The 144,179-nt window shown below is 40.5% G+C and overlaps 5 protein-coding genes across 7 annotated transcripts in view; 1 reads left to right on the top strand and 4 right to left on the bottom strand.

Moving 5' to 3' along the window:
• Positions 1-18,574, top strand: part of LOC103533137 (inter-alpha-trypsin inhibitor heavy chain H3) — a 20,619-nt gene extending 2,045 nt beyond the window's left edge. The window contains exons 2-22 of one of the 3 annotated variants that reach the window (XM_030458162.1): positions 583-615; positions 1,220-1,386; positions 2,384-2,488; positions 2,905-3,067; positions 4,121-4,231; positions 4,843-4,968; positions 5,495-5,611; positions 6,389-6,557; positions 6,867-6,992; positions 7,320-7,501; positions 8,468-8,653; positions 9,398-9,537; positions 9,909-10,063; positions 11,883-11,888; positions 12,630-12,656; positions 13,566-13,625; positions 14,167-14,280; positions 14,870-15,074; positions 16,156-16,328; positions 17,865-17,976; positions 18,077-18,574. In XM_030458162.1, the coding sequence (XP_030314022.1) occupies positions 583-615; positions 1,220-1,386; positions 2,384-2,488; positions 2,905-3,067; positions 4,121-4,231; positions 4,843-4,968; positions 5,495-5,611; positions 6,389-6,557; positions 6,867-6,992; positions 7,320-7,501; positions 8,468-8,653; positions 9,398-9,537; positions 9,909-10,063; positions 11,883-11,888; positions 12,630-12,656; positions 13,566-13,625; positions 14,167-14,280; positions 14,870-15,074; positions 16,156-16,328; positions 17,865-17,976; positions 18,077-18,206 (2,607 nt within the window). In that variant the 3' untranslated portion in view covers positions 18,207-18,574. Of the gene's footprint in view, positions 1-582; positions 616-1,219; positions 1,387-2,383; positions 2,489-2,904; positions 3,068-4,120; positions 4,232-4,842; positions 4,969-5,494; positions 5,612-6,388; positions 6,558-6,866; positions 6,993-7,319; positions 7,502-8,467; positions 8,654-9,397; positions 9,538-9,908; positions 10,072-11,882; positions 11,889-12,629; positions 12,657-13,565; positions 13,626-14,166; positions 14,281-14,869; positions 15,075-16,155; positions 16,329-17,864; positions 17,977-18,076 lie in introns of all 3 variants that reach the window. The other 2 variants (XM_030458164.1, XM_030458163.1) reach the window with 2 other exon arrangements.
• Positions 18,575-22,098: 3,524 nt separating this feature from the next.
• Positions 22,099-39,957, bottom strand: LOC103533215 (inter-alpha-trypsin inhibitor heavy chain 4). Its single transcript, XM_030458336.1, has 22 exons — positions 39,868-39,957; positions 37,743-37,903; positions 37,240-37,344; positions 36,411-36,573; positions 36,198-36,308; positions 35,987-36,115; positions 35,038-35,154; positions 34,314-34,482; positions 33,251-33,367; positions 31,565-31,746; positions 31,040-31,222; positions 30,334-30,473; positions 29,544-29,698; positions 28,959-28,991; positions 27,968-28,000; positions 27,320-27,373; positions 26,974-27,021; positions 26,372-26,485; positions 25,566-25,740; positions 23,977-24,131; positions 23,002-23,104; positions 22,099-22,499 (listed from the first exon to the last, which is right to left on the bottom strand). The coding sequence occupies exons 1-22, from the start codon at positions 39,940-39,942 to the stop codon at positions 22,424-22,426; spliced, it is 2,598 nt and encodes an 865-aa protein (XP_030314196.1). The 5' UTR covers positions 39,943-39,957; the 3' UTR covers positions 22,099-22,423.
• A 4,622-nt stretch (positions 39,958-44,579) lies between these two features.
• MUSTN1 (musculoskeletal, embryonic nuclear protein 1) lies at positions 44,580-49,270 on the bottom strand. Its single transcript, XM_030458354.1, has 3 exons — positions 49,070-49,270; positions 45,811-45,931; positions 44,580-45,036 (listed from the first exon to the last, which is right to left on the bottom strand). The coding sequence occupies exons 1-3, from the start codon at positions 49,076-49,078 to the stop codon at positions 44,930-44,932; spliced, it is 237 nt and encodes a 78-aa protein (XP_030314214.1). The 5' UTR covers positions 49,079-49,270; the 3' UTR covers positions 44,580-44,929.
• Positions 49,271-52,477: 3,207 nt separating this feature from the next.
• LOC103533213 (store-operated calcium entry regulator STIMATE) lies at positions 52,478-87,438 on the bottom strand. Its single transcript, XM_030458353.1, has 8 exons — positions 87,234-87,438; positions 70,133-70,181; positions 68,341-68,436; positions 64,963-65,084; positions 59,351-59,463; positions 58,356-58,433; positions 57,414-57,563; positions 52,478-56,533 (listed from the first exon to the last, which is right to left on the bottom strand). The coding sequence occupies exons 1-8, from the start codon at positions 87,406-87,408 to the stop codon at positions 56,417-56,419; spliced, it is 900 nt and encodes a 299-aa protein (XP_030314213.1). The 5' UTR covers positions 87,409-87,438; the 3' UTR covers positions 52,478-56,416.
• Positions 87,439-94,661: 7,223 nt separating this feature from the next.
• On the bottom strand, positions 94,662-125,646 carry SFMBT1 (Scm like with four mbt domains 1). Its single transcript, XM_008498965.2, has 20 exons — positions 125,480-125,646; positions 119,164-119,258; positions 114,367-114,607; positions 113,856-113,944; positions 112,728-112,974; positions 111,119-111,216; positions 110,618-110,719; positions 109,838-109,988; positions 108,315-108,397; positions 106,782-106,908; positions 105,946-106,059; positions 104,483-104,525; positions 103,218-103,282; positions 101,837-101,976; positions 99,911-100,020; positions 98,275-98,450; positions 97,397-97,575; positions 96,640-96,885; positions 95,996-96,124; positions 94,662-95,122 (listed from the first exon to the last, which is right to left on the bottom strand). Exons 1-20 carry the CDS (start codon positions 125,505-125,507, stop codon positions 94,982-94,984), a joined length of 2,604 nt encoding a protein of 867 aa, XP_008497187.2. The 5' UTR covers positions 125,508-125,646; the 3' UTR covers positions 94,662-94,981.
• Between the last annotated feature and the right edge of the window lie 18,533 nt (positions 125,647-144,179).

Here is a 144,179-nt window from a genome sequence, read left to right as displayed (position 1 = left end):
GGGACCCCAAGCCAAGTCCTCCCAAGAAAAAGGTGTAACCCTCAGTACAAGATACTCTGTTCTTACTTTGATGTCATCACACAGCCCATCTATACTCAAGGAAGCAGTATTAAGCAGATTTTAGTGTGTTCTTTAGTCTTTAGACATTTAAATATAAATGGCACTGAGTATTCAAGCTTCTTTTCCTCATCAAGTCTTCCCTCAGGAGATCCCTTACTGTTTTTCACCTGAAAAAGGATAACTTCTTTTTGTGCAACTTGAACAAAATACAAGATAAGCAGCATTCAAATTTTAACTTACCTTTCAAACCCATGGTATTTAAGGTGGACTAACATCAAATGAAAACCAAAAGCCTCAACAAATGTGGGAATGCTATAAGCCCAATAATTAAACCTGCCTCATGGACCTTACTTGTTCTTGCCTCAAATTTACTTCAGTTTACTAATGAGGACCTTTCTCAAGCATGCACCACTTCTCTTTTGACTTGGAAGCAGAAGATAACTACATAGGTTGTAAGTGATTTGTTTCTAAATATAGTTTCCTGCCATAGTTATGATTTTTTCCCTGTTTTTCTCTTTACAGAAGCGAAATGCTGATAATGCTGATAATGATTTGGTGAGTAACGTTTGATTTTGTCTGGGCTACAGAGAGAGATTTATAGTGACAAGAATGTTCTTACTGTGGTCACGTGTTTCTGTGGGTCCAGTGTGAGCAAATGGGTATTTCCAAGTGTTCTGCTTGTTTTAGGCAGTAGAACTAAGTACACAGTTCCTTTCCAAGCTCCTGGAAACTCCTGGAAAAGGAAAGAGAATGAAGAAATTATTTTTAATGCTGTATTTAAATAAATAGCAAAGTTCAATGTTCAAAGTCACCTCTGTATCTCTAACAGACATCCATTCTGTGTTGGTTTTATTTTTACTTTCATTTTATGTTGCAGTTATTTCTAAGGAAGGCAGGACACCTCATCTCTGAGACTGATTCTACCTGGCACCTGGACTCCACCAATGCTTCAATGCTTTGGTTACTTGGGGACATTTCTTAATCAACCAGACAGAGTTTTGTGGAGCTGCCTAAGGAGTCATATCTGTCATTACCTATGCTTTCACCTACTCATCAGGAATTTCATATACGAGTGTCAAAGGTTATAAATATTGCCCATCAATGTGACATCTAGCCTTTTGTTTTTCCTTTGACTTCTTTTTCATTTTTCAATCTACAGGTTGTCAATGGGATAGAAATCTATAGCATGAAAATTGACAGTCAAGTAACTTCCCGATTTGCCCACAATGTCATCACCAGCAGAGCTGTCAATCGTGGAAATGTGCACAAAGAAGTCTTCTTTGATGTTGACCTCCCTAAGACAGCCTTCATTACCAACTTCAGCATGTGTGTAACCTTTACAAAATCACTAGAGAAGACTGAAAAACTGCAAATGCAAGGGGGAGAAACTGAACCCAAATGTTCGTTTTTACTTTGCCATTTGATAGATTTCTCAATGCCTCCTGGATAATTTTTTGGTTTCTCAATTAACATGTGAGATACTTGGAGAGAGGCAAACATTGGTACATCTATAGAAAAGATTACTAATTTTCAATTATTTCTATTCATCATCATGGACCTTAGGGAATGTGGGGGATATTCTCTGGAGATCCATTTACCTTTTAGCAATATCACTTACTTAATGTTATCAAACCATTACTTAAGTTCCCTGATGGCAGTATAGCTTTATCTCTTCATTAAAAAATCATATGGGAATGAAGTGCAGGAAACAGTGATTCTTCCACATACTGCTAGTTGCAATAATAGGCAACTCTCACACCATTATGAGGTTTAGGTGAGTTTAAACATGTCCACCTCTGCTAATCACACTACACCTGTTTCATTTTCAGTGAAAAGAAACAGTAGCTTTTAAGGCACAAGTGCTCTTAATGCATACTAGAACTTTAATTATAGGATGAGAAGAATCCCCTATGAGAAATGGCTGTTTAATGGCATAAGGAGTCTAAGGATGAAATGTTGAGCTACAGACAGCTACTTTTGGACAGATGGGTTTCATCCAGAAACTTGTCTTGCCAGCAGATGAGATTGTAAAGCTGCTGCAGTGTAGGAATATGGCAGATGTAACTGTTACTATCAGTTTTGATCTAAGTCATTTTCAAATTAAAATTCAGTTTAGATTATCTTAAAATACCGAGCACAGAGCTCTCGATTCCAGCTAAATTCACTGATGAGACTGGCCTCAGTGGAATGCCACAAATCTAGGAAATACAGGTTCCTGAAAGTGTTGTTTAGTAAACCAACCAATAAACAGAGAATTGCCTGTAGAAATGTTTCAGGTATTGGTGCAAACCACCCAGCTAAAGCAGAACTTTTTCATCTGCAGGACAATCGATGGTGTTACTTATCCTGGAACTATAAAGGAAAAAGAAGTTGCAAAAAAGCAGTATGAGAAGGCTGTTTCAAAGGGACAGACTGCTGGTCTTGTCAAGTAAGAATGGCATCTCATGTGGCTTCCAGAGCAAATCTCATCAGTCCAGAGCAAATTGTGAGACTGGAAATACTTTGTTCTGATGTACTTTTGAAGTTTTTTTTTTACAGGACCAAAGAACAATCATTAAGTTAGAGTTATTGTAGCGTAAATTATAAAAAGGAAATACAACTTCTGACTATGCAGGCAGTATCTGCAATCATGGAAAGACTGTTTTTCTGACTTGTTGACCTGTTCCTGGGAGTAAAGTCACAGGGAGGTTTGAATAAATTCTACAGTATGAATATGATTTTAGCAATAGAACAAAATTCCCATCTTTGTATTATTCCTTTTTGAAAATTATGGCCCACTAACCCAAACTATAAACATTGTGGAAGAGGATAAAGATACTCTTTTTCTTACCCACTTAAACACAGAGCCTCAGGAAGAAAAACAGAAAAATTCACTGTCTCAGTCAACGTTGCAGCAGCCAGCAAAGTCACTTTTGAACTCACATATGAAGAACTGCTGAAGCGACAGTTTGGAAAATACAAGATGTTCATCAAAGTAAAACCAAAGCAGCTTGTCAAAGATTTTGAGGTAAGTGGCAGATTGTATCAAACTGGACTGTAATTTAAGACATGGTGAAATTGTGTGTATCTGTTGGAAGTGGAGAGCCATGGTCAAAGGTTGGACTGGATGATCTTGAAGGTCTCTTCCAACCAAAGACATTCTGTGTGATTCTGTGGTTTTTGCCACTGGTTCACAGGTGACCAAAATGCCCAGGATAATATTTGTAATGAGTCACATGTGGAGTGCACACCACCTTTAGTGCAGGTAAACTTGGAAGCCTGGCAAATCAGCTCAGCTACTAAGCCTCCAAAAGGAAAGATAGATGGAAACCTGGAAAAGTTATTATGATGACTTGGGGTAAAATAGAAGACTAGGAGCTTTTATAAATGCCTTGATAGCATAAACTACATCATTCTCTTATCACCTTGAAAATACATAATCTTAAATTACAGTGCTACATTAATTGCATTCTAGAAGTCTGCAGCTTTTGTGTTCTAAAACTTACCTTTGCTCACTCCTATCTCCCTTGCTAAAACCCCACTCTAAGGCAAAGTTCTCTTCCTTTGTATGCCCAGAAAGTGCCTTCCTAAACCTCAGCTTTCAGGCAACGTTTTTCTCCTTTGTCTGAAAGTGCTATGTAAAATTCATTACAAAACTCAGCATCTATAAGAATTTCTGCAGCATTATTTTAAAGAGACCATGGTAGAAGGCATACTGAAAGATAGGTCAAAGCTGGGCACAACTCATAGCTAATGGCTGGGTTATATTTTTGAAGGACTTGAGTATTTATTTACATTTTACAAAATTCCAGTGTGTAAATTTCAAACAAATTATGTTTCCACTAAGATTTGGGTTTTTGTTTCTAGCTTTGTTTTTAACTTTCATGTATAAAAAGGCCTGCTTGGCTGATGGTGTGCCCCACAAGTGTGGATTTGGACTACCATTATGAATAGCAACATTTCTTTTGCTTTTGTGAAAATACCTGTCACATCTGTAGTTGCCTGGTGATCCTCCTGAAAACAGCTGTGCTGAGATATTGTGGTGTAATAAATGACAATGAATTTTCTATTGATATTTCAGATTGAAGTAAATATCTTTGAACCTCAGGGTATCACTGACCTGGAAGCAGAAGGAACATTCATCACCAATGATCTACAAAATATCATTAAAAAAACTTTTTCAGATAAAAAGGTATAATGACTACTGCATTCCATAGTTTATCACAGTTATAATTCTGAAATAATAATGTCTGTACTGTAGTGCTAGAAATGGAAGTGAGGAAAAAACAGAGAAAATACAGTAAAAAGCTTGCCTATGCAAATAACCTCTGAATTCCAAATTGAAGGCCATCTCTGTGCAGTTCAGAAGCAACGCAGCTGTTACCATGGTACTGCACCCAGACCACATCCCACAGCAGTAGTTGGAAACCTGGATACTGATAAGACTTTCTCACAAAAGAACTGAGTCAGAAATGAATTTTTCCATGTTATGGAGGTGATAGAATTCCTCATACACAGGCTGCCCAACAGCCTTATCAAAGGTGTCATTCAGAGTGGAGAGCAGGGAAGAAGGTGAAATAAACATATGAAGAAGGCTCTGAGATAGCAGCCCTCACATATCAATTACTCATCAATAAATATATAAATATACATGGATACAAACTAATACCTAATCTGATAAAACAGGTTATTCTCAGGTCTGCTAATATCAATAGACTAGTTTTAGAAAAATGCAAATTTCTGTGATCTGTAGCAAATTCCCAGCTATTAGGGTTCAGAGCTAATGAAAGCTTTTCTTTTCAGGGACATATCTCTTTCAAGCCAACTCTTGATCAGCAGCGAACCTGTGCAAACTGCTCACAGTCTGTCCTGGATGGGGATTTTACTGTAAAATATGATGTGAAGAGAACCACTCCAGATAATTTGCAGGTAGATCTGACAGCTGGAAAGTTTTAACTGTTAAACAGCTTAACTTGCAAAGTAAAGGGAGCAGTGAGGGCCAGCTGTTCCCTAAAGGACAAGAGCACAAGGAGCTGAGTGTGACAGCTTCCCCAGCCACAAGCCCACTCCTCACAGTACCCAGAGCTGGTAGTCAGACTCAACTGAGAGTCCAGGTCATCAGACAAATGTGTGGTGATGAGGCAGCCCAAGATCAAGGGGGGAAGTAGTCTGCAGTGTAGGATCCAGATCAGTAGGGTCCATGGATAGGAACAGGGATGGCTGTGACACAGCTGGAGAAAAGTATTCTTACAGTGTAGCTCAGGCAGGGACTAAAGATCCAGGCTTGGCTTGAAAGAAGCTCCTGAGTCTGCAAACAGAGGTGAGGGCCACCTCACCAAAATCAGGGCCATTAAAGCCTGGCAGTCCACTCAAAGGCTGGACACTAACTGAATGTAATTTCCTCTTTTTCCATTTTATAATACACAAAACCCTTTTTTTACTTTTTAATTTTCAGATCGTCAATGGCTACTTTGTACACTTCTTTGCACCATCAAATCTTCCAAAGTTGCCCAAGAATGTTGTTTTTGTAATAGATATTAGTGGCTCCATGTCAGGAAGAGAAATCCAGCAGGTAAGTTATCATATGCCTGTAGAGCCCCACTGGAAGAGCCTCTGCTGTGACAACAGGGACATGGGGGCTTATAGCTCATGTGTGCTGCTTAAGCTGAACCAGGTTGGTTTTTGCTGTGTTCCCTCTGCCACTCAGTACCATAAGTGCTAGTTTGAAGTGCTACTGTTGAACTAAATTCTATACATTTAGGCAACGTTTACTACTCTTAAGTATTATTATACCAAAACTCTCAATACCAACATTTCAAGAGAACTCTGTCATAAGTTCTGGACAGTTAGAAAAATTTAAATGTGAATAAAGTATTGTGTGCATTACCTATGTTGTGCATTCTGTCTCCTCTGGGAAGTGGCAGCTTTTTTTCACAGGACTCCTCTTTCTAAGCTAATGCTCAGATTTTTCAGGTTTTGGTGCTGCATCAAAATGTCCATGCTCACTTGGGAGTGAGCTTCTCCACCAACCTGTACCTACCCATTTCCCATCACTTTCAATTTGCCATGCCAGCTTACCTCAGTGTAAGCAACAACCTATGACAGGAGACCTCATTTTCCCCTCAGCTACAAAGATTTACCAGATGTAATTACAGCTGGCTGACTTCACAAGAGTTACTCTGAAACAGACACAGGCACTGGCAAGGATAGAACAAGCTCATACTTCTTGCATGACACAGTATGTAGAAGTCAAAAATACTCAAATACTGAGAGATTAATAAAGTAGAATCTGTAAGCATCTATTTCATTAAGTGTTGAACCATACATTTAAAATCCCTTTGTCTTACAGACAAGAGAAGCACTTCTAAAAATCTTAGATGACATTACAGAAGATGACTTCTTCAATTTTGTACTGTTTGGTAGTGAAGTAGAAATCTGGAAAGAAACATTAATGAAGGCCACTCCTGAGAATTTGGATGAAGCAAGGAATTTTGTTCGGGGTATTGACACCAGAGGCAGTAAGTATTCTGCTGGACTTAACAACAGCTCGTTGGGGAAGTTAATTTATCAATTCAGTCTGTCAACACAATGCTACAGCTTTTTTTTTGCACTACTGATGAGACACTCCTAAAGTTGACATTTCCTCAGAACATGACATCTATCTTTTCTTTTGTTTCCAAAATCCTTTTCTATCTTAACATCCCCCTGCCTGCAAACCCAAGTCTTTCATTTTCATACTGTAATGAGATCTCATCAGATTCCAGTGAAAAAAGGGCCTTTATTTTGACAGTCTGACCTGAAACTGAATGTCTTTGTCTGCCTTGCAGTGACAAATCTGTATGGTGGTATAATGAGAGGAATTGATATGCTGAATGCTGGTTATGAAGGGAACCTTGTGCCCAAGAGAAGTGCTTCTATAATCATCATGTTAACAGATGGCCAACCAAATGTAGGTAAGTTTGTATTGCATAGAATAATGAAAAGTTTGGTCAGAATTAACTCACAAAAAAATGCTCAGTTAAAACTGGCCTCCATGTGTGACTACTGGGTGTTTCAATGATTTAAATGATACTATACCAGCACCACACTGCTAATTATACAGCTACTATTTGGAAATAATAGAATCACAAAATGTTAGGAGTTGTAAGGGACCTTAAGAGATCATCTAGTGCAACCCCAGTGCTTCCTGACCATGACTAACTACACAGCCACATTTTATTTTCTGATAATTTTTATCTATTTATGAAGAAACTTGATTTTTTTTTTCTGCTTTGATGCAGGCATATCAAATACTGAGGAAATCCAGACACATGTTAAAAAAGCTATTGAAGGTAGATATCCCTTATACAATCTTGGTTTTGGCTATGGTGTTGACTACAACTTCCTGGAGAAGATGGCACTGGAGAATAAAGGATTGGCTCGTCGGATTTATCCTGACTCTGATGCAGCTTTACAGCTTCAGGTACAGTAATCACCACTTAAATTAGATGAGAGCTACATTAATTGAGATAACTGTACAGACATTCTCACTTTGAAGTAATGAAAATCCCAAAGTAATCTGGTACTGAGAAACTCAAAGAGTCTCCACTAATCAGAATAGTAGTTGCATTTAATTTTCCCTTCCCTTATATAAGCAGAAAGTAGAAGGACAATAAAAGGGAGACACTTTGGACAGTGAAATGGGGTTCAGAACTTGGCAGAGGGTGACCCAAGTTATGGTTCTAGAAGACACTTTGGTGTGCAGCAGGATTGCTGCAGGCATTATATCTCCCACACCTCAAAAAGCACGTAGGTAATGTTATGTCAAGGGAAGAAAAGGATGACAGAGCTTGGAGGATGTAGATTTCTGTTTTTAGGAACTTGTAAGCTGCAAGCTGGTGTATCTTACCATACACCAATCTGAAACATTTTATAGTTCTGTAGGCATGAGAATAGGTATAGACAAGAGAATTGACTCGTTCTACACCTCACATTCCAATTGCAGCCATTCAAAAAAAATTCACCAAATTTACACACTGGATTTCATTGCAAACTCCACTAAAATCAAATACCTAGTCTGCTTTGGCTTCTGTTGTCATTTCACTCTCTGCAGGGAATAGATCTAGAAACATAGTTCAGTCAAATGGAGGGAAGCTTGGGGTTGCCTTGATTTACATTGATGGAACTCATCATCCACAGCATGTTCTTGTCAGATATTTTTCCTCTCTCTTAGTGAGACTGCAGAGTTTGCATGGCCTTTCTTATTTAAACTGTCTGTAGATTTTTAGGTCTTGTACTCCTATTTAACTATTTAAATATTCTAAAATACACTTCTAGTTTTACTGCTGAAATCGCAGGATGTTTCTGGGCACAGATCTACTTATGAATTAAAGAAACAATGATAGTTAAATGTGTTTCATCATTTGTGTGCTTTTTTTTAATCCTGTAGGGGTTTTATGATGAAGTGTCAAATCCCATGCTCATGGATCTGGAGTTAACCTACCCAGAAAATGAGATCTCAGACCTAACTAAAAACAGTTTTAAGCATTTCTATGATGGGTCTGAGGTCGTGGTGGCTGGACGCTTTATAGACAACAACCAAAACAGTTTGACTGTAGATGTCAGAGGTGAAGGTGTAAGTATGGATTTTTTTTCACTTAAATAAGGCATTTCCTTGCTACACAAAATATCTGAATGTTCAAAGCTGGCAATACGTAAAATATTTACTGGTATTTCTTTAGTTCACTGACAGGATGTATTACTGCACATGTGAGTAAACAGATGTGCCAAAGTCATTGCTTTTAAACCTGCAAGTTACTTGCCTAACTCAATCAGGTATACCCAGCAGAAGTCTGCTTCTGGTATGAACCCAGTGGTCTAAGTACCTCTCCAGATCTGGATTCTGTAACAATATGTGCCCCTGATATTCAAGAAACAAAACAACAACGTATAGATTATGTTGTGATAAATACCATGAACTGCATATATGCCCCATGCACTGTGATGCTTTAAATGTATTTTATTAAATTAGGTTTATTTCAAATACAAGTAATGTTTTACTAATAAATTAGCCAATATATCCACTTGGATGTGTTCCTATATGAAATCAGGATCATAACCAAAGTTCTTTAAATCCTGAGTAGCCAAATTCTAATGAACAAAATGCCATGTGAATTCAGAAACTGCATTATGTCCTATAGCATGCACTACTAACTTTCTCAGAAAAGATGGGACAAATGGGATACAACACTGACAGTTTCCTGGGCAAGTGGTGTGTAGGGCCATTTAATGAGATTTTCAGATGTGAAGGTCCTGATTTTGAGAGGTTCTGGCAGGCCCTGGCTACTTAGAACACAAAGAAGTTTCCTTATTCCTACAGGCTAATGACATCCTGTCATATACTACACAACGAGATGCTGTGCAAACAGCTAAAGCATTCCAAGAACAAGAATATATATTTGGAGATTACATTGAAAGGCTCTGGGCTTATCTCACCATTGAACAACTCCTGGAAGAACGGTAATGATATCCAGATTAATATCTATCTTAGCTGTGAATCCATTAAACCATCTGACTGTTGCAACTGCTAGGATGTGAAGCTGTAATTAACCACATGCTGAGGTGCCAGTGAGAAAGCATAACAAACAGTAAGGAAAATCCTCCAACCTATTCTCCTCTCTAACCTCAGTTTCAGATTGGAAATCAATCAATTTTAAACTATTGCAAATGTAAAGCACAGTTTTGTCTTTTTCTTGGAGAGCCAGAGGGGTCAGAAGTGCTCTTAGACTGCAAATACTCCTTATTGATAAATTAGCTGCAGAGATGTTTAATACAGTGTTCAATGAGTAATTTAGCAATCTCTGATACTAAGAGTCTTTATCTGTATTCAGCACTGCAGCTACAGGAGAAGAAAAGGAGAATCTTACAGCCAAAGCCCTGGATCTCTCACTAAAATACAAGTTTGTAACACCACTGACATCCATGGTGGTAACAAAGCCAGAAGACCATAACAATCAAGATGGGATTGCTGATAAACCCATTGAAGGTAAAGACATTTTCACAGCTTCATGTAATTTGAGAAGGCAAGTGCCCCTCTGATGTTCTCCTAAAGAAAAGCTTTCATGTGGGCAGTTCTGAAAATGTATCTAAAAACGTACTTTTCAAGCCTTGCACTTGTATGGCTTCTGCAAAATTACTTTTAATTGAAAAGCTCATTAAAACATCCTTCACTACCAAATCATACAAGAAAAATACTAAATAAGTGTAATATTCAAAATAAGCTTATTTTAAGCTAAATATGTAAACTATTACAATAAAAAACCCCCAAAACACCAAACCTAAACCCAAAGACACATTTCTAATCTCATGTATCTGTAATTCATTCAGTTCACACCACTTATTTTTCTTCATACCTCAGCTTAGAAGTAGATGTAGTAACATTTTTCTACATGAAAGGGGAAAATCTGCATGAGCTCTTGTGCAAAATGCATCAGGTTGTAAAAAAATGGAGGCTCTATCTGTAAAACACAGATTTCATATATGTTGCAGAAGGAGAAAAAATTATATTGAAAGTGCACAATTTGTTCTCAACCTCTCTGATATTTTGGTTAATTTTTAACTCCTTGCTCACACTGTTTCCATGTGCCTCAGCCTCTTTGACCTGTGTGAAACAAAATTACTCAATTTCTCTTAAGCAAAGTAAGGCAAATGCCACCTGCTCAGAGCACCCCAAAGCCACCACACAAAGCCATCTCTACATGTTGTTTGGGCCGTTCTCATCTCTCCCTCACTCACCAGGTCAGACAAAACTCTCCAAGTCTCTTTGCAATGTCTTCTATTAGCACCCATTATTTTTTCCCCAAACTTTCATTTAGTGCTCCTAGAAGTTCCCCAAGGCTCTGTGTGGGCTCTCTGCTGGCTTCTAGATGAAAAACTTTCTTATCTCCTCAATCTGGCATAGTAACTTAGGGAATTTTAGCATAACAGAGGTGCTTACTGGAGGTTAGGGGGTTTTTCTTTCAACTGGAGTAGGTCCTGAAACCAATTAATTGCTAAATGCCCTTCAATTTTTAATAATTCTTCAGGCACTATGCAAATTATAAAATTGCATTGTTTTTCATAACTATCATAATTAGGTACTGACAAACAGACACTTCATGTTTAATTTAGCATTCAAGTCACTATATAGCATAACAACTTTAAAGTTCACAGCTGGACTCTGTAAGATGGAAAAACTTACCCAAACATCTGACAGAAGTAGCATCCACTCAGAGTTATCTTCTGCTCTTTACTTTGCCCTCCCAGATATTTGTAGAAAAAGGCCTTTTTTTGAACCTCTTTCCAAGTAAATCCTCTTTGTATATAGAAAGTACAGGAGGAAATAATCAAAACACCCCTGCTGTGTAAGAAAAGAAAATAATTTTTACACACCTTACAGTCTAGGTTCACAAACAGGATTACTGAATCATGCAGTCACTATTAACAGAACAATGCAAATGCCTAGAAAACTGCAAGAGTAAAACCAATAAGGAACATTTTGCAATGTGGAAATGGCAGAACAATAAACCAGTTAAAAATAGAGCTTCTCTTAAATTGCATAATTAATTGCAGTTTTGATGCCCCACACAACAGCTTTTTACTTTCAATATGTTTATATTTCATCTACAAATATTGTGTGGTATAATTGGGAAGAAATGGAATTGTAAAATACTGAAGATATTTGGGTTGAACTGTCAAATAGTCTTAAAATTTTTTCTTAGAATATGTTTTATAACAGGGTCAGAATCCTTCCTGTTTGATCTCATAACTGAAACTGTGAATTTCTTTTTTTCTTCCTTTTACTTCTTACCTGCCCGTGGTAACAGCTGAAGGTATGTACATTTCTTATTATTAATATTTTTAACTGTTAGGGATGGATTTCCTGCATCACTCACTTGATCTAGGGCACCATACTGTCAGAAAATCCTTGATAAATAAATCAAGACTGTGTTATAAAGAGATAAAAACTTTTCAGTTGGAAGTATTCAGTAAATACCACTTTCAGCATGGTTCCTTTTGTCTCTGATAACTGCAGCATCCCACTGTCACAAAATTCAGGCCCAGTACAAGTAAGCTGCTCTCCAGGACTTGCACTGTTGACTCCTGGATACACATGTGGAGCAGGGTCTCTCATGCAGAGAGATCTCTGCATTGATGCTATGAATGCTGCTTCCCCAGCACAACTCCCTGCTTTCAGACACCCCTCTATAGCTTCAGATCTAAAATAAGTGGGAGACTAGGAAAATGTGGAAGCAGGTGGGTAAATCTTACTGAATTCCCAGTAGCACAGTGCAGAACAAGGGATCAGAGAAGAGCAGGGTGTGTCCCCCCTTACAAAGCAAACTCCATGCCTCTGGAGAAGTAACATTTCTGCTGAAAAGCAGGGCAGTGCCTGCCTCTGTGCTTTGCTGCAGTAGTACATTAAAAAAAATTTAGTCAAGAAACAGTTTAATATTTAGAAATGCATATATAATTACAAGATTTTGGAGTTAGTTTTGCTGGAAGGAAGAAAATGACAGAGATTGTTTTTTTATTCTTCTCACCTCTAAACCAACATTTTGTTTCATTGACAGCACGGGATCTCTCATCTCTTCTGCTGCATAAGTCATTATTTTATGTTTCTGAATGAAGCAGCATCTGTCAGAGGACATTGAGTCAGACAACAGAAATTACCAGAGAGATAGAAACTGCCTTTTCTGGGTTTACAACTGTATTTTAACAAATACTACCAAATTCTGCGTCCTGCTAAAATGTTGTGCACTGCTAAAGACACACTTGAAGGTGGAAAAATCCCAGATATAAAAGTTTCAGCTGAACAGCTTTTAAGGAGTAAATGCCAGTTCATCAAACTACCATTTTTCCTTAAAGCTGTTTCTCAAGAACAGAGAATGGACTCCAATTTGTGAGTCCTTTGGAATTCTATAAAGCAAGGGAGTATCTAAGAATCTCTGGCTAAATTAATATGTTTAGGTTTTTATACAAAAATTAGTTGGTTTAGTCAAGAGAGAGAGTGAGACTTCAGAGGGCAGTCCTGGAAATGGGCGAGTTAGATTTAAGTTTTTGCTCTGGAAATTAGTCTCAGTCTCTCCATGTCTCTCCATTTCTCTCTCTATCTAGTTTCTCTTAAGTGTTTGTTGGAAAGATTTCATTTCATTCTGGAACAAAAAAATCAAACCCTCAGAAGTTTTCAGTGGGTGATGTTGCATTTCTTTGCTGATAGACAGCTTAATTCTTTAGAGAGGCATTTGTGTCCTATAGCTTCATTACTTGGGCCTCGTGGAAACCCTCAAATCACTTTATACTACAAGTGAAAAGGGTCTCTATCCTGAAGGTTTGATTTGAAGGTCATCATTCCAGGTGTCATTCCATGGACTAGATGCTTTAAAAACTAGAATAGAATGAGCAATATACCTAGCATATTAGCTTCCTGACATCTCACATTTACTGTGCAGATAGTATGTAAATATTCCATTTTGATGTGAGTTTTTTCTAATATGTTTTTTCTTTATACACTTCATATCCACCAGCATATTACCTAGCTTCATCACCTCCCTCGTGGTATACTAGTGGTGAGTAGTTTGAGTAATGTCTGCTTTGAAAGAGAACAGAAGTGGGTATTTAAGAGTAAATTGCACAAATCTTATGAGTCTTTTAGATAATTCCCTTCCACAAAAACACTAATTTTTTATTTCCAAGAGACCAATATTTTACTTTAAACATCTCTAAATGTTTTTAAAGATCAAGCCACTGAGATTATATACAATAGTTTTCTTAGTTTTCCCTCCCATTGCCAGACTTTGTGTTTGTAGCTGCCTCTTCTTCATTCAGATGAATGTCCTGCCCTCATTAATACTTCCATGGCCCTCAGAAATAAGTCCTTAAGAGGTGGCCATCCTGTACCTACAATCCATGAGCCACCTTTTTCAGTGGTGAAGAGAGACAGGATATATGCTATGTACCTGGGAAAGATGAGGGGAAAAGCAGTTCACTCTGGGGAGATGGTAGCAGCTTCCCTGGGACCCCACCACTCCTTGGGAGGATGGGTAAATATTCATGCAGAGCTTTGAAGCTGTGTATCACTGTACAAAAAACAGTGATTTGCCTTTACAGTTGATGGAGACCCACACTTCATTATATCAGTGCCACAGAAAGAAGATGCCATTTGTTTCAATATCAATGAAAACCCAGGTGCTGTGTTAAATTTAATAAATGACCCAGTTACAGGTGAGTTTTTAATTTTTTTAAATACAGTCAATCAGGACACTTGTAAGATGTCTTATGTTTAAAGGCTTTTTTTCTCTTTTATACTCTGTAAGCTTTTTTCCCCTCAGAGTCAGCAAGAGCTCCTTTTTGCTGGAGCTGGTGTAGGGTATCAATACTATGAATGTGTTTTCACTTCTTGGAGCAAAACAGTCTTTTAAATTTGTTTGAAAAATCACTGTGAGAGTTGAGAGACTTAATTTGTCTCTGTGAGTAATGGTACAAACAATAAAATAACCCTTAGGTGGACATTTCATGAAATATCTGGTTAAAAGAGACTGATGTCACAGAGGCTACTTGTGCCCATCACTGATTCTTTCTGCTCTAGGAATTATTAAACTTTTCTCAATAAAGTGATTGTTGTCTGTGTGAAAATCCACAGAACAGCCCTCAGTGCTTTATTCTACTTTGACACAAACATGCAGATGTAATTTTGATCTATTTTTAACTCATATTTGTTTCCTTGAGTTGTTAAATTTCCGTGACATTTCTTGACATCAATTGATCATGTCCTGTCTGTAAAATAATATTTGATGTTTCCTTTTTATATTAGGCATCACAGTCAATGGAGAACTCATTGGTGATAAGAGACCAAACAGTGAAGCAAAGATCCAAAACACATACTTTGGAAAACTTGGCATTGCAAATAAGCACCTGAATTTAAGACTGACAGTAACTCCTGAGAAGATCACAATTCAGAATGGCAATGAAAAAACAGGTTTCACCTGGCTGGACTCTGTTACCTTGCAACAAGAAGGGTAAGGCTTACAGTAAGGCTTCTCTATGACCTTCTACACTTTTTATAGCATTGAACTATAATATACTTTTAAGATTTGTTGTCTGAATACACAAAAGGAACTGATTAAAGTCCTGCCAGATTCTGCTCTCTACTTTGCTGTGTAACTGCTCTAACTCATGAATTCCTTCACTTCAAGTAAGTGAAAAATTTTCCCTGATGTTTCTGCTACTATGAGTAAGGTAGGGCTACATTTGGTATTGTGCTTAATGAAACAGTGTCTTGCAAATACAGAAGGAGTAACTTTAGACATAGTCCATATAGTTTTTCAAATGAAGACATAATCATGCTGTAAACAATCTTCATCTTAAGAAATGGATAGAAAGGTACAATTTGTCCTGTCAGCAGGTATATGAGATTATCTATTACAGATGTATCTATTACAGAATAATTTATACCTGTGCAAAGGAACCTCAGAAAAGGAATGGGCAGCATCTGATCCTCCTTCCATTTTCATTGTGTACTTGGAACAAAATTGCTACCATCTCAATGCATGGCACTGGAACAGAAAGAACACCAGAGCAAACCTGTTATTCATACAGCACACTTACTGTTTTATTATGGCAGCCACACTGATGTCACCATTAACACAATCAGAAGCAAATCTGCTTTATCCTAGCACTAACTCAGAGAGTTCAGCAGTTCTCTTTTCTGAAAAGCAGAAGGAAAAGGTGTCGGGTAGCATCCAGGAAAGACAGGGATCAGTAACCTTTTTAACACTGAGCATGAAGTCCTGTATCTACATACCACAAAGCTATTTGTGATTAATTTCTGTGTTAAAAGATGAATTTTAGTAGAAACATGTTGCTGAAAAGTTTAAAGACTACAGAACCTTTTATAATGTACTGTAGTATGAGTATTTGACTCATACTACAGTGAGTCTGTGAATGCACACAGATTCACATGGATGAAATTAGGCACCAACACTGAGTAATGTATAAAGCCATGTTTTTTTGCTGGACATGTTTCTTCTCAGGTTTCTCCTTATTTCTGTAAACTCTGGGAAGCACAATGCCCTAAGTTGTTTTTCTTTTTTTCCTCAGCTTGACTCTGATAATTAACAGGAAAAAAAATCTGGTGCTCTCAATGGGCAGTGGTGTCTCCTTTGCTATTGTTTTGCATCAAGTATGGAAGAAACATCCTCTCCACCAAGATTTCCTAGGACTGTATACTTTGGAAAGCCATAAACTGTCAGAACAGACCCATGGATTATTAGGTACGACTTCATTTGGTGTTTCCATGCTTGTCTTTCCTTATGAGGCCACATACTTTGCAGAGAGAATCTTGTGTTTAGTCTGTCTGAAATGAAATAGTGGAGGAACCTGAGATGATGTTGATTTGCTATATCAAGATTTCTGACAAAATATTCTGGACTCAGACTTCACATATTATCTTGTTGTAGATTCCTCTGCTGCTGCTGAAATCACTACCATCCAGTGCCCTCACTGGTGTCTTTAAGACTCTTTATCTTGCTAAATCCCACCTACAGATTTACTTTTTTTGCTTACTACACAATTCCTCCAGTCTCTTGTATGGTCTGATCTCACATCTTATCACCTTTCTCCTAAGTACAAGCACTCTGAGAAAGTACACATTTTCTTCATCAAACTTTGCCAAACCTCAATTAGTTCATCCTTGAAAGAAAAGAAGCTTTGATTTGCTGGCATATATTAAAATCACAGAGTGCTTTGTATCACCTAAGGTTTTCCTCATGTTAGCTATCATTCTTGATTCTGGTAGAAAGCCAAGCTGCTAATTCAGGGATCAAAATTTAGACCCCACTGAACCCTGTTTTCTGCCAGTGTGGAGGGTTTGGTGGTCTGCATTCTCCACTGGAAGATCTCCAGCTAACAGCCATTTCCCTTTGCCTTCCAATTTTCTCTTACAAAATAAGGTAAAGGAAAATAAATGGTTTGGGGTCAGTAAGTTAACTCATCGTGGAAAAAACCTGAACTGGTGAAAACTTAATCTTCTCAGTCTCAATATGTACCAGGTCCTAGTACATTTTAGGTCCATGTGGCATGGGGAGTGCTTTAACAAAATGGAAAAAGAGCAGAGTAAGGACAGAATGTTATTTATGCTTTCCTGCTCCAGTCTCCTCAGGCCAAAGGACTTCTCCACAGAGAATATATTCTGCTACGAGTTGCAAATAGAAAGAAAATTGCAAAAGCCCTTGTGGCCTGTGGGTACACTATGTTACAGCTCACTGGCTTCACATCTCTCTGAGAATTTCATCATCTTTGACTTTGCTTCTATACTTCACTAAATCTGTGCTCTTTATAGCACTCAAAGCAGCAGCAGCATTCTGCACCAGCCCAGGCAGCAGTGTGAAAATTCCTTAGATGCTATCCTTGTTCTGAGCATAATCACAAAAGCACATCCACAAATTTCAGAGATCAACCCGTACATTATTTGATTAAAAAAAAACCTAAAGACTTGGAGAGTATGTAACAAATACAACTGAATAGACAAAACACAAAGTGTGGATATCTTGAAGGGTATCTAGAAAAGGCTACTCTTACTCTGCACTCAAAAGTTGGAACATACATCAAGATTATGTGCATAGAATTCTGTTTTATAAAAATTAAACAATACCATAGGTATATGTTCAGCTGTTTACATATTCATTGAAAACTCCTAGGGGACATGGAAAACAGCATGGAAATGTATAAGCTCTGGGGTTTCTCTTTGTTTGTTTCTCTTTTAATATGTGCAACATGCCTGAAATGGTAATTTTTGCTTCTATTTTTAGGACAGTTTTTCCACCCCATTGACTTCACCATACTTGAAATTCATCCTGGGTCTGATCCCAAAAAACCAGATGCCACAATGATTGTTAAAAACAATGAACTGATAGTAACGAGGTAAAAAAATAATTAGGTCCTTTGCAAAGACTTTGGAAAGATTACCTTGTCCAAGTGTAGTTTCTGCTTCAATACTCCCATGGCTGTTTTTCCCTTTCAGGGGCTGGCAGAAGGATTACAGGAGAGATCCTGCACATGGTGTTGATATTCCTTGCTGGTTTGTTCATGACAATGGAACTGGGCTGATAGATGGTGTTCACACGGACTATATTGTTTCCAGTCTGTTTTAAACAACTGTAACTTCCTCCAAACTCATGGTACACAGAGTAGATTTGTCTGAAAGGGTAGTATTTTTCAGTGTTTAAGAACTATTAAAAATGCAGAAGCTTACCATGTCTGGCAATGCCAAGATATGACAGATTCTCACTGAGAATTTTACTGCATATTTGATCAAATCTTTAATGCCAAGCAGCTATTCAGCTTGTGTGCACATAACACTCATCCCCTGAAATATCCTCATTTTACTGAATTAATTTGCTAGTTTTAAAAGTATGACTTAAAATATTACTTCGTAAAACATAACAGAAACATTCTATCCAATTTTAAATGAGCCAACTGAATGTCAGGAGTGATTTAAATAAAAAGCATCAGTCCTTAATGCCTTGTTCTGAATGTTTTCATTCCAGTTCCTCAAAGCCCAGGATGTATTTAGAAATGTAGCACAAGGGGACAGCTGACAGACCAGGACATTCACTTCAGCATAATCCAGTAGTACTTCAAAACACCTGAACTCTTGACTGACCAGTTCTGAAGGCCGGTGCAGTGCTGACACTTGCAGTGACAGTCAGCATCCAGGACTTCTGTATTTTAGTACCTTAAGTGAATTAAACGTTTAAATGCTCATATCCTTATAAATAAATGATTGAAACATATTTTCAAATAGTACTCAGATTTAAATAGCAGTAGCTAATCTTTTGGACATAATCTTTCTTGTGTGAGAGCCTTACTGTCTTCCAGTAAAATTGCTCTCTCTCATGTAAAAGAATTTACATACACATTTCAATTTACATACATATTTCAGGCCCAGAAATGTCACATTCATTTATATATTCATTTTGTACTGGGAGAAATTGTAAGCTTTTAGTTTCAGAGCAAAAAGATAATCAGATTTCTTATTTACTTTGAGTATTCTTTTAATCAAATCAACCATAGCAAGAAAATTGTGGTCTCACATGGTAAAGTAGAAAATTTATATATTTATTATATTTATTATTTATATTTTGTTATATACATATTATCCTATATACAAGGAGAGAAACACTGTGTGGGAAATGAGAATGCAGACACACATGAGGAAACAGAAGTGTCAGCAAAAGCAAAGCTGACGTTAAGATGTGATGAATTAAACTGAAAGAACAAAGGTAGAGGTGAACAAAAAAGCAACAGAAAAATCAAAGGAGAAAAACTAGAGGAAAAATATACATATGGTTAAATTTATGAGAGAGACAGGAACAAATCCTTTATTAAAAGCAGAAGTTTTATAGAAGAAAAAAAAATTTCTTGCAGGGAGAGAAAACAGTGGTTTCTACAGAAAGCACCAAGCTACTGAAAGATAAGGAAGGCAGAGAGAGAAACAGGGAGGTGGGAAAGAAGCTCAAAAACTTAAAATCAGTTAGGTTAGGTTTACACAGTTCTGAATTTTTAATCTAAGCTAATGAATAAAATAAATAAAATAAAATAAAATAAATTAAGCAAAAGATCCATTTTGGATCCTGGGACAGAAACCAAGGGACTGCTCATCAGGGCTGGTCCTGTACTTGCTCCATTAAAACAAAAAACTACAGCAGTGGACAGTAGGTCTTGACATACCTGGCTGGCAAAGTTCAGGCAATACTGGGCACAGCAGGAGCCAGAGCTTTCCTGCTTAACTTAAGGGGATGAGGCAAATCTCTGGAGGTGGAGATTTGAGTTCTGTCAGCTATGACTGAATTGTCACCCAGAAGTTGACCTCAGGGTTGCTTTTGCGTGGCTTCTGTGGCAGCCTGAGAAACTCCCACTCCCACTGGTGGACACAGAAAAATCCTTTTTTAGTATGGAGTTATTCCAAGGTTCCTGCAAGGTAGAAGAAAGCTGCAAACATAGCTAAAGGTGACAATAAGGAGAGAGAAAAGTAGCATTTAGATAAAAATTTTACTCCTCTCCCCAGCTGGTACAGTGCTGGTTAAAAAGATGAGATACACTGTGTGTTCTGCACCTGAATTAGAAATTACAGAATGCAAAATACTCCTTATTGTGTCTGCCTTCAGCTTCCTCAGCAAGGGAGGGGAGTGTAGGAAATCAGAAGCCCATCAGAACTCCTTTTAGGGCTAGGAGGAGAGTGACTAAAGAAGGAATTAAGACACAATTCAAGTGCAAAAGGAGTGGAATGGAACATATTTAGGGAACAGAAAGCAGATGTGCAGAGAGGAAGAAGCACTGTGGAAAGGCTTTTGGAGTTGAGCAGTCAGGGACACAGGACTGCTACAGGGGACAACTGGGCAGCACCTCTCAAAACCCAAAAGGCTCCACCAGCCATTGGTGGCCACTGGCTCAGTTCCCTGTGCAGCTCTGGGCACAGCACATCAGCACAGCACAGACAGACTGGATGCAGTCTACAGGATAGGAACAGCTTTGCAGTGAGGCTGTAGAAAGGGGGGGTGGAAAAAACTATGTAAACAGCTGCTGTGAAGAGAGCTGACATCTGGTTTTCTTCCTTTCTATCAAGATTAGCAGGTTCTGTTGCTGTGCAGGACCTTCTGCTTTGCAGCAAGCTTGGGAGAATTGCATGAACAGGGCAGGCAGCTGCCTGGGCATTTGGGAACCTTGGGCACCACAAGATTGAGCTGATGGGTTACAAGAGCAGCTGCCAAGAATGGTCTGTGCACACCTGAACCTCACTTAAAACTGGGGAACTGGGTGGAAGGTGTCCTTCAGCTGTGCCCCTCTGCTCCCTATTTCAGTACTGACTGCCATCTTTGCAGTTAGCAGGAAGCACCACGTAGGCACCTATAGCTGAAAGCAGGGAATTTTTAATTTGCAGTAAGTCCACGGATAAAACCCAGCATCAAGAGCATGCAATTCAAACACCATGTTCATTTATAATGGAAACAATCTGCTTGGCAAAGTGGTGAGTCTGTTTATGATGTGGTGAAGGGAGCAATCTGGTGCTTCCTGTTTCCAAATTCCACACTGGCTGTCATTTAATTTGTCCAGTCAAATCTGCATCTTGAAAATAGCAGCAATTCACACAAACATATTTTGGCATCATGCCTACACAGTTCTTTTTAAAAGCAGGCTTCTAATTACAGAGCTTGCTTCATCTTACTGACTTTGGCAGGGAATTGTTTCTCTCCTAGTACATTGCTTTACAATAGTAAGGTCTTTCCTGATATATATTATTGGCAGAATAGAAAGAGACTTTTGTTAAACCTTCTGCAATGCTGGTTTGCTTACTGGTTCAAAGATACACAGGGAATAATATAATTTTGGAATAAAAAAAATATGAACCCCACCCCCCCCCGAAGATCAAACCTGCAGCTTGCATTCCACAGAGGCTTCTCTGTGTACATTTCCTCTGAAATGTTACCTCCATGCACCACGTGTTGCTTTTGAATTCTTCATTATTTGTAAAACATCTTCCAGTGTTTGCAAAATGTTGTGTGAAATGATGCCAAAAAACCCCAAACAAACATAAAAAGCAACCTGCTCAATTTCAGGGCTGAAATGCTGTCTTTTGCAACAAGTCCTGTCTGTTTCACAAGAAGCCAATGTCTGATCTGGAGAGGTTTTTAAAACTGAGCCTCAGAAACTTTGCAACAAGGAAGGGGACTGCAGCCAATGTGGCTGCCATCCTCACTCCTGGCCCTGTTGCTGATTTCATCAGTTTTGAACTTGGCTGAAAAACAACCTCCAAATTTGAATTCCAGTAGAATTACAGAATCTTAGTGGTTGGAAGGGACAAGACTTCTTTATCCCATGAAATAAAAAAATGAGAATAATGGTAAACTAATACTAAACTACTAACACTTAAATACCAATACTAAACATCATACTCTTTTCACAAAACATAATTAAAGAACACTTGTGTAACTGGATAGAGGGTATACATGTCAGACATCTATTATTGATTGCATGACACATTTGTTGGATGGGGTGATGCCACCACTTATTTTTATTCAGAGACTGAAGTCCTTGTGTCCATATCAAACTGTGAGCTGATAATGTCAGTTTTATTTGGTTCATTTGCACAAACCTCAACAACATAACCACACTGAGGATTAGAAACTACTTTAAAGCAACAAGCAAGCACATATGCATCTCAAAAGCATAATTATGTTGAGCTAAAAGATTTGTGATATTTGTCTATAGTAACAGGAAAGGTTTTAATTGTGTGGTATTCTTGATGAAAGTATCAAAAATACTTGGAAGAGCATCATTTGCACAGTTTTCTTTCCCAGAGTACTCTTTTCTAGGAAGCTAGATCTATTGACCAGCAGGAAACAGGATCACTGGTTGACTCAAGCCTGTAATCTTTCTTATATTGCCTGAAACAAAATCAAAACAAACAAAAAAAAAGGTGATAAAATAACCAAAGGGCAGGCCAGAGCTTCCAGAGCTGGAGGCAGCAGTGATAGGGACACAGAGCAGAAGCTGCATGCTCACAGTATTTCTTCCACATCACAGGCACTAAAGCAACTGAAGTGTAAAAAAACTTTGTGGTAAATCCAGGTGAGGGAACCCTCCCTTCTCCAGGTAAACAAGGCAGCAGAACCTTACTTTAATTAGCATTTTTTATACAAACAGTATCCCCAGGGTACAATTTTCCTCACACTATGAAATAGAAGCCTTGAGCCCTGTAACATCACTTAATACGCAACAAATTCAGGCTGTTAGGAAGAAACTCAAGCAAAACTTCCTGTAGTTTACACCAATGAGGTGTACTCTTACAAACTCTCCCTTCTTTTCATTTCTTTCCATCTCCAGTACTAACTGATAAAACACACCTAAAAGCATGTGCCTCACTCACACTTTTCCCATCTCTGTTACCTGGTTGCTTTGTGCTCAGATCCAGAGATGCTCAGGAGTCTTTCATCAGCTCTTTGATTGATGCTGGGATTATTCTCAAATTGTGCTTTTGAATAAAATTGACCTAAGCAACAGACACATGAATTATTTAAAAATACAAAACATCTGAGTATTGCTGCTAATTCAGCCCACATGGCAGCTACAACACCTGGAAAGCAGCCATCTACCTCAAAGTAAAGAAAAAAACCCAACTGCATTTGGAAGCCCCCTTAGTTAAGAGAACTCTGTGTTTCAGCTGTGACCTCCTGTTCCTCTATCTAGCACTCCTCCATGGAGAGACTCAGCCTTGCTCTAAGGGTTTTGGGCTTTTTTGTGTGTGGTTTTAGAATATGCAGCCTCCTCATCTGCCAAGTTTTGGAAACAATTTCAACTTTAGTCTGGCCAGGATTTTTGGAGTTGAAATGTTCAGGACCAGATGGCTTTCATTTTCTAATCCTGACTGTTTACAATTTTATGGCTGTTATTTATATCCATTATTTGACATCAAATGAATTTACTGCATAAATTATGTAATTCCACAGCACTGCTGAGGTTAAGCCCAGCTATTGGTTCAGTCTTATTTTAACATTTTCTAAACCCATAACAGTCTATTTATGCTTGTACCAACACTGAGTGGAAAAACATTGTTACGATTCCAGGGTAAGACCTCTCCTCTTCCCAGAGAAGGGTCTGCATGGCTGTGCAGTAAAAAGTGATGTTAAATGTCTGAAAATAATAAATTAAATGTAAAGTTTCTTTGCTTGTTCCCCTTGCCCCGATTTTCAGCATTCCTGCTGCTTTGCCTGCCTGCTGCTTTTCATGAGAGCTTCTCAGGACCCAGGGAAGTAAAATCTGAAGGTCTTGTGATATGGCTGAAAAAACCCACCATGTTCTCACTGCTGGAACTTAGTTACAAGTTCCTCCCTCATTGCTGCATACATTTGTAGTGATACATACCCAGAACTCCACTGACTTTGTCAGAAAAATGGTTGGTGTTCAAGAAATACAGCCCAAGGAAACCATATGGAGACTTTATAAGGGAAATTTTTACTGTGACTGTATCAGACAATGATGCTGTAAAACTCCTTTCCTTTTCCACTGAGACTTGCAGCCTAGAAAGTAAATTATGTTATTATTTCCAAGAAGAATATGGCATGTGTTTAACTAACCAACATTAATATAATTTCAGTTTTGCCTTTTGTCTCTTTCCAATTGCATTTTTCATGATCTGTTCGTGGTTATTTTGCTAGAAAATATTTACTACCATATCTTTTCTCTTTGTGCTGCACAACAGATCCTTCACATACCATGTTATATGCAGATACCCCAGAGAGCTTTTTTGCTAATGAAAACACTCAAAATGACAATAAATGCTTGGATGAGGAAAAAAAAGGGTAAATTTTCATCATTTTAATGATAGAAAAGGTAGACTAGATAAAATAATTCAATCCATTTTATCAACAAGTCAAATATTTCTTTTTTCTTGGATATTTCACAAGTCTTTCAGACCCTGCCTCTCTCCTAGCCCATTACTTTTATTCTGACCCCAGGTGGGCTTGCAGAACACAAACACTCCCTGCCATTTTTCTTCCTTGCAGATCAGGTTAGACAAAAACGTGTACACAGCACTGAGGCTGTGAGGGCTCAGGTGATGGTCTGAAGCAGGAGCATCTTTCTGGTTGGCAGACAACAAATTACAGAGGAACATAAATTGAGCATGCTCGTGGCTCCATGTGGATTACAAAAATAACTGAAAGCAGTTGTCTGAGGACTTCTGGTATTGTCTAAAACTGCCTATAGGAGAAGGAGTGCTGTGTGTCCTGTCTTCCCCAGACCAACAGCAGATCCTCCCAGAGATTTATTCTGGCAATGGAAAAAAGCTGGTGGAATTAGTTACATTTAGCTCTTTCTTGTGATAGTGAAGGATCCTGCTCTAATTAGCCTGACAAATGAACTCCACATTTAAATTACCCTTTCTCCAATATTGGGCATTTAGTTACAGACAAGTATCCAACTACTATATGCCTTCCCATAAAACATGTCAGCTGCCCCGATGTGACTTACTGCTAAAACTGGGGAGAAAGAAAACTTCAGGCTGTGTGGAGCCAACACATGTATAAAAGAGACAGTAAATGTCAAAGCCATCACCTCACAGCACTCACTCTGTGGCTGGAGGAACACAGAGTGCCTGGCAGCAACCAGCACAGCAGTGGCATGAGGGCTACTAAGAGCCACAGTGGGTCCTTTTCTTTGGAAGATAAATGTCCTGCCTCTGATGTCAAAGCAGAAAGGCAGGCTGGTACTGCAGTTGTTTTGATTCTCTTACACAGGCATGGCAAATTAAACAAAACTTTTTTTTTCCCTCGCAGTATTTGAGGTGGGCACTGTGAAGGCACTCTGCTTCTGCTCACATTGAGTAACTCACAGGATGAGGACATTTGGAAGCACTTCCTTGAAGCAAAGGGCACTTGTGAAAGCAGAAGCCAGGATGAAAAAAGATCTGACTTGTTTTCAAGTTTAGGAAAGGATGGGGTGATGGTTCTTACCCCTGGATGGTAGAGGTGGCTGACTCCTTCCATGGCAGCCGAGTGGTCTCGTTATTGTGGCTTATGGTGATCTCATCCATGGAGATGTGGATTTGTGCAGGGGGATTCATGTAGGTAATTTCAAACCACTCAAAGTGGTTTTCTCTGTCCCCAAGTTTCCCTGTCACAGTGAGCCCTTCAATAAAAGACACAAATTTGTCAAGTGACTGTGCTTTTAAGGTACAAGCATTCTTAATTAAACTGCTTCAGCCTTGTTGCTGAAACCACTTAAGGGTCTCAGATCTAATTTTGGGATGCACAGAAGCCCTAGATTCCAGCTCCACATGCCCCCAAGGCTGCTGTGGGGTCACCAGAGTCTGTTTATCCCCCCGACACTGACACCTCCTCTCACAGAGGTGGTTCTGTTCTATAATCAGAGCAGCTCACAACCTGGGGCCAAGGCTTTTGTGTGTACAGAATCACAGAGAAACTGCAATGTGTTACGGGCATGGATCTTCCCGGCAGCATGTAGGGACCAAGGTCTCTGCATTCCCAGAAGTTCCCAGGGGTGCTGGGAAAAAGCTAAGGATGCAACACCAGCAGGTGAAGGAGATGACCTACAACCAGACATTTGCAAAGTGCCCTCAGCTGTTGCATAGTGAAAGTTAATATTGCCTCATAGAAAGTCAAAAGTTAACCAGGTCACGCTGGCTGCTGCAAAGCAGGAGGTGTGATATGGTCCTTCACCAAAGGGGGTTATCCCCAAAGACACCAACTGCTCTCACAGCCTATAGTGACTCTCCTTGTTCTTGGCCTGGCACACTCACCTTGCTCTGGATCTGACAGCAGGTGGACAGAGGGCTGTGTTTTTCCATCAGTACTTAAGCAGATTATTTCGTTTTGTTTGGGCAATTGCAAGAGAAGCTGTGGATATTCATTGGCTGAAAAGCCAGAAGAACAATGTTAGCATGCAAAGGAAAATCTGGCTTTTGGATAGGCACAGCAAAATTACTTACTAAATTTATACCTAGGGTACTAGTTACAGCTTTTATAGGATAAAAGGATTAAAATCAACGAAGTAATAATTATTGAAAAGCACACCCAGAGATGGCATCTTGATATGAATGAAAACAAAATTTTAAACTTAGAATTTATTGAGGACAACTAAGAGCTTATTGCAGCTCTTAAAAAAGCTGAGGCTGAAGATCTGTTATACTACATATCTGTTGGTGGTTTTTCATCCTTGAGCCAGAGAGGCTCTCATGGGATATTTTTCACTAATGTGGAAAGAACAGGCCAAAGGTTGCAAGAAAAAGTAAAGGGTTTTCATAGAGTTGGTGCAGTCAGAAAAAATCATTATTGTATGAAAGCCTGTGCATTATAGTTAGATTAATAATTAAAATAGGACTACCATATATATATTACTTACCAAGAGGTGGTGTTCTCATTTTTTCTATTAGCCTGACAAATGATACACCTAAAATTAGCAATAAGAGTTTAATGAAACATTTTTCTCTAAGACTAATTAACCAAGAGGAATACTGTGATGGAAGCCTTTTTAGCAGAGCTCTCCACTGGCTTCTACGATTTGCTTAAAACATGATGTGCCAGTGAGGAACAAGAGCCCAATATGCAGTGCCCATTTCTCTAAGGATCAAGCATGCCACTGGAGCAGGCTCAGCCTGAGCTGCAGGAGGGTTTAGAGCTGCATTTTCCACAGTGCCTACAGAGCACTGAACCCACTGCATCCACCCATGTTGCTTTCACACAACTACCTTTGAACGACAGCTTCCTGATGCTGCCAGATTCAGGCTCATGACGCCACTGACCTGAAACAGAAGGTTTTTTTCCAGTTGGCTTGGGCTCATGCCTTGCATCTCTCCCCCACCCTATAATAAAGGGAATCCCCTCCTGCTTGTTTCCCACTGACTTTTTTGGATACAGCAGTGATACAGTGCACATGTGGGGTTCCTACACAGGCAGCAGCTGGTGCTGTCTCTGCTCAGTGCTGTGGGAGCTCATGGGGATGTTGAGCTCTGTCCCTGCAGCACCTGGGCATTTCCTCCTCGCAGGACAAGCATTGCCATTGTGCAGAGGGCTGCACCCCACATTTAATTCACATAGTAAATCTCACATTATTTTTACACCCATTTCCTTCAGTTTATTAACATATGTTTTTCCAGATCTTCTGTATTTATTTTCAAGAGGTATAACATATTTTAAAATTTCTGCAACAGGTGTCAAGATTGTTTCCAAAAGATTATGGTCCATCATAAAATATCTGTGGACTGAAATACATATAATAAAACCTAAACTGTATATCCAAATCAAAATGTATTTATTAAAGTAATTTTACTATGAAGCTACATATGAAATGAACTTTATGAAATTATTCTGAATAAAAACAAAGGAGGAGCACTTACCACGAAGTCTTGCACTCCTCTGTCTAGAAACATCTGGAGAAAGAAAAGAGAATATCTGTGTTTTATTCCTGGTTGTATTGCATACCTGACGTGAGTGTCTCAAACACTAACTCTGTAATTCTCCAGCTGCATCTGTCTTCCTTTCTTAAAGTAAGCTTTCTGCAGTAATGAAGTCCACAGAACATGAGCACTGATCCCTGAAAAATATTTCCAGCCAAAGGATGGAAATGGACAAAAAACTACTGACACCCTCATGAGGAAGGGATATGTAAAAAGCAATTGAATTGTCTGCTGGGATGTCTGGGGCTTAAGCTTCCTCGTGCATGGGGTGAAGGGTGGTGCTGGTGCAGTGCCAAGCTCTGTGGGACCCCTGAGCAGGGTAGGATGGTCACCAGGCCATGCTTCTTGACAGGGAGTTTTCTGCTTTCAAACTCTCAGGTAACCTTCAGAGAAAAGGGCAGCTTAATAATTCCCTCTATGTATTACTGTGAAAGCTAAAGCAAAACCAGGGCTTTTCACCTGTGAAAGTATTGCTATTATCACAGCTAGGATTATCAGGTTAATAATGCTGTAAGTTAAAAAAATAAATAAATTCAAGCAGATTTATTATTTCCAGGAAGAGAAAAAAAGAATCAGAAAAACTAAATCATCCTTAGAAGTTGTTCCAAAATATCCTCAGCTTAATTTTTTGACAGCTGCTTTCCACATTGTAGGAAGAATCAAGAAACATCACTAGCACCATTGACTTGAAAAACTGCTTTTCCTTATGAGTAAAGACAGTTTTGACCTTCAGGACTTTCAGTATAGATTTTCTTTCTTTGCCCGTGTTACCCACCCAATCCCTGCACAGACCATGGCAGTCATTTTGCTTCACATATTTTTCCAAATCTCAGATACTTCCCACTGTGTAACAACCACCATGCACCTTTTTTTTTTTTTCATTAGTGACTGTAATGGAAATATGCTACTGGAAAAGATGAAAAACATTTACCTCTTGTTGGAGAACTGCTGGGCTTCTTATTCTCTAACAGAAGGAAGAGGGACATATTAGTGTCATACAATCAACACTAAATGCCTTTACTCAATGTGCAAACCAGAAAACTGGGAGAAGTGGGTGTTGGGCTTCAGGTGATTCATTTTGCACGTGCTCTATTAGCTGTCCTTTAACACAAGGACTAACAACTGCTAGTGCTGGCAGGCTTTCTTCCCCCACGTTCATTTTCCACTTTTATGCTACAAAGTGCAGAATCTCTCTTCAGAGAGATGCATGCTGAGTAACAACTCTTAAATTACTTTTAGTTGATAATTAAACTAATTATTTTCCATTTTAATAGTAGTGTCCATTTCACCACCTCACTTCTCTTTAAAGCATCCTTTATGTTTCATTTTGAAAGGAAGCTAATCCCTGAACTCCTCTCTCATTATGGCTTTTTACCATGACACATCACTATAAATTGAACTTATACCACATCAGTATAAAAAGAACATATACTGGATGCCAACAACAAACCACCAATAAGGCAGCATATTGGAAGGGGGTGGGGGGAAAAGGAGGGTTGTCTGATGCCCCATTTACCTGCTTCAGTGGGTTTGTTTGCTATCTCTGTCTGCTGATGGCCAACAGGTTTGGTGACCACCATGGAAGTGAGGGGTGTCACAAAGCTGTACTGCAGTGACAGCTTTAAGGCTTCTGCCTCCAGTGCCTTCTGGTCTTCTTCTTGTGCTGAAACACTAAAATTTGTGTTAACAGTGAAGAAATAACACACAGAGGCTACAAGCAGGTTTATTTTCAGATTCTTTTTCATATTAGCTCTGTCTTAATAAATGTTTTTTATTGTTGAAGGGTGAGTAATCTTATTGGGATACCTGTTCTATGAAATGTCCTGTGGCCATACAAATTGGTCTCTTTAAGAGCTATTGTCATTCACTTATCCACAGACAGTATTTCTAGACTTGTAGCAACAGCTCAACACAGTCTATACAATTAAAACCTATTTCACAGTAATGGAATGAAGAATATTATGTTTTCATATGTGTATATACATATATATATACATTTAATGATACAGTGCTATCATAAATTAAAAGGCACCTCATGTTCCTTGTACATGAATGTTCCTCCAGTACCCTATGTTCTTAACACTATCTGCAGAATTAGTTCTCTATGTTTTCCAATCATGTAACTTGTGATTAAGGGATTTGTGTTTCAGGACAGTAGAAATTTGTAATATGAAATTGTAATATGAATGTAATATGTAATATGTAATGTAAATGTAAATGTAATATGAATTACATGTAAAGGTAATATGTAAATTGTAATATGTAATATGTAATATGTAAATGTAATATGAATTTGAATAGCTTACGATTTTTCCAGAAGCTGCTGAATAGTTAAGTAAGCCCACAGCCTCTCTATGAAATCTCCAAAGATGTAACTTTGATTTTGAAATATTTGCTCCTTTTCTTTGACATTTGCTTCTTCTTTAAGAGTCAGGTCACTAGTATGCTGAAATGGGAGAAAACTGATCATCAAAAGAACAGTTCCAGGTTTCTTTTCAAGTCACATTACTAGACTTAAAAGAGCATCTTCCAGCACCACAGTACACTTTTTGTCCTTCAGTTTTTTTCCCTTTCCTATTGGAAAATGCAATCCTAAACTACCAGAGCAGCATGTATTTTCACTATGTATCTCAGGACTCAAAATAACGATGGAAAAAGAAGGAAATGAAATTGTTCATTTTCAACATTTTTGAGATAATTCAGATTTCCTTCTTTTCTCTAAAAATACAAACGAATTTCCTAAAAATGCCTGAAAAGCCAAATTACTAGGGTTTTGAAGGGATTAAAGTTACTGTTTGCTTATTTGTGGATGTGGTTTGAAGTTTTTCTTTTGTAGCAAGTTCAGAAGGGAGAAAAAGTTTGAAATCTCAAATATTTGCCTAAAATGGGAAAACAGCTGAATGCCCATAGACAAAGAACTTCGATTGCACACAAAAGATTTCTTGAAGTCTCTTATTGCTGGCAGAAGACAGAAAAGAGATATGTTTTCCAGTTAGTAAACTAAATACTTACTGTCTGAGCTTTAATTTCTACTGGTAAAAGATCAAGCTCATTGCTAATTTTTCCAGATACTATAATTTCAGATCCTTCAAAAAACAGCTTGAAATTGTTCTTGGTTAATCCTTCAACAGCATTTTCTGGATACTGCATTTCAATTTTCATTAATATTGGGGTAGCCACCTCATGATAAAATCCCTAAAAGGAGAGAGAGAGCATGCACAAATGACTGCAAAATCACACAAAGCAGTATCTTGAATGCCTAAGCCCCCCCTTAAAGAGAAGAGAGCAAAGCTTTTTCTTCAGCAGTGTAAGACTGCTGCTAACCTAGAAAAAAAAATGTTTCTCCCCATGGTCCAGCACACCTTCTCTGGCCAGGCTGACAGTGCCATGTAAACTGTATTTCCCAAGGTAATTCAAGTACCCAGGCAGCATCTCCAGTTAGTTGTTTTGCTTTAGCCACTTTTCACACCTTATTTTTTTTTAAACTTGACTAATCCTGAGGGTTAATCTTTGCATAGCATATTCCTTAGTCCTGACCTGGAGCTGCAAGGCTGCATCAGCATTTTCATATATACGACGTGCTATTCCCCCATTGCTTAGGGACATTTTCTCCAGGAATTTATAACTGACATCAAACCCAAAGCCAAGGCAGAAAAGAGCATATTTCCCCTTGATTGCTTTCTGAATGCTTTCTTGAATTACTTCCACATTGTTCTCACCTGTAATTGAAACAGAAATACACCCTTATTTGTTTGGGTTTCTTTAAGTGTAAAAAGACAGCAGCAGGTTTAATGGAAAATTCTGCCTAAAGTATTTTTAAAATAATTGAGAATAAAATGTAAAAAACGTATGGGACAGAATTCCATTAACTGAATTGGAGATGAAAACACCACTCTGCATTTGGAGTGCCAGAGCCTGATTCTCCCCTTTAATGACTTTTACCAACCTCTACTCACGTCATCATGGCTAAGTGCAAAATATTTTAAAAGATTATGGGGGCCAGAGGAGATTTTTAGGACAAAAGAGACACAGACACTACAAGTTAACAGCCTACGGGATGGAAGCACTTGGTTAAGCATTGGGAAGATAAGTACCATCTATAAAAATTATGTGCCTGAATTTGGAGGAGAATGGATTGTTTAATGGTGTAATATTCAGACAAACTGCAAATTAACTCAGCCATGCTTCTCTCCCAGCAAGATTTTCATACCATTATCTTCTCCTATTTGAAGAGCTGATGATGGTTCTGTGTGGAGAGCTTCTTCATCAGCATTTCCAGGACAGGGACTGTCACTGCCTATAGCAATACCATGGGAGCAGCTCAGATTTTCCCTTTCACTCTGCTTTGTTAAAAGGAGGGCAGCAAAAGTGCCCTTTGCAGCAAAGGAGCGTGAATTCACCTGGCACTCCACCCTGGCCAGTTTGTGGATGTGCAATGTGCAATGTGCTCAGGGATATGTGAGACACACTGAGGCTGGCAGCACCATGAGCAGAATTTTATTAAAAAATCCAAACAAATAAACCAACTCCAAAGGAGTTACAGATCACATGGTCTGAAAGGCAGAATGATCTTATAAGAGAGCTTACAGCTGAATTAATATTGGTGGCCTTGAATTGGTGCTGTGTCACACAAAATGCAGACAAGCTCCTGTTCAGAACAAGTGATGTTTGTGCCACTGTATTGGGAGTTATTGTTTGCTCAACCCAAATTTTTATCTCAATCCTCTGGTTTGTGCTATCACAGCTTATCACTAGTTCAGATCTAGACATAGAAAAGAAATTAAAACAAAGTAGCTTGAAAATATCTCAAGTTTGGGGCAAGGAGGGTGAAACAATAACTCTCAAATGGGACCTTATATAATGCATGCAAAACATCAGTGTTTTGGCTCTGAGTATTTCACTTTCATATTTGAGCTGTGCCTGGAGTATCTCCAGCAATTCCCTTTAGTTTATAAACTGGGAAGCCAGTGGTATTTAACAAAACAGTTCCCAGCTAAAGGCCACGTAGCCACGGGCAGGCAGGCTGTGTCATCCCTTCCTACAGCCCTTGCCAGAGCCCTCTCATAGCTGTTCTCTCTCTGACACAGATCCAGCAGTAACACAGACTGCTTATACCAAAGCTCTTCAGAAAAGACAGATTATGTGTATCAACATCTGGGATGCAAGTGTAAAAGATAAAAAAGAAATCCAGGAGAGAGGGGACTGAGGGTAGTATTTACTCACCAGAAGTGGGCTGGCCATCTGTCAACAAAATAATCATGGAGACACTTCGTTCTGGCAGCTCCTCAGCTTTATCCAGCATGCCCACTGCAGTCAGCAGGGCCTGACTGATATCTGTGCCTGTCATGAGAAAGCAGGCATCACTCACCAAAGAAGGATAATCATCTGAAGAAATCAGCACACTTTATCTTCTGAGGTGCTGCAGAGTTGTTTAAAGTTTTCTGCAGTAAGTAATCCTTCAGGGACGTGAGGATTTAGGGGCTTAGCCTACTGGGCTTAATTACAGTGTATCATATTGCAATGACAGTGCTGGAGTATTCTTTTGGGAGCATTTTCCACACATATATCACGCAAAATATAAACACATCTAGAGCCATTAAAAGTGCTTAAATAAACACACAGCCATCTGCTAACCTACACTTATGAAATGCCTCTGAGCTTTATTTGACAAGGCAAAGAAAGAGCTGGGCACAGGTGGGGTTTATTGGTCTTAGTGCCTGGGTAAGAAAACCTATATTAATACTAACAGTGTAACACTAGGGAGTTATGGCCTTCTATCTATGCTTCAGACTAAATAATAAAACCAAGCACACTGAGTGGTGCAGCACTTGAAATGCTGCATGCATATTTTGACCATTTTGTTTCTGTAGAGTAGCTTACACAGTAGTATAACTTCAAATGCATTTTATTTACAAGTGGACACTAGACATTAAAATAATCAGCAAACTACTATGAAGTGATGAGTGAATCACTATTTTTCTGTAGAAAAAAAAATAGGTACTATCAGGAAAAATCTGAAACAGGACTTTGTGGCTAGGCTGGTTCAGAGATGCAATGTAGCCACCTCTCTGTATGTACCCATATCATAATGTAGTCACCAATCTGTCTACTCCCATAACCAGCCCTTCTGTCCCACTCATCTCTCATAAGTATTCAAAACCTGTTTTGTCAGCACTGATGGTAGTTCTGTGGCAGTACGTGACTGATAAAAATAATTATTTTCTAAGCAGGATATTATAACTTGGTGCACATTTGTGGTTACAAGCATCTAGGTTGTGGCTGGTACCTCCACTAGCAGAAAGTGTTTGCACGAATCCTGTAGCACTTGCCACGTTCTCTGCAGTGGCTTGCAGCAAAGAGCTCTTCCACTCCACCACTTTGCTGTTAAAGGTGATAAAGCTGAAGTGATCTTCTGGGCGGAGGTCTTGCAAAATCTTCAACAGTGCATCCCTTGTCTGGTCCAAAGAGAAAACAACCAGTAAGTAGCAGAAGTATTTCCACTTCTCTGCTAGAGCTGGGGTTGGAATTGCAGCATAATAAGGGGGTTTCTCTGCTGCACTATTCAAGATGCAGCCCAATGCCCCTTTTTAGTCCTAATGGTATTTGTCAGGTTGAGACTATCAGAAATGGCTGATTTGCTATTTAACTACAGGCACACACAGAAAAAAACCCCAACCACCTGAGTGCTGTAGTGGGCTTGTCTTCTCTCTAGCAAAGCTACACATACAGTCATCAATAAAAGAGACAAATCAATTAATTGCAAAGATAGAGGCAGAAGAAGTGCTCTTTGCCTTAATGTTTGATAACCATAAGAATAGCCCTATCAGAAAAGTGCTGCTCTTTAATAGCTTAAACTGGGTATACATATTTTCAGGTATTTCTGTATGTCTGAAAAGTTTGCTGTGTGTAAAAGCAGAGTATACTTCAAAAGGGAAACTGGCAGGCACTTCCTTGAAAGGCTGGTGTGTCTGACTGATGCAAGCAGAGGTGAGTATTTTGCAGTAAGTTACCTGTTCAATTTTTCTGCCTGCCATGGAGCCACTTCGGTCTATAACAAAGATGACATTTTTGGGAAACACTGGCATTTCAACAGGTGCAAAATAATGCACAAAATACCCATTGACAATCTGAAATACAAATGTGAAATCAGGTATGAAATTACATCTAAATAAATAAATATTAATGTTCTGGTATAGCAAGAAGGGGGATGGCATGCTCAGCATTCTGTTTTAGATAAGCCCAAATCAAAGAACTAATAAAATGTATTTCTTAGCTGGAAGTAAGAGCATCTGTAGAGAGAAAATTATGAGAGAAAAGCATATATATATTTATGTGCATACATATCTAAATACATTTGGCATATCTGCATTAACACTATGTGTTAACTTACCTCCTTATTATCACCTCTAAGCACACCTCTGCCCACTGACTGTGACTGCCAGCTTTTAGCACATCCAGATACACTTGATTACTGAATCAGTATAGAAATATTATACTTCATTTTCTAGAATACACATTGGCCCATAAATAAAGCTCCTGCTATCTTTAGATATGCCTCAGTTGTTACAAAAAGGAAAGATAAACCAAACAGTTGGTTTAATATTTATATAAATCACATTTCTCTAAATTTCCAAGAAGCTACAAGTATGCTTTAGATCAGCAAGAAATAGTAAGAAAAAGAATGCAGAGAAATTTCTGTAAAATGGCAATATAGATTTGGCATTGAAAAAAAATTTGAAAGATTGAGTTTTTTCCACAGATCATCCACTCTTACAATGTGTCTGGTGTCTGGGGATTTACTGAACATCACCATCAGTTCCTGCTGCCCCTGGATTGACAGAAATAGCTTTTCTAGTCACTCTTGGTGTTTCAAAGTAAATGCTGCTGTTTTGCTGACTGCACTTCACATTCAGATTTATCTATGATCTGAAAGAATTTTTATTTCTGTTTCTTTTTTACCTGTATATCACCAGCAGTGGCACCTCTCTCAACATCATAACGCACAATAAAATCACCATTGAGGAGGGTTTCATCAAGTTCAGGCTTTACCCTCTGCTGATCTACAGTTGGCTTAAATAAAATATGAGCCTGCAAAGCAATCAGAAGAAACGACTTAAAGAAACAACTGAAAGCTGCCACGGGCAGTAACATCTGGCAGCTGGTGCTTTACCTTGGTTTCACTCTGCACTTTTGTGAGTGCCTGAGACAACTCATTTGTCATGAAGGTGCTGTCTGTCTCCAGGAAGCGTATGCCTTGGGGCTCAAAGATGTGCACATCGATCTGACAGTGGAGAAGAAGTTGGCATCAGGATCTCAAGGGAACACTGCCAGACCCAAAACCCACCACTCGGATCCCTGCCTGGCCCTCTCTGGGGCAGCTCACCTGGAAGTGCTTAACAAGCTGCTTGGGTTGGACCTTGATCAGCAGCTCAAACTTCCCCAGCTGACGCTTCAGCAGCTCCTCGTAGGTCAGCTCAAAAGTGACTTTGCTACCAGCTGCAATGTTGACAGACACTTGAAATTGCTCCAGTTTTCTGCCTGTGATTCTTGGAGGAAGGGGAAAAGAGATATTTACCTCCTGCAGGGAAGGTTTCCTCTCAGTGGCCACAGTTTATGAAGTGTGTTAAATAATGGACACAGGCCCACATGGAATAAATAGTAGTAAGCCTTAGTCATCACAGAGATTTTTTTTTTTACATTGTAGGTAACATTATATACCTCACATATATTAGATTAGTGTGCCATGGGTGCTGTGTATGCAAGCTGGGAAATGGAGCAGAAACCTCTGAAGGCCTCCGTAAGGAATCAAACAGAACTAGGGCTGTATACATGGGGATCACAGATTAATTATATCCCCAAAGCATGATGCCTGCTCAAGTGCCATGGTCTTCTGTGTCTGGGGGGAAGCAAACTCAATGCCTGAGCATTGTCCCAGCCTGACAGGGTGCTCCCATGTGACAGCAAGTCCCAGGACAACACTAAATGTTGACACCTCCCACTGAGGCCCATTGCAGGAACAGATGTAAATCATACATATATGTGAATATGTGTATATATACACACATACACACACCCTGTCCCTCCCAACAAGAACCCAAAGCTGCTTATTACATTTATCCCTGCTAAGAGGTGTCTGCCTCCTGGGTTTAGCCTGCCCCCGACCAAATGAGAAGCTCCAGGAAGGAGCAGCCTTACTCAGGACAGCAACGTACTTGACGAGGCCGGCACTCTGCCCATGTGAGACTGCAGCATCATATTCCTTTTGAGCAGAAGCTTTCTCCTTTATTATTCCTGGATACACTTTACCATCAATGGACCTGTTGTTTCCACCCAAAAAATAATATTAGAAGGAAAGAGCTGCAGAAAGAAACCAGAGGAATATTTCACTTTGTGGCCCTTGATGCATAAGCAGGGGATACCTGGAGCCACCAGCACAACACAGCCCTCCTCCTTGTGAGGTTTTGGCAAGGCCAGAGCAGGAGAAACACCATCACTGAGCACAGCTGTCAACCACATTGTGCAGCAGGCAGCCTTGCCCCGGGTACCTCCCTTTCGTAGGTACCATTTGGGCTGTTACTTTGCCCCACAGAGCATTTTGTGGAGGACCCTCCAGAGCTCAGCTTTTTGTGCTCTTTGCTCAGCACTTCCTGAGAAGAAAGATGAAACACCCCCTGCCCCAAGAGTTGCCTCCCTGGTAACACAGATAAGGTCCTACATGGAGAAGTTGGTGATGAAGGCTGTCTTGGGTAACTCCACTTCAAAGGTCGCCTCTCTGGACTCATTAGCTCGGTTGACAACTTTGCTGGTGATGACGGTGTGAGCAAATCGTGATGTGACCTTGCTGTCCACACGAAGGCTGTAGATTTCAAAAGCATGCTGGAAATAAAATAAACAGGCTGGAACAGAAATACCCAGCTTTTGTTCCTGAGCAGTCCTCATGTGGGTGATGTTTTTGGAAAAGTTGGATGCAGGAACGAGTTACTGGAAGGTCCAGTCTGTACTGGTGAGGGAGAATTTTTCATTACAAGATTGGATATCTCCTTATTCACCTCCCTGCAGCTGTATCTTATCCCACCACCCTTATTCACCTCACCTCACCACAGCCCCACACAAAACCTGCAGCTGCATCTGCGTGTTGCTGTTCCACAGAAAGCTTTTGGCAGCCTTTTTCTGTGGTCTGCTCTCCTCAGGGTACACAACAGCTGCTGTGGCATCCCAACATATCCAACGCTTAAGAATAACCTCAGTAAACTCAGATGCCTTTAAGTGCTCAACCCATGGAAAGAAACCTCCTAGCTTTTTCCACAACTATTTATTTACTCTTCCAGCTATTGACTTTGCTGCATGTGTTTCAGCTCAGTGCCTTTGTGTCACATATGATGTTTATCAGGTTTGAAACGCCACGTGGGCCTCCAACCCCCTGTTGGCTGCAGAAGCAGGAATGCCCTTTGAGCGCTTGTATTTCTCCTGGCCTGGTGCTTCAGGGCCCCAGCACACAAGGAGGCACCATCTTGGAGCTGCCCAGGAACATCCCACAGGGCAGCTAGACTGGAAATTGCCTGGAGCACCTGTCTCCATAAAAACATCCTCTATTTTTCTTACTACACACTGCCAGAATGTGCTCCATCTCCTGGAGCCTACTGACAAGGCAGGACAATGGGATAAAACCCAGAAGTACCCACTGAGAGAACAATTTCCTGATCCTGGCAGTTTGGGTGCTCTCCCTGCTTATGCCTCCCTGTTGGCCATCCCAAGCTGGAACCCTCCCTTCCCAGGTTGGGGCTCTCTCCCAGGAGTGTTTCTACCCAAAAGCTTTCCAAGTATCTCGAAGAAACTCTGCTCACATTTGGTGTCATACCATGCTCAAACTGTCCATGCATGTTCAGAGGGGAGGCTTTGCCCTGACAGAGAACCCCCGAGTCATGGATTTTGAGGGCAGTCCAGGCACATGGTGGCCATTGCTGCCCACTAAGCATCTTTCCTGAAGAGGATCTTGCCCAGTGCAGAACTTATCCTGTGCAGAATTCACCCTCCTGCCACATGCTGAAGGGACGAGGGGACACAAATGAGCATGTAGTAGGGTGCAGTATGGTGAGGGGCATGGCTGTACCCTTAGCCAAGGAGGCAGAAGACCAGCCCTAGGTGTGCCTGAAAGCCACATGTGGCTGCTCCCCAAGGCATGGCAGACCCATACATGACATCTATGGTCTCTTGCAGAGCCCTCAGCCACCCCTGCAGCAGCCACAAGACCTGTCCCTGCCTCCCAGAAACCCACCTGCATTTCACAGTTGTCTGAATTGGCGCAATAGAAATAAATCCCTTCCAACTTAAGGCTTCCTTCCTTTCTCTAGTATTGATATTTTAAAAAATAAGGCCAGCTGTTTGAGCCTTGAGACAATAAAAACACAATTTGCTCCTCCAGATGGTACAAATAACTATCTACTCCCCACTTTTCCATTCCATATAAATTATTACACGCCTGCCAGAAGCCTCCTGGCACAGCAACAGTCCTCATTTGCTCCTGCTGTAACAGCACCAAGTCAAGATCCAAAACTCATCTGGTAGCCTAGAGAAACCCACTGAACCCTCAAATTTAATCCTTTACATCCCTGGGGACGAGCATGACCAGATGCATCTGTAAACATCCTCCTGTCACAGCCCAAACAACCAACCAAAAAGGCCTTAAATGGACCCAAAGCTCTGAAATCAGAACACAGTACACCCAAGACTCCACAGATGGTGGTTACAAGAGAAGCAACCTGTGCTACCTGGCCAAACCACCCCATCACCAAATGAGCAAGCATGATACTTAAAAAAAAAAAAAGAAATATAGCAAATACCTTTTGAGCACTAGTTTCTGCTAGTACTATGAGGGAGGAAAAGACCATCAATGAGAGCAACATTCTGTCCTCCATTTTGGAAGACCAGAATCTAAAATGAAAACTCAGTTTATCTGAATCAGTTAATGAGTAACTCGTATTTGGGGATATTATGTAGACTTTTAAGAGACACAGGAACTTAATATTTACATGTTAAACACAGGTAAAACTTGGACTTGTCTAACACTTATTTTTCCAACAGATCTTTGCTATTAAACATTTGAATTCTAATGTTTCATAATGCATAAGTTATGAAAACCTTCTTCTTTATCTTGTTAGAGTTAGATCTCACTGAAGCATACAGAATCCCACAGGCAGATGAGCCAGTCTATGCAACAGGCTGCATTTTTGGATTCATGAATCTCTACCACATCTGACAATGATGCTTTGAAGAGCACATCCTTACTGTTATCTCAAGGACTTCACAGATTTCAGGATTGCCAAGACATGCAATATTCACATGATATTTTACAGCTAGTGGCATCTTCAAATCTTGTACCTCCCTGCCCAGCCAGCCCATGAGAGGTGTAGAGTGGATCTCTTAAAACACCTCTTATTTCTTCCTCTGACAATCCATAACTCCTGTTTGTCAAATAACAAAGTCAGTTGTGGTTTGTCTTTAGCGAAACAGTTGAAATGAAGTAATCAGACCTTGCCTGGAGTCCATAGGGAGAGAAGTGCCAGATCAGTGCCTGGAAATACACGTATCTAAGTATACAAAGAAGGCACAAACCACCCAAAAAACAAGCACAACAGGTCACAGGGCATGTCTGGCCCTAACACAGCTGTGACATAACCAGTCAGGGATTCTGTAAAGATGCCTTTAACTCATCTGCTCAGCAGGGCTCATCTGCACAAGAGGGCTGTTTGCTCTGCACCTGAATTTACCTGGAAATTGAGCGGGATAATAGTTTTCTCCTCCTATTTTATAAATGGGAACTTGGAGCAGTTGCTGTGAAGTTTTTGTTGGCCAAGGGTTGCCTTGGAGCTCCAAAAAAAAAAAAAAGAACTCTCTTAAAAGTCAAATTTTATACACAAATAGTTTAGGTTATAATAACAGAATTCCTAAAGTACATACTCACTTGTGGTGTTTACATAGTCTCCTAACTCAAGACAGATTGCATGACTACTTATTTCTCCATTCAAGCAGCAGTAATATCTGCTTCTTCTATAAAGCATTTTAAACACATTGTGGAGAAATCTCTATTTTTTTAGGCGGTCAGGTAAACAGACAACAGGTAGAACCCATTTCGAAAGCTCATCTCCCCAGCTCTACAACTGGAAATATCAGGGTGAGTAACGAGGGTTAGGGACAAAAACACTGTAAATACACATATTCTTACAGACAAAGCATTCAGGTAGGGAGCAGGGTTGCAGTGGCCTCAGATTTGCAAGAAGACACTAATATATGGTTCAATTATTACTTTGACAGACAGCTACAAATTCACCGTAGTCTGTTGAGCACAACCTGGTCTTAAGCCTCTGATTTAAGTAACTTAAAAACAAATTAAAATTCACTTTTTCCAGGCAGACTTTTATACGACTTGCAAATAGTGGACTGTTTATAGCATGTCATGTAAATATGAATAATTTAATAAAGAAAAATTAAAGTTCCTATACATTTGATTAGCTTCTACAACTTGGCTAATGCTTTAATCCCTTAAAATACACAGGATTATACACTCAGTGGCCTAAGATCCCCAAGAGCCAAGGCTTTAGCTTTCATTAAGTGGATCTGTCATCCGTTTTCTAATACCCATGTGTAAAACCACACTAACGTTAAAGAGCAGCTTTTGCACAGATTTAGGCTGCTTGTTGGCTCTGCCCCAATTCCTGGGTGCAGAGAGCGAGCCAGCAACTGGGGAAGGTATGAAATCCCTCCTGCATCCTTTTGTGTCTTGCTGGAGCAGCTACAGGAAAATCCCACACTCAGCCTTGGCCCTGGACTTGAGCACCTTGCTCAACTGAGCACCAACCCTGCAGCCCCTGGTGCTGCTCACTCTGAGAAATGACCATGCTGTGAAATGACTTCAGATCACCCTGGAAGAAGGAACTAAATTCACCATCACAACTGGAAATACTTTCAAGTTCAAAAGTACCTCAAAACTTAAAACCTGGGGCTTTGTTCAGCCACTTCTTTGTCATCAGTTCTCATCAGGAAAATGAGGAGAAAAAAGCACATTTTTCCAAGGATAGAGAAAAGGAGGACAAAAAAATTCTCCAGGCATCTTTGTATTTGTTCCTCTCAAATGCAAGCATCTCCTGTCTTGCAGCAGCAGCCAGTAACTTTTCCAGCACAGCAGCAAGGCTGGGGACAGGGGATGATTCCTGCAGCTTACACAGGAGAGCACAGACCCCGCTGTCACAAATGCAGAGTGACTTTGTCCCAGGGATACACTATTACCTCCACTGCATATTTTTTAGATGATGTCCATTTCAACAGACAGAAAAAAATATCCCTAGTTCTGACCACTTAAATGTCATACCATGAAGCCTCACAAATAACTGAACCCAAGGACATTCTGGAAATGAAGCTGTTAGCCAGATCACAGCTGCCTGCCACATCCACAGTGCAGGCCTGTGGGACACAGAGGTTTCTCTGCTTTGCTAATTTGGCACCAGCACACCCCAAACCAGGTCTGAAATACAGCACCTCCCCTCTTCTGCTGCCCGGCCTAACAAATCTGCAATATTCCATCACTTGTACATTACAAAAGAAAATTATAACAATGTCTTGTTCCCCTCCATCATTTCTCCAATTATTCAACAACCTTCTGCCAGGTTCTCATCACGGATTATTTAAGGAGGGTTTGTTAAACCTGATGTAGGGACAGCTTTAGTGTTAAAAAGGCGGAAACCTTTTTTCCATCGTGTTTGAATCATAGAATTGGCTGGGTTGGAAGGGACCTCAGAGATCATCGAGTCCAACCCTTGAACCACCGTTGCGGTTGCTAGACCATGGCACTGAGTGCCACATCCAGTCTCTTTTTAAATATCTCCAGGGGAGGAGAATCCACTACTTCAGTAGGCAGCCCATTCCAATGCTTGATCACCCTCTCTGTAAAGAAATTCTTTCTAATATCTAACCTAAACTTCCCCTGACACAACTTAAGACCGTGCCCTCTTGTCTTGCTGAGAGTTGCCTGGGAAAAGAGACCAAACCCCCCCCTGGCTACACCCTCCTTTCAGGTAGTTGTAGAGAGTGATGAGGTCTCCCCTGAGCCTCCTCTTCTCCAGGCTGAACACTCCCAGCTCTCTCAGCCTCTCCTCATAGGGTCTGTGCTCGAGTCCCTTCACCAGCCTGGTTGCCCTCCTTTGGACCTGCTCCAGGACCTCGATATCCTTCCTGAACTGAGGGGCCCAGAACTGGACACAGGACTCGAGGTGTGGCCTCACCAGTGCTGAGTACAGGGGCATTATTTGGTTCTGTTTTTACCTTCTCAGCTCTGGAAGGGGTCTTTCTCAGGGGAAAGGGCTGTACTGAGTTACCTGTGAGGATAACAGGTAACAGGTAATAATAAGGCCTGGGCCTTATTTCTCCAGGCCCCATGGAGAAATAATGTCAGCAGAGAGAGAAGCCAGCGTCTTGGCTGCAAATAATCATCTTTCGGGGTGAAAATATTGTGGCAGGCCAACACACCAGCAAGATCTTAAAATATTTCTAGGGAAACTTCCCCCTTGAGCCCAAAGGATTATGACTGAAACGTGAGACAGAACTGTGGTCATCTAGAGGCTGAGGGGTCTGGGGTACATGACTGAGGGGCTCTGCATACGTGACGGACAGAGCAGGAGCTTCCCGCCAAGGCGGCCATCACAGCCCCGGCCCCTCACCCTTAGACCTGCAGGGAGGAGACGGGGAATGCCTGTGTTTAGGAGAGAAAAGGCAAAGATTATTTTTTTCATGGTGCACAGAGACCTTCACTATCACTTTCACGTCTTAATTGTGTCTAGCCTGTGCTTTTAGTAACTTTACTTTATTAAAAATTAAAGTAACTGTAAAGAACAGTGGCACCTACCTTACTGCCTCCAGACGTGCTGCCAGGGACTCGGGGTGTGAGAGAAGCGCTGCAGCTTCCAGCAGAGCAGGGAGTCATCCGTGTTAGAGCACAAAAAATTCAGCGGAGGGGAAGCAGTCTAATTTATAACCTCAAGGGGGAAGAAAAGGCTTGATGTTTAATGCAGCAATCAAGATGTAAACAGTTGCAAGAAAAACATCTTCCAGTCAGAGTGGATACAGACAGCCAGCGGGTCCTTCGGCTCCTCAGGCGGGAGGGACATGGCGCCTGCCGGTGCAGGTCTGCCACCCCACTTCTCACTTGATCCAACAGAACCTCAAGAATGTGAGTACAAAGCGCTTGGGGAATGAACTGAAAGCCTTCCCTCAGCACAGGCTGGCACCTTGCCTCCCAGCAGAGCTGCTTGGGGGTAAACCTTGAGCTGCGCCCTGGGGGCTGTGAGGGAGGAAATGTCAGGGGAAAGGCTTGAAGCGGGAAAGGCTGTGAGGGGGGAATCCTGTGGCACGGCCTCACCAGAGTGCAGCTGCAATCACTACAAATTTGGGTGAAGTCTCCAGGTTTTTGCGAGAAACGTCAACAAAATCCCCACCACCACCCCTCCTCCCTTCAGCTCACTCTTGGAGAGGGCACAGTGTGAAGAAACTGCACTGACACTAAAACTGTGACATCTGGATGTTTATTCTTTGCATTTGATAGACGAGATCACAGACCGGGATGCCAAAACATAATTAATCTAAGGCTAAACTAAAATTAGTAACCACAGTGCCAAGCTGTATCCAACAACTTTTTTTATTAAACCATTAGAGCAAACACCATTCAACAGACAGATAGAAAGCACATAATAAAATTTAACATGGAAGTTGTACCCTTCAATGTGGGTCTATTCCCTCCTTAATGACTTACAGTGGAAATTAGCTATTTAGATCTACAGTGACTTTAGTGTAAGGGGCGGAAATCTGGGAAAATGTTACAGCAGTCATCAGGGTGAGACACCTCCATCTCCACCATCAGCCAAAAACACTCTTGGCTGGCTCTTCTTTGGGTTTCTCAAAGACTGTTTCATCCCCTGTCCGATTCCGGCTGAATATGGAAGGTGCTGCAGAGCCCATTTGTTCTATGAAAAGAAAAACAGGAAAGGCAGTGAGTGAACCAGCACAATAAATTCAGAGAGTAAAACCAGTGATGCTGAAATACATATATTTGATTAAATAATTATCAGTCCATCAACTTCCCGAACCTTAGAGCACAGGGCTCTCATCCCAATCATGGGGTAGCTGCCAGCACCTGTAAGTTTGTGCTATTATTTACTGACCCCAAATCCTGCTAGTGCTTGAGAAACTTGAAAACTGCCGAGGTCCAGGCTATGATGCTGAAAAGGGATTAAAATTAATAAGTTTTCCTTTTATTCTTCCTACTAGTGGTGGGAAAACAAAATCAGAGCAGCAGGGGTGTTCAGTGCAAGCAGACATACATTTGCTCCTCTCTCATCTTCTGCCCTTTATCCCCTCCAATTTCTGCTTCATCTCAAGCACAAATTCATATAATCGAAAGGCCAGAAATTCCCTAAATAATGACAAAGTCTCCAGTCTTCCACTTGGGCAATCACTTGACATTGGCTATTATCCCAAAGCTTGGTTTGAGCTGTGGTTCAGAAAACAAAGCTTTCCCTCTTGCTTTGTTCAGACAGGGAGAACAACTGCTCCAAGTAGAGCCCTGGCCCTCTTGGTGCTGTCAAGATGGTGAATGCAAACTCCCTGCACAGCAAGGGCAGGGTTGGTGAGCACACTGCTGACTGCTGCTTCAGAGGAGTACCCTTTCACTTTAAAAGAGCAATTAAGTCAATGTTTTACTGGAAGACTTCTTAATTATTTCCATCGAGGACACTTACCACATTGCTTCATGACTTGGTAGGTTTTGGATTTAATTTCCTGGTTTTTGGAAAGGTTTCCTTTGGCTCCTTTGAGGTCTTCTTCCTTCACTGGAGGACGCTTCTTTTTCACAGGGCCTGGCTAAGAAACAGAAATATTGCCCACACATCACTACTTCATATTTAGATGCATTGAGAACAAAGCTGCCTTAATCCAAAGGCTGCAACATACAGATCTGCAAATACAATATTCTACCTATTTCAGTTTTGAGACTGCACACTCGGCTCTTCCAGATCTGTGCCCAACCATAATTCACTGCTTGTTGCCACTATAACTGTTCTGACATTGTCTTCTCAGTGTACAGCTTTTGAAAGATACAGTGGATCACTTTTTAAAAAAAGTATTAAAAAATAAATTTATCTGTGCAGCCCTAGCAACTCTGCAAGTACAGGTTAGTAATTCAAGAATCTGTCCACTATTTGGGAAGGAAAAAAAATCCCCTCAATTACTAAATTGTGCTTGTGCTGCAGTCAACTCACTGCTACTTTGGGAAATTGGTCAGAGAGATTCTGAAGTCCAGCTTGATTTAATTTGAATAACACCTGATCCATAGTTATTTATCTTAAATTCAGGGAACAAAAAATACCTGAGCCCTCAACTGGGTTGTCTACAAGCTTGTACTGAACACATCTGAAACACTGAACTCAGAACCCAAAAAGGGAGAAGGAAATCTGATATAGAAACAGATGCATCATCAGGTGGTGCACTGCAATGTCCAAGTACTAATCTGTTTATGTTTATCTTGCTTAAAAAAAAATAAATTATTAGGATAACATGGGATCATGTCAGCTTATCCCTGTTTTTAACTTAGCACTTCAAAGTCAGGCACATTGTCAGTCAGTAGCAGTCAGCACCATTAACATTTCCCTTTAAGTTTACTGTTTCAAGGACAGATTGCCAGGGTCCCACCAGGCAGACCTTGCTGCATGGGCACAGAAGATGGGATTAAAAAGAATAAAAGACCCCATACTCCAGTTCTAACAGTTTGCAGACTTCACCTTCAACAGGGGTATCTGACTGTCATTACCTAAGTAGAGTGTCTGCTATTGGTGTTCAGTTGCCTCTGCTGAGAGGCAGGAAATTAAAGGTCAATTCAGAAATCTCACAGTTTACGTGTTCTTGATGCCAGTGACCAGAGGGTTTGGCTTCACCTGAAAGTCAAAAGCAGGCTGTGATAATCAGCTGTGTGGCTAAAGCAGTTTAACAACGTCCTACACTACAAAAGACCTCAGGTCAGTGTTCCACAATCTCAAAACACCTACAAAAGCATCCTTTTTTTAAAGATACTGCAGTTTTATTTTGTAAAACCACAGCAGTAATTCTCAGCAATTCAACTGGAAACCACCTAAAAAGGTTTGTGTGCCTGATCTGCCCTCACTTGATGTTGCTGAATTTATTTGCTTTCATGCTGGCAGCAGTGGAACCCACTTGTTTGTTTCAAGGCACCACTTGTAAAACTAAAAACAGTTGGAGGGAAACAAATCCCTCAAGGCCTGTGGATGGCTGGGGCAGTGAGGCCCAGGGAGCTCCCAGAGACATCACAGGCATCTCTGGCTCTGGGCAGGGTGGGCATTGCAGCCTTCCTGCCAGCTGCAAATTCCCAGGCATGCTCAGAATAACTCACTGTCAACCCTATTTGCATGTGTTGTGGGAAACAAAACATTCAGCAGACCTCTAGGGAAAACACTCTACAAGTAGCCAAAGCAAGCAAGCAGAATGGATGGTAGCAAAACCTTGAAGATTCACAACAGCTTTTGGTGAGTTAGCTGGTTAACCAAACAGCCCCACAGCCAGGGCTTGATTTTTCCATCTGATGAAAACTGACATGGCCTTTGACTAAGTTGTGGCCCACAGGCAGACCTATGCTGGCTCCAAAGCAGAAAGGGGACCTCCTCCCTTCCTTTCCCCTCCATTTTGTTATCAGGAATGAGAAATTTGCTATGATCCTTCACCCACTTTCCACCAGGACAAGGGGATTCTTGGGGACAGGGTAAGGAAAGGAGGCTCTTGAGATGCACCAAAACACAGCCAGGCTGAGCCAGATTGTTAAATTTCACCCCGTTATTTTAAATAAAAGCCTCTCATACTTTGATTACAGGTGGATTTTCCCCTAAGACAACTGCTGTGGATTAATTGGCCACCAGCTAAAAAGCAAAAAAGCTGCACAGAAGGGTTACTGCGAGCCAGAGGTTAAGAAGTTAAGTCCTGTCCAGACCCACCAGCATCAGTAGTTGCCACTTTCACAGCCAAACTGCTAATTGCTCCCAACACAAGTGCATTTGTAGGCAGTTTGCCAGGAGCCACTCCCAGCTGGCACAGCAGTGCAGCTTGTACTTTTTGTCCTCCTGTCACAAGTCAAAAAATGTTGGTTGGCAAGACATATGATTGGTTTTTAATGTATCTTTTTCTCTGAAGTAAAGAAAATAAGCCAAACTGAGTTACTCTGTGTGGCTGAAAGGCTGTACTCTTCTACCCTCCCTGTGTTCTTACTCTTCATCCCACCCACCACATATAACTTTCACAATAGGGAGGACTCTGCCAGGCATGTGTGGCTTGTGTTCAAAACATAACATCTGAAAAACTCAGTGTTTCTGAACTAATTTTAAGATTGCTTTGAAACACTGGATATTGGGGACCACAGTAAGGGCAAACCATCAGTTACAAAATGCACTTAGAAGTGTAATACAAAACGTCAGTCTCAAATACCATTTCCCAACAGTTAATAATTTTCAGTCACTTTCTTTTCCTGCATGCTAACACATTCAACTTTACACAGCAGGACACTTCAGGATAGCCACGTCCTTTCAAAACTACAGCTAAAATGTCCAACCACTGTCCGAGACAGTGTGTTGGAAAAACAGAAATCACTGCTTCTGTGAAACGTCCCAAACCAGAGCAATGGAAGTGTTTTTTTCCCCCTTCCTACATAAATAAAAATATTTACAGTAAACCAGAACATTCTGTAACTAAGTTAATTAGCCCTTTAGATGGCAGCTGCTCTCCTTCATCAAATAATCCCTCCAAACAACTTGTTAAAAATGGAAACAGAGCATTTACAGACTTCAATATAATTGAACAAGTCACAGAGCAAAAAAAGCTGAATTCACTGGTTAAGGAGAGTAACTTGTTGGAAGCTTTCCCAAGCAAATCATCTAAACCAGTAACACGTTTGCTGGGCACCCTGCTCCAGCAAGCCCCAGCCTGCCAGATCTGCTGTACCTGTGACATGACTGCGCTGCTCGCTCGGCCGGAATCCCTTCCGCGGCGGTGTCCTGGCTTTGATTTAACCCAGCCCCTCTGCTCTGCAAATGCCTGCTTTTTTCCCTCGACTTATATAGAGCATCTAACATGAAGTCACTAGCTGGGTCATTTTCCCAAAGCAGAAGGCGGGGTGATTCAGGTTGACAGAGGCTGCTGCTGTTGTTGGAAGGTTTATTCTTAGCGATGACTCGGGTGTGCAGCATTCACTGCGCCCTGAGCCTGGGCAGGGATGGAGCAGGGAGTGACAGGAGCAGACAGCTGTGCCAGCGGGACCACAGGGGAGCCCCATCCACTATAAACTGACTTCCCAGGGAGTCCTCTGGGGCTCTATCTATAACTTTAAAAGGCAAAACTTTGTTACAGACATAAAATTGATTCTCAATCCTCTTGATGAGGGAAAAAAATAATCTGCGTATTTCTTTCCTAACAAAATATGCTTTCTCAAAGATTACATAAACTTAACATCCAAAGTGTAACATTGCTCCCTAAACTGCTTTTGCTATGGCATCTTTAACTGAAGGGCATTTTGTGTTTTGGAGAGTTAATAAAATAGGATATGGTTTTACTTTTACAGTTCTCTTGCTGAATTTGCTGATGTTGGCTCTGATGAAATTTCAGAGCATAAAATCACTTTCTACTTACAGCAGTATTAGTAAGTAATCACTTCACTTGTCACTCGTATAGGAACAGATTACTCAGACATTTACAAATCCAGTGTTCCTCACTGAGTGCTGACAGTAGGAAAACTTCTTCCAGAACTTTTAAGATTTGTTCTCTAAGCAATTTTTAAATTAAATACAAAAAAATTTTCAACTTTTAAGCATGAATTCTAACTGTCATTACTGGGAAAGGTTTGGCTGTTTTGTTTTTTTTTTTTAACTATTTTTTTTTACATTGGTTCTTTGTATCATGCAAAAAACCAGGTTCTGTGAATGCACTCAATACCTAAAGACTCAAGAGCCCAGCAGATGTTAATGTGAGGAAGGCAGGCACAGCAGACCTCCAAATATCTCTTACTAGAAACACTGACCATTGTATTGACAGAAATCTGCCCTGGCCTCTTCTCCAGCTTTGCCGTTTTGTTTAGGCTACAGAGCAGCGCAGGCTTTAAAGTAAAATGGGTATTTTCCACAATAATAACATTGTAACAGTACCACAGCACTAGCAGCATATGAACAGAATTATGGGATTTTTCAGCTGTGAACTATTCCCTGGGCCTCCACATGCTCATTTTGCCTTTAATTTGAAGCCTCTCCAGGACTGAGAAGATGCTTATCTTTATGTGACTATAAAAATTATGTGACTTAAAAATTGCTTCATTTCATGGGTATTACATATGCCTCACTCAAAAGCAGTAAGTTACGTTTTCATGGCATCTTAATTTAAACAAACAAAATCATTAGAAAACCAAAATTAAAATGTGTTCAGCTTGCATGCTATTTGGAGGTAGGATAAGGATATTAAGGTTTCCAAGAAATCCCTGATAAAACAGAATTTTCTAGGGTCTCTGATAACACAGTTCCTAAACCAACACTGAAGAAGCACAATAATTTATTCTTATCCATCTTTCTTTACAAAAAAAACAAACAACAAAAAACCAAACCCCCACAAGATAATTCCAGTTACTTACATTTCAGAGGAGAAATCTTGTTCACCTGGTTGAGGCCTTGAGTTCTGTTAAATGAGACACGAATGACAATGAAGATGGGCTTGAGATGGGGTTAACCCTCTTTCATCTTCCAGTGCAACATGAAGAGCAGAAAACTCCCTTGCTGAGGAATGGGTCCAGATGAAATTTGACAACAACCACCAAGAATTTAGTGAAATTACTCATGGCTGGTATCGTGATCTCCAGGAGACACAGACTGTACACAGAAATTGACATCTCCAGCAAACTGCTTACACCTCAGTGGACTGACAGGCTTGATAGATTGAAAGATTCTTCTCTGAACTCTCTTTACAGATGCAGCAGGTATGGGGCTGCCCGTGTGGGGTGGGTTGGAAATAATTAAAGTAATGGGCAAACTATATAAAGAAGCTGGAGGTAGCAGTGGATTGACACTGTGCAGGTCCAGCCCAGAACACACTAACCTGCTGCCACCAAGATAGGGAGGGGTGATAGCAATGGCAGCCCAGTAAGAACAGGACTCCTGTTCTATTCTGGCACAGGGGTATCCATCTGTCACCATTTGCAGCCTTAGAAACCAGAGATCACCTGCACACAGCCATGTTACAGCTTCACAGGGAGCCAGCTCCTGTGCTACATGGTCCTCATAATTTCTCCAGCACAGTGGAAAACTGGTGGTAGATACTTAACCATACCATACCACACTTCAGGGAACAAGATTCTTAGAGAGTAAGATGGCATCTTTCTGCCCAGTAAAACAGAAAAAAACCCCAAGCTAGGCTACACTCTATTTTGTTGGTTGGGTATGACAAGGAAAGTCCAAGTGCTTGCTGCAGACCCTTAGGTAATCAAAGAAGCTGCTTAAAAGACAAATCTGCACTACAGAAACACATGCAGAAGTGATGTCTTTGCCAGACTGCTTGGTTCTTCCCCTTTTGCAGTTTTAGAAAGTAGCAGAGACTGAAGTAATCAAGGAAGACATTGGTCATCTCCAGCATGTTGCCCTCTGGAATAGGGGACAGAGAGGCTACTTCATCCTGGTGCTAGACATCCCCTAGTTGCACTTTTCTGTCTTTAAGGGGGGTACCACAGCTCTGAGGTACAAGGCACTGTGCAAGTGAACTGAAGAGCATCCTCAGACATCTTCACCCCTGTGCATTTTTCCTACCTGCTACAAACAAATCAGAAGGGGAACAGAAGATGAAACAGGTAAGCAAGTTACTTGGTTTCAGAGTTTACACACTCTTGTTACCAGCAACCAGGAGGTCTGTCTTTTCCTGAAAAGCAAAAAGCAGGCTGTGATTATCAGCTGTGTGGCTAAAACAGTTTAACAACATCCTACACCCCAGAAGGCCTCAGGTCAATGTTCCACAGTCTCAGTAATTCTCAGGTTGCACAAAAGTTTTATTTTCAATATGAAAATACAGATGATTATTGTCCAAGTGTGCACAAACAGAGGGCAAAAACCCTCCTCAAGGAACAGATCAAAGAGGAGCTTGCACAGATTCTTGCAGTCTTAAACAAAATTTGCTACTTAAGAATAACTGTCCCTCCAACTGAAATGAGACTTACTGTTGAAGTAAATGAATATACTGAAAGCTACACCTACACAAGAGTGCACAAAATTAGATCTGCAGTTCTGAAGTTTAATGCCAGCAGCAAAACCTGCTTCCCACAACGGCATAAACATTGAAGCATGTGCACTTTTAAACAGAACAAGTATAAAACAAGTGTAAAAATCTGTAATAAGTCAAACTTTATTGTAAACCATTATACAACGTAATTACATCAGATACCCTTAGGAGATTAAGGTAACACAACTGATTAAACAACATGGTCCAAACAGAGGGCAGCAGAATGCAGCTGTTGGTTTTGCTCACATAGCCTGTACTCTGAAATACTTACAAACAAACCCAACATTCAGGTTGAGACGGATACCCACGCAAGACAAGAACACCTACAAAAAAGAGTCCCTTTTTTAAAGATACTGCAGTTTTACTTTGTAAAACCATAGTAGTCATTTTCAGTAACTGAACTGGAAACTACCTAAAAAAGTTTGCACACCTATGCTGTAGACCTACTCTCACTTGATGTTGCCAAATTCATTCACTTTCTTTATTGGTTTTTCCTGTACAAACCACAGCAAAGTTGCAAACGGGTTAAGTCAAGCACAGTGGCAGAAATTCCTTGTGATGCTCGGGAGTGCGAAGTGGGAGAGCCCACACCTCCCTCCCCAGGCACAGCTGGAAACGGAGCAGACACCTGGGAGGGATCACTTTGCATTGCTCTAATTTGCAACTCAATTTCTGAGTTTTCCCTGAAGAAAAGCTATAGTACATTTTAGTTAGCAACAACAACATACAGCATTTACCTACTTGAAGTAAGACGAGGGGACCTGAACATATTAAAGCCAGAACTTGAAAACCACGTATTAGACAATATCAGTGTTTTAAGTTTATGCAGATGTGTCACAGGTCGGATACTAGAAACACTGAACACATTAAGGTTGGTCGTTTGTGGTAAATTTGATCTCCACCAATGCTTCTGTGTCTCATCTATAAATTAAAATCCCTTTCTCTTACTTTGGCATATACTACATAGCTTATTTTCATTAAACAGAATCACATCTTCTTAAGCACAGCCTGAATTAAACCTTTGCTATGAGCTGCCCTGAAGTATGTTTACCAGGCATAAATTTAGAGACAATTTGAGGCTAATGCAAAGGTCATCAGGTTGTAATGTTATCACTGAATCCACTCTATGAAAATTTTATTATTTCAGGCTGTACTGCCAATACATTTCAGCAAACAGTAAGACATAGCAAAGCACTAGGCACATACTTCTCACACATGCAAGCTCTTCACACAAGAGCACTTGTCCTACTGCAAGAATTCCAATTTTCACATAACAAAGAGGAGAACTGCCAATTTGATGTTTTTCATCTCGTTCACACGGTTACAAAGAATGAACAGAAAAAAATCCCAGGTTTTGCCATTTGGTGAAGGTTGTGAATAGAATTTTTATGTTAGTAAAATCAGAGCTGTTTTTTCCCCTTTGAAGATATGCTCCTCTCGTTACTACTGTGGCATTTTAAAATACTTCTCTCTTTGGCTAATAGTGCTTTACTACATCATCTTGCTAGGCATATATCAAAATCTCAAACCAGGTGACATTTAAGCACTTAAGACAGGAAAAATTAGGCATTCACATATCTTTGCCATAACCATCTTCAAGAAACTGCTCCATAGTGCTTTACACTGTTTTGTACTTGGTGAATAAGTTTGAGGTCTGCTCAAAACAAGTATTTTTACATGATTAAGGCCATAATTTTATACTGACACTTCACAGACTAAACATGAGACTGGAAATAATTTTGATAAATTAAGTAACTGGAGAAAAGGAGGGTAAAGGAAGATAAAGTGAAAGCTTGTAGTTAAATTTGTGTGCGCTGCTCAGTTCTCTCTGATGTGTGCTGAGGACAGTGGTGGCTGTGCAGTGGATGCAGCATATGTTGAATAGCTTTATTTCACTATCTGAAATAAAACAAGTCCTATGCTAAAAAAATAAATGCTGACATTTGCTTACAAGAGGCAGTCCTAGCTCTTAAATCCCTTTGGAAAAGTGAGCTGTTTGAGACTATTCTGTTGATGAAAATGAATTCCTTCAAGTACTGTGCTTTTGGAGATAAGCGCCCACCCAGTCATAAACAGTCAAGAGAAGATACAAGTCACACAATCAATGAAAAAAACCCAAAAAAACTAAACCAGAGGCAATGCTGACTAGGGACATTTCCCCACCCTCCCACCCGCATTTCAGAATAACTCAATTAAACTTTCATTTTCATTAGTTTCTAGATTTAGTCTAAAAGAAACACTAGTACTTAAACTTATTGCAGTTATTACATTTCAGTGCACAGTAACAGAGGTCATCAGTGGCTCAACTAAACTCACAAACATCAGGTTTGGTAAAATGTCCCTTCTAGCTGGCTGGACGCACTGAGGTGTAACTGAAGTTCAGAACCTGTGTTCACCTTGGCAGCCAAGCAGTGAAAAGGAATGCTGGAACAGTGAAAATAAGTACAGGAGCGCACAGTTCAGTATTTACTAAGGCCCAAGAACCCCATTTAAGTGGTCTGGATAACAAATCACATTAAGACCTAGTAAATCTATAAAAAATGTAAAAAATCTTAAAAAGTTCTGAGCAGTTTTCCAAGGAAACTGTTTGGTTTAAGGCTTGGAACATTTCTGATGTCCAGATACTACAACAGATTTGCACTTACGGTCTCTGTTGTCACCTTTTTGACACATCACCTTGTCCTGTACAAGGTTTAGCTAAGCAAGGAAAGCTGTTCCCATCTAAATGACTGGAAACCATAATTTAGAAACTATGCAAAGGAAAAGGATGCCACTGGAAACATGTCTGCTAGGTTTCAGATAAGCATGTGTTGTCAGTTATCAGAAAACAAGACACTAAAAGATCACAAAAATTCTGTAGTAACAATGCTACCACACCTCTTAGGGCTTTTTTTGTTTGTTTTTTAATACTGAAGGAAAACTGAACTTTATGAAAATTACCAGGAAAATTTTTTTTCTTTTTAAAGCACATTAAATAGGATATTGCTTTTCCAACAAAAAGGGGTAGAATTATTTGCAATATTGTAGCACAGCTGCTTCAGTCAGGTCATGGTCCTGTACTGCAGGCCCTTTATGAGGAAAAGAAATGTTTCATCTCTTTTGGGTCATTTGAGAGACTCATGAGAGACTCACAGAAACAGAAATAATTAGTTATCCATAGATATTAATTTCACAAATAACCTATCACAGCAGAGTTTTGTTACACACTAAAGTGCATGTTTGTCAAATACACAAACACAACCTCCTATTCAACAGGTATTTTCAAATTATGTGGTCAAAAGCACACTTAGGATGCATTTTTAGTGATATTTGGTGACTTCAGCAGTGACAGAGAGCTTTTCCCTTTGCGATCCCTTTGTCAAACCAGGACACAAGGATAAATAAGATTTTCACTAAAAATCTTTAGACCTGTTCTGCACAAGAAAAAGGGAACTGCACCCTTTTCTCTGACAATGAGAATCTTTAAATACAACTGTATGAAAATATAACTTAAATATAAAATAGATTTGAGGAGACTTGGGAAAAAAAAAAAAAAATCTTTGTTCCACCTATTAGTTCCATAGGTACCCGGTAGCAAGTAAACATTTGCACTTAAAAAAATAATGTTAAGTTACAGCTTGTAACCTTAAACTATTCTGCTCTAGATAATTATGCTGCAAAAGCCAGTTTTAGTAATAAAACACTCCTTTAGCTTGGTTGATTCTGATGCTTTTTTGAGAACATCTTACAGCTGTATCACCAGTAGCTGTAAGTGACAGATTGCTGGATCTGTTTCCTATCATCTTCTCCAAAATGTCAGGTACAAATTCCCTTAGCGACTCGTCCTTCACAACACCATGTTTTGCACATGTGATGAAAAGACATTCTTGCATAATTGGTCAGTGTGTCTGTAGTGCAACTGAACTGGGAATCTCCCAACCGTTTCCATTCTGTTGGTAGACCTTGCTTTTAAGTCAGTCTGTATGAAAAGGGAGATGCAACATTAAAACCCACAGACTGAAGTTTTTGCCATGAAACCTGCAGATACACAGGTCAGGGAATGTGTCATACAGGCAGACCAAAACGATGCTTCTTTTTCTTAATGGGCTTTAAGTTGGTCAGTCTACGCAGGTCCTCCTCAGTGTCTGATTCCTCCATCTCATCATCTGCTGAAATAAGGATCTGAAAAAAAATTATGACATCTAAATAACATCGATTGATGTCATACTCTTTATTCTACTTCTAACAATTCAGTTCCTTTATGCTTGCAAAGCACCTTATTATTTGCTCAAGAAACAGCTTACAGAACATAATTTAGATTTACTGCCAGTATATTAAAAAACATCACACACCCTCTATCTGGAATCTCCAGTAAACTTCAAAGAAGGATATGTGTGTATTAATCACTGCTACAGCCACTGACTAAGCTCAAAGAAATTATCCTAGCACTTCCAGAACAGAAGGGAGGGGCTTGTTGTTAAAATGAGAGAATATATAAGCTCTCTAGTCACACTGGTAATAGAGCAGGCATTTCATTAAAAAACCCCCTTATCAACAGTACTGTCCATAATGCAGAAAAGTTTCATTATCCAACTGAAGGTAAAACACCTTACCTTCAAAGTATTGGCCATCCTCCAGGGGAACTGAAAAATGCCCACTTAATGTAATTTAGAACAAAATTATGCTAAGGCAAGAATATAAATGCTTCTCCAAAATCAGGCCAGTTGCCTTGACTAGCTTCCTCTCACTTTATTTAACCTCTCTTGGAATTAGAATTGTCTATTAGTTTTGTACTCTGTGTGATTTTTCTAGAAGCATTTCTAACACAATATTTAAATACATTACTATGGCTCCCTGCCCATCTGGAAGGAAATTAACGACCACAAGTGGTGCAATAATGCCATTTATCTTCACTGGTTTTCAGCTACAAATGCTAAGAACTACTCTTGGAGGTATATGCAGGAAAAATAAAAACTAAATTGACAGCATTACAATTAAGTCACTGGCTCGAGTGATGAACTGGAGTGATATTGCATTCACTGCAATGATTAAATCTACATACTTCTGACTCTGACTCTTCATGTGATGCTGCCCTCCTGTAGCGGACTTTACTTCCATTTCTTGAATCTTGTCCTGCTTCCTTTTCTTCCAGTTTAGCTTTTGTCTTCCCTTTCTTCATAAGAAAATTATCTACTACCCAGAACATGAATGCCTGTCAAAGAGAAGGGAAAATGACAGTTCAGTTTTCCTCACTCAGAGTAGTAGGGTCACTATAGGGGCAGAACTAAAATAAGACCACAAGAATTCTGAATTGGCCAAACTGGTTTTTATAGGCACACAGCTTCTTGTACATTGTATGAATGCTCTAGAACACAGCTACTTCATTCCATTCTAGAAAAGATCATACATGAACTCTTCATATGGAAATGTGAACAGTTTAGGCAGACAGACTTTTGGGTCTCAAAATCCATCCTTTAACAAATTAATGAAATAAATTAAAAAAAAAAATCACCAGCAGTTACTAAATGCAAGGACACCCAAAGCCTCTGGCCCTGGTGCCTAAATCCCAGATTACTGGAACAGTACATTTTGGGAAGGAGGATTGTGCAACTTGCCCTTTTCCTCAGCTCCATCAGGCCAGACACTACTAGCTGGACACAGGGTACAGCCATCAGTAGACCAACTAGTTCCTAAAGTAAATTTCATTGTAATTTTATAACTTCTATATTAGTATTTCATCCAAACCACTTAAGTCACCAGCCCAAAGGGGTCTGTGATGCATTTCTGCACCTCTCCTAAGCCAGATCATTTAGCTCAATATGGATTTCAGCTTTGTAAAATCTAAATATCCAGATATTTTATCCATTCTTTAATGCCCTTCCTCTTTAGAAATTAACTAAAGCACTCAGGCACACTGTGCTTTAAGAACTAAAGTTAATTAATTAACACATGGCAGAGAGATATCCAAGTAAACATCTCACAGAAGTGTGCAGGTTGTACTAACATTAACAAAGAAGGGAACTATCAGCATGACGATAGCCAGCTCCAGCTGGGGGTTCTCTATAGGATTCAATAAAGCTACCTGTGAAAAGAGAAGAATTAAGTTCAGATCACAGCAGCATTTGCACATAACTGGGTTAATACTTGCAATTGCTCATGTACTAGCTAGCACTGCAGAAATAATTCATACGAACCCAAAAAAGGACAGCTTTGTAGAAAAGGAAAGTACTTGGAAAAACTTGTAAATGACCACAGCTAAGTGAGCAGGGCTGACAAGAAACTTCTGTCATTTTTGTTTACAGAAATCTGAATAACTGTTCTAGAATAATCTTGAGCATTTTAGAGCTCCATGCTCCCCAGAAACATGCTTGTAGTTCCATTTTTAAGAAATTTAAGCAGTGTTTCACAATATACACAGTCAGGAGAGGACATCACCAAAGCAGTCCAGAGCATAAAACAGGAACTCCCTGGTTTTAATGGGTTGTAACACCATGCATCATCAATGTGAGTATTACATTGAGCAGATTCTATCAAAATAAATATTTATCCAGTCATCAGCAATGGCTTCAGTAATCCATTGCAAATTAATAAAATCCTACAGTTTAAATCAATCAAAAAGGTCAGGAAAAAATAAATTCTTTAGAATACTATAAAAAGCAATAAAAAATAGCTTTAAGTAAGGGCTAAAGAATTAAGAAACACTTAGTAATTTAAAGAGCACCCAGACAAGAAGAGAGAGTAAAATTTTATATACTGCATTATATAACCCCCCCCAAGAAATGATGTGAAATGAAAGAAATGAATATTCCTGGCAATGGTGCCCAGAAAGCCTATGGAATCTTAATGAAGCTACAAGAACAACCACTAGGGCAGCTGAACAGCAGGCACTGCAGACAGTTACGATGCCTGAGCCAAAGCCATAAACACTTTCAGAAGTCTATTGCTTTACAGATATCACCTGAAATTCAGTTGTCCATAAAATGCTGTAAAAATACAAACCTCCTTCCACTGAGGTATAAGCAGCACTATAATGATTATGGTTTTCTCAAATGTCATAATCATTATGTAGAGAGCACACTGGCCCATCCAAGCACTGCACTGCAGTGGGTCACCTGCAGGAGAGAGGAAAGGTTCAGTACAAGCAAAGGGTTGATTTTATTTCACTGTAAACATTTTACAAAAGCAGTTTCACCCCAGCTTTCCAGAAGTACCAGAACATAAAGGACTTATCTGACTCAGTTATGCACTCACTGTTTTACACAATCTGATGAAAGCAAGACAGATACAGTTGTGTTACAGTTGTTTCTCATTAAATTGTTATTTTTGACCCTTGTTACAATGCATTAAGTTTCTTAAAATGGAAAACTTAAGGGAAACATAACTGGGCAAAAACATCCATCCCTTCAGTCTCAGCAGAAGCAGGATGATTCCTGCCCTTCTCCCTATGCTGTCTTGAACATATTTTTCCTCTCTGCAAGTCAGTTACCATAAGTAACCACTCACCATTAATGCAAGAGCTGCTACAAAAACTTTAATTGAACAAAAGCTGCACCCCACTGTGGCAGAGTGAAAACCTGAGCACGTTAAGTTACCTGCCAGGACAGAATGAAGACCAGAAATATTTCAACATGAAAACTTACATATTATACTCTGTGAAAGCAGAAAGAGAAAAAAAAGGTAAAAAAAACAAAACAAGGAAAAAGAGGACTGGTATGCCTAACAAGCTTTGCAGGTGAGCTTAAAGCAGCACTTCATTTGAAACAAAAAGGAAGCCTTGAAGGAGTGTGTGAGCTCTTCAGTCTTCATGGTAGTTTTCTGCAATATTTTCAAAGGAAGCTTAAAACTTTTAGCCCAGGGATGAATAATGGGTAATGGAAATTCAGATGCCTTTATGTATCTGTAATGCACAACAGATAGTTGCTACTTCCTTTTCTGGAACATTTCTGAAAGGCTTTCAGTCTTAATACTTGGTAATAGTCTTGAGATTTACTGCTGGCTGCTTAAATGCTACAAAGGGAAATTCATAAATGAGACTGGAGTCCAAAACAGAAAAACCTTTCTAAACAAGTTTTACAGTAAAGAGATAGCTATCAATGCTCTATCATCCAAGAGGAAAATAGTTAAAAAGCTCAAGTGTTACAATTATATACTGCAGCTTATGGCTTCTGTTGTAGCCATATGGCAACCATGATTCTTTTGAGGATACAAGGCCTGAATCTGAGAAATAAATTTTTACAATTCATTTCTGTAGTCCCCATTTTAAAATTTATTTAGATTTCTTCATTAACTATCAAATAGGGAAAAAATAATTTATCTTTAGCTTCAGACACTAAAACTTTACCATTTTAATCTAAGCTCTTTTCCAATCTGTTTCTAATTCCTAGAAGCCAAGACAGCTATAGTAATTTTGCAGCTATTCCAACTCTGTAACAGGAGATTCTTGTATGTCCAAAAACTGTGACACTCCATGCATGTGTTGTGCACTATCACCAACAAATGCTTTGTTCCATGATGCTTTTGTGGGTTAAGGACTGGAGCAGGTTGTTCAGAGGGGTTACTGAATCTCAAACCATGGATGAATTAAAAGCTGGTCTGGATCATGCTGTGAACATCTCGCTTTTGCTTTGAAGTTAACCCTGCTCTGAGCAGGAGGCTGGGTTATATGACCTCTGGAGATCCTCTCCAACCAAATTTTTTCTATGATTTTACAAACTGGGCAATTCAGAGGAAAAAAGTAGAAGTTAATGCCATCACCACATCCAGGATGTTCTCCCCAGAATACACGGGACATTTGTCCCTTCACAGACTCAGTGCAGAACCACAAATTAGAACTTTGAAGTTAATGTCGATGTCAAAAAGCTCTAATTTAATTTCTGAAGTCTTTGACAGCCTCTCTTGAATTCTGATTTTATACCCATCACATGTAAATTACATGTCTAGAATAAGCCAGCAATTCAGTAGAAATTTTGTGGCTGCAAAACTGCATTAAGACTGAAACTGAAAAATGTTGAATCCCCAGCAGTGAGAACTCTAGCAGCATTTTTTGCACGTGCTGGGCAATGGAAACCCAGTCTGTACCAGTGAACACTGCTTTCATCAGCCTCTCAATGGAAGAAAGTTTATAGACAACTCTTGGAACTAAATACCTGTGATTACTCTGTAATTTCTCTCTGTTCCTCAAATCCTGAAAAACTGTCTTAGTAAATGCCAGCTCAAGACAACTACTCAAAAATTAATGCTTAAAAAGTTTTAAAGTGCTGTCTACCCTACAGGGCTGTAGGTAAGCTGCTCTGCAAGTTGCAAAGAGCTAGAGGATAAAGAGGTGTCAAACACAATTTCTAAGCTTTTTCATCTGGGAAGCAGAGACAAGCAAAAAGACCACAGCACCATTTAACTGCCAACAGAATTCCTTGTCACCAAGAAGGATTTAGTCACCTGTTTTCTACATGCAGGAGCTAAAGTAGTCTAAGACAAGAAGGGAAAGAGAACTCAGGGAACATTCTTTTCAGTGCAGATCATGTCTGCTTGTGTTCTCTTCACTTACTCAAATACATGAGCTGATTCACTTGTCTTAAAATCCAACTGCTGACATAACAAATCAGAAAATATAAAACCAGAAATATGGAGACAAATGTGATAAAATTTTAAGTTCTGACACAAAAAACTCTCCAGGGAACATCACGCTACTTTCTTCATAAATCAGCGTGCAGTTCTGTTTCCTTGTATGAACAGCAGCCATTTATGAGTGCTGATATTTTGGTATCCATTCTTTCCTTGAGGCAAATTTGCTTTGAAACCATCCTCCTTATAAAGAGAAGGCTTTTAAAACAAGCAGGACACTGCTATTTTTGTGACAGCTTCAAGCAGTGAATCACCAGGGATCAAGTAATAGAGCTGAGAAGGGAAATGAGCTCACAGTGAGAATTAACTTGAGACAAATGATTATTTAGGCTCTGGAACACAAACAACATCACTCAATCACAAGACACAGCTTGGTCTTTGCAGGGGCTTTTGTTTGTTTTCCCACACTTGCAAACAAAGTGAAATCACACTGGTCTCTCTACCTGAGGACTTGGCTACTACAGATAAAATGCCAGAAGTCTCTGATACCTTTTAACAAGCAGACACCTCAGCACCCATGTATGCTAAACATCCAGATGTAACTTCAAAATACTATATTTAAACTTGTGACCCCACGGGACTGCATTTTAGTTCCCTTTTCTACCTTTCTTCTATTTTAAAGGACCTTTTTAAAAATAAGAGCTTTCTTGGGGCCAAAGTGAAAAATTAAAAATAAACTGAGGGGGTTCACTTCAGGGAAATCAGAGGTACTTAACAGCAAACAATCCAAAGCAACTTGTCCCTTTTAGACAGATTTCTTGCTTAGGGTCTAACCTCACTGCACAGCCACTGCTAACACCTTTCCATCAGCTATCTAATTCTCTTTATACCAGAAGCTTCTCCCACATGATTACTGGAAACACAAATTTAGAGTATTCTTTTTAACAGTCCCTATGATAGCTTGATTAAAAAACCAACATGCTAAGGTCAAGGTAACACATTAATGAAGATACAGAAAAAGAAGGTAGCCACTAATAAAATGATCTGTTATTGGAAAGAACAACTAACTAAAGAATTAAATAATTTAAAATACTGCTTATATGCACACAATAAGAAATTTGATAAACAAGTTTGGGCATTTCAGATCTCCTAGCTCAAAATGACAATCAGTCACAGAACACTTCCACACCAGACCCCAAGTCACAAATGCATCTGTTAAGAGCTTGGTTACTGCAGTCACAGATGCCTCCTAACCAACTAAAATAAAAAGAGGTTCATTTTGGAAGTCCATAAGAGAGAGACAAATTTTAGGAGAGTGAATATACTTCCCACATCTCCCCCTCCACAGAGGCCACTTATTGTTAGAAGGACTCTCAAATGACAGAAGTAAACAGATTACAGAGGAAAAAACAGTGCCAGTAGGAAGAAATAAAATCTAGTATTTGACATGATTAGAAGTCCCTACCAGCAATCGTAACAGATACACAAAGGCTTTTTTCTCTGAGTGGAAAGCAAGTTTTATATGGGCTGAAAGCTGCTCAAACATCTTTGAATGGCTTCAAGCCAAATCAACAATCAGAAAAAAAACCATTGGGCAACAGGTCTCAAAGCTCAGTCAGAAGGTGTAGCTCAGCAATGTCTCAGCCCTTTCCTTGCCCTTCCCTAGGCACTGGTGCTTACCTAATCCCTTAGGAGACCCAAGTCTGAGGATTTATCTGGAAAAACTATTTACTTTTCTACATATGGTGAATTCTCTCAAGTTTTAGCTCTCTGAATCAGTTCCCTGAGAGTCAGAAATGAACCAGTCCAAGGAACAGAGTGGATACAGTGGACTCTGGCATGCAGGAAAACAACAGATAAACCGGGTCATGGCAGTGCTGATTTAAGCAGCTTAAATGGTTATAAACTGTACCCTAAGAGAGATACACATTAAATCTATATTAATCTAACAAAATATGCTCTAATGCTATAAAGACAGTAATTTCTCCTAAGACAGAAGCTTGTTATAATATCTATTTTAAAACTTTGACATTAAAGCAAATAGCAGTTCATGCTACTTGATTTATTTGTAAACTTCTCAAGCTTTTAAAGCACTTCAACTTGGCATGGCTTTTATTTATTTATTCTTAATTCTGTTAAAGACTTAGGATCCTTAAAAGCAAACAAACAAACCTACAAAACCAAAATATCTACCAATGATAATTATGAAACTGCTGTGAAAACTTTTATATTGTTAAATAAACTTACACACTTCCCCCCCCCCTCAAAAAACAGCCTGGGTTTGTTTTGTTTTTTCTCTGCTAAAAGCCATGGCTCTATTAGAAGGCAATCTCTCCCCACTTCCTATCTCAAAGAGCCTCAAATAATTTTTTTAGCATCTATACAGAACTTTTATTCCCAGCCAGGCAGACTAACAGGTTGAAGAGAATTAAATGTTGATGTTGAATATGTACCATCCTCAACTTCACCTGCAAATCCACAGTTTCTGAAGATCAGCTAACGTGAAGATAAACCCCCCAACATTACAAGAAATTGATTTCACTGGCCTGTCCCTCAGCCTTTATGAAAGATGTGCATTTTCAAGAGTCCTGTGTGCAGGAGTTTGAGTGCTCATTACTTGCAGACAAGCTCAGGCCATCATCCTGCCATTCTCCTCACTCATGGTATGTGCCTGTTTATTTTAAAGAGGGCTGGCAGAATTCTTAGCCCGTATCTTCAGACAATGGCATGTGCTTCAGTGAAAGCCTTAATAGGAAATGACTTGCCAGCTATCATTTATTTAAAAGTGTTTCATAGTAAATTTATCATGCTGTTATTTTTTTCATGAGCCAGTATCATAATTTGTTCAATCATTCCTAAAAAAAAATATTTAATCAGTTGTTTCATACTCACTAAATACATAGAAATTTGTTGAGCTTTCTAACACAGAAGGTACATGCTGAGATACAGAATTATAATCATTCTATAATGATTTTACAAGTTAATTACAAGATGAAATATTCTAAGATTCTACCCTGAAAATCATTTAGTGGAAGAAGAGAAACATTTACCATATTCACCAAAGCGAAGGGACTCCCACTGCTGCCACTCCACAATGCTGCTGACTGCACGAATGCCAATGTAGATTAACAGCATTCCTAAGGTGGCATCTAACAAGAAGTTGATAAGATACCTGAAAGAAAAATGTAAAAAAAGCAAGGAGCAAGGGTCCATTTCCCACAAATTCACTCTGTTTCAGCACCATGACTGGTAAAAGATCTCTATGTTCATTGAGAAGCCAGAGTACTGAGGATAATTTTTACCCACTTGTGTAAGTACTATGCAAAGTCAGACTAAAATTTAAATAGTTTTAGAAGAGTCTCAACATTTTGTTTCTGTACTTTAAGCCCCAACTTCTGTTTTAATAAGCTCTGGTGCGTGTGTGTGCATACTCTATAAAAACACAAATATCTATTATATTCCACTAAATTAAAATCAGATTTCCTTTTTACCATTGCTCAGTTCATTCTGCAGGGACAGCCTATATTTGAATATAACCAAAGGAATGAAAGGAAAAGGAATAAAGAGAGAAATTACCTTATAGACACCAAGGAATTCGAAGCTAAAAAACCCAACACAAAACACTTTCATTCGAAGAGGGAAAGACACCACAACTACACAGCTTTTCTTGCTTAGCCTCAACAATGAGCAGTGGAATTCCTAGTAGAGAACACAGTCACTATCTGGGGCAAATTACTTATTGTTAGGGAAAAAAAAAGGTTTATTTTATTGCACTTCTGTTCTTGTCCACTGAATATTTGAAACTAAAGAAGCCTTCCTAGAAAAAAAGCCTAACAACAAGTGACCTCTTAATGGACACACAAGCACTGCACTACTGATTTTATTGTTTCAAGCAGAGCTTCAAGAAACGAGAGATTACTATGGGTTTCAAATTAATTTTTATGGTCATGAAATGGTTCAGCTGAAACTCAGAGTATTTTTTAGGTCAGTTTGTTTTATCTACTCTGACTGATTTCAGCTGACCAAAGCAGCAGCTGGCAGAGCCAGCTATAAGACACAGTAAATCCCCATTACTGAGATTCTTACTTGGTAACTCTAAATACTTCTAAATTTCTAATAGCAGTGCATCAAACTGGAGTTTTAATGAACTTCCCATTAGACAAACATTAAAATGAAGGTTTGGCAGAGGAAACAGCAATTACAAGTCTCCACAAGTCAATTCGAGGCCACAAGGGGCTGCTCTAAGTCTATAGCAGGAAGGCAGCCAGCAGGAGCAGGGAGGAGAGATGTGCCAACACCTATTTCACATCAAATTATGGCCCAAGCCAAGTTCTCCTGATATTCCCAAGCACATCAGGCTCACCACAGGCAGGCAACACTCTCGTGTGGGGATCCACTGCCTTAACCCTGCTCGTGTGTAGCTGCTCCACAGGCACAAACACCACTGTTGCTGCCACTGTCAGATAAATGCATTTGGCTGATTGTTCAGTGGGTAAGAGACTGGGGGGTTCATACAAACTTCCTGGGGTTCCACATCCAGCCAGCTGACAACCTTGCATTACAGAAGAGGAGTGGTTGTTTTTTCTATTTAATATTCTTCAAACAACAACTCATCTGTTGAGGAGTTTTAACTGATGTTTTATCAGCTCTGATATTATCACACCCCTGCCTGAATTACAGCACTACGTTCCCAAACTAACAAATGGCAAATTCTGATTGTAGTTCTTTCCAAGCTGTAGTTTTCTAAAACTACATTTTCTGGTTTTGCTCTGAAAGTAACCCATGAACTACAAACCAGGAAAGAACGGAAACCTATCCATGTTTGAATTTGCTGGGTAAAATGATTACTATTTGAAGTCACAGACAGAAATGTTGCTTTCACTCACTAACACTGACCCACTTGCACCCATGTATTTTTCCCTAGAATGGAGTGGGGTTTGTTGATCACAACATAGTATTTTTTTGCTAACCAGGAGGAACAGCAACCTGGTCTGAAAAATTATACAGCTCCACACTGGAATTTTTGCTATCCTGAGAACAGGGAATAACAGGTTTCCTCCTCACCCTCTCACTTGGTCTGTGCCACGTTGCACTTGTATGAAAAGTGGTATTAGAAAATAGTTATGTAGACAGTATTAAAATTTGTAGCAGAGAACCCTCATTAGTACAGCTTTTATTTTGAAAACTCAGTACAAAGCACAAAGATTTTAAATTAAAAATATCCTAATAAACTACTGAGCTTTATTTTTAAACACTGATAATTTCACAGATGCTTTGGCTAGCTCACTTGAATATATACTTTAATAAATAAAACCAGAATGAAAGCAATTTGCACCTGCCAGTTTTTACATCTATCTGGAACTTCTTAAGGAAAATCTTCCAATGCCTTGTATCATTGAAACTGTCAGAATTAGAGTTCAAACTTTACAGTTAGTCTCTTAAAATAAGTGGATTTTGCCTATCAAATTCTTTCATGTTGGGAAAAGAGCAGCAGTTTTTACTTGCACAGTTACACCATGCAGGAACACAAATGAAACCAGGGAGGAAGAAGGGAAATGAAACAAGCTTGTGAAGCAACACAACCATATTCCTCGAGCTGTGTAGCTCCTTTGTTTACCAAAGGGCAGCAGTGAGCTGAGCCCACTGAAGGAACAGGATTGGTCTGAAAGGGCAAATTACAGCTTTTAAAAGTAATTTCACAGCTTCTATTCCCAAGAATGTGTAAGCTGCTTTGAGCATGAACCCTATGAAGAACAAACCCAAACAATAACCATTTGCTTCAGGAGTTCCTGTAAAGAGCCTGATGAGGTCTCAGTCATAGAACCTTCAGGCTTGCCATAGGGCAGTGAAATGCTTATCTCCTTACTCACACTGCTCCAAGCATGACACTGCAAAATTAATTTTTGTACTAACTGCCTGGCTACTGAGCAAGACTTCCTGCTTTTAACAAAATGAAAACAAGACTGCAGTAGTCAATGTAGGTTTTAGAAAAAAAAAAATACAAGCATGAATGATTTTTGCTAAATATCCCTGAAAGCAACCTGCCTTTAAAGCCTTGCTGCAGTGAGTGGTGAAGTTGGAGGTCAGCATACACAACTTTCTATTAAATTTCCTTTAGCTCCTCCTTCAGTAAACAGCTTCATATTACAGCATGCATCCAAAATTCTCACTCATTAATTAGAGAGGAAGAAGGAATAAGACTTTACCCTCAGTCTAAAATACACAGATATAGTCCAGAAAAAGCCTTCCAGGCCCTGCCAGCCATGAGCTAAAAGAGCAGAACTTGGATCCTTAATTAACTGAGCTCAAGCCACAGGATTTTGAAAGAGATCAATTTTTACCATGAAAATTGGTTTCTAAAACTTGCATTATTGTCCATGTACACCATCAAAACTCAACTGCAGAATTTCATAAAATTAAAAACTCACAGTGAACAAGGGTCTTCTTCTGTAAGGTCTGATAAATAGACATTTGCGAAGTGGATGAACAACATCCCTATGGCTTGCTTGGAAGTATCTAAAAACCTGTATGGAGTAAAACAGTTTTAACACAAATCTGTTTACAATGCAGTCAGATATTGCAAATTTATTTTAATGAAAATTTCATCTCAGTTATTAATTGTTTCTTCAAACGAGAACACCAGAGTGACAAAGTGGCATGGTATTTAGCTTATTTAACAATGTTCCATTCTCAATTCTGCTCCACCTTTTTGTTTTTCTTGAATGCTGTTTCTAACAAACCAGCTTATAGTAACTCAAAAGCTTACTGTAAATGTAAAGTCTTGGGATATCCTCTTGGTATCATATGCATTATCCAAGAGCTAATCCTCACTGAACCTACCTAAGTCTTTAACAGCCTCCTGTAAATAATGAGCATCCCATCCTCACTGATACTTCAGTCCTTTTATGTTTACTCATTTTAGTAAGTACATGTCCCAGACAAAAATAAAATCTTCATTGCATACTTGGTGAACAATTTAATAGCTGGTTAATGAGTCCATCTGTAGTATTTTGATACAAAGGCAACACATTTTTCACCAGAAAGCATGAAGTGATCACACTGAATTTTATCTTAGTATAACAGCTTAGACCATCCTGCAGCAGAAGCCTGAACTTGAACAGATGACAGTTTAGGAGCAAATACAGAATGAACACACTTGGGTGCTGCTTCAGCACTGGCTCCAGCCCTTACCATTCTTTTGTCATCATTCTTTGCACAAAACCAAAACTTTCAGTGGATGCTTTAATAAATGCTGAGTATAAAAACTGTGTCAAAAGCATTCTATAGGCAAGAATGTGTTCTTTTTACAGACCAACACCCGTTTTGCCTGTTGTTTCCATGTCTAAAAAGATCTAAACAGTCCAACCCAGACAACATTTTATGCCTGAATTAATCTCCCCTTCCAACAACTTTCTCTTAAACTTTCTCCTGCAGTCATTGCACAACACAGAAAGCAGAGTGTTGGAGATGAAACAGGAAGCCAGGGAGTTACTTATCTAATCAGTCCACCATACTATAAATAACAATCCCCAAGTCCCAGAACAACATTCTCTGCTTGAAAATGAAGAGCTATAACTGCACTACTCCAGATTTCAGGCTGAGGCTGATTGTATTTATTTTTTCAATAAAATAAAGGTCAGGATTATTTATTAACAGCAGCATTATATGAGATGAATTTAAGTCACCAAAGTCTTCACCAACTGGAATGACAGCTTAACATTCACACCAGTCTCAAAATTAGAACAGGTTATGTTGGAACTGCTGCAACACAGTAATTTCCAGAAAGTAATAAAACTGTATGTATATATATGTGTGTGTGTGTATCTTGTATCATACTGTTTTCTATCTTATATGTAATGGGATAAAAACAGAATTTTGTTTGAGCCCAGTTGTGAACTTCTTGTAAGCTTATGAAAGTTTGTAGAAGTTCAGATGCATCTTAGGGCAAAGGTGAGTTTCTGTCTTCAAGAAAAAGCACAGCCTGAAGCTTTATGTCTCAGTGCACATCTCTGTAAAGAAAGCACTCGCTGGGACACACACAGAAGATAACTTTTCATTGACTCATGTATTTTGGCAACTTCTTCTGTTCCTTGCAGTCAGTGACCAACATCTTGTCATCAATTTAAAATAAAAAAAATCACCATATGCAAATGAGAATTCCCACAAGGTGTAACACACACGAGAAACAAAAATCTTAAGAATAAAGCATACAGAACGTACCATATCCTCCAGGGACGTCTTTCATGCTTTGGTTCTCTGAAGCGTTTTACTAAGAAAAAACAAATATGAAAAAGACAATCATCAGCCCCCAAAGTAACAAAAAAACAGAAAAGTGAAAGGAAATAATTGCAGAGATGTTACGTTCTTTGACAATTGAGATATTTTGATAAATTAGAACTGCATGTCACTTTAGCAATCTCTAAGAATACATTTTTAAATAGCTCCCTTCTGTCACCTTCACTTTCCTACAGGTCATCACCTGACTGCCAATATACCTCACATGAAAAAATAATCTATTACCAACCACCATGTCATTGGCCTTGGCTTGTATGACTGCCCAGCCAGAAAATTTAATTTCTGATAGCAAAGCAGGTATTAGAAAAAGCAGTTTTTTGCTCACTGGAGACCAAAAGTCAAACTGGAAAATATTCTTGCAATACAGAAGCAATCTATAAAATCCAAACTAAATGAAGTGACTTACTTAGTAGCAGGACAAATATATTCTCTGACAAAGTGTATTTAAGGGATGACAAATTAGCTTTCTGTGGGCAAACTGAATTGCAAGAGGAAATCAGGATGGATTTTTTTAGTAAGAGTATTGCTTCAGAAAATGGTGTGATACTTGTTAACGTATCAAAAACACATTAAAAATTAATTGCTACCATGGAAAGGTAAAAAAAAAACAAGAAATTTAACTATTTCAGTCTAATACAGTTTATAATATAAATTGTCTGGATATCTGATGAAACATGTTCTGCATCACCCACAAAAGAGGGGAGTTCGACTCATAGAATCATAGAATTGGCTGGATTGGAAGGGACCTCAGAGATCATCAAGTCCAACCCTTGATCCACTCCTGCTGCAGTTCCCAGCCCATGGCACTGAGTGCCACATCCAGGCTCTTTTTAAATATCTCCAGACACGGAGAATCCACTACTTCCCTGGGCAGCCCATTTCAATGCCTGATCACCCTCTCCAGAAAGAAATTCTTTCTAGTCTCCAACCTAAACCTCCCCTGGCACAACTTGAGACCCTGCCCTCTTGTCTTGCTGAGAGTTGCCTGGGAAAAGAGCCCAACCCCCCCCTGGCTCCAACCTCCTTTCAGGGAGTTGTAGAGAGTGATGAGGTCTCCCCTGAGCTGCCTCTTCTCCAGGCTGAACACCCCCAGCTCCCTCAGCCTCTCCTCATAGGGTCTGTGCTCAAGTCCCTTCACCAGCCTGGTTGCCTCCTTTGGACCTGCTCCAGGACATCAATCTCCTTCCTGAGCTGAGGGGCCCAGAACTGGACACAGGACTCAAGCTGTGGCCTCACCAGGGCTGAGCACAGGGGCAGAATCCCTTCCCTGGATCTGCTGGCCATGCTGTTCCTGATCCAGGCCAGGATGCCATTGGCCTTCTTGGCCACCTGGGCACACTGCTGGCTCATGTTCAGCTTCCTGTCAATCCAAACTCCAAGGTCCCTCTCTGTATGGCTGTTCTCCAAGCACCCTGTGCCCAGCCTGGAGCTCCCCATGGGGTTGTTGTGGCCAAAGTGCAGGACCCGCCACTTGGCTGTGTTGAACCTCATCCCATTGAAATTAGCCCAACTCTCCAGTCTGTCCAGGTCCCTCTGCACAAGACTCATATCCTGCCTGGCTGCTCCCAGGTCCATCCCAGCAGGCATCAGCTGCTCCAGGAGCACCTCCACAAGCCCTGAGGAGCAGAAGCCCAGAGGCAGGTGATTTGGGAATACAAATCCCAGGAGAGCCCCAGCCCCATGGGCCAGGGGAGCCAGCCCAGGAGATGCTCAGAGCATCAGAGCACAGGGCAGCTCCAGGATGCAGGGGGAAGTGGTGTGGACTGCACAAAGCTTACTCTGGGTTGTTAAGAGGAAGAACCAAAGGCAGGGAAAGGGAAGGACCAAGATGCCTCATGGAGGAACAGGTGTGGGAAAGGAGAGGGATAAGGGGATTAAAAACTGTTGCTTGAGCATAGACAGTGGCTGGTCCATACACCTGTACTGCCTGATCTTCCTTTTTTTGTCCTTTCTTTTTAGGAAATCCCATTTCTAACTCTTTTTCCTTACTGGGAACAGATGCTCAAGCACTGCCATGGGTCAGACCTGGGGCAGGGAGCTGTGGCAGCCTGACCACTGCTGCCAGATCTGTTACAGCTGCAAGATACTAATTCCTTATATATCCCCAAAACAGATGAAAGGTAACAGGGTAATGGAAAACCTTTCCTCTAAGGATGGGTTTTATATATGGGTTTTACTTCCTTCTGCCCAAGGTTCAGTGTCACTCACCAGTTTCTTTAAATAACATCTTGAAAAATAACTATTTAGGCTCTTATTTCAGAAATTCTCTTTTAAAAAATTAAGCCCTGATTCCCTTCATTTCCTTCACTGGTGTAGAGATTCTGCCCTAAAAGGCACAAACCACAGCACGTACAGGTCAGGTAAAACATCACCAGGTATTCTAACCTGTTTCTCCAGGCATCAGCAGAGTTTCAAATAGGATGCTGCATATAATTTACACATACCAAGCTTGCAAGCCTTTAGAGAACATTTTTGTTTATCTGTGAACCAATCAACTTTTGCAGAAGGCAAATTTCCCCAACGCCAACTGTCTGGAGGTACAACACAGCACCAATAGAATTACCTCAGTGTCTTAATATATAGGAAAAAATTCACCCCCAAGGTGGAGGGGCAGCTGTTGGAGGAACACCAGGCTGGCAACTTGCCAGTTTGCTGTCTGTCCTGTTATTGCTTCTGAAAGCAGAGAGAGAAGCTGTGCTTCACTCCCAGACAACACAACCATTAGAAATTCAGGTGACAAGACTGTACATTTACACCAAAGATAACAGTTGTAACAGCAACATTTGCCAGCAGCTTTCTCTGTAAGCAGCATACCATAAATATAAAACTTCTGCTACAGATGAGCAGCACTCAGCCAGGTTAACAAGTTTGCTGTTTATGACAAGCCGTGCTCACAGTCACACTGTAATTACTTTAATTAGTTTCACTTTGCATAACAACAGGAAGCCAGAAGCATCATAAAAAAATGCAAGACACATAAGTTTCACCTGAATGTGGAGTTTGTGGAAGATGCTTTTCTGCAGACAAAGTGAAAATTAAACTGGTAAGATTTACATAGGTCGGGGGTGGGATGGTGGAATTCCAAGCTTAGGGGTTTTTTTTCTATTACTACTATGAAGAATTTGCATAAACCTGTGAATTCATTTGTTTCTCTACACTATTAATGAAAAAAAAACTTTCTGAAGAGCATATTTATAAACAATTCAACTACCACCACTTTAAATTTTATCCACAGGGAGAAAAAGGCTTCAGAAGTTCCATGCCCTGGAGAGTTCTGAAAACATAAAATTTCACCTGACTTAACACTAAACAGAAGAGTTAACTGTTAAATGGCTGATGACAGCACAAACTTCTGTCCCCCCCAAAGGAAATCTGTTCAAATGCTGCCTGATGACCTGAACACTTGAAAGCCCAGCAGAGCCCTATGAAACAGGGCTGTTTTCTCAGCCTGGTTTCTTGCAGCTCTGTGCCTGGGAACACGAGGTATTTCTGACACATTATTGCCAGGGATGCCATGTCTGGGTTTCAATACACTCTCACATCAGAGTGGCTCAAATAGAGACAAATTTAGCTTCACCCTTAGCAAGGGTTTTCGGTATAGAGCTGGTGAAAGAGGTGAGTACACTGAGCAAGGAAAGGAACAGGTTGTAAATAACCACACTGGTAAGGCTCAGGTTCCATAGTATGTCTCCTGTTAATAAACTCATTTTGCAACCAAGAGCCAGCATACATTCTCAAATAAAGATTCTGTAGAATTTTTAAGCATCTCTTGTGTTAGGGAGGGGAAAACAAATCTTTCACTCATGCTTCCCCAAAATATGCCACAACTGCAGATGCTCTCAGCCCACTGACAACCTCTCTTGGCAGCCTGCACTGTCTCACTGTAAATGCAGAGCTGTGCCCTGGTGTGTGAGTGTGTGTGTGTGTGAGCTGACAGATGGGTCTCAATCTGCCAGCTTCTCACTGTGAGGAGGTGGTACCACTCCATATGCTTCTGTTTGGTGCGTTACACTCACGCTAGCAAGAATTCACCATATTTAATATTAATTAACTAATCATGTTCAGAATTTCATGCTGGATTATAAATGAATAAAGAAGTGCTGCTTGTTTATACATTCCCTGCCAGAATTCTTCAGGAAAGGCAATAAAAGCACTTCTGCCAACAAACATGTGACCTGCCAGATGGATAGATAATAGATAAGCATATAAGGCAGGGTATTGCTAATGCAAAATTCAAATTCATTAAATTGTCTTCCCATTTAATTGAAATTCTGAGAATAATTAATGCCAGAGTACTTTTAAAGGGTTTTTAACAGTTACTTTAACACAGGGGTTTTGCAATCAGCACTCCAGAAAACTGAAGACTAATAGGGAAGAATAAAGGCTGTATATAGGAACAGTGACTGAATAAAATATCTCCAAATTATCAATATGAAAAGCTACACTTGAATCCATACTTGGAATTCAGCCTTTCCTTCTCTCTCACTCTCTCCTTCCCCTCCTCAAGAAGTCCCATGGGATGCATTTTGCTGATATGAAGTAACTTCAGTATAGATTCAAGAACTCTCAAGTTTCCGAGTGGCTACTCCTGTAGCAGCACAGAATCAGCTCAACTCAAACGTTTGAAATGTTTCTACATATCATGTATTACTGCATTTATTAGACATGTTCTGGCAGTTCACAATAAAAATCACTCTGATTCCAACAAAGATGTAAGAAAAATTCTCTGTCTCATTAGTTAGTTACTCTTAGGAAGTTATTCATGGATATCACAGGAAAAGGAAGGAAAAGAAGCTAAAGAACATTCAGCATGTTCCATGTGCTCTGCAGCAGTACTGCAGAAACACTGCTCTTCTAAGGAGAGAAAAGGAAATTTCAATCTGTATTTCCAGTGCTGCTTAAAACATTTTCAAATATATATCAAATACAAAGCATCTGACAAAATGTTTCATTTGCTTCAGGAGGTGGGAGCAGGTGACATTTGGGGTCCCTTCCAATAAAAACTGGTAAGTCTAAAAATCATCTTTCTGTCATATGACACTTAAAAGCTCCAAGATTTGAGCCAATTACTAAAGGACCAAAGTGTGGCTAATGAGAAACCACACACACCTATGTGTATAAATAAATATATGCAAAGAATTTAACAGTGAGCAACCTCCTGCAGTTGGAGCTTCCAGCACATCATGAAGGTTGCATCCCCTCCAGCAGGATGGCTTTGCTGAATAACACATTGCAACCACACAGATTCTCCAACACAGCCCTCCCAGTGCAAGACTGCTGCCATTTACAGGGTCACTTCAATATTAATCAAAACCACTCCCAACATTCAAGACAGGTAGTAAAGTTTACAGAAGAATCCTGTTTTGCTAAGTAAACAGCTAAAGAGTTAAACCAAACATTAGCCTCCAAACTCAGAATCAGACAGAGAATTTCATATGGCTGCCCTCAGAGAACTGAACTATTTTCAGAACATTTGGTTATCAGGAGAACATATGCATTATAAATTCGACCCTGTGATTTCTAACCCTGTAGAAAACTTCTACAACCAACTCCATATGCAGGCCAGATTTAGAGTTTTAAAAATTCTATTTAAGAAGACTGTCAAAAACAGTTTTGCTTGTTAATATCAACACTTTTCCCACAACAGTGGAAACCAAGTCTGTTATGAATAAGCACATGCACACTAATAACTCCTGAAACTTCTCATCATCATGAAGTGAATTATATGTTACCTGTCATCTTTATCACCTTTGAACTTGTCTCCCTTTCCCACTAAAGCAAAGCTTCTAAGAGGTTGTCCAGCAGTTTCACTTTATCCATCCCAATGTTTTCTTGGTAGCAGTAAAGAGGGAATAAGAAATTAGTTTTCCCCAAACCACAATTTTTCTTTTTTAACTTAACTTCACAAGAAACAACATGCCTAATGAGATGCCCAAAACAATGCCTCACAGAAAGGTATACAACTGTGTAAACCATATAACAGGTGACTGCCAAAAGGTTTTGTGACATTTAAAAGCTCATCCACTCCCTAAATTCCTATTAAAAAAAAAAAAAGGACCATGGTATGCGTGTGTTTAAAGAGAGGAGACCAAAAGAACCAGCATTTTTGGCTTGCTGGTCATTTCTCCAGACAAAAAAGAAAACACACCATGTTCCTGGTAATTCCTATTTGCCCTACTGCAATTCTTCCTTATCTTCCTATTCCCCATAAATTAAAAGTGAGATGTGTGAGGACATCCTGAAAGCCTGCTCCTCACTTCCCTCCACAAGAATGCCAAAATTCTTCATTTTTTTTTTGCTTAATGACTTAGATCCAACATTTTTGGACACCAATTATACTAGAGCATAAATTATACTGAACTGCAGCAGTTTATTTCCAGCTATACCCCTGATACAGCTTTGCTGGTAAGATGCAGGAACCCTGGTTTCTTCCTGATGAAGAAAGCTATGGCATAACTGGCTCACAGGAAAGTTTTGCTCCAGTTAATGCTGAAGACTGACATACTGTGAAGTGCATGATCTCACCAGCTTTGCTCTCCTGCAAAAAGGATTTTTAAAACTTATATAAGTATTAGTATTAGCCAAACTCTTTTCTTAATTGCACTGTGGCCTTGGCATCAACAGTCCTGAAGAGGTATGTGTGTAATTAAGAACTTGTCCATTAGAGACAGTCACTCAGGGAGAAACTTTATAGAGGCACTGGACACAATAAAGTTTAATGAGCCAGCAAGTGAGTTATTCATGAGTACCACAGGCCTAATGGGTCAGTGTCTGGACAGCCACACAGTACCTGTAAAACAGCAGATCTTATCCCAGTCCCTTTGTTCCAGGGTCAGTAGTTAGGATAATGTTGTGGCTACAGTTTTCAAGCAGCACAAAGTTTGTGGTAGTTCAATGGGTCTGACTGGCACTCGGGTTAGAGCAGGGAACAAGGGATCTTCTTTTTCTGCAAAGTTAAATATGCTACTGCCAAGCATCAGCCCAGCTTCCTCATGACCAGGGCTCTTGTGTCTCAACACAGATGACATAAGATGATGGAAAATGATGTGCCAAAACTGGATTTCACATCATTTATCAAATGGGCAGCAGTGTTTGCTGGATAAACACTGGGGAATTACAGCTACTCTGTAAGAACACACACTTCCTACCTGCCTCCACACCCAGCTAAAAACCTCCCTGTAAAGGTTTTGTGATAGGTAAGAAAATGGCTCTCAGAATCTCCCCTCCACTGTGCACGGGAGGAGAAAACCAAATCATTACCAGACAAAAAAACAACCCACAACCAACAAATCTGCTACCTGAGCTTTGGAATAAACCAATGTTGTTTCTTCAGGAAGGGCTGCTATGTGCATTATGTAAGGTTATTTTGAGCCTTTTATTCCTAACAAGTACATAACTTAAGCTAAAAAAAATAAATTTGCTGATGATGAGCTTGTAAAGGCTGAGGAAGACACAAATAAGTCATTATCTGCTGCATACAACTCAGTCTAAGACCATTTCACCAAGGCTGCTGCTTTCACTCAGGCATCTTGGTAGCACATGACAGTGTGGTTCTGGCAGAGCATTAACTTAGCTGTCCATAAAAGAAACAAATGTGTTTTACTAGAGCACGCAGCCCAGACACACCACAGCCATTGTAACTGAGCTTTTTTTTTTTTTTTCTTAAAACAAGCTAAAGCTTACTTACAAAACAGCTGAACTAACTTAGCCAAGAAGGAGACACAAGTTCTCACTCTCAGTGTTAACCTATTTGCTATCTCCCCAGAGAGCAGCAGTTCTGGAGTCACAGAATACATAAGTATTCAGCCCTTTACGTCCTGTATGACATGCTGACCCTAGAGCAACACTAAAAATAGCTTAGGAAATTTTTCTCCACATACTGAAATTGAAAGACAAGATTTGATCTTAGGCATTTGTTATCTTTGCACTTAGTGTACATAGCACTGTTGGGTCAAGGTGTGCTCTGTTTGAAAGGTCAAAATGAAACTTGCCAGCACTTTCAGAGACAGCAGCACATGCTATTGTTTCCTCAACAGGTATGAGGTAGCTGAAACAAAGCAAATCTAAGCCTCCTGGGTACATGAAATGCCTGCAAGACTGACTTCAGAAGGTTCAAACACAGCCCTCATGCAAACACTGTTACTCTCTGAACCAGGTGTTATTAAACAACTACCAAAACAAAAAGGCTGCTGGAGAAGCAGACAGCTTATTCTTACCATGCAGTACACACAATTAGAGAAAGCTAAAAAACACAGCCTGACGCAAGAAAGTTGATTTTTTTTCCTATTAAAAATAGGAACCATTTGGGAAACATCAATTATTTAGTACAAAACAAAGAGAATCAATCCATATCAAGTGTACTAAGTAGCAATTTACAATTCACAACACCATTTTCACACACAGCATTCACAAGCTCACTCAATAATTCATGAAGCTTTCCTAACACTATCAGTATGACAACAGATATCAATGAACTTGAAGTCATTCAGTTCAGTTGTTTTAAACCCGCTCTTGGGAACTCACAGAACTGCCAAAGCTCTGCTATCGACTCACTCACCATTCATTGAAATATTAATTAAGCCATAACTGCAGCAGTTTGAAAAGCAGAAAGCAAACCTGAAATGTAAGGTCAGATATACCCAAAAAACAATGTAAACAGAAAACTGTGTTTTCATTTGTTGGAAATTATACACAGCAAATATATTAAATCAAGGAGGCCAAACATAGACAGAGACTGAATGTCTAAAGCCCATTTAAATTCTGAATAACTTTGCTTCCCAGATTTACTCTTCCTTGGCTGCTGAAACTATTGAAATGCTGAATTGCAAGCAAGGAGCATTTCATAAAACACCAACTGCTTTCAGAAGAACAAAAGATACACAACCTACTTGCCTACACTCTCCTTACACAAGATGAAATATCATGAAGGGAGTCAGTGGCCAATCACATAAACTTCTTTGATATATGGTGTCTAATAACCAGGTATTTACTGCTTAAATTAAACTTCTGACATCAAGATGAAAACATGGAACAATTTCCATCTGCATGAGCATTCTTCATGATAAACTTCCATATCTTTTAGTGTCTGTGTGAATTTTATCAAGGCTTTACAACCCCTAAACGTAATGCCAGTGCTAAAGCCATACTGCTGGAAGAAAAAAGAAAAGAAAAAAAAAAAAAGTCCCTCTTCTGAACTATCTTAAACCTGTAACTATGAGCCTGACCCATGAATGTGAACTATGTCAATCCAAACTGTGACTGTTTTAGCCACTTCTTATCCTCAACATTCATTACCTATGACAACACACATATAAGGCTATGACAAGAAATATGTATAAAATGTGTGATTCAGGGTCAGTGGTAGAAAACCAGGTTTTTAGTATCCCAAGTAGCAGTGTGAACAAGTTTAATTAATCTTTCCTGATTAAACCCCAAAACCTCACGCGTGTACCACACCGCGTGCAAAGACAGCCTCGTAAAAGCTCCAAGCTTATATTCAGTCTGTCAGTGAGATTTAGGATATAAAGGTTTGTAGGGAATATATGTTGCTGTGATCAAGAAATCTTAGAGAATTTGAAGCATTTCCTACCAGCAGGCATAAGAAAGCAGACCTGATTTTTCATGTCATCAACAGAATCCACACAGATAAGACCTTGTTAAATACCAGTTTAAGAATGCAAACTTCATTAACCATGAAATTAATATCACTGCAGTATTCAAAAACACACAGGGTGTATTCATACAAATCAGCTCCTTACAAATTTAATTATAATACACTAGTCAAGAACACAGTCATTATGCAGTTCACAGTTACACAACAGCCAAGCTAACAGTCCAGAAGTTGGTTCTAATTAAGCACAGCTTCTGAGTTTCTGGATAATTTATCATTTTAATAGTTTCCAAGTATCAACAAAACTTATCCTTTTTCCTAAACATTTCACAATGTGAATGATGTGTAATGATACTTAGAAAAATCTTATTACCTGGAGCACAACTATATCCCAGCCATCAGCTGAGCAATAAGAAAACGTAATATGTTCTGAGCCAACAAGACAGGGAAGAGTAACAGACAACTGCTAATGAAAAATGAAGCTCACAGATTACAGGTAATTTTCTAAACTGATACCTTTTTTTTTTAATTTTTATTGGTGTGGCATTTCAAGAACAGTTGCTACAGTTGGCAACACTAAAATATTAATGACCTGACACTATTAGGATATTAAGCCACCCAATCAAGTGCTATTAAAATCTAAATCAAATAAAGAATCAAACACCTTGCAAGCAATTTTAATAAAAAAAAGGAAATATAGCTTAAGAAGGAGTAAACATTATGAAAATACATTTCCCCTCTGGTCAGTAAATGCAGAGCTATATACCTAACTATGCTACAAATCAAGATTGGTCTTCTGCCTTCAAAGCAGGAGACAACTCCAGAATTGTTATTTCTGAATTCATTTCAGGTTATTTCCTTCACCTAGTGGGCCAGCTGAGCAGTTCCCAGAACTATTATTACTTGCTTGCACATAACAAAGTTTGTCAGCAGCATTTTTCCTTTTCTGCAGAGCTTGTAATAGACAGAATTTATCTCAAATATGTATTTTTTGTATTAAAGAGTACTCCAATATTAGCATGGTAAAACAGAGCAGTTCATTCAGCTAATGTACCCACGTAGCTGCATTTTTCTCCTTGCTAGAGCATCTCTCATTTTTTTCTCAGATGTGGATAAGGATGTTGCAGAGCTACTGAAAGGACTGATGATTTATTTACAACAAACAAGAATCAGCCATGTAACATAGATGCAAGTGATACCTCGCCATCTGGGGATAACAAAACACTTGATCATTGTAAGGCATAATTTATTTGGTCATGACCAAAGTGACCTCACATGGCTTTTACAAGTCTTGCAGCCACAAGCAGACACTTAACCTGTAGAATAACAGCTGCTCTCTAGTACACTCCACTAAGATACTGATCACCGCTAATTACCATGGATCGGGCTCACAGGAGCAAGAGGTTAAAACACTTTCTTTCTACTCCCATCACCTCAGCCTGCTTCCACCAGGGGCCTCAAACCAGATGTGTGGGGGCTGCATCAGCCAGCCGAACCTGCAGACTGACGGTCGGGTAAGAATATTCCTGCACACACCGGCAGCGCTGACTCAGACCCACGGCGGAGTCCCGGGGCGGGCTCCGGGCAGGGGGGGTCCCGGGGCGGGCTCCGGGCAGGGGGGGTCCCGGGGACGGGCTCTGGGCAGGGGTGGGTCCCGGGGACGGGCTCCGGGCAGGGGTGGGTCCCGGGGACGGGCTCCGGGCAGGGGGGTCCCGGGGCGGGCACCGGGCAGGGGGCGTCCCGGGGCGGGCACCGGGCAGGGGGCGTCCCGGGGCGGGCACCGGGCAGGGGGGTTCCGTCCCGTCCCGGTTGGGAGGTGGCTCTGGAGCGGTCGGACAGGCCCGGCAGAGCTGTCCAGGGTCCTGACCCGGCTCCTGCTCAGGACCTCCCCCGGGCACCCCCTCGCTTCCCCGTGAAAAACTCCCGCTATTTCCATTCGCCAGATTTTGTTTTCTTTCACCTCCTCCTTTTAAAATATCTGCTCTCCTTTCGCTCCCTCCCCAGATCTTGCCTTTTAAGGTAGCTCAATAGCATCTCGTACTCGAGTACTCTCAGAGGATTCTCTACCCTGAGAGGATCCACCCTCATTGCTGGGAGACCTGTAGGTGGTCCTTGACACCATTTGGGACTGCCTGACACCACCTGATGCCCACACACACCCTGCAGAACAAGCTCTGCACGTACCTGCCAATTACTGCACTTGTGGGAAGCTCTGAGAACAAGAATAAAGTGCGTGTGACAAAGCACCATCCACAGTGCAAGTACAATCCTGTTCATACTTCCATAAACAGGGACTGTCCCGTTTGTGATTTGAAACTTCTGTTTGAGACAGGTTTGAAGATGAGCTGCACAAACAACATTTTCCTAGGTGGTCCTCAGCATTTCACATGAACACATTTATGTGTTGCATCACTCTGAGCAAATACAAGGCTGGGACATTATCAAGTCAGGATGATACCAAGTCTCTTTATTAATGAAACCTCCTCACCTTTCTAGTGGGCCACACATTTTAGAAAAACTCTGTGTAAAATAACCTTATTGTTACTAAGGAGCCTGTGTATCACTGCTGATGTTACAGGGTATCAACACCAACTCCCATTTTGAAAATCTGCTCAAGCAGAAAGAAAATTGCTACAGAAACCAACTGAAAATCAGATGCTTCAGTTCTTTTGTATCTAACAGTTTTCTTTAGACTGATTTTTCTTTTTTTAAAGGCCACTGTAATTTTAATTCCTCCTCAAGTGCCTGCTTCCCAGAACATTATTCCCCATAATAATAACCTTGATGAAAATATGAAACCATTTCTCTGAAATGCACATTTTTGCTAAAGCATTTCAAATTCTACAAAACTGTGACATAGCTTATTATAGGAAGAAGCATTTGTTTTCCTTGCACAGCTCATCAAGTAGGAAAACTGTGCTGTAAAGTAAATTGATGTTAAGAATGTACTTTTAACGGCACTTCCTTCAAAGCACTGCTAGCAAACAAGAGAACCTTAAGAAGTACACAGTATCTTTTATAAGAATTCTCTTTTTAAAAATGTTCTTTCAGCTGTGACCCTCAACAGCAAACCCAAATACTCTTTTACTCACCACACCAGTACCAAGTTGTTTCACTTCCATTAGAACAGAAACTTCTGCCCTTCTCAGAACAAGTACGGACACAAACTGTAATAAAGCCATGGAAAGGCAACACACTCACACACCCTGGTCTTCTTTACAGCATGTTTATACTCTCCTCACAAGATCAAACAACTCATCTTTGTCAATAATTCATCAATAAGACTCACATCTAACTTCTCAGCCATTCTTATGTATGCCAAAACAAACACAGCTGCACTCTGATAATGTACCAATCTTCTGACAAACAAGCTCAGTAAATAAACTGCATATTCAAGAGCAAGAGCAACTATTTAAACCAGTTTGTGCCAAACAGGGCAAAGGGATGGGCCATGTGTATTTTACCCCCTGCCTTTCTGCAGGTTTGGCTAATAAAAATTGTATTATTTACAACTAAGAGTACATTGTAATTGTGTGGGAATACTGTGCTAGCACCACTCTCCAGTCATGCACTATCAGTGAAAGCGTAACCAGAGAATGCTCAGAAGATGCTTGGAATTAGTGACAAAATACATCATATTGTACAAAAATAGTTAAGACCAGCATTGTGGCATTAGTAATAAAAAAACCCAAACCACTGCATCAAGAAAAAAACCCACCACACCAATACCTAAGAAGCAAAGATCCCAATTAAATAATATACAGGTATTATAATAACAAACTCTGTAAAACAATATTACCTTTGGCTTACTGACCTGAAGCATAAGCATACATTTCTTCCATCAAGGAAAACCCATTCAGATTTCCTGCTATGAAATAGCCTGACTTAAATAAAGTAGGGTGGGAAATAATGCATACTTAGGCAGGAGGAACAAGAGCAAAATAAAGCAATAGACTTCAAAAAAAGCAGCTGAACAGACCTGAGCATCAGTGGTCTGAATCCAGAAGGGCTGTAGGTCCAAGCAGAATTGCCAAAAAGAGGTACTTTTTAATCAGTTAGTTTCCTCTGACAGGGAATTAAAGCCTATAGTCAGGTGAGAAGCAACAGAAGTTGTCTCACCCAATTTCAGTGTGACTTTGGACATACTGGAACAACCAAAGTGTCTGACTGAAACTGTCTGAACACATCTTCAGCTCCACAGCAGGGTTCTGAACTCTGAGCAGTGATTAAAGGCAAGAGGCTGGTGGGCTCTGATGGTGTGAAGAACCTTCACTGCTGACTCAGACATCCAGAGAAGGACCTCATTTCTCCAGTGCACAGGGGCTATGAAGTGCAGCAGGGTAAGGGCTGAAATCAGAACGTCCAAGTGAGGAATTAAACAAGCTCTAACAATAAAAATAAAAGCAAACTTCTACTCTCTGGCTAAGGGAAGCTCTCATACAGTCAGAACAGGATAACTACCTAAAGTGTCTTCTACAAGGAAAAGATCAGGTAGTTATGACAGGTTGTATATTTGAACTTGAAAATAATAGAAGCTGCTCATTTAATAGGCTACTGTGAGGTAAGAGAAGAGAAACTGTTGTTCATTCTGTGTAACAGAACAAGGAGGCAAAAGCTTCAGATTTAATTTCAAATGATCATTTCATCACCTCAAAGGAAGAAATTCTCTGCTCCTGCCACTTCTTGGTTGTGCCAGTTCAGTACTGGAGGGCACACACAAGGCAGGCTGACAGTGTGATTGGGTAAATAACTTTCTCTGAAGTATTACAAGATAGGTGCATGCTCCTTGTTTGAGTCACCACATCTTTTACAAATTAAAAATCTGACACTACACCATATTTTAGTCCTTAAAAATATAAAGCTGAACTGATGTAATTGGCAGGTCAGCTGATGGCATTAACTTCACAGCACTTGAATAGGTGCAAGTGCAGCAAAATAAGAGGGTCAGTTCTTAAACAGTTTCTTTTTAAGAACAGTCCTGCACTCATTTGTAGATGAACATCTACCAACAAGACAAAAGAAAGTTCCTCCCTCCTTTTACAGCTAGTTCATATAATAATAAATTAGAATAATTAATAATTACAACAATAATAATAAATTAGAAAAGTGAAACAGAAAAATAATAATTTCTTGGTTTGTCTCAACACAAACATGGTAACATCTCCACTCAACCCAAACATGGTGAGATTCATCTAGAAAAGTGCAAGTCTAGGTCAGCCTTTTATTTAACCACTTATCAAAAATTCTTATTCATTACATGCCAAATAAAGGATTTCTCAAAGGAAAACAACTTCTGTGCATAAAAAGCAATTGTGCAATGTCTCTCTGCTGCTGATACTTTCAGTTCTTTTTCTACAGAGGGCTCTGCTCCATTAACCTCAAAGTATTACAGTACCTCCTCCAAGGGTTCCCTTTTGAAAAACCCAAAACCAACCAAAGGTAAGAGATTTCACTCTCCCTCCTGCTCTCAAACAAGTTCCTACTTCTGTCACATCACATCTGTCACAGGGAATCACAAAACATTCTACTCGTTAAGGAAAATTCTGAAGGTTTTGAAACAGCATTTCAGATGTTTTGCACGTGATTTAAAGGAAACATTCAGACAAGACTAACAGAAAGAACAGACCTACCTACTCCTCTAAGCACAGCACTTAACTGCCCTGTCACCAGTGTAACTGGTCCATGTGGTGGGGTCAGCTTCTCCTGCTGAAAGGCCCAAAATGAAGTGGAAAAGAATGTGTCCCTCAAAGCTGGAGCAAACACACCTATCCTGTTTTTAAACATAAGCACTTGTAAGCATGACACCTTTCTACTTTTTGATTTAATCTCCCTTGGAAACAACTTCTGCCCCTCACCAGTACCACTGCAAGAAGAGGCTCCCTTACACTCCTTTCCTCCACAACTACAAGTACTTAATTGAGAGTCTCCCAATAATTCATGGTTTAGAATACCTGACCAAAGTCAGGAAGTGCAGCTGACAAGCAGCCTTTTAATTTCCTAGTCCATACTTTGTGTTCAATTCTTTTTGTCTTCACCAAGTATTCCAGTGTTACTGTAAAAAGCATAAACTATATCACATCTAGGAAAAGGTCCTATCCTGACAAATAACATCTATAGCTCTTCATCTTTTGCTACACAATCCTTACAAATAATCTATTTTTACTTGTTAATTATAAAAACAATAATGTGTACATTCCATCCTCTTAGAGGGGTTTTTGCTTGGAAACCACTAAAACTTGTAATTACGAGGATGCTCTGACCTTACCAAATGTTAGACCAGTGACTACTGCTGTCATTCAGTAACATGACTGCTCCATGCATAGCTTTTGTAAGAGCAATGCAGTTGTTAACTGTGACTTAAACACTAAACTATGCATACACAGTGCACAAGCAAACTTAATAGTATGACACGGAAAGGTTATCAGTTCTAAGGTAAACAGGATCTCGGTCTTCAGAGTAATCAACCTGTAAAATACTTGTAGCTGATGGTGCTTTTTCCCTCCCTCCCCCCCCTCATTTTGTTAACATCAACTTCGTAGTCAGATGAGTAGTGGCACTGGCTACTTTTTTCACTGCTCAATTACGGCTCTCTCAGAAAGTAACTGCAACATGGGACAAAGACACATTCTACCAGAGCTGTGCCAGGTCGTTGGGATGCCCCCGGAGCAGGGTTGGAGTCACCACCGCCTCCAGCCTTTCTTGCCTTTCCATCAGGCTCCAAGGAGCAGCGCAGCAAAGCCACCGCACTCAGCCGCAGCAGCTCCCGGGGCTCCGGCTCGGAGGGGCTGCACATCCCCCAGGCAAGCGCAGCACAGCGCGTTGCGAATTTAACAAGTGCGTCGTGGTTCGGTGCCGGTGAGATGACACGGCACACACGGAGGTGTGTTCTAAACCGGAGTGACTCCGCACGCCCCACCTCAGCTTGCAGGTTCTGTTGGCAGCGGAACACACGCCCACCCCCAAAGCGATCAACTGGATCAGCCCGGGTGCGAGTACTTAGAAAGCAGATTTCTGAAAGTGCATTTGCTTCCAGTCCCTGACAGTCCCTCAGAAACACACTGACACCTGCCCTGGGAGCCCCTCAGCCGGTCCCTCCGGCACCACGGCCGGTGCTGACGCCCCGCTCCAGGCCCACAGAACTACGGGGGGAACCGTGCCCCGCCGCTTCTCCTCACAGCCCCGCCGCCTCCCCTCACAGCCCCCCTCACCCCGCACCAACAAAGCACTTCCCTGAGGCCGCCGCCGCCCTCCACAGCCCGGCTGGGAGCCCGGGACGGCTCCGGGACACCGCAGGGAGGTCACAGCACCCCTAAGCAAGCCCGAACCCCCCGAGTAGGAAGGGACCCAGCCCAGCGCAGCCGGGCCCCGCAGAGCCAGCCAGGCCCGGAGGCCGCGGCCCGGCCCGTCGCCACTCACGCATAAGGGTGCTGAAGGCCACGACGCCCAGGAGCCCCTGCAGGAAGATGCCGAAGCTGTCCATGAGGGCCCCGTTCTCGCAGCCGCGGTCTCCCGGCCCCACCGACGCCTCCCCGCCGGGCCGCGGGGTGCTGTCGGTGAGGCCGAGGCTGCCGTTGGGCGGCGGTGCCCCCATGGCGAGGCCCGGCCCGGCCCGCGCCCGCCTCAGCGGCGCATGGCGGCGGCGGCAGCAGCAGCGACGTCGCGACCGGCGACCGAGGCCGCGCCCCCTCCCGCCCGCTGCCTGCGCCCCTTCGCCCGCCCCGCTGCGTCACCGGCAGCGCCGCCTCCCATTGGCCGAGCCCCGCCCGCCGGCCCCGCCCTCCCCTCAGCGCTGCCGCCCCGGGTCGGTGCCGGGACCGCCGGGCCGGGCAGAGAGCGGGGGCCGCGGGAAGGAGCGGAGGCGTCGGGCCCTGCCCCTGAGGGGAAAGCTGCACAAAGCCCAAGCGCACGGTCCCGCTCGGCAGAGGATGGCGTTCCCCCGCGCACCGCTCTGGGAGGGGAGAGCTGCGGCGGGAGCCAACACCGCCTGAGCTGCCCCAGCGCTCCCCCGACTCTCGGGCTCCGTTCGAACAGCGTCTCACAGGCGGCAGCTGCTCCAGCACCCGCTCGGGGGGTTTAATGTCCCCGCAGCCCCGAGAGGCGGAACCCCGGGGCAGCACAGCGCACCCGACAGGCGGAGCTCGGCCCCGCAGCACACTAGGGAGAAAAAAACCGGAACCTGTAGTAAAAATGTTTATAGTCTTTTAACAGAGCAATGGCATCACGGTCGGCATTTTCATTGAGGAATTCACAAGGCAGAACTGCCATTCAGGTTAGGTTCTCAGTTTCAGTGTGGGATCAGCCTAGGGCACCTACTGTAGCTTTTTCTTACATTGTTTCTTCAATTTCTTAGATAATTAAATCTGCCCAAATACATACTCACTTATAAGTAGGACCCAGAAAAATGCAGTATGTTTAAATCTATCAGAAAATCAAGCAGGGCAAAGGAAGAAACGGCTGTTTAAATAATGACATTTGTTGCATCTATCTTAGAAATCCACCTACGTGACTGTCCTTCCAGACAGGGGATGCTGAGCAGTGCCAGCACTCAGCAGTCATTCCTCTGGTATTTAGGCTGTGCCATAAACATCTGGAAGTAGCAGCTAGAAAAAACCCCACTCAGTTCCCTTCTGACTTGCAGAGCACACAGCACTGCCCAGTGCCTCTGCACCCCGAGTCAACGCTACCCTGCTTTAGGCTGAATCAAAAATGAGTTCAAGAATGCAAAGTTACCTAAAAGAAAGGGCAAGGACCAAATTATGTGAATTTTTCTCTGCCTTGCACACAGGGATCACAGCCATCGTGCACCTCACCTCAGAGGTGGGCCTCACCTTTCACTTTGTGGCCCAGGAGCAGTTTTTAAGCTTTCATAGCTGCTGCTTAATCCTAAGATGTTCCATGCACACCCCTGACTTGGTTAAAGATTTACCTAATGCTTTTACATATAAAATTTGTTTCAGACATGAATCTGGAAGCACAACTTGTAGGGCTTGTGCCTCACATCACTCTATATTCTATGCTTAAAAATACATCATTCCCCAAAAATACCTCTTTGAGGGTTTGCAGCTCCTCATGAGTCCTGTAAGCACCTCTGAAACCTGTGGCAGACAAGACACTGCCACCTGACACATGCTATTCACAAGCCTTCAGACCTCTCTCAGGTAGACTGTGCTCTGTGAAGGCAAGTAAAAGATTTATCTCAAATCCTACATATTTATAGATGTTTAAAGACTGTGTTAGACAAATCAGTTTCATCCCCTGTCCCACTCATATGCATTTTCTGCACCCAATATAAACCAAAGCTCAAGTGCAGCCAAGAAACAAGTGCCAAAGGAGCACCCAAGTATCATCTGTTGGAATGCCAAGTAAGGAAACAACTCTGCAGGGCTGACCTGTTTCTGAAACATCCTGTGGGCCTTCATGTTATTTAGAGAAAGCAAACCCAGGGTGGTTGCTTTTTTTAAATGAAAATTTCAACTTACCAGGATAGTGTAAATCTTACCATTATTCCTTATGTTCAAAGAAAGCAATAAAAAAATTACCCTGATTTCTAGGTTGTCAGCTCCAGTATATTGATCTGTTACCTTAGAAGAAGGCTTAGAGAAACCAGATACCCACAACCCAAACAAGCTCTCACCACGATGCTCCTGCAAGTGACATTTACACAGTCCCCATTTACCCTTTACATGAGTACAAGATGCCATCCACCTTTCCCCCACTTTTGTGAGATCAAATATTATTCATGGTAAGCAGCATTATTCATCATTAGATTAACACCAAAGCCATCAGTAACAGTTTAAGTATGTTTTTTTTTTAATTTTCTTACAACCACTTAAAACTGTCATATACCACAAACTTATGTACACTATTTACAGACAAAACAAGCAAAATATCCATCCAAAATATTTTTTAAAAAATCCTCTGATTAAATTGTTACACCTGCTCAAACAATGGTGGGATTTAATAGGCATATTTTCTTGTGCATGTTTCTCTTCCATGTAGTACTTCAGTTTCACTGCATATATATATATATTTAAAAGTTAAAGAAAGATAAAACAACAAGCAGAAGGGACACAACACAATATGCATTTAAATCTTTGTTTAAGAACAAGCAGCTAATTAAAAAAGGCAAAATACAGGAAAAGTGCATCAGTTCAAATGAGTTAGTATAAGAAAGAAGCCCACAGGAGGAGAGCAGGTACCCTTTAGGGTAGAGCCTCCTAGAAGACTTCTGATTGTCTACAAAGATTATTTAAAATTTATTTTAAACAGAATTAAAAAAAAAAAAAAAAGTGAAAGAGGAGAAACATGACACCTCCAGAATTTTTTTTTCCACGAGGTTTCTTGGAAACTGGTGCTCAACAACTTCCAGAGTGGGCAAGAATTCATTGGTGCCCAGACCTCATTGTTCATTCACACAACTCAAGTGATCTGTCCCTGTGTCTCAAGCAGAAGGTCTGTTCCTCTTGAACTGTGCAAGGCCAGAGGACTCCCACGGGCTCTCTGCCCACGTTTGTGCTAAGTCAGACCAACTGCCTCTGAATTTTGTCAGTGCAAGACCTGCTCACTTCCATGGCTTAAAGCTGAGCCACACACTGCTGGCTTTGCACCTCACAGAGTTAACTTTGTCTTCTGACCAAGAAAGTCCATTTGTATGTCTGGTGCATTTCAGAACAACAGATGTGACACTGAGGATGCTAGAAATGACCATGGAGACAAAGTGTCACTAAAATTAACTCACTTTTGCTATATTTCATACAGATTATTATTATTATTTAAATTATTTAGAAAAAACACATAACAATAAAAGAGGCTTGTTGTATCTGGTGTTCCACTACTCTAATCCTTCACCCAAAAGGCTGCCTTTGAAAACAAGGCTACATGCATGTTTGGGGAAGGCTGACAGTGCTCTGAAACATGAGTTCAGCACACAATCCCTTTTCAAAACGGAGCCTTCAGCCAAGGTTTGAAGTCTCCTGACAGAGCCTATGTCTTTGTGCTTAGTTACTTTTAGGTAATTTGAGCTCACAGTAGGCAGTAACCAGTCTGCCACTATGTGACAGGACTGGTTAAGGAGTAGCTTTGTATAGGATCATCTTTTTTTGGCTTTCTGGTAAGGCTACTAGATCTAGAACTACTCCTCTAACACAGATTTGGTCCAAAGGTGTCCAGTCTCCAATTTGAGCTTGGCAGTTTTGAAGCCTATTCCATTACATTCAAAAATCTTGCAAGCCACTTTGCCTTTTGCTAACAACATACCAAATCTTTGTACTTTATACAGAAGAATGGAGTGCTCAGTCCAATCAACTGTAAATATATTTACACTTTTGTGGACCTAGCAGCTAAATACTCCTTCCCTCTTTTAAAGCATCATTGGAATCAAGAACAAACACTAGAAAATCCTAAAACAAACAAACAAAAAAATACTGCTGAAAGTTGTGATAAGAGAAAGTAATCTCAACAACCACTCGAGAACTCTGTAGTTACTGTTTTACTGTTTCCATTAATCCCAGGAGTGACTACTAACACTCCTGGAGTTCTACACAACACTCAGATCAATCTGCCTTTTATTCCATTCCTCAAAGAGCCACTTTAAGAAATCTTTAGCATTAGGAAAAAGTAGTCTTCATTCACCAAGATCAGTGCTGTACCTCTCTTCTTCTGGAAGAATTGCTTTCAGTTTAGGATGGACTGCAAGCTGCTCATCCCTGGGGGCTAATTCTACCATGTTAACCTTCTGTGATGTTTTTAGAGGTCAAATACTTCTCTGTTATGGACCCCTGGTGCTGGTGCAGAAAGCTGACTGCAGTGATTCACCAAAAGCCTTCTGCCTAACAAGGCTGAGCTTAGCACAGCACAAGGACCATACAGAGGCACCATCAGATATGATATCTCCAGATATGATATGCAAAACCAAGACTGTATGATGCACGTGAAAATAAGACAAGCAAGAACCCTCAGTGGGTCAGCCAAGGGAAACCTCCTCTTACCATCCACATGAACAGCACACCAGGCCCAGTGGAAGTTATACAGAAGACATTTGTGCAAGACACCACTGCCTTTGCCTTTCTCCTGGACTCCCAGGCCCATTCTTATGGTGAACGAAGAAAGTGGTAGAGGAGAGCACAAATCCCTGAACTGCAGTCCCAGCGACTCCTGATGATGAAACATCAGGATCATCCAAAACCAAGATTCCACTGGCTACCCAAAATCCAGTTTTGAAGAAACAGAGTAAATAAAGCAGCACGTGAGCTGATTTCAAGCCATGTTGGAATAAGATGAACAGATATAAGTGCAGCTGTGTCATCTGCCACGCACAAAGAAAGAGGAACTTGAAACAGTCAAGTAGAAACACAATCCATCAAGATAAAGCCCCAATTATCCCTTTTAAATCCAGCAATAAAACAGAGTGCATTTTTTTTTCCAGGAAACAGAGTGTACAGTACCCGTGTGCAGCATAAAAACATTTCACAAATAATGAAAACATCCCTTTTGAAAATCTCAACAAAAATAGATCCCATTGGGACCAGACTGTCAGTGCCTCCCAAAACAAGGCAGAAAAATTCAGCCTATAAAACATACCAAAGGTGACCAGTAAGCATCCCACTAACCTATGAAACTGCTGACTGCTTTATTTACTGAGAAAAAGAAGTATGACATTTGTATTTAAAACCCTAGGCACCATGTTAACAGGTTCACTAAATTACCCTTTAAGCTCTGTTCTCTCCTGACAACTACTTAAAAAGACATCCACCTGTCCATGGGGAAAGATGGAAGCAACATCTCTTGGCTGTGCAGGTCAATTCTGCCAGGCATCAGTGCAATACAGTTCTGGAAACCCTGAAGAACTACAAATATTATCCAAGAAAACCATCTTCCAACCAATAAATCCTCTGCTGGTCAAATTTCTCATGACAAGATGCTGACACCAAAGCAGAAATGTTTCTTTCAAAACTTTTTTTCATGCCTAATGGCTTATCACTGAGCTTGTCCTTAGGGAATGGAGTACAGGCAGATGACCTAAGCACAACATGTAGAGCCAAAATGTCAATTTACTGACCACGTATCTGGTGTGAGGAAGAAGCATTTTGCTTTCAATTTAAATATTTTCTCAGACTCTGCTTACAACTTGGGAAAAAACTGTCCTAGTTACACACTGCTCTCCTTTCCTCTAGAATACTCAGCTAGTAAACAGTCTGAAACTTATGTTTTGATTCTAGAATGGAAAAAAAAAATCTGATTTTAGCACTTCTGTCACTAGGCAATTATTCTAAGAGGCAAAATAAATAAATCTTAGCTATTTAGCTTTGCTTATGCTGAACAGATTTCACTGGAGGTCACTCTCCCTCAACACCTATGTGGCAGATACAGACACTGTGCAAACTTGGCTCTTAGTTTACAAACAACCTCCTCACTCACAGCACCAGAATAACTGATCCAATCAGGCCTCAGAAACACTTGATTCCATCCAACTGACCAGAGTAACCAAGTGTTTGTCAGAAGCCACCAAGGACATCTTTCCTAAACAAATTCCTGCAGCAAGTAATTTCCTACCTCAAACGTCGTAGTATGCCAGGGGCTTTCTGCAAAAATGTATTTGAAGAGGAGATAAAGGACCAGGGCTGCACATGTGAAGCTTCTGCCTGTGCTCCCCCAAATACTCTGAGAACAGGCAGAGGGAATGAATGCAAGCCATCTGAAATCTAATGATTATTGGATGCAGCTCTTGACCCTGATACAAGTCTGCTGCATCTTTAACTGACAGTAGGGTAAACCCTGCTACTTAAAGTGTAAAGCAAAGGTCTACAGCAAGTGGCTGATTAGGTTTTATTAACCTTGAAAATTAAAATCAGCAGTTCATCCTACTGTGGGTTTACTGATGGAGCTACATGTCCCTCTGGTTTTTTTCCTTTTTTTTTTCCTAAAAATAGCACACAAACCCTTACCTAATTCTCCACGTTTTTATCAAGTCTGGTCCTGAGCAGCTGTAAGTAGTTAAAAATACAAAGTCATGCTCATTAGATAGTCTCCAGTATGCAAACACTGGCAGAGCTAAGTTGCAGTCCTCTATTGATTGCAGTTTTTTTAATGTATTCTCTAAAATGATGTTCAGGTAGCAAAGCAGAAGTCTGCTGACAGGCTCTGTGTGCATGGTCCAAATGTTTGCTGTAAGAAAAAGGAAAACTTCACACAAAATAAAAGAAAAATTATCTTGACAATCAAAACACAGAAAATGCAGAGGCACTTTCTCTTTCCCTCCTTTTTTCCTACAGCCCACTTGTAAGAGAAGTGCAAAATAATTTAGTTTTTCTGACATCTGAGAAAAAGGTAACATCCAGGTTAAGCCTACACAGGTTTCAGCTAAAAAGCTTTGGAACAGAAGCTCTGTGTGCTGACACTGGTTTGTACTCCCAATATGCCTAACAGAAGAGAGACTGCTGTGCAGCTACAGACAACCTGTCCAGAAGTATTTGTTCCCTTTTTAGTTCATCACTTCTACTGTTCAGGCTACAGAGGTAGTAAAAACAAAACAAAACCCCAACAACAACAAAACAAAACCCAAAACAGACAAACAAAAGAAAACCATAAAGGGAACCACACTCTACTGTACATTCAGAACCCTGTGGCCACGTTGTTGTCCTAACAATGAACAAATTAATTAAAAAACTCAACATTAACACACGAATGTGCAAGGAGCACATTCCAAACCCAGTGCTGTGGTAAAGCAAGTGTTCATCCACAGGGAAGGAAGGGAATTCTGTGAATCATCAGGAAGAGAGAAAGGTTATTTCTGGCAGCCTACATGCTCACGTAAACAGGATCCGCTTTTCCTTTTAATGTTCCGTGCCAAAGGAACTATTGAAATGTCATTTCCCACCAGAGGAGACTTCTTTTCTTTAATTGTTAAAAAACACATTAAAAAAAGAGAACCATAGAGCAAGAGACTCTTGTGTTCCCGAGCTGGCAGCTGGTAGAGTAGCCCTGTGTTTGCATTGGCATTTTGCTCCAGATGTTGTCTTCCTTTTGTCAGAGTGAAAAACAGAGGCTGACAGATGCTCTCAGATCACCAGGGCCTCAGTTTAACTTCATTTGGCTTTCCTTGCTAGAGAGAAAGGAGCATGTCTTTGTAGTTGTGCTTCAAAGGTCCACTTCAACTTGGCTGCTCCTCAGTTAGCAAATTGCTGGTAAAAGGCAAGTTTGACCCTCTCAATGTGATGGCAAAGTTTAATAGCTGGCCCAAGCTTCAAGTCCAGACACTCCTGAACAGTGGGCAGGGTCAGCAGCAGCAGAGCCTGGCCATCGATTTCCTGTCACAAGACAAAAACCCCATGGTGACTTTGCATTTTTATTCTCCCTGCTCCTTCAGCTTTGACTTGCTGTAATATCAGATTCATGACTGTTTGTGAATGTCATTTCTTTCATGGTACTCCAAGCAGCTTGAAAAAAAATAACAAATGAAATCTCTCGTTCTCACAACAAATTAATTCCTTTCTTAAAATGTCAGATCAAATTCACTGACAAAGGGAGGCAATTTCGTGAGATGTTAGTTAAAACAAACCTAATATGGGAAGCCTGGAAACTTTAATGCAGAATGTCACTTTATCCAACCTCTGCATCACTCTGAGGAAACAGAGGTCCTACAAGTGAAAATACATCCTCTGGAACATAAACCTTACTCATTACCAGTCCCAGCAGTGAAGTTTTTAGAGATGACATTTTTTTATGGCAAACTTTAATCAAGATTTAACACGAACAATGTTAGCTTGACTCATGTCTGTACGTTAGTTGTCACACTTCAACAGAAAAATGTTCACTTGTGAAGCTGTATAACACTGTGATACCCACAGTCACTCCGCAAAATGGAAAACATTCATCATTTGGAAAAGTCAACACAACTGGCAAAAGTGTATCTCCTGCCTTCATGCTGCCTGGTTGCAGGCATTCTCCATAATTTTGGGATTTGGATGCCCCACAGACCAAAACATCTTGCACAATGTACTAGGAAACATGAAAAATGCTGCCCATCCCCTTAACCCTCCTCTTCCAAAGTGCAGAAGGTTGTGCATACCTTTGTTTCCTCAAAACCCTGATACAAAATTTAAACTAGTTTCGTTTTGTGATTCCTTGGAGGATAAGGAACAAAATAGCAGAGTCAACATGCAACAGGCAGAAAATCATACCTGATCAAGGAAAATTCTTGCCAGAGGTGCACAGTCAGTGGATTTGAGGAATCGTACAACATCAGCCACGCTCCATTCCAGAGGGTTACTGTCCAGTTGCAGCTTTTCAGCAACTTCTATTTTTATGTCCTGGACAAGCCACACCATGCAAAGAAAATTTCTAAGATACTATATTTGCAGTGGACCAACACTCCCCTCTACTTCCCCCCCCAACCCAAACATTCAGCTGCCAAATAAAGCTTTAATAAGAACTCAAATGGTAGAGGTTTCTCTGCCAGCAGAGATGTGGAACATTGTGTTGAGGGTAGAGGCCAGAACAATGTTACAGCCAGTAGCAGGGTTCTAGGTCCAGGATTTGGCTGGCACCACATAACTGCTCAGGCTGGACCAAGAGGAGTGCCAACAGCTGGGAAATGGGAAATTCACCACTCTCTCTACAGCTTCCTGCTTAGTCTTTATTACAGTGCTGTAATATGACTGCAATAAAAATAATGATTTTTAATTATTCTTTAGTGCCTTCACAATGCCCCTTGCGGGATAACAGCATTTTATGGGAACACATGTAGTACACTTTAATACTCCCAAGGTGTTTGTGCTTGCCCAACAGTGAGCAAGCTGGAACAGAGATCTGCATTTGAAGTTACCTTTGGCGAAGGAGGTTTGTTTTCATCATCAGAGAAGGAAAAGGTCCTGAGCTTCCTCTTCCGCTTGTCTCGGTCCTGAGCCAGGGAATGAGACAGCTCACTCTGGGTAGGAGAGGATGACAGTGACTTCTTCTCTGATACCTCTGATTCCTCAAGTAATTCATCTTGGTGCTCTGAGGTACTATCTTCAGTCATAGATTCTTCATCTACCTCATCCTGGTCATCCTCCTCTTCGCCTCCACTGCCCTGAAGAGGTAGAGGAGAAAAAAAAAAAAGTGAGAATATAAAATGGAACTTTTAAGACAAAAGCTACAATTGCCACCCATCTGTCAGCTGTAACCTGAGGTTTCGCTCTATACAACTACCTGAAAGGAGGGTGTAGCCAGGTGGGGGTTGGGCTCTTTTCCCAGATGACTTTCAACAAGACAAGAGGGCACGGTCTCAAGTTGTGCCAGGGGAAGTTTAGGTTAGATATTAGAAAGAATTTCTTTACGGAGAGGGTGATCAAGCATTGGAATGGGCTGCCCAGGGAAGTAGTGGATTCTCCATCCCTGGAGATATTTCAAAAGAGACTGGATGTGGCACTCAGTGCCATGGTCTAGCAACCGCAACGGTGGTTCAAGGGTTGGACTCGATGATCTCTGAGGTCCCTTCCAACCCAGCCAATTCTATACAGGAACCTAACAGTTTGTTGCTTCAAACACAGCCAGTCAAAGCCACACACCTTACCTATTAAAGCTTTTTGGCAGTCTCATACCTGAGGAGATCCGGCTGGAGTGTTATCCACTGAAGCAGAAGAACGTTTTTTCTTATGAACAAAAAAATGTTTTCGTCTCTTCCGTCTTTTATTTGGTTTTTTCATGGCTACTTCCAGGTTGCTGTGGCCACCCGGAGGCCTGCCTATCCGCTTGTTTTTCCGCTTCCCGTAATAGTGTGCTGCCAGGACAGAAGAAAGGAGCATCGTGGTGAAATGCACCTTCAGTGACAATAGGTATGTTTCCACCATCAGGACTGAAAAACTACTAGAAGGACACTACTAGAATCTCAGGAGAAATTCTAATTCTGCAAAACTTCAAAATGAGTGTGTCTAGATTTCCCTCATTAATTTGGTTTAAAGAAGAGCTGCTAATTGATTTTATCTGCCCTATAAAGATTTACTTCCACTATTTGAGAAGCCCCAAATGATCAGATTTTATATAAAAATCACCAGCTACAACCTTGGGTTTGACTTAGTGGTGATTTTTGTGAGGTTCTGTAGTTTTAATCATAGTTTTTAATGTTCTGCTTGTTCTCACAGTGCAAAATGGTGAGACTTGGTTCAAAAAACCCTAAAACTCTCAAGAACTTGAAGCTGAGAAGAGCCTGAAGTTATTTTGTTACACAACAAAGTGGTAAAAGCAATTATAATGCCACTTAATTTACAGTATTAGAGTCAGTTCTTTTCCCAAAAGTTGTCTTAAGAAGGTAAAGGTTTCAGGCACACAACAATAAATTCATCTTCTACCACATGATATAAATTTCTTTCTCTCCTACACACCAGCAATGAACTTCAGAGGCCTCCTGGAGACAAAGGCAGAACACAACCAAAATATAAGACCCCAAGCCCCACCTCAGTGGAGGTCAGCTCCTACTCACTGTATTTAGTCTTCGTCAGGACAGAGCAGTTCTCTGAACACTTATCCAACACCATCTGAGGGCCGAAGAGGTTTGGACAACATTCCAGTTTGATGCATGTTTTTCTACAGAAATCTGCCACCCGATCTGCTGTCCTCACGACCTCCACAGTTGCACGGTAGCTCTTCCCTTTGTACCTGTCATTGACAAGGTCACTGTTAATCAGGACCCCTCTAATTACCAGGGCAAAAGTACTTTGTTGAGAGGTATACAGATATATGGCTTTGAGATCAAACTCGGAGGAAATGTGAGCAAGTACCAAACACAGCAATGCTGCACCACCAGCAGTTATTAAATATAATCTGAGAGGACTATCCCAGAGTTCAGATGTTTTGTTTTGTTTGTTCACAGATGGTTTGTTCTTTCTTTGTGGGACTGCAGACGTGTCCACTTTGACGTAGACAGCTGGTCCCTAAAACCAAGATGGAGTGCACCAATTCAGCTAATAAATGTGACAGCAGGCAGACTCCAGTCAGCTATTCTCTGCACGTACTACTGCAAAAAATGAACTCCTGTCACATTTCCAATTAGCTTTCATCTAACTGCTAAACAATTCATCAGGACAATCACTTGCCATGACTCCACATATTGCTCCTGTTTGATTTAAATTAAAAAAAGATTTCTTTTTGTTCATCAGCCTTGCTGTGACACTGACAGAGCCACACTGTGAAATATCTGCCAGACTCATTCATCATTTCTGCTTTGTTCTCCCAGCACAGCCACTGGCACGTGCTGATATCTCTTCAGGATGTCTCAGGCCTGCGAGTATCTCCTTAATGCATCAAAAAAAAAGAGCTGTATCATCATAGTCCAGATATCTCTGGTGTCACTACTGTGACAAAATACAGCACACAGCAACTTCAGTAAAACCAGACTATTTTTTTCCCTCTATTCTTCAGCTCTATCTTCTATTTACATTAACTTTTCACATGATATGCCTATTGTCCAAATCCAGACTTATCCTTGGACACGTGGAAAGGTGTCTTTTTAGACATGAAGGTGATCCAGCAAAAGTGCCACTGACATGTTGAAAACTATGTAGGAAAGTGTGCTATGGCACACTGGCTCCAGCCCAAAAAGCTCATCAGGAAAACTTGGGAGTCCTTCAAGATAGGATGGTGTAGAAAGACTTCTGTGCTTTGCCATGCACAACAGTGCTGTAATTTAATTTCAGAAGAATCTTGTGCCACTGAGAAATCTGAGTGGAAATGTCATGGGGGTGTGCAAGGCTTCCTAAGCAGTATGTGTTTCTGGTTTTAAAATACTGACAATCATCTTCAGGTGAGTTAAATTAAATTATCTTAAACCTCACCTGCAGGTCTGCCAGTGGACATGCTATGTTGTATCAGTACCACACCACTCTTACTTCACCACTTCACTGCTCATATGCCAGTAGCAGAGCACACCCAGCATACTAAAGAGCACTGCAATCACATGTGCTTCACTAGACATTCATAAAGAAGTTTATAAAGATTTGGAAATCTGATGGATGTCAGCAGCATGATATGCTAGAAGCAGTTTTTCCTTCTCTGAAATGTGGAAAGTTAAGACTGCAGAGAACATTGCTGTTGGGAAGGGGAACAGAACAAGAATTTACTTGGCTTTTAGGGTCTCCCCATGCCCATGCCATGCAGCCTCTTCATCCAACTGCAACTCCCTCAGGACACGGCTGGGTTTGTAAGCTGCATTGATCAGTAAAGTGAGAACCTATAGCAAGGGAAAGAAGAGGAGAAAATACATTCAGGTTATTTGTATAACAAATCTGTTTTAAAGTGCCAAAGTTGAATAGGAAATTACTTCTATTCATCCAGATTATCTAGCAACAAAGCACTCATTCACAGCAGAATGACAGGTAACTTCCCAAACACTGCCAAAATAAAAACTGAGTGCAGTCAACACTTTGGGCCTTGCCAAACCTTCAGGATTTGTCTGCAGAGTCACGAGTGTACCTAGCAATTTCCAAGTCATTGCCCTTGAATTACACATTACTAAATTAAAGCCTGGGGCTGAATACCACAAAAAAGTGCATTACCTTAGGTAAATCTGTGTGATTATCTCAGAGATTGTTTGACATGTGAAGATGTGCCAAAAAATGCTGCAGGATTTTGCTGCCTGCCAACCCACTACTTGCTACAACATCATACTGCAGAACCTGAAGCTCCTCTGTTTTGCTTTCATGAACCATGATAAAGGTCATACTACAAGAAAATAAAATTTCTCTGGTGCTATATAGTAACTTAAAGTTGTGAATAGCCTGGAGTTGGTGGGGTATAGCACAAATTGTGCATTCAGTTTGTATTTGTTATTTTTAGTATGTACTCATTCAAAATCATTCACAAGATCAGTACCTTGACATAACCAACTCACAGCCTCAGCCCTACTAATGCAGCAGTCCAGAGGTGCACAGTTCAAAAGAAGAGTATTACATGTAAGGCAAGCACCAAACTCACTCTGGGATTCATACACTGTGTCATAATGGAAATAAACACAACTAAACATATTGGTTGAACTTCGAGCAAAACTCAGCATCAGCACATCAGCAGGATTTGTACATACTTTATGCTTTCAGGCATAAATGAAGCTGCCACAAAATTTCCCACTTGTGCTTTTGGAGTGCTTACATCACAGTACTGAAACTTGTAGAAAGTATAGAGAACCTCTCTTTATGCAAAAAAGAAACTTCTAAAATATTCAGCTTGACTCTTGTCCACCAGACTGTTGTCTCACAGCATGTCTGCCAGAAAGACTTTCTTAAGGTCCCTCTCAGTTATGATACATGGTAGAGAAGGTGAAAATTCCAGAGAAGTTGAGTCAGTTCCTGCATTTAAAGTGATTGCTTCACAAGAGCCCCAATGTGCACATAGAGTTATGCCTTGAAAAGCTTTCAGCCTCTCAGGTCAGATAATAACCACTCCATGACCTCTTTGGAGGTTTCAGGCAAATAATTATTGCATTGAAGTATCCATAAATTTGCTGTGAAACACCTGGAGAAGAAACTCTCTGGCATTAAAGAATGGCCTCTTCCTACCTTTTCCTCTCCTTCAGTTACATTAGAAAGCAAGACCACATTTCCATCTGATCTTTGCAAACCATATCCAACTTACAAAACACAGAAAATTATTTTAGTTTTCCAATTACTGAAAATAATTTGCCATTCCTATTAAGAGAATCTGCATTTCCTTTGGTTTAACATCAACAGTGCAGACTGTAAAGGAGTTTTAGGATTATCAATTAAAATTGAAGCATTTATTACTGCTATAAAAATATGCTAACTCTTTTGACTGTGGTGATTACAGGTTTTAACCTTAAAAAAAGAAAAAAGTTTAGCACTAGAAGGCTGAGTGTAACTCAGATAAATGAGAGACTTTTATTCTTTCCCAGCCATTCAAAGCAGTCCATGATTGATAGTTCACTCTTTACTCATTATCAGCTTAAATTTATTTATTACCCATCAATAATCAGAGTGAAAGGAGTGTTTATGATACACTGTCATATGCAGGCCCACCACATCCAAGCACCTCACCTCTTTCAGCACAAGAACACAGTTCCCAGGTCCCACAGACTGAGGCAGCTCTGCAATCCTGCCTTTGTTAAGGTAAGGCCCTGAGAAGCACCGGTGGTTGAAGTAGATCTTTGGGCAGCAGTACTTGCCATTAATTACCACTGAGAAATGACAAAGCAAAGATTTAAATCACATGCTACAACTTCCCCAGCAAAGAGTGACTTCTTACAGTGTGCATGCAGTATTTTGCCTGATGCTTCAAGGTATTACAGCAGTGAGAACAGGCAAGACAACAGCAATCCCAACTTTTTGGCAGCAGCAGCACTTCCTACACAGCAATTATGGATAAATTTTACAGTCAAGTAATTATCTTGCTCTCAAACTTCTGTTACCAGAGAAGCTGGCAAAGTTTAGCTGTTCACCTAAACTGCAATATCACACTGCCTTGCATTTTTAGACCCTTCTCTCTATCAGCAAACAAAACATGCAGCAGCTGATGAAGTGACATTAGGTTTTCTAAACCTATTAAATGGTTCAGTGCTGCTCAAAATTAAAATTAGGTATAGTATGCATTGCAAGACACTTAGGTATAAATACAGAATCTTTTTACACTACCATTGATGTAGTTTTTCCTGATTGAGCAACACTATCACTTAAAGATCTTAAATTCAGTAGTTAATAACTGGCAGGTAAATAAATGAAGTAAAATTTACATTATCACTACAAAAAGCCAATTAAAATGCTAAGTAAGCAGAAAGCATTTCTATAAAGCTTGCATTTGGTGCAGCTTCAGATGTGCATTGCACTGTACAGAGAACAGCAGAAGAGGCATTTTGTTGCCAGACAGAGCTGTCTGACTGTTTCACCAGCAGATGTACTTATTCATCATACTCATTCTTGCAACAGTTTACAAAATTATTAGGTTTTGCCATCTGGCACACCAAGCAGTTTACTGTTTCAATTGCTTTTGTTTATTATAATGATGAAGTTATAAAAAACAGACAAAGCTGCTTCCCAAAGCTAGATTCTAGCAACTCAAGAGAACAGATGCAGCACGCCTGTTACGTTTCTCCCAGTGTTATTAAACATAACAGGTGACAATAAAAAAATCATCTGCATAAGTCACAGCACACACTTAGCTCCATGTATCCTCTGCTGGGTGGGGGATGTTCTGGTGTAAAACCCTCATTTCCAGGTATAATGCATATACCAAGTGCAGGACACAAGAAATCATACATTTTTCTTTGTTTTATTCTTTTTTGAAGCTGAAAAAATCATCAAAGGATGAACCCTTTTCTTTCTCTCCCCTCTCCTAACAGAAGAGTGCTGTGCAGCTGAAAAATGAGGCAGCTGAACTGTTACAGGATTTTGTCTTTGTTAGCCTGCCCTCTCTGATCAGTACCTGAGTCAGAAGAGTTCAGTTCCTGGTTCTTTAGTCCATCATGAACTGTCCGTGAAGACAAAATTCTGAAATGAAAATAAGAAGATTGGAAAAAGACAAAGTCACTTATCAATTACTAAGACTCAACCATTTTTTTTTCCTCCAGGTTCAGCCTTATCAATCTGCTTTTCCCACATTTCACAATAACAACATGCTAGGACTATCAGATTCAATATGGAAAGGGCTACTGTACTGCTACAGCTAGCAGCAATCCTTCCTTGCTTGAAGTGTACAGGCCACCATGCACACAAAGCTGCTGAAAATAGTTTGCATTTTCTTGCCTCCTTTTAACTTAATTCAACATCTCATGGCACAAGGCAGTGCACAGTCTTACCTCATGCATTTTAAAAAGGATGGATTTTTAAAAATTATTTCAACAAAATATAAGCAAAATGACTCAAGTACTCTGGTAAGAATCCCAATTACCAAACATGGAAGAACAGTCTGATTATTATTTTAGGAGCAGTGAAAACACTGGTGGGACTACTGACAGATCTGGTGTTTGTAAAGCTGAAAGAGTCAGCAAAGCCAAGTGTCAGGCATTCTGCTGAGCATTTTTGAGCAGGCTCACATGAAAGACTTTCATATGCATGACACAGAATTTACAAATGGATTGTAGATATTAGTAGAAGTCTCCTTTTCAGCTGCTCTGGGCCAAATTTAATCTGGGAAGGAACTATTATATGTTCATCTACTAAATGTCTCACAACAAAGACAAATTTTCTGATCAGCAGTGCAAAATCACAGCTACATGTTAAGGCACCCACATTTTCTAAGCATTTTTATTACAGAAACTGTATTTAAGAAGGGAATGCAACCAAGAGGGAATCCAGTAATTTTCTTTATTAATCACCATTAAAAAAAAGAGACTCAGGTACAAAGTTACAATCAATCTTATGATCAGGATAGTTTTTCTTTGAAAATGAAACATCAACAATTTCAGCTCCAGAACTTGACCCATTCAATAACAGAGCTGAGTTGCACTGGCTTTGCTAAAAAACAAATCCCATGCTTTCTATCTCCTCCTATAGCAGCATAAGAGGTTTTTTTCAACATCAACAGGAACTACCAGCATGAAGATAAATGGATTGTGGAATCTTTCAACCCTCAGTACAGCACTTCTGTAAAGCTAAATCTCCCCTAAGACAACAGGATTCACCAATTAGAAAAAAGAAAACACCAAACAAACCCCAACAAAAAATAGAGAAAATAACCCTCTTACTTACTGTTTCTCTGGCTGAACTACTGCAATTTTTTTCTGCTTGTTTACTGAAAGAAAGAAGAAAACAGCAAAGTATGGGAGGCAAATGAAATTTATAGTATAATTATAGTATAATACGTAGATATAAAATCTCATTTCCTTCAAGCTATACACCAAAAAGAATCTATGTTCAAAGTAACCACAATGTTAGATAGCTGAGCCAACTGCACTAGGGACAAACTGGCCCATTTAGTTTGAAATAACCCAAAAGGTTTCCTTCAACTTTCACTAAAACTTCATGAAATCAGGCATGGATATCCCCAGATTTCTAGGAAATCTCACATTCTGTGCATCTTTTTTAGCATCACAGCCCTGTACTACCTGTAATACAAGCAAAAAAGGAATTATATGCTTTCCTTTTCAGCACCCAAAGGTGTTGACACCTAATAAAAGGTCAGGTTCATAGGGCTAACTCACAATTTCACTGGCACAGGGAAATTCAACACTGTTTAGTGTTGAAATGGAATGAAATTAGCTGTTTAGAAACATGTATGACTTAAGCTAATTCCTATGGAGGAAAACACTTGTAACTAAGAAAGTCAACTAGGTGATGTGTCCACTTGCTAATTCTGGTTTTCACAATCAGGTAATAATATTAACAAGGGTAATGCAACACGTGCCTCTGCAGTAATTTCAGGCTTTGTCCCCAATAAACTTCTGGATTTTTTTTTTCTTAATAGCATCTTTTCCCTAATTAGTTGTCTCTCTATTCTCCCTCCTCTGTTCTTGGCAGTCTCAAATTACTTTCCCTTGCTTTGACTTGCAGTAAACAACAGCTCATTCCAATCTTACACATTGATTCTCTTAGTAAGCATTCAGGATATTGTTCAGCTTCTATAACTCTCATTAAACCTTAAGAAATAGATCTCACTAACCAGTTGAGAGAAGACACTATCTTATGCTACTGGCTAGTGGATTTAGAACAGGTAGGATTTACTTTTCCATAGCTTATCATTAAGGGATTGTAACCATGTGGCCCATCTAGAAAGCTAGAGCCCTTTATTTCAATGGCAAAATGTACATGCACTCAACACTGCTTTGCTATGACATTAATTTTAATCACACAATTGGAAATGTAAAATAACAGTCAGGGGCAAGCCCATGGCAAGAACAGCTCAGACAAAGGTGTTTGCATAGCACAGGGGTGTGTCCATGATTTCTTTATTGTGACTCATGGAGCATTTCCTTGTGTGCAAGGGTGTCAAGCCAGTGTCAGGCCACTCTGCCTGGTTTGGACTGGCTGGCTGCATTCCAACTGGACCTAACACCAAGGGGGAACAGTTGTGCAAGACACAGATTCTCTGTACACTATTGTTTCCAAATTCAGTGATGTCTGTGATAAACTGCAGTAGATAAACAGCAGCAGCCTGCTCCCAGAAGTATCCCCACCTCTACCAACCCAGCTAAGCACTGACACAGAACTGGTACCTATTGCTTTGCGAGGAGGTCTGAGCTGATATCCATTCGTCTCACACCAGCCCACTGGAAATATATTCATGGATTCCACACTCACTATACAGTCAGGGACGGGCTTCTTGGAGCCTGTTCAGTTGAAAGAAGCAAAAATTGAAACAACTCAAAAAATAAACCCCCCACATTTGGTTAAAGCTTGCTATACGTTTGCCAGTGAAGCTGCTTTTATTTATGGTGTATCTGGAACACAATATCAATTGTTTATTCATCCCCTTTTACTGACCAGGTTATTTCTTGACTTATTTTCTTTCCTCCTAAAGGCTGGAGATGGGAATTTCCTATCCACAGTTCAGCAGAGATTCACAGTGAATAGTAAGTGCATGCTGGTGTACTACCAATCAAGAAATGGGATTCAAATGGAAAACAGCTGACATAGGTCTATTCTGTCTTAATGAGGAAGCTCACTAACAGGTTTTTTTCCTAAGTCTGGTCAAAGAAGTTCACTTAACAGGTTTTTTCCTAGGCTCGGTCAAAGATTGCTCAGAATGCAAGTCACTCATCTGTGAAAATGTTCAAAGGCCCTTGCTTGCTTAAGACACTGAGTAGCATGTTGCACAGTGCACTAGCCTAGCACTGGCACACTGCACTGAACAAATACCATTTTTGCCTGCCTTAAACAAGCACTGCCACCCACAGCTAACTGGGAACAGACACTGCAAATGTGTTTTGAGAAAATGGTGACTTGCTGCCCATATTCAGCAGACAGTGAGTTTGCTCCAGATACTCTTCTGATGATGGTACAACAGAAGAATTCATGCAAGTGCTACTCTCCTCTCCCACATCAGACCTACCTTCCAGCTGAAGCCAGAGGTAGGACTCTTTCAGCTTGGTGACTGTAGCAATGCAAACTTCTTCAGGATCAACTGGGTTCACAGCCTCAAGTTTCATATTCTCTTTGAATCCGTGGTCAGAAGTTAACTTGGAAAAAGAAAGAAAACGAGTAAAATGCCACCTGCCTATCCAGTATATGATATGAATAGCCAGGAACAGGAGAAACACATAGAAGTTTCAGTGTTTGAGTAACACTGAAAGATACTCATGCAGTCAGGGAAGATTTCAGATACTTAGCATATTGAATACAAATAAGGTATATTACAAACGATGAAGAGTTTAAGTTAAAAGACAGACAGACATAGAAAAGAACATGTTTGTACTCAAGACTTAGGATCCTGAGACTCACTGAAAGGACTGAATGCATTCTAAGCAACCATAAATTCTCTGCTGCTTGCTACCTATGTGATAAGTCTGACAAACAGTCTGACCAGGCTCTGTATTCCATTATGTTAGCTAGAAAATCCATTTTATGTATGCAAATAACATCTCTGCCTCATCCAGATGAGTTCTGGCAGACAGCAGTGGAAACTTTCTTTTAATTTTACATTTTTTGATAAATAGGATTTCCCTTTATTCATCAATTTAGTCCATTTTAATAAAATATTTCCTAAAATGTAAGAATGGTTATCTATCCAGCTCTTAAAGTGTGTGAATTAAAGATAAGAAGTAACAGCCAGAAAAAGGAATTTTTCTTCCAGAGCCACTCTGCTACATAATTACAGGATCAATCCATTATGAATTCTGGAACTAACCTACACTGATCAACTCTTCTCAGAAAAGGGATAATAAATTCAATGACCTGCTCAGAGATGCCACAGCTTACAAGACAGAACAAGGGCAACAATAATTCAAAGCCAGCAACACCCTCTTCAAAAAGTAGTAATTATTCATTTTAATTTCTTCCCCTAAGCACTGCAAATGTCCAAGCATTGTAAATGGAACTGGGTGGCAAATGTTAATAGTACCCTCTTCTGCTTGACAAGGTATTCTGCTTTGGGAGACAGCAATACTGTCACTGAACCACCAAAAGCCCAAAATCTAGCAAGTAGTTCAGGCACTCATTCATGTTAAATGATTATCTGGTACTAATTTAAGATGACTTGATATTGATTAATATAATGGAATGAATTTTTCAAGCTGAAAGGAAGGAAGATTGAAAGAGTGCACTAAGTAAATGAAAACAAGGTCCATTAAAAGGCCCTGTTTCCACAACTACAGGAGTGCCAAGGATCAATACTGTTTTATGAGTATTCCATGGCCTCTTACACATCTCAATTTTACAAAACATTTCTTTTCAATCTCCTTTACCACAACTGAAGCATTACTTATCTAGGAATCTGGCATCCACTACTGTCCACATACATTTGCACTTCAGGAAGTTCCTCAGTGATCACAGTGATCTAAGTAACATGCAAAAGGGTCTTCTACCTAGAATCAGAGTGCCATTTACATAACAGAAGAAAAGGTTTTTTCCTGCACAAGAACCTTACCAAAGGGAAGCAGGTCTGGGGAGCTGCCTCAGCACCACATTGTTTGAGGTAGTCTGCCCAATCAAAGTCCTGCCCAGGATAACCTAGGTGAAGAAAAAACAAGGCGTTAATTAAACAGCATGAAAGCAAATGACTCGTTTCAAGTTTACCATGAAGTACAGATCACTGAGATCTGTTTGGGTAAATCAAGTCAGTCAGCTGAGTAGGGGTTCACTGAGCCATCTGAGCTCAGCCCATAGCATGGTTCTCATGCCTCTGAGATACTCTTAATTTTCACTGCAGAGGGACTTTGGGCACTGCCACACCTAGATTCCCATCGTTGACCTGAAATGGTGTCAAACTAGAAGTGACTTCACAGAGAGCAACATCAAGCATGAATCAAGTAGATCTGCTGAGCAGACAAGGGCAGAAACCCAAACACAGGGAAGGGTTCACACTGATCAGAGAGTACAGATGAAATTCTGGTAAAGTTTTCAGAAGATTACTTCAGTAATATGACTAAAACTTTTAACATTTTTTTCATAATAGTGCACTCAAAATGTGCTCAATACCAACCTCTTATTCTCTCAAACACATTAAATACCAAGTAAATAGAGTAGTTAGTTTTGCTAAGAAGCTCTTGAAGTTTGTCAACAGCTGTAGATCTGCACATGTCTGAGGGTAAGAGTCTCAACATGCAAGTCTGTCAGGAGAGGCATCTCTCCAGGAAAAAGACAAAATAAATTCTACTTAAACCAAATACTTTGCTTCCCTGTGATCTAATAAAAAGCAAATAACTGAAAGGAACTGGGTCCAGAAATGTGCAGCCATGACAGTTTGAGGCTGGCAAGGAGACAACTGCAGCACTCATTCCAGTAGCACCTTGGTAGCACTCCCTTGTAAGAGGTTTAAGAAATCAAGGACCCATTTATTATCAGTGCCAGTAGCACTCTTGAAACAATTCAGAATGTCCAGCCCTTCTGGGGAGCCTACAAGATGATAAGCTAAACATCTTTGTAAGCTTCAGTCCTACTCCCCAGTTCCTTTATGTCCATAAGGAATCTGCTGCTTTGTCTGATCAGTCCTTGAAAAAAAATATAACTTAACTTCTAAGTAGTAAGAAACTCTAAAAATATTTTTACTCTAAAAATATATTTACTCTAAAAATATATTTAAGCATCAGATAATATTCCATTTTGATCAGAATCAAAAATCCAATGCAAAGACTATAGGCTTCTGATCCCATATCAACTAATGTTGAAATCAGCATTGCCTTCAGCCCCAGACCACAAACTCCATTTGTTTAAGTGTCCACATTTTTATGCATGACCAGCATCCCCAGTTACTGTCATCTTCTCAAATCCAGGCATGTACCCAGGAAAATTCAGTTTCACTAACTCAAAGCTCCTGTTTCTCAGAATTTGATCTCTCTTGTTCTTCCCTTTACTACTATGTATAACTCTTTTCCAAAAGGGTTGTCCTAAGCATAGCACTCTGGGGACTGGCAATGTACTTCCTTCAACAAGGAGGGAGCACAAACATACCTGGTGGGGGACTGAGATGCAAACCATTCTTCAGACTCCATTGCACAGGGAAAATCCCAGCACTGTTGACATGACAAATGTAAGAGTGGCTGGGTGTACGCTCTGGTCTCAAGTCATCAATTTCTATCATGAAATATTTTTCATTGTATACCTGTAGTTAGCCAAAAGAGAACCATGTTTCTCTCTCAAGAAAAAGCAACAGTTTCTAGAAAATATACAAAAAAGATTCTAAAGTATGTCCTAGTTTTATATTTCACAGGAACATTTTGGTTTACATCAAAGAAAGTCCCTTTATAACCTTTCATCTATTTACTGAAACAGGAACAGAGAAGTTGCTCAAAACCAGATTATGGTGGGGAGTTTTAATTTCAACTTTTTAAAACTCATATGAGCCCTTGTTTGATAACCAGGCTATTTAAACATCAGACCTTGTGCATAGGAATGACATCAGCTTTTGCAAAGAAAACCCCCCAAAACACCACCTAGAATCTATATTCAAACGGATACTCAGATTATAAGGGATTATATCTTATTTTTAAAATCTGCATTTGACAATTTCAGCTATTTTGAGCTTGTATATTTATGGAACCTTTCCCCTACTTTCAAATAGAGTGTCTAAACTATCAGCAGTTTGGGTTTTTTTCCCTGGCAGCCTGTCCCCCATACAAAATAAAATCTAGCTCAATATTTTAAGATAATCAATTAATGAGAACGTCCTGAGCACTTTAGAAGCAGAAATTGAATTGAATCCTGGCAGAACAAGTTAAAGAACTCTGGTACCTTGATAACTGTAGCAGGAGAGATTACAAAAGGAGCCATTGGGTCCACAGCTTCTAACTTCATGCCTTCAGAGAAAGAATGCACTCCAATCACAGGTTTATCCTGGAAAATAAAATATCAAGAGTTACAGATTAGTTGTCATACATGTTAAAACTTCTCAGTGTACTCACACAATTAGAGAGACCTTAGTAAGGTCTGCACTCCTCTAGAAAGACAGTAATACAGCTCATCAACAACCAGGGGTTGTCCTGTAAAGGACCAGAACCAGGGATTTTGCCCACTATGACAAGACATCTGTGATGGGTTCATTGTCTAAGTTAAAAAGAAATGTATCATTGTATGGGGTTTTTTTTGAGAAAGGAAACAGAACGTAAAAAACCCACAACAAAACAGCCTAACAAGTTTCAGTAACAGCTGCTGACTTCTCTGAATGATGTCTTAGGAATACAGCATTTTCATTACATTACCTACAGCATTAAACTACACATATTGTGTCTCTACCTTAAAGAGATCTGTAGGAACTGATGACTCCTCTTCCTCCTCTTTCACCTTCTTCAGTATCTCTTGCCAATCTGCCTCACTCTTCAAGGACCTAATGGCTTGAGTAAAAAGAAAAACAGTGAATGACAATCTTCTTTCTTCTTATCCCTCAGAAAACTGAAAATTTCTGCTCCTCCAAGTGGTAAATTAGCATCTGTTCAGCATCTGTGCAAATATATTCCTTCTTAAAAACTTTCTGGTTTCTTAGACATTTGGATGAGTTACAAAAAGGGGTTGAATTCAAGCAGCAGTATCACCCATATGCTGCCCAGTCTACTGGTTCAGAGAAAAAGGAGGGCACATCAGTACTGAGGAAAATGTATGAACTGAAGACAAATCCTACCTGGATAAAGCCAGTCTGTTTTATGTTTAAGCAAGCAGAAAATTCAATAAATACTCCACAATTCTGTCCCAGTTGCATCAGTTACTCTTTTAGCATCTGTAATTGCAGACCACACATCTCTCTGATAGACGATGAACTACTTGTACCAGTGCAATCATGCACTAAAGATCCCTGAAGTCAAGCTTGTGAGTGTATCAAAGGCTCTTACATAGATATAAAAAGAAAGCAAGTCTAGTAGCTAACTAGTGTTGTTAAAAGCCAGGATTCATGTGAATAATGCTGCAGAACCCACCCATCTCATTTCTGTCAGTGACTTAGCATTTCCCTGTTCACAGCACCATCAAAGGCAGTATGCTCACTGATCTCAATGGCAATGGTTTTGTTTTCCTCAGCATGATTTTATCTTGCCATGGGGGGGAAACTTTAAAAAAACCAACAAACCAACACAACAAAAACAGCTCTTCTAAACAACCTAAACTTCACCAACTAATAGCACTGTGTGCCAGAACCTTAGATGTACACCTGCCTGTGCAAAAAGGATAAAGACTCAACATCTTTCAGTTTTATGCCAAGGTTTCTCCTCATCAGGAAGCATGTTACACCACTGCTCAGCCCATAAGCAACCCATTTGTAGTTTATATCCCACTTCTTTGATGACTCACCCCAACACACACATGCTTGGAAACTGTGGTAATCTGCTCACTCCTCTGCCTCTGCTTCCACACACTCATTCCCTGGTTACCCATTTTTAAGGACATTTTTATATCCACATAATTAAGGTCTTGTCTAAAGAGGTGTTATCTCAGTGGACTTGGAGTCCCAGCTGCAAAAGCTTCTGTTGAGCAGCACATAAAGGAAAAGAATTACTTCCCTTCTGCCCAGGATCCACACCTACTGAAACCAACCATGCATGCAACCCCTTCCTCAGTTTCTCCCTTTCCACAAACAGGTGGAAAGTTTTGGCAGCCAAAACCATTCAGCTACCAGAGTGCCAGAGTACTCTGTGAGTGGGTCAAAACCTTGTGAGTGAGTGGGTCCAAGCCAAGTGAGTGGGTCAAAGCCTTGTAGGATGGTGTACTGGTGTTTTCACTTAAACTTCATTAGGTACAACATTTGTCAGATGACACACTGACCATATGCATCCAGCAGGCAGATTTAGAGCCCCAAGGCAGCAGAAGTATTCTCTGGCCTCTGATCACCATGGAAATAAAGCATGTTTTGTAGTACCTAAAGGTGGTTGCAGGCTGTATCCATGTTGAGTTGCCCATCCCATTTGATGAAGGAAAGGGTCCAAGTAGAATATCCACTGGTCAAACTTGTCAGAATCCCCCAGCCCTTCGTATCTCAGTTTCAGTCTCCCACCAACATTGTCCACCACGTGCACCACCCAGGCTTCCAGGGAATCACGGATGTTCTGCAGTTCCAGTCGGGAGCCTGGTGCAATGAGATCCAGTGGATTTTTCCCTCTGTGAAGCTACAAAAAAGAAGACAAACCATTCTGCTCAGCAGAACAAAATGAATCCCACACTTCCCTCCTCTTCATGCACATTCCTTTTGCATAAATAAATTGTGAATACAGAAGTAAAGAAATGCCTGTCCCTTACTGACACGAGACAACAGAAATTATGTTTAGAATTGCTGATCCGCACTGTCTGTAGATACAGTCACACGTTTCAGTTAACTCATCAGTTTCAGAAGCTTTATAACTTATTTAGTCAAGATTTGAAGGAAACATGATTAATCTCTTAAAACTGAGTCAACTAGCATACAAAGATGACTAGACAGAAAAGATAAAAAGATAAAAATGGCACCTTTCAAAAAAATTATATTCTGTACTTTACAGACAGACATTGTTGGGGGCTGAAAATATTCTTTTTTAAAGTGCAGAGGAGGGGATAAAAATTTGATTCTTCACTAGCAAAAATGCAAGATTTAGGTTAAACAATAGTCTGCCTGTTAGTAAAAAAAATATAAAAATAAATTTAAAAAATCATTAAAAGGAATCAACTGAAGGGAACAACATGAGAGTTATATCAAGAAAGGATTATTTCCTTAAAGCTGTATGAAGAAGTCTAACAGGAAGAAGACAGAAACCCTCAAAGTCAGTTTAAAAAAAGTCTTTTGATAGCATTAAAGAACAACCCAAACCTGCAGGGACAGAAATGTTTCAGGCCAACATTATAAAAATTAAATACTGTAAATAAGAAACATTAGAGAGTGGAACTTTAAGGACAGCACTATGCTATAATGGTTCCTAAATTTAAAAAAGAATTGAAGAATTGAACTAACAATCTTAGCAGGGGTTTCCTTAATGACAAAGGGAAAACCCATGATGCAGCACATTGCAGCACTTACCCCCTCCAGTAGGTTAGCAGGAGCACTGCATGCTCCTTTCAGCACTCGCTGAAGGAATTCCTCCTGGTCAGGTATCTTGTCCTTGATACCTAAAAGAAAAGTGAAGAAGAGACAGCCATGACTCTTTCCTGCCAGTTAAAGATCATTTGGACAAGACATTACCATACTCTTGCACTACCCAACAGTAACAAATTAAAAGATGACACAAAATAACAATAAAATCTTTAAAGGAAATGACAAAGCAGTAAAATTTGGTGGGTTATGATTAAGATAACAATAAGCTTCAGTAAAAATGAGACCAATTTTGAAATTAAGCTAACACCTCTCTGGTAAAAGGGCAGCCTTCTACTTTAAGTTACAAGATCTCAGGAGAACATGGCAGACAACCTCAATTTGTTATCACAGCAATCCCACCTGTGCATCACACCAATTATGAAGACTGTCTCTGGGCTTACAAAGGATAAAAGCAACTTTTGTATGCACTCCCTGCTTCTGCATATGGAGCCAATACCTTCAGGCACTTTGAGAATCTTCTTGTTCTGCTCACACCAGCCGATGGGGTGTAAATCAGCTGTCAGGATGTCACACCAGAAGTCAGCCTTGCGATCTTCCCCGTAACCATCGTAGCGCAACAGCAGCAGCTGCCCACAGGTGGTAATGATGGTGGCCACCCAGTAGGTGTTTTGGTCAGACTTGACAGCTACTTCTAGCTTCATACCAGGAGCAAAACCATTCTGCAAACTTGTATCCACCTGAAGAGGAAAATGATCATCACATTTGAGCACCTCCCAGAAACTTCGTGAAACAGGAGGAACAGTTTAGACACCTTCATTAGCAAAAAAACTCAAGTCAAATGCCTTGAAATCTCTTCAGAAAAACAACCTTATCACTCATTCCAGAGTATCTTCCAACCTTAAATCAATAGCTTGCAACTCTTCTTCCAGTCCTGAACAATACCTCACCCACCACTGAGAAGCTTTCTGACTCTGGGATCACAAGAACAAACAGGTCAAACCCAGCAACACAGCTTTGACTTTATGTGTTACACTCTATCTTGCAACCTCTTTGGACAAAATACCTGCTTGACCACATATGTGTGCTTTAGATCACAAGATCACTGTCCCTTCTAGCATGCTTGCTTAGGAAGGCATGAATCTGCTCAGACTGCAAAAAAGGATTTTTAATGTCTCTATCCAACAAGCTAAATAATTGTGCCTGTAGCGTTATTACATAAATGGCATAAACTATAAACAACATTTCCATTTGTGAACTCATGCTTTGGCAACAATAAAGTGCCAAATACTTTGTATCTGTGGTGTGCAGGTGAGGAATTTGCACAGTACTCTGGCACAGAAATGTGAACTAAAAAAGAGAACGTAAAGTGTGAGTTTTCTCATATTCCTAACTAGTCTCAGCTCAAACACTCCTGAAAGAGCAGAAGAACCTTGCTCTGCTCCCACTACACTATGTTACTGAGCTACACTTAATTCCTCAGTCTTAACCAATGTGTTGATCCCTCCCTCTCAGCTGAATGTAACTGGTGTTCTCTTTCCTATGTGGTCCCAAGTTCTATTTCCTCTTCCAAACAGCTGCAGGAAGGTTTTCAGTCTGATGCAGATGCAGTAGACCTTTTCTGGGTTATTTATTACCAGTTTCACGCTGATGGTTCAGTGACTGCCACAGCTATTACAGTGTCATCAGCCAGCACATACTGGTTTGCTAAAAATAAAACTAAGAGAACTACATCAGAAAGAAAAGCGTATGCCTCTGTTAACTGTTCACATCCCTTAGCTTAGTACCCTTCCCTGAAAGAAAACCTTATTAAGAACAAAATCAGCAGGACACAAAAACTCTGGACGTTTTGGAGAGATGTTACAGCTGCCTTGCTGATGAGATTCTATTAAAGGCTTCACATTCTGATTCCTGAAAGAAAAGTCATGAGCTGGACACAAAGTCTGAGGAATGGAAAATTATAGCTCCCTATGCTCAAACTTTCAGCAAAGCCTCCTGGTGGAGGAAGCTGCATTCAGGGAAATCAAAAGCAACTGATGGAGCTTTCCCCGAAGTCAGGTGCGTTTTTCAAACCCTGTCATTTACGTTCCCCGGTGGTTTCGACAGAGACCAAGAAGTGAGCACCCTCTCCTGGCAGCCGGGCAAGACGACAGCGCTGAGCGTTTGGAAGCAGGGCCACTCGGCTTCTCCAGGCTGGAGCCTTGAGCAGACCGACAAAAAGGACCCCCCAACCCTTCCTTCCCATAGAGCACTATCCCTTCTTCTGTGCCGGAGCCGGGGATCCCATTCAGCTCACATAACGATAAAAGAATGATCAAAAAGTATTCAGAGCATGCAAGAGTGCAGAGCTGACACATGTTCAGATGAAGCTGATCACCAACTTATTTCTAACCCAAGTTTACACACACAGATGATTTGCAGAAAGGAATTTAAAAAGAGCATTTAATAGTCCTAGGTGTATTTAGACTTAGTGTGGGATGACACCACTGGCATCCAGTGCAGCTCCTGGGTTTTGTAAGCTCTTTTTCCTCCTAGATTGCAGGCAGAACAGCTACTTTGATCTTAATATTGTTCAATTTTAAAAATGCAAACAAATTAAACATAGAACATGCTTAGTTTAAGGAAGCAGCTTAAATTTTCCAATGTACCTTGCTCTGAGTAAGAGCAGGACTTTCAAAATTAAAATAAGCATGCAAATATGACTGTCTTAAGTCCACCCTCCCATCAGCAAGTCTAGTTCTTGGCTAACATGAGCTGTGTAATTATGGACTATATATTCTTAAACTGATCATGTACTCTCCCAGAATGTGGGTTAGACATTTCTCACCCATTGCTTACAGTGGAAGGCTGGTAACAGTCTCAATACTGTAATATTTAAAAAAAAAAAACAAAAAAAACCTTAAGCTTCCATTTAAAATTTATTTATATTAATCTATTCATGTATACATGGCCACTTGCTCTTGTGCAATACTACTCTTCAGCTTGTTTTCCCCTCTTTGTTTCTTTGAAAGTACAAATGTAGTTTTGTCTTAGCTTTCTTGATGGTAGAGAATAAAAATAAACCATTCTTCAAGTCAAGAACTGGCACCAGACTGATTCTGCTGGAAGGACCACCAGGTGCTAGACAGAGCCACCAGTGCCTGTATGCTTTCCTCAGCCTGGAATTACAGATTATTTTTTTTAGGGCTTTGTCACAGAGACAGACTGTGACTCTCCACTGGGAGGCACTGAGGTTCTCCTCTGCATTTGCCAAACCATTACCTTCTAATGGTCAGCAGAAATACAGAGCACCCGACCTTGCCTATTGAATTTCTATTAGCAGCAAGATCTAGGTGATGTGATGTTGCTGTAAATATGTTCTTCTCAGTGCTTGTCAATTCGATGTCACCATTAACTTTCCAAATTTTTATGCCAAGTTTATTACAGAGAACATCAAAATTGGCCTTCAGACAAACTCTAAGGGAATTCTGCTAGCAAACACCTGAAGGTTCCCCTCCCAAACATGCCAGAATCTACTCTCAAGCTTGTTCATGATCCCATGCACCATGCTCCAGGCACCCCGAATCCTCCACTCAGCTACCCAAGCATGTCAGGGTATGGAGGGTGGCCAGCCAGGCTCCCTGGGCACAGCCTGTACCCAATGCAGCAGGGAAGGGCTTGGCTATGCCCACACCTGCTCACTAAAGTGCTCTTCACAACAGTGTTACTTGCACCAGCAAAACTGCACCATGTTCTGCACATGCAGGGAATAATAACAACACAAACTGTGGATTTTTCTTTAAGCCTAATTGTATTTTTCCTGACCATGGCCACAGCAATCAGGCCTCTGGTTTGACACAGCTGAACTGGCACAGAGCACAGCGCAGGGGCAACAAAGGCATTCAGAGCACGTCTCCTGCTCACTAATAAAATCGGGCTGCACCCTTAGCTCTGCTGGGCACTGCTGCAAAAGCTGGCATGCCAAGTAGTTTGTATAATGCCTGAGCTATGGCAGCAAGCTTTTTCAACAGAGATCACATAAGGCAAACCACAGCAGAGGAGCAGGGAGATTGCCCATCATGCTACCGCCCAACGCTGACTCCAAACTGCAGCATGGGCTGCATGGACACCTCCACTCTGAGTAAGCTCTTGCTAGAGTCTTGCACACCAAGGAAAAATAAAGCAAGCACTGGCCTCTCCCTTTTAGAAACGAGATACATGAATGCTTATTCTGAACAAGAAGCTTACACACCTCAGTGTAACTGTAGTGGAAGAGCTTCTGTGAAGTCTACATTTATTGTGTGCATCTCTATTACTCACAATTGCCATATTTTAACAATATTCTTTAATATTTTCTGCTTCAGTAGGTTACCTTTGGACTTAAAATGCTTTGTGATCCTTCTATGAACAGATCTGTTTGTTTTCCTGCTGATTTAAGTCTTCATCACTCAAAGTGGTGACACAGAAACCTAGAAGCCTGAGTGCCAGAGTGCTTCCTAAATAATGTGCCACACCACCCTCACTGCCATGGTATAACACTTACAGTCTGTCTTTGAAAGACTTTTAAATAGTAACTGTAATAAAGGATTGGATAAGGTACCCTGGAAAGAGTTTCAATTTCTGGAAGAGATCCAAAGAGTTTGGAAAGCAGCTCCATACAGCTCACCTTCACTGGTGACCCAGTACAAGAAGCCAGACTTCACATTCAGATCTCACCCAATGGGACAGTGCACTCCAGGATTTTCCCAACAAACATTTCATTAAAGATATCCAAGGGCAAAAACAAGGACTTATCAAGACTTCATCCTACCCATTAAGCCTGTGATCAGCAATTATCCTAATCAGTTTTCTAACTACTACAGTCAAGTGTTTGGCAGACCTACTATTTTCTCCTTGGCCTCCTTGAGAGCTACCATTAAAACCTTATTTGACAGCACATTTGAATTCTGCAATTTAAGAACTATGGTACCAACTTTTTAAAGCTATCTCCTCCATAGCCATTGCTAATAGAGAAAGATGAAAGGAACTGGCTAGTTTGGGGCTTTTAAAGGAAAATAAAGCTTATCTTTTGGTGCAGTAAAGACTAGGAGTCCCTTAACTTTCAGCATGTGGAGATGGGATTACCCTGTGCTATGTGCAGAAAGATAAGAAACAGTAATAAAAAGGTGAAATTCCTCATTTCTCATTACTCTTAGAAACACTATCCTAGTTAGTCCTACAGATCTGACAGCATCAGCTCATCCAGAGAAACCTTAAACATTCAGTACATCAAAAAACCAATGTAGGAAGTGGTAAGAAAACACACTCCCTTACTCACATGTTTAAAAGATCCATGGGGGGCTGCAGTTGCTCCTGTGTCTTCTAGATATTCATCCCAATTGAATTCCACTTCTTCCACACTGGAACCAGCATCTGGAAGAGAAGTCAAACACCTTCTGTCTAGCAATCTGTTTTAGGCCACAAAGAACTTCAGCAAAACCCATTTCAATTCCAAATGGATGAACAGACAATGGACTTCAGTTAAGCATTTACACAGACAACAGTATTTAACTTTTCTTTGTATGTGAAAGGCCCTTTAGGTTGGGTTTGGTCTGAAAAAGAGTGTGATCTTGAGGACTTTGTTTAAGCACAGATTGTCTACAGTTTGTGAGAGGAGAACATAGGCAGAAGAGATCCACATTTGTAACAACAAAGATACTCAAAACTCTGGGCATTCTGGACCATTAGTGTATTAAATTAAAAACCATCCAGGAAACAATACTGACAGTAAGAGGTTTGAAGAGAAAGTCTAAAAAAATGAAATATTACTACTGTCTCTTCAAGTTAGATAGTAATTAGTTATTACAAAACAATGAAGCACAGAGAGGGATTCAGGTTAGCTCTAAAGAAAGCAGCTTGAACAACTGAAATAAAAAAATTCACATGATATTTTAAAACATAAGGTGTAACAGCTTCTTCAGACCAAGTATACCTCATTTTTGGATGCATATAAACATAAAATGTGCTAAAACTGCTCAAGCCACGGTTCAAAATTCACTCAGGAGGTGCAGGATGCCATCAGCTGTAGTGAGCCACACACCACTTAGATTCTCTGTTACTATTATCAAGCCTGTCTGCGGGCCCCAGACTCCCCATCAGCTCTGGGGTCACTTTCCTGCTCCCCTCCTATTCCCAATTTCTCCAACACGTAACCCATTCTGCTGAAAAGACCCCACAATCAACACAGGCTGGATTTCAGGTCCTCTATTTCACCACTCAGCCACTTCAGTTCTTCCCTGCAGGCAGAGCTGGGGAGAGCAGGCAGGGTCCCACCTCACGGAAGCAGCATTTTTAATCTCAGCACACAAGCAGCACTTCAGGTCCAGCAGCAAAAGTGACCGTAGAGACACAAGCTAGAAGCAAAGCTTTTCATTTTCACTTTTAGATTGACTCTACCACCTTCACCAGACTTGTTTTTATGAATGAACGTGAGAGATTTCCACCTCTGAGGACCAGGAAACCTGATAGCTTGTTTATACTTGGAACCAGAAATCGCTGTGTCTCACCAGCACGGGGAGAGCTCAGCAGCTGTTACAGGGTCACCAACATTTCCTGCACACTCAGCCTTTCCCGGGACAGGTGGGAACTGTTATTTCAAAGAGTAGTAGTTTGAGAAGGAAACACTATGTGTCAAAAAAAGAGAAAAGAAATGTTATTACATGCCCTTATCAGCCCCTGGACATGCTGACAACCTGCTAAGTATGCTCCACAGCAGTCCTCAGGCCTCGGATAGAGAGGGGCAAATATTTGCCTAGAATTCTGAGCTACTTTAAATCCTCTAAAAACCCAGCAGGTCCCGAGTGTAAAGTAGGTTCATTTTCTTTTCAAACTGATTGTTAAACTCATCTTCAACTTTCCATTGTAACTCAGGAATTATAATTTCCCGAAATTCAGAAATGTATATTCAGTTAGAATGTATATTCAGTTTTGTTAGCTGGTATCTGTTTTAAAGACAACTCTTATCTCTCCCTAACTCCATTTCATTTTAGAATTATATTGGCCCTTCATAAGTCTCAGAGCTCAAAAAATTCAGACCTTGAATTGAATAAAACCATTGCTTTTAGGGGTTAATTTTTAACTTACTAAAGAAATAACCTGGAGAAGGTCTGAAGCAAGTAATTGTATTTTTAATTTTTTTTTCAGGGAGTAAAGAGGCTCAGTCACAGCTGTTTGCAAATGAGAAGGGAACTGATCAAAGCTCTGGCTGCAAGTCATTCTATGAAAAATATAATTCCATTGCAAAATGTTGTTGAAACGGATTAAGATTCCTTAACACATTAAAACAGCATTTTACTTTTATATAACCACAAAAATGCTTAAGCACACAGCTGCAGAACCGAGGTGGAAAGAAGCATCAGCCTGAACGCAACATCTCTGGTCAGTCACAGTGCAAACTTCTCTCTGTTTTTAATCCCAGGCAGGGAAAGCCAACTCATCCTTTCCCACCGGAAAGCACCCGGCTGCTCCAGAACAGCAACAACCCCACTTCCCTTCAACTCCAAAAGACACTTTGTGTGTAAAAAGCACAGCTTGCAATGCCTCACGCCTTCCTGTTTGAACAGAAACATAAAGCAACCTGACTGCTCCGTGATTTTTAACAACTTTGAAAGCCAAGGAGCTCGACCTGGGAACACTACAGGGATCGTGAGGCTTTCCAGCCCTGCTCTTCACCAAGCCCCTGGCAGCACCAAGTCTTCAATAACATGTTATCATCAGATAACTGTCTAAGGGGCAGTTAAGCTCCTTAAATGAGGCACAGGTCACTTAACACACTGAAAGGGTCAATTAGTAACTTCTGTTGCCACTTAATTGCTACAAGGAGCTCCTGAGAAAGTCAGTTTGCATGCTGCTCCAGCTCCCCTTTTGCCTTTAACTATGGTTAAAATCAGTTCCCAACTGGATCAGTTACCACGGGTCCTTTGTTATCCCACTAATCCATGGTCTCTGCAGCCCGTATGCTTTAATATCTAAAAGAGCTGTTTCCTTCCAGGTCAGTGCTGCGGTGAGCAGGGCTCAGACAGCTTTGTACTGTACAGTGCCTAAATCTCCAGCACACCCAGAAGCTCTCCTGCTATTCATTTTTCATAGGGAAAAAAAAAAAAAAAAAGAAAAGCACAAATTGCTGTCCAACACCTACTGCAAATTCAATGCGACTCCTGCTTTATTGCACGGAGCCAGAAGGAGTTTGTTTTTTTTTAAACTTATTTTAAAAAGCACCCAAAACTTGCAGTTCCTTTCATTCCCTTTCATTCCGAAGAGTTGGACTCAGCTTGCACTTGCTCTTCACTAAGGTTTTACAATTAAATGAGACAAGGTGATTAGCCTCACACTTCACCCAGTGGGTGCAGAGCTGGGGAGAGCTCAGGTGCTTTCTTTTCCTCCAGGGGCTGACAGAGCCCCAGGCTGTGCTTAGCTACAGGGTTGAACAAATGTATTCGCTGCTTCTCATCCCCAGCCCTCCCACAGCACTCCGGTTATTTAGCACAGCACTTACAGAATCAGTTTTTTAATAGTGGGAGATGTTTTAGAACTACACAAACTATGAAAAATCTCAAAAAACAAGCCTCTATTTTTTAACAGAAACAGCCCAGAAGTGTGGCCAAGGATCTTCTTTCTAGTGGGGTCACACTAGCTAAAAATCTTCGAGAGTCAGAATCCAGTCACTTTTCTGGTTTTATTGGCAGGACAGTTGCAGCAGAGCAGGCTGTGTTTAAACCAAACCTTTGATCTGGTCTGCTGGCAGTTTTTGCAAGACCCTATTGCACAGCAGCATCCTCATGGGTTCACAGATCCTGGGATACAGAGAAGCCCAGTTTAATGAAGCCACATTCCCGAGGGACCAGATGTCTGTATTAAGTGTTATGAACAGTCTGACTTCAAACTGCTCCATGAAACCTCAGATACTTACACCAGAAATTCTCACTTCTGTGAGAAAACTTGCAAATTAATATGACAGATGACAACACACAAACCTGTATTTAATCCATTTAATCTTAAAGCATAATTTGTTAATCTAACACTGCATGGGTGAACAAAAATGTATGTTCTCTCCTTTTTTCCATATCCTTAATTGCTACAAGTCCTAAATGAATTCAGCTTTCCTACTAGATGTTGACATATTTTTCTGTATTAGACAGGATGACTGAGCCACACCAGTGGCAAAGCACAACTTTGGCAAAGGCAGGGAAAGAAACCAGATGTGATTCCCACCCCTGTGGCCTCTCCATAAAACTAGTTTTTGTAAAGCTTTCAAATCAAGCTAATATTTTCTCAAGTAAAGTTTGAGAAGTGTCCCACAGAGGTTCTGTGGAGAATGCTTATCTATTCTGGAGCTGAGAAAATGGTAAGAATATTAGAAGTTTCCTAAGTTGCTTCCCGTTCATCACTATTTCTAGATGCATTATTTTGAATGCTAACTCTTCCTTTCTGATTTTTATCATTAATTATGTCCTACTGCTGATACACACAGGAAGAGAAATAACACTGAATCGTACCATTTGGACACAAGACAATAGTGAAATATAAGGGACATTAGCCCTTTAAAAATACCTGGAATGGAAACAGTTGACGCCAGACTACTTTCATCTTTGGAATCAAATTAAATCCTCACTGCAAATAATTTTTATGCACCTTATATGTGATTTAGTTGAAGATTGTCATATTGGACATTTAAGTACATCATACTGAAGTCTGCAAGACCTTAATTTAAGGCCAACCTAAAGGTCTGTCACCCTGAGACTTAGATACAGTTCAATCTTATTTTCATAGCAGTTAATCTTTTCTATCTATACCAGCTGCAAGGTCATGAATAAATAAAGGCAGGTTGGGATTTCAGCAGCTGATAAAGCCTGTGACAAGAATAAAAGTTGTCTTTTCTCCTCATAGTGCAGGAGAGCATCACAAGCAACAACCTTGACCACTGTTTGGGCTCCTGCAGGCAGAGAGCAGGTATCTAAAAAACCAGAGGGTAATCTCCAAAACCTGCTAAAAATCAAGTGGGAAAAAATTACACCAGTCAAAGAATATGAAGGGAATATTCCAGTAGTGGTTGGGACTGGTGTATCTCAAAGCACTTCATGGAACAGTATTAGAGGGCACAAGAAAACCAATTGTATGCTTATTGTATGCTTATGCCTACATGGGTAACATTTGCTGGAAACCATACTCAAACTCAGCAAGTAAAACTCTCTTCACTTATGGTTTTACCTTTCACAGCCATCTGAACTCAAACCAGGCATAAAAAGGATGCTCAGGAAAACAGGTGTGGAACAATTTTTTAGGCAGTATCAAACCCTTCTCAGCTATTCCCAGAGAGCACAGAAAGGACTGTGTGACCTCTGGTACTTTTTGAGGAAGATGGAAAAATGTCAACACAGGTTTTAGTACAGAGGGAGGTGCTATTATCCTGTGAACACCCCATGGCTGACCATGTAGTCACCTCTTGACTGTTCTTCTCCCTTTCTTACACCATGTGACATGTTAGCAGTTTCCACTAGCAAAGGAAATGCTATCTACAAATGTCTGGAGACATTCTGCTTGTGCATGTTGCTTTTCCTTGCTTTTTCAAAGGTGTAAGGTTGACAACAACCTGACTGACTGGCTATAATTAATAATTAAAAAAGCATATTTCAGCAACATAGAGCACATGATAGTATTCAGCTCAAAGCACTGCAGATTCAGATCACGTTTAACATTTCTTCAGTAACACTGCCATCAATTAGACTTCCACAAAGTAAAGGCACAGAAACTACAAATAGTAAACTGTCCTCTGAAAAGAGCTGCTTGTTGGACAGTACCACAGGAATGTAATACTCAGATAAAGTTCCAATCCAATTGTTTACACTGGTAACTACAAATTAAAACTTGCTTTCTATTAACTGTATCAGCACTATAAGTAGGGCCCTCCTCTAGGAAAAGAATGAAACCATGGCAGGTAAGTCATAAAAATGGATGGTCCCTACCCCAGCTAAGAGTGCACAATCCCCTAACTGTTTCCTCCCCCCAGTCTGGTGTTTCAAGGTGAACCAAAACCTGAGCTAGTTTATCATAATATACCACTTTGCAGCAGATTAGGAGTGGATATCCTAAGCCTATCAAGACAGGCACACCAAGGTGCATGAGAAAAACAAGACAGATTACAATGGCAGCAAACAACTTCAGTTAATGACTTTTTAAACCATCAGTACAGCCTTGTCAAAATATTAAGAACAAGATGAACACAAGGACAGAACAAAATGACATGAACCACTTTGACAGACAAATGCTTTAAAACAGGGGCATTAAAGCCACTGGGCTTTTCCCAGACCCATCTCTACAGCAGTACCATGAAGAGGAAAGACACAGCTTTCTAAGAACCCAATTACTAAGGAGGGTGAGATTTTGTTCTCCTTTAAGCCACTGATATACCCTGCTTTGAAACTGAGCAATAGAAAAATGAGCCTTGTAGTCAGAATTTAACCCACACTCACTGACATCTGAGTTTATCCCAGTATACAGCATCAGACACATGCACTATCAAGCATCCACTGTGCTCATCTTGATTCTTGCCAAGTTTTTTGAGACCCATTAGCCAGGGAGCTCAGCCAGCCCATTACCTGCATCATACTGCTGTTCTCCATTCATCTCCACAGCAGCCCAGTGGTTACTCTGAGCAGCCAGAAGCAGGGGACCCTGGGGCTGTCACAGTTTGGTGGTCATGAGTTGCCTCCAGCCTTCAATTCTGCTGGCAGCCAGGACATCCAAGAAGGGATCCTGAAAAAAAAACCTGAAAGGAATAACTGATAAGAAAACCTTTATCAGATGATAACAACTTCTAAGATACATTAAACACATTATTCCAGCAATAAGCCAAAAACCTTAAAGGAAACCAACTCCCTGCATTTATGCATATTTAACTATTCCACAACCCTCATCTGCAGAACAAACTGATTCTAGAAAAAACATTATTTCCTGAGTCAGTTAGTTATAAAACCTGACTTTCGACATCTCTCCAGGCTCCCAACATGTCAGCCTGCTAACCAAACCAGAAATTTTTGTCCTGCAGAACATCTGAAAATGGCACATGTAAAAAAATACCCTGAAACCAGCTGTTTTTCACACCTTCATTTTACTACACACATGCACACATTGTTTTGTAATCATGCAAGCTGGAGATATTCCTGTCCCAATGCGTACTAGGAGAAAATAACCTTTTTTTTTTTTTTTTTTGGTAAAGCTATGAGATTTAAAAAAAAACAAACAAAAAACCTAAACCAAAACCAACCAACCAACAACCACAAATGAAACCAAAACACCCTCCTCCAAAAAAACCCCACCACAAAATAAATAATGATAATAAAAACCCAAAGTCTAAAACCTACCAGGCTAAAAAGAAAAAAGAAACAATAAAAAAAACCAGAGAGGTGCAGAAATGCACTCCTAATTTTTTTTTTATGAGAAGCCATAACTTTCAAACCTACTCCCATGAGCAGTATTTCACAATTAATGGTAGAAACCAAGGGTCTAAACCAAGTCCAATAGTTCACTGCAGCAGCATTTGTATTACACTGGCATTCAAATAAGTGGCTTGTGAACTACAGCTTGTCTGAAAAATTCTAACAATGTTTTTTTTTCCTTTGAAATCCATTTAATGTTAAAAAATGGAAGTATTTTGAAGAAGTTGTTCTATTATAGGGGAGTTCAGGTAGGAGAATGCCTGCTCCTGCCAGCCTGCCTGCCCAGACCCTCAGCAGTCTCTCCAAGCAAACCCAGAAGGCAGCTCCCTTAACCCAGGGCGTGGGGTCTGGGGCCAGAAAGGGCATTGGGACTGCTCCTGCTGATACCAATATCTTGAGGCTTCCATGGGTCCCCATGCAAACAAGTTAATCAAGATGTGCCTTCACCATTTAGACACAAAGAATTTGGAAAGAGGAGGGGGGGAAAAAAAAAAAAAGTACTAAGTTCATAAATACAAACAAAGCCAACTTCAAAAATTTTCATTATATGCAAGACTAAAAATTCTTTAAAGTAAGAAGAGGTATCATTAAGAGCTCCTACTGCTCAAAAAAAGACCCTGCTCAGTGTTGCTACAAGGTCACAATTTAACTCCCCATTCTGCTCTGTCTCTTTGAGAAAATTACTGAGAAATGAAGCACAGGAACCAACTCAATCAATCTCCACAGGTTCCTCACATCCCAAGGAATGTTCCTCCTGTAGATAGCCTGGCAGGCTTGGCTTCCATGAGTCCTGTCCTTCATGGAGTAGCACTGGAAGATGATGTCACTGCCAACCTGCATGATGGTTTTCACACAGCAAAGAACTAACCAACAAAATACTTTTTAATCATTAATCAAAATATTTCTTGGTAATGGCCTAGTGTACAGCTATCAGCTGTCACACTGCTCAGCCAAAACAAAGGCAATGCTGTGAAAAACATGGAGTGAAACATGTAGTCCAATGTCTCTGGAGCTATGCCACCAGTTTCTAATACCATATCCCTAGCAAAGTACCCTCAGAATTTAATTGCAATTAAGATATTTTCAGTTTATGGGATCCAGCTCTCAATTTAACTGACATAAAACTGATTTCACTTCTTCTTGCAACACAGAAGTATTTAAGACACCTCTCCTCCCCTCCATCCTCCTCTTCCCCCCCCCCAAAAAAAAAAAAAAAAAAAAGAAAAAAGAGCCAAACACCAAAGAAGCTGTTTATTTTAAAGATACCAAATGCTGGCAGCTCCTGTTGAAGTTGATTGATATTCTGCCCAAGTTGGGTAGTTATTCAGGATTTCATAAGTAGCTCTGGTGTTTTATGTACACAAAATTGAAAGTGCTCGTAATTAGCACCCGCCAGGGCTGATGCTTACGGTCTGGCACCCCAAAGCTTATCTTTTGATAAATCTCGAGGGTAGGGAGCACAAGTGCTTCTGGAACAGAGCTGATTTAGAAATTCTTTGGACTCTTCAGTCTCACTTCTGCATTTCAAACCCCTTTTCAGCACATGAAATATTCAGATGTTAGCAACTGGAGGCAGCATTAAAAACAGTTACAGTTCATTAAAGCCAGATGGTTCACTTGAATATTGAAAAGAAATCAAACATAAGTTGGATGTGGAATTAAAGTAAATCAGCTGATGTCTGAGGCTTAATACTATTTTAAAACAAAGGCACATGAGACAATGGGGGCATGAGACACCCCTACGGACTGGGGAAGAAGCTACAGAGAGGATCAGGTTTCAGCGAATTCCTTCCTGCAAAGGCATCCAGTAAAATCTATTTCAAAACCCTGTGCCTTCCATCCAGAGCTTCACTCTCCACAGGCAGGCAGCAAACCCGCTGCAGAGGTCTGACAACTCTGCCTCTGAATACTGAGAGAAATCTACTGCCAACCCCACCAGGAAAGGTAAAGGTCTTTTTTGCTATTCTTGAGCCATACCCTGGAGGCAGGAGGAGAGCGGGTAAACGTCCTCCTATGGCCATTCACACACTATTTGGGCTTTTTCACTTCAAAGAAATACTCATCAGGACAGATGGCACATGCACTTTATCTGAAGACTTTTTGCAACAACTTCTTTACTGTGAAACTGCCGGCTATGCCGCAGTGTCCTGTTCAGCCAGCCCATCACCTGATGAGGTCCAGTGCTGGCAGTGGAGATTCTTGTTGGCATTTCAGAAAGCAAAACTATTCAGGACAAAAGCAGCCCTCTATTACAAACTTCTGTGAGAAAAACATTCAGAAAGAACAATGCAAAGTACAGAACAGGTACAGACAAGAGCCCAGCACCCCTTTTCCCACTGCACAACTGGAACCACCAGTTGCTTCTGGGCTTCCTTGAGTGGGGGAACTCGGTGACCCTCTTGCTGAGTAATTCTCATGCACCTTATTCACACGGAAGTTCAACGTCAAAGCTTTTCTGTAGTTAAGATCTAGGACTCTTTATGACACAATTAGTTGGAAGAAGAGACTTTTCCTTCACAGAAAGAACACTGCAATAACACCACACTCCAGCAGACCCAGTCCTGCTGCTGGGACAGGGGGGTACAGAGCCTCCAGCACAACTGCAGCTACACCCTGGCCATCAGCTCTGCTCACTTGCCCTCTGTTTTTATTATTATTATTGCAGAAACAAGTGACTTCCACAGCCTGCAAAAACCCCCAAACTTCAAGCTTTTGACCCCAAACTTCAAGCTTTTGATTTAACCTTTTCCCTAATCTACCACCATTACAGTTAATCACACACACAGAGGCATCAGCTGCCCTTTGTGCAACATGAAGATGAAACAGTGACTCTGGGGGAGAAGGGGGCACGTTGCAAAGCAAGATTTGTATGTGCTGGGTACTTGCAGGCCATACATAATATCAACATACAAGCAGATCTAAACCAGCCAAAACGCAGCTGCAAAGGGTCCTTTACCCTAAGAGATAAGCCAGGCCAAGAACATCAAGCCTTTGGAAAACACATTTTCACTCTCTCCAAGGACAAAGAGACTCCACCAGGCCTGAGTCTCTGACAAACTGAGACAGGAGATAGGAGAAATTAAAAAGGACCAGCTAGGATGACTACTTCAGTTGAAGTGGTTTAAACTCCAGTAGAATGAAAAAAACCCGTATCTATAGTACAAACAGAATCCAGCATAATAAACTAAAGCCAATTTTAATTTTGGTCTACTTACAATGTGTAGTAATTGATTCCTCATAAACATTTTGATGAAATCCATTACAGGTATACTGGTGAGTTTCCTCTAACAATGGCTTGGAGTACCATTTCTTAGTATTTTCAGCACAAAAGAAGTAAGACATTTAGTAAGCAAATTTCATAACATGAACCAAAATTAACTCTGATGGAGAATTTTTATTTTCCAGTGACTGATTGCAAGTTTCATTCACTCATCTGTAGCCATGTGCTTGAAGTCCAGAAGCACCCAACCCTCCCACATGTGGCCAATACACTTCCTTAAAACAGCCATATCCTTTTGGGGGAAAACATAACAAATTCTGGCTATATGCTGCTGCCAACTCAGGAGAAAGATACAGCTGATTACTTATCACAGCAAATCAGCAACCATCTCCATCAGGGCACAAGGGCAGGTATTTGCCTCCTGTGAAAAAAAAATCTCAGAGCTGAGAGAAGCAAAAGCAAACAAATATTCAGGACAAAAGAAGGAATTTTTAACATCTGTGACGGTAAGGAACTGTTTAAAACTCACAGATCAGCAAATGTCTGCATGATCACTTCTGCTACACTCGGATAAATGACTCACCAAACCCCACACTGCCACAGGAGGGTGCGAGCCACCAATCCTTTGCTCACTCTCCTGATTTTCAACTCCATTCACACAGTACAAGAGCAGGGCAGGCACAAAACCCGGGGTATAGGTCTCATTTCTTGTGTCCTGTGATTCAGCAACCACATCACTGCCTCTCCAAGTGCCCATTAACTATTCCTCTGCATGCACAGCACCAGAAGGACAGAACACAGCTGTCAGCCAGGATATTCACATTATTTTCTTGTGAAGCAAAGTATTGCACATACCTACTTTTATGCCCTTCTGTCTTGCCCCATCCTCCTGTCATTCACCCTGCTGGAGCCCTCAACAGAGCTCCTAGTTTTCCAAGAAAGGTTCTCCAGTTCAGGCAAGCTCCTATTTCTCCAAGCGTTTTAGAGCCAAAATTGGGCTTAAGACCTCTCTTGTAATTTTGTCTTCTTTTATTTAGTCACTAGAGTTGGAAGCCTGGATAACACATAGATATTTTCTAACTTTTATTTGTATAAATTTTTTCACAAGCAGATGCCTTCTTAGCATCTGACCCTCCACAACCAAAAGAAAAAGTGGAAGACTTCTTATAATCTCCAATTTAGATTCTAATTCCAGTTTTCTGAGGCCATTTTAACTGCTGTTCTGTGACAAGCAAAAATCAATTTCGGGGGCTTCAGGAGGGAAGAAAACTACCTGCCACAGAGCCCTTGGCTCAGCACACTCCAGATCTTTCAAGACAGCTCTACAAGGCCCAGAACAGAGATACAGACAGGCAAAAGGAAGTTTGCTGCTTCTGTAACAAAGTAGTGACACCACTTCTGATTTTATTAAAGACACAGCTGACAAGGGAATTATCCTGTCCAACATGGAGAACAGAAACCTTGGGCTGACCTGTAGCTCTTTAAAGCATTATTTTTACACACATACACACTTAACAGTGGGTCTATAAACAGGAGCTTATTTGCTTGGTTCTGTAAGGATTTATCAAAGATAAATAGATTACCTTATCACCTTTTATTACAGGTATGATCAACATCTTCTTTAGGCCATCTTGAGAGCATACTGGGTGCTCCAAAACAAAAGCAAAACCTCCCTATGTTATTCCTATATTTAGAAAATGAATAGCAGGGGCAGCTGTGTTTCTGTGTTTTTTACAGTTGCTACACCAACTGTAACCAGTTGGTTACTCTGAGCATACCACTTTTCACTATCACCCCTCTAACCTGCCTCCTAAAAAAAAGAACAAATTGTACAATTTGACTCTTAACAGCTCACAGGGACACTATCCTGGTGACAAACCTTCAGGAGCTCTGGCTGCAGACTTCACCTTTCATAGTTAAGTTCTGTCTAAGAACGACAGCAGCAACCAAAAACCCAACCATCCCTCATGAGACATTGTTATTTCATCAAAAGCAGCCAGAATTTCTCAAGTTTCAACCCCTCTAGTCTCTCTCTACCAAGACTCTACTCTTGTCAACTTATTTGGGCTTTGTCCTTGCAAGGACAAAAATTGTGTTCATTTTAATGCTTGCCTCCTGCTCCTTGTGAAGGAAGCTTTCCTGGAGACATGGCACAGGACTCCTGCAAACCCTTTCATCTTTTTGCCTGCCAAGAGTGTGCCAAGAGTGTGCTCAAGTGTTCTTATCTGAACAGCTTCCGTACAGCCTCTGAGAACAAAACCCATTTAACATGAAGATTATTTATGTATATATATGCAAATAGGAGCTACTACTATCAGAGTTAGATTACTTATTAAAACTTACTATATTCCTCTATCACACCTGCACTGCAATGCACTGCACTGCTCACTTGACTGGTACTCATAAATGTTCCACCCTTCCACTTCCCTGCTACCTCCTGTAAACGTATTTTTACAGGGAACTCAAAGCTCTCATTAAGCCCTCCCATTGCAATGGCAACACTGAGACTCCTCAAAAGAACTGCACTTGAAGAACACACCCTATGTTCCTTATATTTCCAAGGAAATTCTCAGAACATATCGGGGGGGGGGGGTGCAAAAGATCTACTGTGGAGAATCCAGAATGTATCAATAGCATCCCAGGCTTTAAGGTAAGCCACCTGGCTCCAGAGCATACTCCTCACCTTCCAAAGGAAAGTAAGCAGAGGATTGCATACACCTCTGCAGGGCAGGTTAGCCACCCTGCACCACTGCAATAACAAAAACATCTTTTTTGTTCCAAGGGTTTAATTTAAAAAAAAAAAAAAAGCCTCAATTTATGAAATATTCCCAGAGGTTGCCACAAAGTGGGCAGAACACCAGCTCACACTGCTCTGTCTGCACTGAACCAGCAAATCCCAAAGTTACTTACAGGCTTTCAATCATCACTTCTTTGTACACAGACACCTTCAGGACTCAGACAAGTGTAACATCCTTACATAGCATCATCCCAGCTGCACTGCCCGGCCCTCCAGCACAGCCCTTACCCTGCTGGTAGCAAAGGAAATGTGTTTGCAGCACCCCAGCCTGCAGCAGGACCAGAGCTGGTAGGGCCACCACAGACTGGACCACCAATGGAGGCAGCTGGGCCACCACAGCCACGGCAGGACAGGCACAAGATCCCAGCACACAGCCAGGGCAGACACTGCTTCTGTATCTAGGGAACTTGGAAACATGGAATCATGGAACCATGGAATCACAGAATGGTCTGGATTGGAAGGGACCTTAAAGATCATTTTGTTCCAACCCAACACCTCCCACTAGATAGGGTTTCTCTAAGTCCCATCCAACCTGCACTTGAACACTTCCAGTGATTGGGTCTCCACAGCTTCTCTGAGTAACCTGGTCCAGTGTCTTACCACCATCAAAGTAAAAAATTTCCTCCTCATGTCCCACACCTATCACCCCTCTTCCAGTTTTAAGCCATTATCCCTTGTCCTCTCACTACACGCTCTTGTCAAAAGTCCCTCTCCAGCTCTCTTGTTGGTTCCCTTCAGCTACTGGAAGGCTGCTATAAAATCTCTCAGGAACCTCTTCTTCTCTAGGCTGAAAAACTCTTAAATCTCATCAGCCTGTCTTCATAGGAGAGGTGCTCCAGCCCTCTCATCACCTTCATGGCTCTCCTCTGGACTCACTTCCAGAGCACCATGTCCTTCTGATCCTGGCAGCTCCAGAACACGATGCAGGACTCCAGGTGGGGTCTTACAAGAGCAGAGCAGAGGGTGAGAATCACCTCCCTTGACCAGCTTGCCACACTTCTTTTGATGCAGCCCAGGATATGATTGGCTTTCTGGGCAGCAAGAGCACATTGCCAGATCATGCTGACCTTGTCCTTCTCCAAGTCCTTCTCCTCAGAGCTGTTTTCTATCCAATCTCTACCCAACCTGTATTTGTTTGGGATTGCCCCCACTCAGGTACAGAACCTTACAGCACTTGGCCTTGCTGAATTGCAAATAATATGACCAAGCTCACCTCTCAAGCCTGTCAAAGTCCTTCTGGATGGCATCCCTTCCCTTCAACATACTGAGCTCACCCCAGTTTGGTGCTGCAGCAAGCTTGCTGAGGGTGCACTCATTTCTACTGTCCATGTTGCCAACAAAGCTGTTAAATAGCACAGGTTAAACATGTTTATGTCAGAGCCTCTGACCTCAGGTTATATACAGTAGGTTGCTGGCATTACACAAACAAATAAACAAAAACCTTGCAGCAGATTGAAAGGTTACAGCCTGGCAATTCTTTCTGCCTTGAAAACATGGAAATATCATATATGAATGTGTATTTTTATTACCATACAAATACTTTTCAGAGGAAAAGAGAGTCCCTTTTGAAACAAAAAAGGACCAATGCTCATACCTTTAAGTCAGCCTTTTATTAGAGCTGTTTGTACATCAAAGAAAAAACAAACAAACAAAAGCTAATTTTTTTTAATTCTGCAGATGGAATATTTCCAGTCCCAACTCCTGCCTTAAGTCCAGTTGCTGCCAGGATTTGACTCACTGCCTGGATATGCCTGACTATACATGTAACACACTTAAAAACTGGAAATCCTGGTTAATAAAGGCTGAAACATTCAGGTCTAGCTCACCAAATTATGAGATCTGCCTTTACAACCTGTGCTGCACTACCAGCTGGTAAAGCAATTTCCATGAGACTACCCCCTAAGTGCAGGTGAGAATGTAAAAGTCACGGCTCTGTTCTCAGCTAATTCAGATGCCACTGGACAGGCAGAGCATTCACTTGACAAAGGAACAATCCACAACAGTGTGCCCCAAAATGTTCCTTTGTATTTATACCTGGTTGCATGTAGAAGAATTGTTTAGTTTGGTTCTCCAACATTTAAGATAGTGGAGCTTTTGCCGAGTCATCCAGGTTCGTTTTTTAAATGCAATCATTCTGCATTTCTGCAGCATTATTCTGCTTTCTCTATCTACTTCCTACAGCATACAGACTACACAAATATTGGGGGTTATCTGTCAAATTAAAAAAAAAAAAAAAGAACATACTGCTCTGTTTACATTGTCAACTTTTTATTACTTATCTTATAGCACAAATACAATTGCCTAAAGTTACAAGTTGGATAAGAAGATGAAGGAAGAATGTGAAATTGCTGCTGCTCCCAAGCCCCAGCCAACAGCTTGGCAACTTCTTATCCTCTGGCAGCAGGAACAACTAAACATTCTGCCAGTAACATGTAGTATTAGTGGTGAGAGGAAATAGCTCAAATTAAGGAGAAAATTACTCCTGCCTTTACTTCTGAATCCCTAGTACATTGGAATATTGAATCCCACACAACATAACAACCCGATGCAGCCTGCTGCCCAACAGCAAGTGATAAGTTAAGCAAGATAAGGAAGAGTCAAGCTGCCAGCAGCAAGGTACCAGCCACCAGATCACCCAACCCTTCAAAATTTGGTTGTGTGGCCTTGATGTGAAATGTACATCCCAGCAAACAGCACTACGAAACAGCTGGTTTCTCACCTTCCCCACAGTACCTACATGACATAGGTCAGTACAGGGTTCTAGATGAGACTTTTTTAAGTGAAATGATGAAACCTTTTGTCAGTCACCACCAACCTGTTCTTCTGGCTTGAAATAATAAAGCACAGAACTTGCTCAGATGGTGTTCAAGAGACAACTCTGAGCCAAAGCTAAGATTTGAGATGTGCAGTGCAGAGCCCTGGAGAGCAACCTGTGGAGAGCTACAGGTGGCAAAGGGGACTGTGGGAGCACTTAGCAACTATCAGCTCCAAAAGAAAAAAGAGAATCACATTCTTTCCATAGCCCTTCCCTTGCTGAGTGGTAGAAGACAAAGCACCAATGGATGAATATAATTAAGGACAGAATACTCAGCTATCTACTATGTGAGAGAAAGGTATATTCACTGCACAGATACTTTAGGCAGTTAACAAAGATACAAATTCATCTGTAAGTGCCCGAAATACAAAAATTACTGGAGATATCTGCAAAATTTCTTCTGTTAGACCACCAGATTTAGCAACTAATTTCAATGCATGAAGGACATCAGTCCTGTGGGTAAAGTATGAAGGTCTGTGCAGTCTCAACAAAGTTACAATAAACACCTCCATATTACAGCTAAGATGCTCGACCTAGTCAAACAACTCATATTCTGTCCTAGTGTTATAGGAAAGTCTTTGATCAAATCTGAATGGGACACAACTTAGCTCAGCAAGTTGACTAACATGACTTGAGGCATGTAAGGGTGAAAAAAACATTGAATCATCTTCTAAATCCTTTTTTGAAATTGAACTCCTATTCCAGAGAAGAACCTCATGGATGTCACCACTGGAGACAATACATCAATTAATAGAGAATAAGTGGAGGGGAAAAGAAGGTACTTCACAAATATGACATTTAAAAAAAAAAATCAATTGTATGAAATGCCTTTAACATGTAAAAACATACTCCTACGAGTTTCCTTCCTTTGTTGTGTCACTGAAATAGTACATGACCCAGAGTAAGGTAATATATCAAACCTTTTTCTCAGAAGAGCTCCTAAACCACAAGCTCCACACAGAAAGGGCAAATGTTCCTCAGGTGTCAGCACAACCACAGGACAAATTCAGACCCCATCAGACACTGAGGGCTCACATCACCTCCAGACATTTGAGATGCACAATGAAGTCCAGCCTAACATCAAGGACATTTATTCCTAAGGACATTCTCCACTGCACCAATAGAAAAGTTTTAAGGTTAGAGGCTAAACCCTATTTATCATCACGTTGACATCTACTTATAGATCCAGCTTTCCTAGAGGAAGCAAGAGCTTCAACACATCTCCAGCACAACTGGTGCTTTTCAGTGCACATCACCTCTGGAACTACAGCAAATCTCCTAGATTTGGGTTTAGTAATTGACTTGCTGGTCCAGCCTCAGGTTCCTATTTTAAAAATATTGGCACTGTATTAGGGCACAACAAAGGCAGTGGCATTTCAGGAATACTTCTTACAAACATGGAGTGTCAGGATTTCTTCCTGGAGTAAACAACTCAGGGCAGTCAAATTGTCAAGGGCAAGCTACAGTGAAAATTAAGATGGAAAATATCTGGTTTCATAGTCTGTAGTTTTGATACTATAGAATTTCAGTTTAAATAATTCAAGTTTAAATCATTTCAATTCCAGAAAAAATGAAGAATTTGTATTTGGTTTTACACACACTTAAACATACAATCTATATAGACAGATGCAACTGTGAATCAAACTGCTGCCCCACAGACAGAAAACCTATTTCAACAAGCAATTGCACTAAGAAAAAAAGCATGATTACAAATAAAAGCTGCAGAAGAGAACAGGGCAAAGTTTTATCAAAAACACTCATCACAACAGATAGAGCTGGATCGAAAGAGACTTAGAACTCACAATCTTCCTCCTGAAGTAACCAACTGACTCCTGGATAGACAACATGGGTCACAAAACTTGGAAACAGAATGGTGAAAGCCTGTGGCTGCAGAAATTGCCTTCAGCAAATGAAATAGAGGATCGTGTTCCCTAGCAAGGAGTCTGTGCTCCCTCCCTCCAGAAAGCAAGCTCCAAACTACCACGTGAACTCAAGTGCTGCAGCAAACACATTTGGGAAGTGATAAATGGAAGGAGGATTTTAACAAGTGACACCCACACCCAACACTCATTTAATATGCTCTACAAAGCCACCTCATCATCCAGACCAGCAGCTCTCATGCCTCGCTTTCAGAAAAGCTAATAAGCAGTTTTTTCATTTCAGATGAAATGCCAGTAGCACAGAGAATAAAACAGTAGCAGGTTTCACCTATCCAGTGAGGACATGTTCTCTTCTTTCCCTAGAAGATCAGCTCCAGCATCAAATCAATGCATGTGACCTCTATACCATCCAAATGTTAGACCTTTGCAGGACTCCAGTAATTTCCTACTTACAGGCATTCCCTAATTTAAAAGCAAAAACATGACTGTGAATTACCATCTTAAAACAGGGAGGAAGCCAAAAAAAACCCCCCACAATTCTACCACGTGTAGGACCCAATGGGGAATGTATCTTAAAGGCTATGTCCTTTTCCTCAAGTCTCAAAATTTAACTTTAAGAACTTCTAATTCAGTTTTTATTAAATATACTTGTCTCAACTATTTGAGCCAAAACTGCCACCTCAAGTAAGAAATCCTAGATGAGGCAAAATTCATCTCCCTTCAGTGCAAAATTAAAGATCCCTTCACAAAAGAAGTGTTGGGGGCAGATTATCCTACAGCCACTGTCCAAAGAAAGCCCTCTGCACTCTGAGCTTGGCAGCCAGATTGCAACTTTGATCCACAGCCCATCTTCTGGGTTTCCTGGGCACTCTCAAACTCCAGTATTGTCACCACAAGATGCATTCTCACCTGTGCTCTATCTTCTGAAGATAGCATTGCTGATGAAATGTCACAATCCCTGTGGAAGTGGGAACTCTTGAGTATAATCATCTTGGATTAATCTAATCTAAGTTACTTTAAATCTGATTCAACAAGATTCAGCAGCTCAGTGCAGGACCTATCACTCCCATGAGAACTGATAAATCTGCAGACAAGGTTACCTGATTTCCTACACTGGGAGTGTAGGAAAGCCCACAGTGGAGCAGATCAGAAGCAGCTCATCAGTCCTGTGTGCAGCTGTATGAGCTGGTGAAATGGTGTATCTGTCAGGTATTAATGGTGCTTCAGGTTGTAACAGCAAAAATAAGTGTACTTTTTCCCAATGGTGACAAATATGAGCTTACTGACACTGCTCAAATGCTAAGAGCAAAGCCAGCAATATTGAGTAACTAGACAGAAATATCTGAATTATTTAGTAGACAGTGCAGAAGTAAAAGCCAAAGCATGATCTGACCAAGAAAACAAACAGAAGAAAAAACAAGAGGGTAATTAGTTTTCTGTTGAAAAGAAGAGCTGACTGAAGGATTAGGACAGCAGCCATGGCAGAATGGAGGGTGTGACTTCAGGGCCAAGGACAGGGACAAGCAGCACTGCTCCTTTCTGAGAGACAATCACTACATTGACTGAGCTGCAACATGAAACAGATTTAAAAAAAAAAAAAAAAAAAAGTACTCCTTAGGTAGTATCAGGGAAGGAGAATGGAAAAATGTGTATTTTAACCACTCCTTTTAATAATCCTGTGGACCAACTGATCATGGCTAACATTTCTTCAAAGGGAACATTTCTTCCTCATTTAACTTACAAAACTGTCTCCTGCAAATGACATTTTATTTATAGCAGTGGTATTTGCTGTATAACTGATTGGGGAAGGCTGTAAATGAGCATCATTGCATATATATGGAAAACAATGATAAAGCATTCATCAAAAAGCTACAGAAGATTTAAATATTCAAATAAGGCAATCTGCATAACCCCCACTTGAATTTTAATTTTGCACAAGTTATTTCATAGCTTTATGCTGTAGATTATCTGTGCAAGCTATTTTTTCTCAACAGAAGAACCACTTCTCACACTTTAAGAAGTGTCCACCAAGTCCTGGAGTCATATTAATTTTAATTCTTGGACTGAAGGTACAGGAGGCTTTACCTGAAGAAGGAAAGGCTATTTTTTCAAAGTCTAAGTGCTCAAGACAAGAGGGCAAAAGATACCTGTGAGGTTCTGACAAAAGACACCTCAATAAGGTTCTGGTGGCAGTGAACTGCATCTTCACCTGCCAAGATACAAGCTCATAACTTGTAGTTCTCTTAAATGCAAGCTATTAAAACATGAAGGAGAGAAAACCAGTGCTGCAGAGCTAAGGGAGGTCAGACATCTCAGCAAACAGCCTTTATGCTGGAGCAACCCTTTCCAGAGGAGCAAGAGGACCAACTTTTGGAGGATGCCACAAAGAATAGGCTTGTACCAAGCAGGTCAAAAAGATGCATTCACAAACTGACAGGCTAAAGCCACATGACAGCTTTTGATCTGGTATTACTAAGAAAGCACTTAAGTTAAAAAAAAAAACCAACACAATCCCCTTGTAGCCAGACCAAGCAATGCAGTGAAGGCCAGAACACACAGACTCACTATGTCACACTTCATATGCTGCAAATACAACAGATGAAGAAGATCAGGTTTTCTTGATCCCATCTTATGCTGAAATCTTGAAAAAGCCAGATTCTGTCAAGTCTTTCTTTCCATAGGACCATAGGATTTTAAATGTTACCTTCTGCATGTGCTCATGTAGTGGTACTACTTACATTTTCAACAGTTTTGATTGTGAACAACTATTGCCCTGGAAAGAGCACTGTTTCATCCATAGTTTTGTAGGGATTAAAAAGTAAGAACACCAGAATATTTCTCAGACAAGAAAAAGACTTTCAGCACCACTCAGTTCCTTGATCACAGAATAACTCAAGAACTATAATGCCTGAAGAGCTTAAATTTGACACAAAAAGCTTCAAGAAAGCAAGCATTTTAGGCTCTTTCCCATGGGACACACAAAACTGGGGAGAGGGAAAATGGTGGGTCATTAAAAACAATCACTGCAATGTTCTCTTTAGGTTCAGAGAAACAAATGAAAGGATAAGCACCTAGAATGTATCCAGTTGCTTTAGAAAGAAAATTTTCTCTTACAAACATTAACTAGTTGGTTCAGCAATTTCCACGAAGGAGCTGGAGACCAAGCAAATCAAGTGCTTTAGCAAAATACTTGGTAATATATTTTACTGCCCTACCACACGCTGTTGTGGCAAAGCTCTTCTACACTTAAAATTCCTGTCCTACAGGGCCCACTTACTGGCACTTCAGGGTCACAGTGAGCACTCCTGAGATCTAAAGAATGTAGTGAAAAATAAAATAAGATTGCCTATGCAGGTCTCATTTTGTCAAATTCTTTGCAAAAACAAAAGAGCAAACAAAAACTCTTGCTCTTCCCCACACAATGGTCACCCCAGGTCCAAATATTCAGTTTCTTTCAGCATAAGAAGCTTTTCTTTGCTTCAGTCAAACAACTCCATTGCACCATATCTCTGTGATGTGGGAAAAGGCTCCAAAACCAACATCCCAAGGAGATTATTCCTTTCCTGCATCCATGAACTCTACAGCATTCATTACTACAATAAACACTAAGTGTTTCTCACAGCCTCCTAAACTGTGAGCTCTCAGTGATTTCTACTGTGTTATCTTTAACTTTCCATATTCTGTCTTCCCTACATGATGGCACAAACCCCATACATGCTGCTACTGAGATTACTGCATTATTTAAATAACAACTGAGTTAAATTTTCATTGGTGCTAATTACAAGTTGGTTCATTAGTGTTAGTCAGTTAATGTGATAACACTCAGTCACTAAAAAGAAAAGAAAAAAATCTACCAACTTTTTCTGGCAAATTGGTTGTTTGCATCAGGGCTTATGGCTCAGGGCAACCCACAGGGCTGGGAACATGCTCAGAGCCATTCCTGCTTTAAGGTCCCGAGCACTGGCACTTGCAAAGGATGCCTTCTGAAGAGGAAAAAGGGGAAAAGAACAGAAGAGGGAGTTTCACTCTTAAGAATCAGCATGAGGGAGAAAACTGGAATAAATGTAAATATTTCAGAGCTATCCTTTTCCCCACCTGAATTTTATTTCATTCTAGCACTCACTTTCAGATGAAGATGAAACAGAGTTTAGATTTTCAGTGTATGTGAAGGGAAGTGAATGCACAGAGCTGTCCCACGCTTCTGATTGAAAATACCCCAACACAAACAGGGAGACTGTGTAATTGCTTTGATCACCTCCGTCCCCAAACTGAGGTAAGGAACAGTGGATATCATTCTCATTCTGTGTTTGTAATAAAAAAAAGTCTTCCACCTGCACCACACCTCTGCAAAGAAGTAAGCAACGATGAAGAAAGCAAAAATCAAAGTGCTAACAGTTAATGTCCAAGTAAGTTCTTGCCTCAGCATGTTCTATGGAGAAGCTTTGATGTTACAGAGAAGGGAGGAAGCTGGAAGAAAAGGTCAGGCTTTCCTTGAGAATGACAGCTCCTCAGGGCTCAGCCTCAGCATGGAACAAGAAAACCTGTCTCAAAAACAAGTTTGCTTCTCGACTGTACCCCTTACCTGTTTTTGAAAGGCTTCTGAGAGTTCTTTACAACTTGTCTATAATTCCATGCATAATGAAACCAGAATAAGACTGCACTACTCCCACGAGCAGCTCCACACCCACTCATTCACCCCTACCCTACACTAAACCTTCCACTGGAGCAAACTCACATAGCAAAAACAAACAGGAGACTATGCCCAGACTAAAACTCACCCTATTTGTAAGATTATAAGCAACTACTACCCCCTTTGTCTTTCCAGTCAGGTACAGATCTCAATTCTAGCAGCAAAGATGAATGAGACTTCATAACTTCAGTTATTTATAAACCTGTAAGTGTCACATCACCCTGGCTACCATACAATTGATTCAGAGATCTGCTGGGGCACTACTGCCTGCTTTGCATGGTACTGTACCATGGAGTAAAGGCTCCATTCTGATGGTGTCATCAGACACATTAAAGCACAGACCAGAACTAGAGAGCTCAGATTAAAAAGAAATAAATTACTTTCTTAATTTACATGAACTCCTAAAGCTTCTCAAGCAGGAATTAACTTGCAGCACCAGCACCTGAAGCAGCATAGCACATAGCTCAGTGCCCCTCCTTTTGAAGGGATGTGCAGCAGAGGCTTCTGGAGCAACTTCAGGTGGTTGCCACCAAGCATTGCAGCAGAATGGCAAAGCATTCTGTAGCACCCACATTTTGTGTTTCTCCCCTTGCATCAAGGCAAGAGAAGCCACGGGAATGCAGCACGTGCTTTGTCAGACTATGACTTTGCCAACCAGTGCAATCTGACTCATGAGCTTTTAATAAAGCTTGAAGTGCAAAACAGCAGCTTGAACAGTACTTTCAGGTTAACTGCGTTTTCAGCAATCACCAGTTTCTTTAAGCACAAGTCCCACATAATCTTCAGGAAGCCCTGAATCTTTCTTCTCCCTCCTTCTAATTGCTTGCTGTCAGTGGCAATGCTTCCCAACACCCAAGAGTGTGCTGAGCTACTTTTCACTGCCACCCAGCAGCTGTTTCCCTCCACATCCTCAACACCCATCAGCTCTACCTATGCCCACTATAGGTTGTGGACTAAGGATAACACCAGTGCTGCTAACGGGTAACTTCAGGAGATTTACACACCAGTCTTCAAAATCAAAAGAACAATCTCCATCCAGCACAAGGGAAGTCACACTTGTTAAATACTGGTATTGACATTTGACATACTACATTGTTCATTCACACACACAGAGTTGAGCTGCTTTAGTTAAATTATGTCTAGGAATAAAATTCCACTGTGCACTTTTTTAATCCAAGAATTTGTGAAATTAAGAGAGATCCAGTAATGGAAGGAGTCTCCTTAAACCTGATTCTCAAGAGAGAACTGCTACAGATTAGGTGAGATGGGCACAGCCATGCAGAGCCTGCATTTATCAGTGAAGTTGTATCACTGTGCAGCTTAACCATCACCAGGCAGTATTAGGAAGTTGCCTTTGATAGGCTAAAAAGTAAAGAAAACTTGCATCAATTAGGAAAAGATCCACAGAAAATACAAGCATTCATACAGCAATAGGAATAAATAATTAAAGTTTTACCCAGATGATGGCTTCCTCTGCTTCCCTGATGACAGCAGAACTGACAAGCCCTGGGAGAGGGTGTATCTATTGGCATTCACTAGTGCTTGATTAACTGCTCCTGACTAGCTTCCCATTCAGGACACCAGAGGTCATTATCTATGATGGCATTTAAAGTGTAACCAACATCCAGGCATGTTATATATACTAAATTAACAGTATAAATAACATAGCTTGTACATAATTACACATATTCTTTCAGTATTACAAACTGAGGAAGAAATCCCTCTAATCTTTCCTTTGGGTGACCAGAAGATTTAAGTTTTCCTCAGTGAGCTACAGCAGCACTCTCCACAAGCATCCTTTATCACTTAATGGTGGGCCAGGCATATGGTGTACTTCAGCAGTTCAGTTTGCCAAGAAAGCTGACAGGCAGACTAACAGTTAATAACATAAGCATCTATTATTGCACTAACACTGAACTTGTATACTTTAGAGAAGACTGAAGCTATTTTACTCCACAGCAGCTGTGTTTACACTGTAGCACAGTCTGGTACCTCCGAAAATCAAGTGAACTTCTATCCAACAGTAACTATGCTGGTTCCAAGGGAAAAAAAACTGTTAAGAGGAGAAACACACTTCAACTTCTTGTGTTAAATGAAAATCTTAACCTCAGCTGCTTCTAAAGGTACCATAACTTCATTTGCCACGGATCAGGAATACAAACTGAAAACAATACATACTAAAACCAGTTGTTTCATATAGTAGCATCATATGAAAATGCATCTGTGCTCACCAGAACAAACTTTCCCTTCTCCCTCAGCAAGGTACATAAATACATTTTAATCAATACAAGAGCTAGTTCACAGTTTAGACTCGGAGCCACATTCATCAGTCACTGTCAGGAACACAGCCCCTATCCTATAAAGTTTTCTTGAGATGAAAAAAAAAAGTTAATTCTGAGTCTTACTTTTTTAATTTAGGCTCAGTGGATATCTTCCTTTCTCCTCTTAACATCTGCTG

The sequence above is a fragment of the Calypte anna genome, chromosome 12 (assembly GCF_003957555.1).
Source record: "Calypte anna isolate BGI_N300 chromosome 12, bCalAnn1_v1.p, whole genome shotgun sequence".
NCBI lineage: Eukaryota > Metazoa > Chordata > Aves > Apodiformes > Trochilidae > Calypte > Calypte anna.
This window is presented reverse-complemented; position numbering and strand designations above follow the sequence as displayed.

Coding starts and splice junctions, on each gene's coding strand:
- LOC103533215 (XM_030458336.1), bottom strand. CDS start 39,942: ATGGAGGACAGAATGTTGCTCTCATTGATGGTCTTTTCCTCCCTCATA. Junction 36,574..37,239: donor CAGAGTGCCGGCCTCGTCAA/GTACGTTGCTGT, acceptor CCTTCCTCCAAG/AATCACAGGCAGAAAACTGG. Junction 33,368..34,313: donor AACACTTTCTGCTAGTGGAG/GTACCAGCCACA, acceptor TTCTCATGACAG/GCACAGATATCAGTCAGGCC.
- SFMBT1 (XM_008498965.2), bottom strand. CDS start 125,507: ATGAATGGAGAACAGCAGTATGATGCAG. Junction 112,975..113,855: donor CTGCTAACCTACTGGAGGGG/GTAAGTGCTGCA, acceptor TCTTTTTTGTAG/CTTCACAGAGGGAAAAATCC. Junction 111,217..112,727: donor CAGCCTGCAACCACCTTTAG/GTACTACAAAAC, acceptor TTTTTACTCAAG/CCATTAGGTCCTTGAAGAGT.
- MUSTN1 (XM_030458354.1), bottom strand. Junction 45,037..45,810: donor CCAAGTCATGAAGCAATGTG/GTAAGTGTCCTC, acceptor TTCTTTTCATAG/AACAAATGGGCTCTGCAGCA.
- LOC103533213 (XM_030458353.1), bottom strand. CDS start 87,408: ATGGGGGCACCGCCGCCCAACGGCAGCCTCGGCCTCACCGACAGCACC. Junction 59,464..64,962: donor CCTTCGCTTTGGTGAATATG/GTAAATGTTTCT, acceptor TCTCTCCTGCAG/GTGACCCACTGCAGTGCAGT. Junction 57,564..58,355: donor TAGTTCCCTTCTTTGTTAAT/GTTAGTACAACC, acceptor TCTCTTTGACAG/GCATTCATGTTCTGGGTAGT.